At 42.4% G+C, this 125,483-nt stretch overlaps 2 protein-coding genes across 3 annotated transcripts; both read left to right on the top strand.

Annotated features, from left to right (window-relative positions):
- The first annotated feature begins 7,465 nt into the window (after nt 1–7,465).
- On the top strand, nt 7,466–25,305 carry LOC146007740 (pulmonary surfactant-associated protein D-like). The gene is made up of 6 exons (XM_083146323.1): nt 7,466–7,589; nt 7,675–7,847; nt 8,363–8,443; nt 12,889–12,936; nt 23,193–23,279; nt 24,886–25,305. The coding sequence occupies exons 2-6, from the start codon at nt 7,682–7,684 to the stop codon at nt 25,260–25,262; spliced, it is 759 nt and encodes a 252-aa protein (XP_083002449.1). The 5' UTR covers nt 7,466–7,589; nt 7,675–7,681; the 3' UTR covers nt 25,263–25,305.
- Nucleotides 25,306–33,651: 8,346 nt separating this feature from the next.
- LOC146007739 (pulmonary surfactant-associated protein D-like) lies at nt 33,652–123,836 on the top strand. 2 transcript variants are annotated; one of them, XM_083146321.1, is made up of 6 exons: nt 33,652–33,782; nt 33,868–34,040; nt 34,558–34,638; nt 98,833–98,880; nt 99,794–99,880; nt 123,417–123,836. In XM_083146321.1, exons 2-6 carry the CDS (start codon nt 33,875–33,877, stop codon nt 123,791–123,793), a joined length of 759 nt encoding a protein of 252 aa, XP_083002447.1. In that variant the 5' UTR covers nt 33,652–33,782; nt 33,868–33,874; the 3' UTR covers nt 123,794–123,836. The 2 variants fall into 2 exon arrangements, with proteins under 2 accessions (XP_083002447.1, XP_083002448.1); XM_083146322.1 differs by lacking the exons at nt 33,652–33,782; nt 33,868–34,040; nt 34,558–34,638 and adding exons at nt 75,257–75,361; nt 75,447–75,619; nt 76,149–76,229.
- Nucleotides 123,837–125,483: the final 1,647 nt, after the last annotated feature.

Genomic DNA, 125,483 nt, shown 5'->3' with positions numbered 1-125,483 from the left:
ACTGGCAGGAAGGTCGACCTGACTTAAGGTCGACATGGGCCAAGGTCGACATGACTTAAGGTCGAATTTGCATAAAGGTCGACATGAGGAAGGTCGACTGGTCATAAGGTCGACATGGGTTTTTCACTGTTTTTTGAGCCGACAGGCGGTATTTCATGCCCTACCATCCACTAGGGCGTGGTGGGAGAATAAAACAGTGTGCCGAGCGCAGCGAGGCACCATGCCCGAAGCATCGCGAGCGAAGCGAGCGATGCGAGGGTCCGATTCTCATTGCCAACTGTGTCCATGTCGACTGTGTCGACATTCGGATAAAAAAACAGTGAAAAACCCATGTCGACCTTATGACCAGTCGACCTTCCTCATGTCGACCTTTATGCAAATTCGACCTTAAGTCATGTCGACCTTGGCCCATGTCGACCTTAAGTCAGGTCGACCTTCCTGCCAGTCGACCTAGTGGGGTCGACCTAATGACTGTAGACCTAAGTTCATTCTGACAGATGTCCCGATTCCAGCGGAACACTACATTTTGGCAACCGTGCTTGATCCGAGGTTCAAATCCTATGCTGTGTCTTTCCAACTGACACAGATCTTACGACATGCAAAGAGCTCCTGGTGAGCAAGTTGGCAGCTGAAGTGACGTCTCCTCCTTCAATTTAGCAAGAATCCGCCCGTAAAATAACTAGTGGGGGGGGGGAGCAGTCCACAACAACACCTTTTTGGACATCTGATCAGGTCTTAGTGACTTGACCAGTATCAGTGACGCCTCTAGCATGACTACTCCATCAGATACGGTCAACATGCAGAGGTTAGTGGAGAACTATTTTCAGGACAGCGTCATTGTAGGCATATCAGAGAGTCCTTTCACATACTGGAAAGAAAAAGTACAGATTAGTACCTGTTAATAGGCTTTCCTCTACTCCACCATGGCAGCATACTTCTTGGTTACGCCCTCTCGGGTAGATATCTGGAAAGGAACACAAAAAAAGACACTGCCCCTATATAAGGACCTCCTCCCCTGGGCTCTGTGTCTTAAATTATAAAGCTCCATACACATCATATACAAAAACGAAGGGCAAGGGAAAACGGCTGCCATGGTGGAGTAGAGGAAAGCCTATTAACAGGTACTAATCTGTACTTTCCTCTACCTCCCCATGGCAGCATACTTCTGGGTATACCCAAGCAGTTTTATTTCACTTGGTGGGACAACCTCCATTTATAACATAAAAGAAAAGAAAAAGGATACGGTTACTTCACCATCTCCGTCCGTAGCCTGTGCGTTCTAGCCAGCCTACGTTCTTGCTGTCATACTACTGCGCTCAATATTTTGCGCCCCATACTAGCATCTTGAGATGCCGTAACGTCTACCCTGTAATGCTTGGTAAACGTATGTGCAGATGACCAACATGCTGCTCTGCATACTTCCTCTATTGACGTAGATTCCCTTTCAGCTCAGGACGCCGACAAGGACCTGGTCGAGTGGGCTTTCAGCCCCACCGGAACTTTCAAATTCCTAATTTTGTACGCTTCCCCGATACACATCTTGATCCACCTGGAAATGGTGGTTTTTGTAGCTCCCAGACCCTTATTCCTACCTTCCATAAGTACAAACAGCCTTTTTGACTTCCTGAAAGGCTGCACTCTTCTTATATAGGCTTTTAAAGCCCTAATCACATCTAGGTTATGCAACCTTTCTTTTTTAGCGTTTTTAGGGTCCGCACAAAAAGAGAGAAGGATTATCTCTTGGTTGAGATGAAAACTGGAAACTACTTTGGGTAAAAAGGTAGGGTTTGTTCTCAGTACTGCCTTGTCTTCGAAGAAGTTTAGAAAAGGTTCTTGTACCCACAGGGCCTGGAGCTCGGACACTCTCCTTGCCGATGTAATGGCTACAAGGAAGACCACTTTGATAGTGAGATAGTTGAGCGATATCTCCTCTATTGGTTCGAACGGTGCCTCTGTCAATACGTTTAGAACTAAATTGAGGTCCCATGGGGCCAATGGGTTGTGAAAAGTTGGCCTAATCTTTTTGATCGCTTGGACGAATCTTTGTATATACTTATTATATGCAATCTTGATGTCCAACATTGCCCCAATGGCCGAAATTTGCACCTTCAAAGAATTTGCCGCCAGCTTCTTTTCCAAACCTGCTTGCAAGAAGTCTAGAATGGTAGGGATTAACCTAGGATTCCTGTTATTCTCCTTGCAAAAGAATACATATTTGCCCCATATTCTATAATAAGTTGCTGATGTCGACGTCTTCCTTGCTCTTAGTAGTGTATCTACTACCTTCTGAGAGAACCCTTTTCCTTTCAGCATCCTGGTCTCAGTAACCAGGCCGCCAGGCTCCAACTTGCTGGTTGGCGTTGATAATACCGACCTTGCCGGATTAGATCTTCGTGATTGGGTAGGACCCATGGCCCCCCTATCGACATCTTTACTAATTTGGCGAACCAAGGTCTCCTCGGCCAATATGGCAAGACCGCTATTACCGTGGCAGTTTCTCTCTGTACTTTGTTCAGAAATCTGTGGATAATTGTGAACGTGGGAAAAGCATATGCTAGCTCCACCTCCCATCTTGCTGTGAGCGCATCCGTCTGCCATGCTGTCGGCTCCCAATGTCTGAAAATAAACCTCGGGACCTTTGCGTTGCTTGCCGTCGCCATAAGGTCCACTTCTGGTACCCCCCATCTCTGTGTTAACTGTGCAAACACTTCTGTCGACAATTCCCACTCTCCTGGTGTTAACCTGTGCCTGCTCAGAGCATCTGCCCTGAAGTTTTCTTTTTCTGCCACAAATACTGCGGACATGTTTCTGACATGACGTTCCGCCCATTTCAAGATCAATGCCACTTCTCACATCAGCTTCTGGCTCCTTGTACCCCCTTGCTTGTTCAGGTACTTGACCACCGACTGGTTGTCTGATCTTATTATCAGATCCTTGTCTCGTATCAATTCTTGAAACTCCTGACATGCCATAAACACTGCCCGCATTTATCTTATGTTCGAATGTTCCCGGCTCATAGCCTGGTCCCATTCTCCTTGTGCCGACTGCTCCTCGCACACAGCGCCCCATCCTGTCTCCATCACTTGGGGTCCGGTTGGGAAAGACCTTCCTTTGGTCAACCTCTGCGCCTTTGACCACCAAAGCAGATCTGCGACTGCCCCTTTTGACAGATATATTCTCTGCCTTTGGTCTTTTGCATCCCCATTCCACTGACTTAAAAAGCAATTTTGCAGTGTTCTCATGTGGAATCTGGCCCATTGTACAGTGTCCAAAGCGGCCGACATAAGGCCAAGCACTCTCATGCAGTCTTCTGAGTACACCGCCCTTTTCCTCAGCATTTCTTTTACTTCCTGTAACAGTTTTAGTCGTCTGTCCTTTGTTAATTTTATTATCATTTCTCTTGTATCTAAGATGACTCCCAGGTATTTTACCTCTTGTGTCGGTTCTAACTGACTTTTCTGGAAGTTGATCAACCATCCATGTTGTTTTAGGTAATCCAGCACTATACTTGTATGTGCCTCCGCCATCTCTTTGGTCTCTGCCGCGATTAAAAGGTCGTCCAGATACGGTCAGATTGATACACCTAACACCCTTAGATTGGCCACCAGTACGACTAGAATTTTTGTAAAAGTTCTTGGAGACGTTGACAGGCCGAACGGCAGTGATGTGAACTGGTAGGTGATCTTTTTTAAGTGGAATCTGAGGAATTTTTGATGACCTACAAAAATCAGGACATGTAAATATGCATCTTTTAAATCGATGGTGGTCAAAAACATCCCTCTTTCTATGTCCGGCAAAATGGATCGTATTGACTCCATTCTGAATCGTTTTATATGAACGTAAGTATTTAGTCTCCTTAGGTCTAGAATAGTTCTGAATCCCCCTGAAGGTTTTTTTACAACAAAGAATCTTGAGACCCACCCCAGATCTTCGCACTGTTTGGGAACTCTCTTGACTACTCCTTGCTCTATCATGGTTTGTAGACTGCTGAATAAGGCCGCCCTTTCTTCCAGATTGCTGGGAATAGGTGACTCTTCCATCCAATTTCCTGGTACCGTAATAAATTCTATTTTGTAGCCCAAGGTTATCACCTCCAGTACCCATTTGTCTTTTATTGACTGGCGCCAGGCCTCTTGATACTGTAGCAGCCTGCCGCCCACTTTCTCCCTGGCATCATTGTTGGTTTTGCCGGAAGGCAAACCTGCCTTCTCTGCCTCTTTGGCCACGAAAATTGGTTCTGTTGCCGAGCCAAGGCCTGCGAAAACCTCTGCCCGGCCTATATGTTTTTGCTTCCCTGAAGTCAGCCGATTGGTAACGGGGTGATTTATTAAATGTCCCTCTTCTTGCGGCCTTATCCTGGGGTAGCCTTACAGACTTACCCCCTGATACTTTCGTAATAATCTCATCCAACTGCTGCCCAAACAGGTAACTTCCCTGGAAAGGCAGTGAGATTAACTTATTTTTGGACTGACTGTCTGCCGCACATGGCTTTAGCCACGAGGCCCTTCTTATAACCGCCGTTGTGGCGTTGGATCTAGCCGCTAAACGCACCATGTCAAGTGAAGCATCGCACAAAAACTCAACAGCCACCTGTATGTTTTGTACTACCTTCATTAGCTCTGCCCTCTTCCAACATGTTGGACTCCAGGTCTTGGCACCACGACCTTAATACTCTAGTCGTCACCGCTACAGCCGATGAGGCCTTCATTGAAGCCCCTATTGTCGTGTGCTGCTTCCTCAGACTCATTTCAATTTTTCTCTCCATTGAGTCTTTAAATATATTCGCATCCTCTAATGGGAGCGTAGTTTTCCTTGAGATACGTGCTATCGCCGCATCCTCCTTGGGCGCTTCATCCCACCTTTTAACCTGCTCTTGGTCAAAGGGGTACATTTTGGACACCCTCAAAGGCACCGCCACCTTTTTATCGGGATGCCCCCATTCCTCTTCCACTACCTCCTGTAGTGTTTTAGACAATGGGAATTGTTTGGCCTTCTTCTTTTTGTCTTTAAACAGAAGGTCCTGAAGCTTGCCCTCCTCCTGAGGGTCTTCTATATTGAGTGATTTATGAATCAAACAAAGTAGATTCTCTAATAAATCTGGGTTGAAATCCACACATTCTTTTTCCTGAAAGACTTCACCTTCCTCCATCTCTTCCTCTGTCTTTCCTGAGGGACCTGGCTCTGAGCCCTCTGAGTCAGAAAGTACTGCCCTGGGTCTCTTCCCTGATGATTTGGCAAAATCCTCCTTTGACATAAAGGTATCCGCCAGCTCAGTCTTAAGTAGCTTCACTAAATCTGTGATCTGTATAGATCCCATTTGCAGCGAACCTCTGCATTTGCTGCACACCGAGCCTGAACATTTTTCAGGCAGCACTTTGTCACAAGCTGAACACTTTCTTTTGTGCTTAGTTTTAACATCACTTTTTTCTTTGCCGGTTTCAGACCTAGCAAAAGAAAGCCCATATTCAAACATGTGTAAAACTCCCTTACACGATAAAACATCAATCCTCTGACATCTTCATCCTGGCTTACCCTGGCTTAACAAGCTGCTTTTTTTCATCCTCCATATTATCTGCCAACACAGTATCACTGTAACAACAAGTGACCCACCGTTAGCACCAGAAAAAGATAATATATCCAAGTCCTAGCAGCGCCGCTGCCTTGCGGGACCTTACCACAGTCTGCTGGTATCGGGGGAAGACTTCCTCTGCCCTGTACTTCTGTAACGCGTGCGTTACACTCACACAGCCGCCGGTATCTACTCCACAACAGACGCTGAGGCGCACTTTGATGACCTCAGACGCCGGGTCCCGGCGTCTGTTACTAGTACTGCGCCCGACGTCCTGCGTCACCATGCACCTGCGTCATCCTAGCCGCCCGACGCCACTTTCCCATGGCGCCTGCTCGGACCATGTTACTCCAGATACCGGCGCCATTACCCACAACCACTCCAGGCGGCAGGGTACCCCAGCAGACGGACGGCCCAACTGCCCTCGACAGCGGGGGTCCTGCATGCTATTACCACTTACTGCACTCGGCAGAGGAGCCAGCTTCGCAGCCTCTTCACAGGGTAAGCCCGGAAAGGAAAAAAAGACACAGAGCCCAGGGGAAGAGGTCCTTATATAGGGGCAGTGTCTTTTTTTGTGTTCCTTTCCAGATATCTACCCGAGAGGGCGTAACCCAGAAGTATGCTGCCATGGGGAGGTAGAGGAAAAAGGCAATATGGAGGCCCTTGTACAGGCTGGCTTTGTATTACTTAAGCTGCCCACCCTCCAGTGTGTACTCGGAGAGAGTGTTCAGCACTGCTACTTCCTCAAAATGTTGAAAAAATTATGTTCATTAAAAATTTTCATATACAAATTTCACAAGGAAGACCTTTCCTACCAATTCCATCGCAAAACACAGACATCGCTCATGGAGGATTCCAGCAGTGATGAATGGATAGTGTGTGATAATGATGACCCCAAGGATGTACACACTGATGAGAGTGAAGATTAGGATGGCGAATGATGACATCAGTCTGTACCTTATTGGTGGGGCCAAAATGAACCAGTCATTTCAGTCGCAGGTTTGACTGTCCTTCTGGCTGAAATGACTGGTTTGTCAAGTGCGCAATGTTCTATTTACAACCTAAGGGAGGGGTGGGCAGGCCCAGGGACAATTCCACCTTGTGCCTCTTCTTTTTCTTGAGATTCTTCTTCTTAAATGATGTGCTATTTTGAGCATTGCTTCTTTTATTGTGGGAGCCCAAATGAACCAGTCATTTCAGTAACAGGTTTAGCAGTCCCTCTGGCTGAAATGACTGGTTTGTCAAGTGCACAATGTCCTATTTGCAACCTAAGGGTGGGTAGGCCCAGGGACAATTACATCTTGCACCTCTTTTTTTGCTATTATGTGCTTGAGGCCTACTTTTTCATGCCTGTCTGCTGCTGCAGTGACACTCCTAGATGAGCCACGTGTTTGTGCCGCACACTTGTGTGGCTTAGCATAGTTATCCAGCTACCTCAGTGCAACCTTTTGCCCTAAAAACAATATTGTGAGGTGTAAAGTGGTCAAAATTGTCTGGAAAGGGCTGGAAATTAATGTTATTGAGGTTAATATTACTCTGGGGCCAAAGAAAACCCCGCAAAAATTACGTGATTTGGCCATTTTTTGATAATTAAAAAAAAAAAATCCAAAGCATTTCACTGCCGCTCAACAAAGTCAAATCCAAATCCCGGCGACTAATCCAAATCCAGATCTTCTGCCCCGGCGCTCATCTCTAGTATTAAGTGCAGGTATAAAATGATCTATTTATTCATAAGCAATATCTCCAATTCAGCAGATGCACAAACAAGGTGACCTTAAAACTACAAATCATGTTTTCACAGTGTAACTCATTTTACTTAAAAATAGAAGTGTTTTTATTGACCTTAACTGCTCAAAGTTCACCGAGATACTTCCAAGCAATCGATAAACTCCCATATAAAAACCAATGTCATCTCTTTCATGATACTATTTGCTGTAGGCTCACATGTTGGTCAAATACTGAAATTCAGAGCAATTTACTAAGCGGTCAGTTTTCTGACTAACTACTACCACTGAAACCGGTAAGTGCTGTGTAGTGATGTTTACTTTACATTACTACTGAGTAATTTTATTATTTTTACATTTATAAAATGAATGTTTTTCTAGGTGAGACATGAACCTGCAATTCCAACCCATGATATTTGTAGCTGCAATATTCTTGATATTGTTCTCCAAGGCTCTGTCAGACACATCCCCTGTGTGTTCTGTGGTACAGGGTCTTCCAGGTCTCAATGGAAGAGATGGAAGAGATGGGTTCAACGGCTTAAAAGGGGATCCAGGTAAATAAATACAGTACAAAATATTTGAAGCTTTATGCATTGGAGATGTTCTATAAAACATAGGGGGAAAGAATCTATATATTTTATCATACATGTAAGGAATTAAGTAAATGAATATTCTACAAAAATCCAGTGTATTATTTGGGTTGATTTGGCAAGGTAACTCTATTAAATATTATTACGTTACTGTTATAACACTTTAGAATCGTTTAGCATTTACATTTTCTTACACATCTAACTGCTATGTAGAGTAAAACAACAACAACTGCTGAAACAATCTGCCTCTACATCAATATTTATATGGAGAAAGTGGTTTATAAATCACTGCAACTTAGCAATTATATCATTTACCATTGAATAAATGTACCTGACAAACAATATAAAGTAACTGTTGTTCATTGTTTTAAGAGTGCAGTATATGTTCGCTTTATAGTTGCAGCGTATTAAACATAAACAAGACACATTAAAATTAATGCAAAAGTAAGTGTTTTAAATAAAAAAATATCCTTATTTAGGTCCCCCTGGGGCACCAGGAACAAGAGGTGGTAATGGACCACCAGGCAAAGCAGGACCTAGCGGAAATCCAGGGGTTAAAGGTAACAAAGTCTGTCTGAATAATATATTTTTATGAATTCATTTAAGGGAATAGACATTTCATTTACATACAGATGTTAGTTAAATATTTTTTGGTACTTGTTTCCTAGCACGGCCACAATCGCGGCCACGATGCCCGCGATTTCCCATTGAAATGCATTGAAAAAAGTCAAAATCGCGACGGTCGCATCGCAGGCGGCTAAAAAAGCATTAAATGGTCCAGACGCGATGCCCGCGATTTCCCATAGGGAACAATGTTAAATGCCTCAATTTACCCAAATCAACATAGGGAACAATGTTAAATGGGCCAGAAACCCCCCAAAACACCCCTGAACAGTGAAATGTCCCCCCAAAATTAGTTAACGCCACCCCACAATCAACGTGAACCCGAAGCGTGGCGAGCGCAGCCATCCCGCGAGGGGCGGCGCTACGCGTCCTCCGACCTTTTCATACCCCCACTATCCACGTCGGCGTGGAGCTGAGAATAGATTAGTGTGGCGAGCGCAGCGAGCCCGAAGCATGGCGAGCGCACACGGATACCTTCACAGGTAAATGCGTCCCTTCGCGGGCTTCACAGGTATCCGCTGTGCTCGCCATGCTTCGGGCTCGGTGGCTCGCTGCGCTCGCCACACTAATCTATTCTCAACTCCACGCCGATGTGGATAGTGGGGGTATGAAAAGGTCGGAGGAAGCGTACCGCCGCCGCTCGCCACGCTTCGGGTTCACGTTGATCGTGGGGTGTTGTTAACTAATTTTGGGAGGCCATTTCACTGTTCAGGGGTGTTTTGGGGGGTTTCTGGCCCATTTCACATTGTTCCCTATGTTGATTTGGGTAAATTGAGGCATTTAACATTGTTCCCTTTGGGAAATTGCGGGCATCGCGTCGGTCGCATCGCATGCGATTTTTTAGCCCGCATGCTATGCGACCGACGCAATTTTTTTACCTGCGATGCCCAAGATCATGATCGGTGTGGCCGTGCTAGGAAACAAGTACCTATTTTTTTATACCCTCATGATCATTAACATATTATACAGTACATCAATACTGTTACTGTTATTTTTGCTAAATGTAATAATTTATCTTTAGCCATGTATTGTTGCTATTATATATGAAGGTATGTTATCAGTATACTACCAGTTGCATTACGGATACAATGATAAAGTAGGTTTATATCTGCTCTCCCTATATAGTATTTCCAAAAGTACTCGTACCTGTAATATGTGTAATACTCCAGAAGTGTGTTGTGTTTTATGATAGAGGTATTGGAAATCTGAACAAGTTTGACTCAATGACTCAGACTGAGCTCACAGTAACAATAGAAATGACCAGAAAGCAGCCCACATCCCTGAATTTCTAGATATGGCACAAGGATCTCTGGGGAGTTTCTACCCCTGATAGCGTTGCCACAGGATGTGTGCGGAGCTCTCAAGTAGCTCCCTGGAAATGGCCAGTTGAAAAAAAAAAAACAGACAAGCAACTGTAGAGCAGAGAAGGTAGGACTGTTTGGGCCACTGCAAAGAGATCTCTGTAGAGTCCGATCATCCTGAAGGTTTGTCATAAGTTATGGAAAGCATTAGTATAGAAGCTATATTAATGATAATGATCAGTATTCATTATCTTTATTGTTACTATTTCGGTTTGTACCGGTATAGCTAAAGTGAATGCTCTGACTCCTAACTGTAAAAGTGTTGCAATCTCATTTAATTTAGTGATTCAATATTCACCCATAGAGTGTATATTTCTTGAAACATTTTGTAAAGTGTCCTATTTGTTACATTGAGGGTTGCAATAAACCCATTTAAATTTGCTACTTTGTCACAATTGTTTATGTCAAATCAAATGTGTTTATTTGTAATTCTTATTCAGATATAAAGAATAAATTAATTGCAGCAGATAGACTTCTCTCTCTAATACCGAGTCATCACTCAGCTATCAGAGAGGGTATGAGAAAGTTTGGCATCTCAGCAGTGGCGTAACTATCGTCCCGCAGCCGCCGCGATTGCGGGGAGGCGCTGAGGGTATGTGGGCGCCGGGGGGGCTGCGGGATGATAGTTGCCTTCTGCCGCCGGACCGGTGGTTTTATTTGCACCACCGGGTCCCAGCTCTCCCGAGTCCCGGCAGCCGCAGCGCTGTTCTAATACAAAAAGGTGACACTTGGAAAATGGCTGCCCCCATACCGCAGACAGTTTTTCGTCTGCAGTATGGGGGCAGCCATTTTCCAAGTGTCACTTTTTCATTAGCAGCAGTAACGGGAGAGCCGTCCGGGACCCGGCGCAGACGGATGTGGCCAGCCGGCCACGCCGGCCAGAGGTAACACACACACACACACACATACACACAAACACATCACACATACATACAAACACACACACACAGAAACACCACCCCCCCTCCCCACCGCCATACCACGGCTCCCCTCCGCTCCGTTTTTTCTTTACCGGGGGGCGCCTCCTGCATTGTCGGCAGGGGGGCGCCGAATATCTAGTTACGCCGCTGCATCTCAGTATCAAATATAGCTAGTGGAAGTATTACATATGGTTTGTATGAATAGAAAATATTGTAATTCGGCATTGAAATTCACCAGGGGCCAAATGTAACAGAATGAGGCTTTCAGAAAGTGAGATATTTTTTGGAAAGTTTTCTAATTTTTTATTTAAGTGGCAATCATTGACAATGCAAAACCAGGATTGCTGCTTTAAAAAAATGGGAAAACTCCAAAAAAAAGATCTCAAAATCTCATCCTATTACATTTGGCCCCAGATATGTTATCAGAGTATTCTGACTTGCAAAATCTTCAGTGCCAGCAATTAAAATTCTAAGAAGATCCTGTGATTTGCCTCAATAGTCAGGACAACCAAAAATCAGATAATGTGTACCTAGCGTAAGACTCAAAATTTGTCATTTTTATTCAACTTATCACATTTTGTTTGGTTGTCACTTCTCTTTAGTGTTCCATGTACTTGCATGTATTGGTCTTTCCAATTTGTTTCTCTAATACACCAACAAGCTGGGTCACACTGCCATTTCCACCCAGCAAAATGCCAGGTGGGTGACATCAGCAGAGACGGGTACTGAGCCAGCAGTGACGGATGACAGCATCTCCCAGCACTGGCTATTTCATTGCAGTGAAGATATCCGGGTCGCATTGACCCGGGTTAACGGTTTACACTGGGTTGGTTGAGTGAGTGTTCAACCCTGCTCACTTTCCGGGTTGAAATGCTGGGTACTGTAGTTCGACCTGGGTAATTTTAACTGGGATTGTTTACACTGCCAGCAATCCCAGGTTTCTGCATACTTCCGTGGTAAAACCCAGTATTTTGTAGGCGATATAAAAGCTGTAAAATTAAAATTTAAAATTAATGTATTACATATAAAGTATGATTAAGGAATATAAATATTTATCTAAATATATCAAATTAAAGATCTTATTTTCTTTTTACCATAGGTTTTCCTGGGTAACACCACTGTCTTTCTAGAACATCCTTTGCTCCTCTAGGGAGCCTGTTGCGTGTCTGCACACCAATTATTTAATTTAGTACTTTTTGAGAGAACCCCAATATTAGATAGATCGATAATAGATAAAACAATCCCTTCTCTCTTTTTTCTGTAAATATAACACCACTGTCTTCAAGCTCCAGAATTAATTGCATTCTGGAGCTTGATGCATTATCAGACCACAAAATCTGGTTTATTGTATCGGCCCAAAGTCCGTTATGAAAAAAAGCACACACATTCTTAAATTATGTATGCAAGTAGAATATGCAAATATTAAGATACAGATTACTACTGTAATAAATTCATTAAATTACATATTAATATTACATACTACATATTCATTGCACGTTAATATGTGGCAAGAGGTTAATGGGGAAAGGATGACGAAAACAATCGTTGTAGTCCAAGTGCCCAGGATGGCCTATTTTCCATATAGATCTTAAACACTATCCCCTGCTCTTTTGCTATCGTGTACTATTTCTACACCTATAAGGGAAAGCTCCACTTGATTATTATTATTAAATTGTTTAGATAATCCCACAATGCAAATAACTCTTTACACAGCTGCAAAGCTTGATTAACATTTCCGAGCAGCAGTGCCGGGTTAAACCCAGTGTAGGGCCCTAGGTAGTCGAAATCTCGGGTCTCACTCACAAATGTACTAATATGTTTTTAACAACCACTCTTCAGTGTTTTTCCATGCCTTCATATAAAACTACATTTAGTAATTGTATGCACTCGCTCTTCGGCTTCGTATTTCAGGGCATGCATATACCAGTGTACGACCACACACTCATGAGTGGTGTATCTAATAAATCCATATACACATATATATAGTCATAAATGCATTTTAATTCAGGAAGGATTGAAATATTAGAATACTTTTTATTGCGTCCTTTATTTGTCATGTACAAATACATGTTGATTTGGCTAATATACTCTATTTTCCAGGGATACCAGGTCAAAAGGGAGACAAAGGTTCAAGCGCTGGAGAGTCAGGTTTGTAGGGTACTGAGAGCACAGTAAAATAATATTGTCTCATGTATATGTCTTTGCCAAGCGCACCAGTCGTGGTATTTGGTGGCTGGTTTACATGGATGCACTAGTGTCTCATGCGCTCGTGTCCATTGCTGAAAAAAGGGGCCTTGCGCGAGTCTCTGACTTGTACACACCCCAAATATATATATATATATATATCCATACAATACTGCCGGCACTCTGTATACTCAGGTTCAGCGTGCTCTGGTGCCAGAATAATGCATGTATTCCATCCAACTCCCAGACTGGGAAAAACGGCACTCAAAGACAGACGATGATTTTCAAAAAAACTTTTTAGTGAAAGGCAAGGGTAACGTTTCGGGGTATCAGCCCCGTCCTCAGACCCCAATCCTACAGCAAATGTGACCCCAACACAACCCACACTTATACTCACCATGCCGCCGGACTCCATGCTGCGACTGCACCGCCCGCCCACTGACGGAAGGACGTCAGACGCGCACTTCCGGGCAAAGACGCAGAGGATTGTTGCTAAGCAACATTCTGCTTGCGTTCCATCGCCCAGGAAGCGGCGCACAGTTGTCATCTACAGCATGGACATGCGCACCGTCACAGACCATGGAGACCCAGCGGCCGGAATACAGAAAAAAATCTCACACAATCTTGTTGCATCTGACTCCACTTGCAACCTGTAAATCCCTTGGTTTTGCAACAAGAATCAGTGACCAGGATCACCACTCACCCCTGAGCCTTCACCACAGACACCGTTCAGCTGCTCCAACCACCGTGACCAAAGGTTGCTATGGGTTACCTAATGCAAAACAAGAAGAGAGAACATACAATAAATACACAAAACATTATATACATAAATACATATATACATAGCGCAGAATGTCTTCATACTAGTCAGAAAAAAATACAATCTTATACAAATACAATATGATATCACCTGGCTCTATAATCATACCAGGCTGTTCCAATTAAATTTTTCATTAAGACCTCCAGGTTGGATTGTCCCCAACCTGAAGATCCATTTGGATTCCAGTAATAGCAGTTGTTTCGCTCTGTTGCCACCCCGCATTGACTCTGCCACATGGTCAATCATGAAATATTTAAGAGATCCAATAGAGTGGTTAGATCTCTTAAAGTGGCAGGCCACTGGCTGATCCACCTCCCTGCCAGCAATTGACAGGTTGATGGCAGAACGATGAAGACCTATCCGTTCACGGAAGGATCTAGTGGTTTGCCCGACGTAATGAAGATTACACGGGCAGACAATAATGTATACCACATGAGTCATTTTGCAGCTCAAAACCTGTCTAATCTTAAAGATTTGTTCTGAGTGGGGATGTTTGAAGGATCGACAGGACACCATATGTTTGCAAGTAGCACATGTTGTGCAGCTATAACATCCTGGTGGCTTAAAGACTGTGTTAGGAGGTCTCACCATGCCCATACCAGTGATGTCCATTCTCATCAATCTATCTTTGAGGTTGCTACCCCTCTTAAAGGCTGCTAATGGTCTTAAATTCTTCAACCCTGGCAGATCACCATCAGTCTTGATGATCGGCCAGAGGGCAATGGTTGCATGCCTGATGACAGGACTGGCTGTGGAGAACGTGCTAGTCCAAGGAAGCAGCTTAGTAGCATCCTTAGTTTTGGGGACAAACAGTTGGGACCTGGGTAGACTAAGAACATTTTTTTTCTGTTCCTGCAGAATGTGTGGTGCATAACCTCTCTGTGTGAACTTAATGATGAGAGCATCCAACCTCTCTTCTACTTGATCTCTATTGCTCATGATGCGGGCAATCCGCATCATTTGCGAGAGGGGGAGACCCCGCTTTAATGCTGGTGGATGATGGCTAGATGCCATTAAAAACGTATTGCGGTCCACATTCTTGAAATACACATCAGTCATGATGCGGCCCGCTTGAATGTTCACCGCCACATCCAGAAAATGTGTGGTACTCTCACTCCATGACGCCGTGTATCTCAAGGGGGATATCTCAGAATTAATCAAAAGTATCAGCTGTTCAAGTCGTACAACACCACCTGTCCACAGGAAAAAGATGTCGTCTATATAGCATGTGTACGCCAATAGATGACAATTAACATTAGGATGACCAAAAAATAACCTGTCTTCTTGGGCAAACATATATATATTTGCAAACGAGGGGACTACGGCAGACCCCATAGCACACCCCCGTAGTTGCAAATAATATGCGCCATCAAACAAAAAATAATTCCTTTTTAAAGTAAGATACAATAACCTGCAAAATAACTCATGGTTAAACAGCACAGGGTCCAGAAATTGATCAATAAATGACGCCACAGCCTCCATCCCACCATCATGTGGTATGGAGGTATAGAGGCTGCATACGTCAAGGCACACCATCAAAGTACCATCAGGGACTATACCGACATTATTCAACAACTGTAAGAAACTAGATGTATCCTTTAAGAAGGCCTTCTTCTTAAGCAACAAGGGTTGTAATTACTTATGGGGCGGGGGGACGGCGCCCGACACTGGGACCGCCCACTCTACTGCCGGGGACATCTACTAAGAATAGGTATCTCGCTGGGACTGGAGACACATCACCATGTCACCCGCCGGCACCGATACACCTTCCACTTCCTCCCACAGAATAATGAAGAATTGTGACACGGGACTATGTACTGAGACCCGTGTAAAACATGATGCATTTGAGTGGGCGGTCCCAGTGTCGGGCGCCGTTCCCCCCGCCCCATAAGTCTTAGACGCAACTGATCCAGTTGCCTTAGGAACGTAATGAGCAGCTCCCGGCAAAACCGGAAGCTGTCATGCGTGCGTTCCAGGGACCGGAAGCCGCGTCAGCGTGCGTTCCATGGTCATGGACGCAAAGCGCATTTGGCGCTGAATGTTAAACAGAAGCACGGTATAAATAGACGGGACTGGGGGTAAGCTGATGGCGGCTCTCCCTCTATGGATGTTTGTCCCGTGTGACCTATGTGACTTTGATGACGCTGGTTGCTTGGCTGTTTACACTCCTTGACTAAGGTCACAGTGGTGACCGAAACGTTGGAGGCAGATTTTGAACCAACAGCAGGTTTTCTCTATTTGTTTATTATTATTATTATATATTTTTTCTCAGTACTTAAAAACTGAACAATTTCTGTGGAGAGTGCTTTCTTTCCCAATCACAAGTGAGAAAGCAGTGTTGTATTTACATGGACACAGGGGTACCTGTGTTCCATTAAGGCACCCCACCCCATGCATTAAGTTGAAGGTGTGAGTGCAGGCTTTGTGGATCTATATTGTTTGGAGTCAGATCACTCTGTCTCCATAGCTTGACACCCACCATATTTGGACTTATATTCAAGTTGAGTGAGTAACCATAATCAGTCAGACCCGTTCTGACCCATCCAGTGTCACCATCCGGCACTGATCCCTCCACTCCTCCCCCGGCTCCACTTTTCCCGTGACAACAGATTGCTATAATTATATGGGCGCTGTAGGGGATGAAATGAGAATAGAAAAAGAGTAATACTTCCCTATTAGTGTTTGTCTTTTGTCTTCCTTTCTGTCTCTTGTCCCGTGATGTTTATATAAAAAGACAAAAGAGGGGGAGGGAGAAGAGAGGGAAAATACCCTCGTGTAATCCTGTTGGTAGCGAGGTTGATGTAATGAATACTTCTTATATTCAGAGCTGGGATGTACTTCGCATATAGTATAATTCTTTATCCTGAAGTCCGCCGTCTAGACGGCGGACTTCAGGATAAAGAATTATACTATATGCGAAGTACATCCCAGCTCTGAATATAAGAAGTATTCATTACATCAACCTCGCTACCAACAGGATTACACGAGGGTATTTTCCCTCTCTTCTCCCTCCCCCTCTTTTGTCTTTTTATATAAACATCACGGGACAAGAGACAGAAAGGAAGACAAAAGACAAACACTAATAGGGAAGTATTACTCTTTTTCTATTCTCATTTCATCCCCTACAGCGCCCATATTTTTTGTTCAAGTACCTTTTCTCCTATAAAACCCTATTTAGGTCTGGGTGGACCTTTTTTCACTTAAACGAAAAATACAGGCAGCTTACTTTGCGCAGAATAGTTTGGATCCCAATAATTCTCCTTTTTTTCTGAGATTGCTATAATTGTACATAAACAAGCCCCCTTGATAGCAGATTGCTGAATCTGTGCGCACACACACTCTCAGGTATCCCACTAGGCCTAGAGGGTCAAGGACTCAGTTTCACATTGGTATTTACTGACCACATTGGTGATTGACTTGAGTGACACCCGACTGTGACTACACAGTAATGGCCACAGGAACCACAGGGTTTCTTGATGACAATTTATTGTCCCAAGCTGAGCACGGGATAGTGTCATTGACTGATGACGATGCTGAGCATGTTCTATTTAACCAAAGTGACTGACATACTGCCGTCCGAAACTCTACTAGATTTGTACCATCGCTTATTGAAATTAAGAAAATGGGAAGTTGATCTGACCTTACATGGTAATTTCTTGTCCGAGTACCATCGGAAAAAATTCATTCCCCGTGGCTTCAGGGTAGCAAATACCCCCACCATTGGGCGCACAAACCCCACATTCTGTAGCCGATGGTGTGGGGTCCTAAATAAATGCTCCCTTGATCTTATGTTGTTGGTGGTCGAGGAGGTGGGGCAAGAGTTGAAAAAAGTGCGAACCGAAATTTACAACTTCGGAACAGCACACCTAGTCACACTGAAAAGTGACAGATCCAACAACTTTGTTGATAAACTGGTCACACAGGTTGATTCTTATAGACGTGATCTAATCACATTCAAACGCAATAAACTGGCCACGGTCACAGCAGATTATCAGAATCATACGGTCTATCGGTGGCTCACCGGAGACTCAAGCACTAACAGATCCGCTAGAGCCAATAGGACTAGGTGGCAACAAAGAAGACAGGTGCGGTTTGAGACCGGCTCCTTGACATCAGCCTCCGACACGGAGCAATCCGATCCACGTCCCACCCAGGTTGATTTTTTAGGGCAAGATCCCACAAACACCTCGGTCCGCCAAAGACAAAGGGACGCAGAACCCACCCGAGGAAGGGGAGGTACATGGCGCCAAGGCAGAGGGCGGTATCAGACTTAGTTTTTAACTTATCTGACACGCCCCTTGATGAGGCCACGACCCAATTACTCTCTCGTGGATTATCCTTTGTCCCCACGGGACCCCATAGTGCTTTTGACACTGCAATTGACATTTATAAGTTTGGCCGTAAGCTTAGGCTTCGTGAGCACTTCGGTGACACAGACACCTCTGAACCACAAAGCGGTTTCAGGAATCCCTCAACTTTTGACCCCACCTCTTCTAACCCCAGTATCCGCACATTCTCTAGAATGGTAGAACTAGAAACAGGAGCAGGAAACCGCCATTTCAAATATGACAACTTGTCCAGAGCGGAACGTGCCGCACTCAAAACCCTGAAAGCTAATCCAAATTTAGTGATACGGGCGGCAGATAAGGGAGGGGCCATTGTCGTTCAGAATTGGGAGGATTATAACACCGAGATCCTATGCCAACTGGTGGATGGTGATACCTACCAGAAACAGACCTCAAACCCGATCCCAACATTCAAAAAGAATGTAGATGAGGTACTCACAGTGGCCCTCACATCTGGGCACATTGACAAACACACGTTTGAATTCTTGACGGTAGAACACCCTGTATGTCCAATCATTTACACCATCCCCAAGATCCACAAGTCTGTTACTCAACCACCTGGGAGACCCATCATCTCCGCAAGGAATTCACTGCTGCAACCATTGGCCATCTACACTGACAAATTCATACAACCCCTAATAAACTCAAGTCAGAGCTATATAAGGGACACAAGTGACTTTTTGGCAAAACTCGAAGAAATTGACCTCAACACTGAACCCCTGTACTTGGTGACCATGGACGTTCACTCGCTCTATACTGTGATACCCCATACTGAAGGGCTGAGAGCATTTCGAGACTTGTTGGACACCAGGACGTCTCTGGTCCCTCCGACTGAATTTTTTATTGAGTTGGCCAGACTTGTGCTGACCTGTAATCATTTTATGTATGGTGACTCATACTTTGTGCAAACATAAGGAACGGCAATGGGGTCCAATTTGGCCCCATCGTATGCAGGATCATTCATGATTGACTATGAACAAACAACCATCTCCCCAAGATTCAACCAGTTCATCAGATTCTACAAACGCTTCATCGATAACGTGTTCCTCTTGTGGAGGGGAACACAATCAGAGTTTCTACAGATGATGGGATCCCTAAATGATGGCATACACCCGATACAATTCACGCACCAGTGTGAATCCGAATCCATTAACTTCTTGGACATCAAGATCTCGCTCATAGATGGCCACCTACACACGTGCCTGTTCAGGAAGGAAACTGACACACACTTTTGGCAGCCACCAGTCAGCACCCACCTGCACTTAAAAATAACTTACCAGTGTCACAATTCATGCGGGTCATGAGGAACAACACCGATGACACCACTCTGCAGACCCAATTGACTGAAATGTCGTCAAAATTCATTGAGAGGGGATACTCTAAATCACAAAGGCCAAATTCAATGTGGCCCAATCCACCATACCCGCACCTAAAGATCACAAGCGGATGATATTCGCAAACACCTACTGTATGACCACAAATCCCAAAACATCCAAAAGAGTCTCAAACACCACTGGCCGATAGTGGCAACAGACAGAGCACTTAAATTAGAAAAGTATGGTCCTCCCATGATGGCCTTCAGACGTGGCCCTAATCTAAAACAAATGCTCATGCGTCCAACAGTAAGCCCTGAACCTAAGATCTCCACTACATAGCCAGAAACCAGGCTGCAGTGGATGCACAACCTGCAGCGCGATGTTTACAGGTCCCTCTTTCCCTCACCCTCAGACTGGTTAACAAGTTACCATCAAGTACCACCTCCACTGTCGGATGGACCATGTGATATACATGCTAACCTGCCCCTGTGGATTGGCCTACATCGGATTAACCAGCAGGTGTTTCCGGGAAAGGATGGCCAACCATAGAAGGAGCATTAGAGTCGCACTCGACACTGGTAAAGCCGACCAACCAGTACCGCGACATTTCCTCCAGCATGGACATCAGATACCTTCCTTAAGATGTTGACTCATAGATTGGGTCCCACCTCCTAAGCGAGGCGGAGACAGAGGCCTGCTCCTGAAAAAGGTTGAAGCTCGTTGGATTTACAATTTGGGTACCGTAGCACCCCGGGGGCTCAACGAAACTAACTCTTTTTCATTGTTTTTGCATTGACTGCAAACAACTTAACAGGTTACCACGATTAACTAGCACCACAAACAACATTGATATGCGGTGTGTTCTGACGTTTTTGTCTTTGGTTTTCTCTTTTTTTCTCATTTTTTTCATGTTTTTCATTTTTTCTCTTTTGTCTTTTGTTTATGCATTAGCTGAAAGTCCCGGGAAAGGTCTCATTTAAGTCTAGGGGAACAGTCCCCATTATCTGTGGGCACCAAATATTGGTACATGGGGCCACATAACAGTTGTTACATATATGTATGTGGTATTTGTCATGTTTTGTAATATCTTGTATACATGTCTTAGGCAAGAGCATACTATGAACTAAACACAATTTATCAGCAAAAGCCCTGACAGGATGGTCAGTGGACTATTGCGGCCATATTGTGGTGGCACTTACTCAGGTGGTGGTTATGATTCAATAACCAGCGGGGCACTTCAGCTCTGCGATTGTTGGTCCTAGCAAAGGGCTTTGTAATCTCCCGCCGACAGAGATGATTTGTGCACTTGTACTTGGGGTTTTGTCACGGTACACACACTTTAAATTAAAAACTAAATAAAAATATAAATAAAAATAAAAATAATAAAATAAATAAAAACAAAAATAAAAACAAAAATAAAAATAATATAATATAAAATAAATTATGAACAAAAATAACTACCATAATGAAAACATTTAATTAAACAAAAAACACGCAGCAGAAACATGATATCCGCAAGATCTTTCACAATAAGATCCACAGGGACACATGGTATACTAAACTATCATTGATCCCGTTTGACAATACCCCACTACATGGGGTAAATGCTGGAAGTTGCTGCCTCTACTGTGTGAGGAGAGCAGCGACAGTTGTTCTGGTTATTGCTTTGGTTTTTCTATGTCTTTCTCTTTTGGTTTTTGTTTATGATATGTTCAGGTATTCACTGGATGTGTTAGCACCAGTTCACGTTCAGTGTATGTCAAATGCATCATGTTTTACACGGGTCTCAGTACATAGTCCCGTGTCACTATTCTTCATTATTCTGTGGGAGGAAGTGGAAGGTGTATCGGTGCCGGCGGGTGACACAGTGATGTGTCTCCAGTCCCGGCGAGATACCTATTCTTAGTAGATGTCCCCGGCAGTAGATTGGGCGGTCCCAGGGTTGGTCCCTGCCCCATAAGTCTTAGATGCAACTGATCCAGTTGCCTTAGGAACGTAATGAGCAGCTCCCGGCAAAACCGGAAGCTGTCATGCGTGCGTTCCAGGGACCGGAAGCCGCGTCAGCGTGCCTTCCATGGTCCTGGACGCAAAGCGCATTTGGCGCTGAATGTTAAACAGAAGCACGGTATAAATAGACGGGACTGGGGGTAAGCTGATTGCGGCTCTCCCTCTATGGATGTTTGTCCCGTGTGACCTATGTGACTTTGATGACGCTGGTTGCTTGGCTGTTTACACTCCTTGACTAAGGTCACAGAGGTGACCGAAACGTTGGAGGCAGATTTTGAACCAACAGCAGGTTTTCTCTATTTGTTTATTATTATTATTATTATTATTATTATTATTATTATTATTATTATTATTATTATTATTATTATATATTTTTTCTCAGTACTTAAAAACTGAACAATTTCTGTGGAGAGTGCTTTCTTTCCCACTCACAAGTGAGAAAGCAGTGTTGTGTGTGTATATATATATATATATATATATATATATATATATATATATATATATATAACTTCTGTAGGGATGGACGCGGCACTCCAGGCTTTTGTGAACAGCAAATTTCTTTATTTGAGTGAACAGCAACGTTTCAATGCAACAGCATTATCATCAGACTCAGTCTGATGATAATGCTGTTGCATTGAAACGTTGCTGTTCACTCAAATAAAGAAATTTGCTGTTCACAAAAGCCTTGAGTGCCGCGTCCATCCCTACAGAAGTTTGAATCTACCCTGACGAGGGCACCCGACTGAGCAATTGAACCCGGAGGTTGTGCCCGGCCCTGGTACACGTATATATATATATATATATATATATATATGCAGCCAAGCCAACAGGTCTGAATTAGACCCTAAGTCATAGTCCCTGAACATAAACCGCAGAAACAGGTGGATTATTTTTGATCCCCCTCTATTTATGGTTGACATTTATCAAGCAGCCTGATACAATCTGTCAGTGGGATATGGTCATTGGGTCACCAGCAAGTTGTTAGACAGTCATTAGGTCTACATGCATTTAGGTCTACATGCAGGAAGGTCGACATGAGTCTAGGTCATCAGGGTCATTAGGTCGACAAGGGTTTTTTCACTGTTTTTTGAGCTGACAGGCAGTATTTCATGCTCTATCATCCACTAGGGCGTGGTGGGAGAATAAAACAGTGTGCGAGCGCAGCAAGCCATGGGAGGAGACGCGGTGCACTTTAATCTGTGTTCATGTGGACTGAGTTGACATTTGGGTCAAAAAACAGTGAACATCCCGATGTCGACCTTTTGACTGTCGAACTAATGACCCTGTTGACCTAACCCATGTTGACCTAAATTTATGTCGATCTAATAGTCTAGACCTAATGACTGTCTAACAACTTGCTGGTGACCAACTGCTCCACACCCTTGTCAGTGAGGATGTATGAAATTCTTCATTAGTAAAAGAGATATTTGCATCTCTAATATATTTTTTTCAAGAAGATTCTGTCTACAAATGCTGATTTATCTTAATAAGTTTAAATAAAAGTGATATTATTAAAATTATTTTATATTCACAACATACACATAAAAATGTATGTAGTTAATTATCCAAAATGTTTAAAGCACCTTTAGTATAACAAATTGACAGTATATTTTGAAGTTGTACAATTAATTGTACTGTATAATTGATGTTAATGTATACATACATAGCTAATTACAATTGAAAATAAACCAAAAATCCTAGAATAATTTAGAGATGGCTTTACTTTTACAGGATTGCATGCAAATCTACAACAAAAGCTAGCATCTGTTGAAGAGCAATTACGCAATGTGCAGTCCACTATAGCTGTACAGAAAAATGGTGTGTATGATCCTCATGAAAATACTTGAATGGTATTGCCATGTATTGTGGGATAAAGGTATAGGCATCATGTGGTGACTACTGTATATAATATGTTGTTAATATAATATATGTTGTGCATTGTGTTACATTATCTCATAATTTTTGTTTCGGAAATGTTACTAATCATTTTCATAATGACTCTCCTTTACAGGGGCAGATTTATTAACCTCAGTGAAGTACAGTAATAAAGTGACTGTTTTTTATCACCAGCCAGTCAGCTCCTAACTGTGAAGTTACAGGCTTGGTTTGAAAAATGACTGTTTTTTAACACCGGCCAATCAGCTTCTATATGTCTTTTTCAAACCAAGCCTGTAACTTCACAGTTCGGAGCTGATTGGTCGGTGGTAAAAAAAAGACACTTTACCAAGCTTAATAAATCTACCCCTTTGTGGCCTCTACACAACTCAGACTAGCTAATAAACACGGCAAAGGTTCCTTACAGATACATAGGAGATTTATGGGATTATTCAATCTATGCCAATATTTTCTGACAGGAAATATCAGCACTCACCTATCCAATGCTGCTATTAACTACAGCATTGCATGGTGTCAGATCCTACTTTTTAAAAAGTCGGATCTCATTTGTTGGAAAAGGCCATGGATTGTTGAATTCACAGCAATTTTTCAGGGATCCATGGACTTTCCAACACTCCACAGCCGGAACATTGAATTCCAGCTGTCGAGTTACAGTCAGAAGATAGGAAAATGTCCTGGGATTCTAACTGTTGGGACGTTCCGGCAGTTGGGATCCCGCAATGAATACCCCCCTTAGCCTCTCATATGGTATAATAAGGTGTTGGCCTCGTCAACAAGTGAATTTGAATGGGAATAAAGGGGGTAGCTGTAGAAAGCGTTACGGACATGGGTAGAATATATTGCGTTCTGTCTTTTCTTAGGCAAACTGTGTGGGTAAGATCTTTACTAGAAAAGGGTTTTGATTATTAACATGCCAATTGTTTCAATTAGCATTGTAATATTTGTGTACAGTATTAATATTGTATTGCTACCATAAAATATAAATATTCAGTTGTATGTTACCTGCTGTCTTGTCTGTATGATCCGGAGCCTAAATGTATCCAATCTTACATCGTGAACCCTGTTTCTATCACCCAGGTAATTTACTTACACTCCTGCAAAATTTCCCCAGCAATCATCCTTAGTACAGATGCCTCCTTCTGCAGCCATGCAAAACATTTTTGGGCAGTCACAATTTAGCTTTTATTACTTGTATGTTTAACTGTATGTTTTTGTTGCTAAATACATGCTGAAACAAAGTAAATAATATAAATACAATAAAAATAAAAAATACCATGTTATATTGAACGGAAATGGGATATCTTTTGGCCAATAAAAAAGGGTTATAATTGGATAGCACAATAATGACCATTGGTCAAAAAATAGCCATTTTTTTATTGGCTGGAAGTTTATTGCATGTAATTGGATAACCCTTTTGGAATGTACATCGTCTATTCTAGGTTTTAAAACATATTGTATTATCTAAATCAAAGTGTACGGTTTAGTAGTATGTTAATAGCAATGTTTTTTTTTTTTTATATTATTTCAGCTTTGCTATTTTCTAGAGGAGCCAGTTACCAAGATAAAATATATCTTACAAGTGGTAAGGAAGTTACATATGAGGAGTCAAGTGCACTATGTTCAGTGGCTGGGGGAAAGATGGCTACACCACAGAATGCTGAGGAGAACAAAGCAATTTCCAATATTATCCTACAATACAACAAACACACCTACCTGGGAATTACAGACAAAAAAACAGAAGGTACTTTTAGGTATCAAAATGGAGAAGTAATCACATATTCAAACTGGAATACTGGGGAACCCAATCAGCAAGGAGATGAGGATTGTGTGGAAATGGGTTTGACTGGAAAGTGGAATGATGTAAATTGTCAATTAAAACGATTAAATGTGTGCGAATTTTCCTAACAATCAAAACATTGCAAAACCAATAAAGCCTACTTAGAATTAATGTTTTCAATGGTTTCCTGTTATTAATATGGTGCTATATTTTCATTACATTTCCATTTGGTGCATCTACAGTTGTACCAAAGCTGTGTTTGCAAAGGTTATTCTGTAATTATAGTAAGAAATAATAAAGGGACACATTCTGGAGGTCATAGTAGTTTGATTGCTTCCCTGCGTGTTCACACAGGGGAGCGATGTTGGTACTTGTGTACTTTCACGGGGCCAGCATGGCGCTGTGCGTCTGAGTCCCCTTGCGGGGCTCGCTTTGCTCGCCCACACTACGCTCGCCACGCTATCTAAAATCAACTCCATCCCAAAATGATATCTTGAAACAATCTTTTCCCAAAAAATATACCTGATCTGGAACAAAATTGGTGCAATATATGATTACATTATTGTTTATATGTTTGACTTTAATATCTATTGATGTGAGCCACATGTAAAACAGGTCAAACCCTATTTGCATCATACATACAACCCTTAGCAATTGTAGCCACATATAATTAATAAAAATATACTGTTGTCGAAGTTGTGTTGCATCCACGCCGCTCTAGCATACTATGGCCGCCATTTTGGATCGCATAGTTAGGTAAATAGAGTATAGAAGCAAGTAGGAATATTGTGCGAACCCTGAGCGCAGCCATATTAAATACACATAGACCCATACCCCACACTCACAAATAATAAAATATAGTTATATGGTTTCATATCGCTACACATAGTATTAATGGTAATACACAATCTCCCCTGGACATTTTTGGTATCATATGATCAGTCGCTCACTCGCAGCTCTCCGGTGTTTGTTTAAAATGTGCAGCATTTACCAGTCAGAAGTTATGGACAAAATGGTACTTATGTATTATCTGGGCGTCCGATTATTGCATTGCATCGCATCGCATCACATTGCATGCAATATAGTGGCATACAATGCAATGCAATGTGATTTTTCATTGTAAAGACCCAATTTTTTATTGTATAGTCAAGCATGGATGATTTCATACCCTCACTATACAACTACGCGTGGAGTTGATTTTATATAGTGTGGCGAGCGCAGCGAGCCACCGAGCCTGAAGCGAGCCCCGCGAGGGGACGCAGAATACATGTAAAGTTATCCACGTGCGCTCGCCACGCTTCGGGCACGGTGGCTCGCTACGCTCGCCACACTATATAAAATCAACTCCATGCGTAGTTGGATAGTGGGGGTATGAAATCACCCATGGTTGACTATACAATTAAAAATCAGGTCTTTACAATGTAAAATCGCATTGCATTGCATGCCTTAAGTAGTGGCATGCAATGAAAAAATCGGGAGCCCAGATAATACATAAGTACCGACAAAATATATATCTTAAGTTATACCTTGCCATGAGGAAGTGCTAACTGAAAGATTCAGTTGAAACCGGTTGCACAGCATGACCCCTGGACATATGATGACGAAACCTTGGACAAAGACACAGCTGTGCATCCTTACTGTACCAATCAGGAGAAGCGAAACCTGACTTCTTGGGCAATGAAGAACTTTACTGTACCCTATTGTCTTGGCCCTATATATTGCTGCGCACAGGCTTGAGATGGTCTATTTGGACTGTGCTCAGAACTGAATACGGATACTCGGTTCAAGTGGTGCCCGCGTGTTGAGAGACGGTAACTGTACTTTTGTATTGTTGTATTTGTACTGTGGCTGATTGTGCTTATTTCTGTATTTCCCCTTTTCGTTAGTTATTGATAAGTATTGTATAGAGATTTGTATATGCTGTGAAGGACCTTGTACCCTTACTCCGAAATTTATACCAAGTCTTGTGTAATTTATTCGCAATAAGCAGAATGTTAAAAGGAATTATACCTGGTACATTAAAAGTGTGTTTAAGTACTGCGAAAGCTACCGCCGTAAGGATATTGGTGTAACGTGAGATACGCTGATAAGGTTCACAACGCGGCGCTACGCATTGGTTCACCCCTAGTTACGAATAAAAGGGCATCAGTTTACGGATAAATTATGTAAACGGCAAAACTTACTTATTGTCCATCGGTTTTGGATTTTTTAGAATTTAACACTGTAAATGCATGATAACTTAGTTTCTGAAAGTAATATAGAATTATTGAGGTGACTAACTAATTTATTATTTTATTTCCTAACTAATTTCACAGGTGAGTAGTGACAAATTTGTGTACCCTTAGCAACCTTTTGAAAGGGTCTGTTCCCTTTCTAGAGAGGATTATGCATTTTAGGTGCCACAGTGGTGCTCTAGTTGATGTTATTTCTTTGTAATGTTCTTCTATATGGCCTCCTTTATGACTGCATTGCCAATATGTCATCAATGCTGCTGGCAAGCTCCTCTTCCTCTCCAAATGTATTAAGCCTGCCATACCTACACTGGCTCCCTGTCACAGGTGTGGATTTGGATGGGTTTGTGTGAGGACTAGGGATTGCAGGGTTAAAATTAGCAGGTTTAATTATGGACTTTTTAATCAGTAGAAAAACAAAACAGGCTGATTCCAAATAACGTCTTTGAGAAGAGTCAACATTTTAATAAGAATGTTTGCATTAAGTTCTTGCATAGGAGGGTAATTCAATTTGCCCAGTTCTTGCCGTTTAAAAAAAAACAGAGATGACCAGGCTCAGATGGAGATAACAAAGAGAGTTGAACACCGGCCAGGAGCTCTTGTGTAAGACTTAGGAAGATGTTATGGTGGTGAAGGCTGGATCCGGATTAAGGAACTGGAGAAGATAGGAATTGAAGACAAAGATGCTTAGGTTCGGGTATGAAGAACGTAGAAGTGGTAATGATAATTACATCCAGTCAGAAGAATTGAGATGACGTTAAGATAATTGAATCTGGTTAGAAGAATGGAGATGACATAAAAAATTGTTGGCAGCTAGATGGTACCGTGATGAAGTTTGGTGGACCCCGGCCAGAACAAAGCCGGATGTAATGGACCGGAATGGTCTTAAGTGGCTATGATGTAGTATGGCATCCCAGGAACTGTGACGAATGAAAGGCTGAGCTGAGGGCATGCAACAGATCAGAATGAAGCCATGAGTCTCCTCAATCGATCTGCTCAAAAGACTTTTGCATTGACACTGAAAAGCCTATATAGATCCCTGGCTGCCATTGGCTGTCAGTGCAGGGAGGCAGGAAATATCTCATTATCCCATAGTCAAGATGGCAGCACAGGCATCCCAGTGCCCCCTCAGACTCTCACTTTGTGCTGGGACCCACCCGCTATGCAGTGCCCTTAACTACTCCCCCGCCACTACCAGCCTGCTGCCGAGGCCACACTGGACAAATGTATAGGCGGCAGCGGACACAGACAGGTATGTACCAGACCTGCCGTGCGCCACCACAGCCATCTGTGACAGTATCCTCCCCTTTACGGGTGACCTCCAGACACTATTGAGACTTTTCTAAGGAAGAACTGTCTGATGAGACTAGGAATGTGCAGATTGGAAGCTTCGACCCAGGAGTTTTCCTCTGGACCATAACCTGCCCACTCCACTAGGTACTGCATGTGTGAATTATGGCAGTGACAATCTAGGATCTTTGTTTACCTCAAACTCATTCTCCCTCTCTGTGTTGACTAACAGTGATGTAGGAATTTTATCCTGAAAAAGATTCAATCTCAATGGCTTAAGAAGAGATATGTAAAAAAAAGGAGTTTGAAATTTTCACTGAGGGTGGAATCTACAATTTGTAAGCCACTGGATTGATGACTTGGATGATGGAAATGGGACCAATGAATTGTGGGGCTAGTTTCATAAAAGGTAATCATAGACATAAATTGCAAGGCGATACCCATACTCAATCTCTGATCTTTAGATGAGGCACATCTCTTCTCTATTTATCTGCAGATCTTTTATAGCAGTCTGAAGCTTTCAGGAGAGCGCTATGGACGTTAGACCAAGTCTTGGAGAAGAGGTGCAAAGAGGAGGTAACAGCTGTCAAGTGAAATTCTAGTAAGCTTGAGAATTCGGGAGATGAAGGATGTTTGCCAAAAACTGTAAAAAAAATGGGGGGGTCTTCCAGAAGAGGTATGATAGGAGTTGTGTGCATATTCGGCCCAAGGTAGTAAGTCCACCCAGTCATCCTGTGAGGAAGATGTGAAGAGAGATAAAAGGGCTTTTAAGTCCTGGTTGACACATTCTGCCTGGCCATTCCTTTGTGTGTGGTATGCTGAAGAAAACATAAGTTTAATCTAAAGTGCAGAACACAAAGATCTCCAGATCTCGATCTGACACAATCTCGGATGGAAGGCAATGTAGGTTGAAGATCATGGATTTGAAGAGATTAGCTAATACTGAAGCAGAAGGAAGGTCTTCTAGCAGGAAGAAGTGAGGCATCTTGGAATATTTTGATGGTGGTAATTCGGAAATAAAATCCATGGATAGATATGTCCATGATTGAGTTGGTATGGGTAGTGGATGAAGAGTTCCGGCAGGTGATTGTCATAGAGTTTTATGTTGCATTTGATGCAACATTAAATAAGTAAGTGTGTGTGTGTGTGTATATACTAAAGACCCTAGTTTTGTAGGAAGATTTTGATCTCAAAGGCATTGCCGAAACTTGGTGGGATGAATCACATGAGTGGGAGGCTAACATAGAAGGTTATAGTCCGTTTAGAAAAACAGATTAGGTAGAAGGGGAGGGGGTATGTTTATATGTTAAACCATCCTTAAAACCATGCATAAGGGAAGATATATATGAGAGCACAGTGGAGTCAGTAGAATCGGTATGGGTAGAAATTACAGGTAATATTAAAGGAGCTAAAAAACTTATAAGCTTAGTGGGAACATGTTATAAGCCACCCAACATAAATAAAGAGGAGGAAAAAGACCTCATGCTACAGGTTGGAAAAGCGGCCAGCTTAGGGGATATTATTATTATGGGTGACTTAACTACCCAGAAATAAATTGGTAAGATAGGTCAAGTAGTAACACTAAGGGAAATGTTTTATTGGATTCACTAAATGACCACTAGTTGTATCTATTTATTGAACGTCCAACCAGAAATAACAAAATCCTGGCTCTCTTGATAAGAAACAATGGGGACATTCTTACTAACATAACCATTGGGGAACCATCATCACAATATGATCACATTTGATTTCAATTTTAACAAAGAAAAATATATTGGAGACAACTAGGTCCTTAAATTTCAGAAAACCAAACTTTGGTAAGTTTATGAAGTCTTTAAATATATAAACTGGAAGGAATTATTTAGAGGTATGAATACTACTGTACTACAAGGTGGCAAACTTTAAAAAAAATACTGCTGGAGGGCATTGATATATAAAAGTTATTCCTATTGTATAAAAGAACAAATGTCAAAAGGAAACCTATGTGGCTTAACAGCAAAGTCAAATTTGAACTATCTAAAAAGGAGGGCATTCAAAGCATTTAAACAAGATGGGACACCAAAATCATTTGCCACATATAAAGGATGTAATAAGAAATGTAAAAATACAATTAAGATGGCAAAATTAGAGACTGAACATAAAATAGCCACATAATTCTACAGTTATATAAATGGGATATAGTTAAGGAAGGAAAATATTGGCCCACTAAAATATAATAGAAGGAAAAGAGAAAGTGGAATTATTCAATTAATTTTATTGCTTTGGAATTTACAAGGAAGAACCTTCAGAAGATCCCACAGATTAAATGTTTGGCTCTTAATTGCTCCCAAACTGTATGTTTGAGTGAGGAAATAGTATAAAACAGATTATAGAACAAGTAGTAACAAATCTCCTGGCCCAGATGAAATACACCCTAGAATACTAAAAGAATTGAGTTCTGTCATAGCACTACCATTATATCTGATATTCGAGGAATCAATAAATTCAGGGATGTACCAAGGGACTGGTGCATAGCTAAGGTAGTACCAATATAGAATAAAGGTAGAAAAACTAACCCTGAAAATTATAGACTGGTCAGCTTACATCCATTGTGTGGAAAATATTAGAAGGAATAATAAAATAGTATAGTATATAATAGTATCCAAAATTGCTTAGAACAGAAGCAAGTGATAAGTAAGGCTCAGCATGGGTTCTTCAAAAAGAGATCATGTCAGACTAATTTAATTAGCTTCTATGAGGAAGTCAGCAGAGCGTTGGACTTTGGGAAATCTTTGGGAAGATAGCTGGTTATAAAGTTAATTTAACTAAGTCTGAGATCCTTCCATTAGAAAACATGGATGTAAAAATTATACAGGATTTGAACATCCCTTTTCCAATTTCTAGTTCTAACTTCAAATATTTAGGTATCCATATTGGATCAGATTTGTCCAAACTTTATTCATTAAACTTTTCTCCAATTTTTTCACAGATAACTACAAAATTAGACTTATCTTCCAATAGCACTATTAGGCAGGATAGCCGTAATTCAATCAATAATCTTTCCAAAACTCTTATATTGTATGCAAATGCTCCTGATATATCCATAAAAAGGATGTGACTAGGTTGGAAGCTATGTTTTCTAAGTTTATTTGGCAAGGTAAACGTCCAAGAATAGCTACAACAAAAATTAAAACCCCTAAAACAGAAGGTGGATTAGGATGCCTACAATCCTACACTATGGCTATAATGTTTAGATATATCAGGGATTGGATTTTAAATAAATCTACATATACTGATGGCCACTTAGAACGAACCATTTTCCATCCTTATGCTCCAGGAGCCCTTATACAATCTAAAGCTTCAGTAATTCCCATAACTATTAAACAACACAGTCTCTTCAAAGATACCTATTTTTGCTGGATTCAAACCAACAAAAAATGCAAAAGAAATCCTTTCATATCCCAATTTATCCCACTTTGAGAAAATCCATCTTTTACCCCATCCTTATCTAATAAGATGTTCAATTTTTGGAGGGATAGAGGACTAGACTCCTCAAATAAAGTATTCGACCCGGGAGAAAAGATTATGTCATTTGCTGATCTATCACAACGCTATGGGTTACCAAGTAACCATTTATTTATGTATTTCCAGATGAGGCATTTCCTGACTGATATAAAAGCCCTGCATCCTTTATCAATCACCCACATAACTCTATCACAAATAACGTCCTTAGATATGCTCTTAAACTATGTAATATTTAAACCATATACTGTAAATTAAAATATCTATATTTAATGGTTGTTAAATTATGCTATGCCAAAGATAAACAGTGGCAACTATTATTAGCAAAATGGAACAAAGATATCCTGGCAATCACCAATATCGAAGATATTACACAATTCTACTCTTTTTCAATGAAATCTTTAAACTCAGTATATCTTCAAGAGGTCCATTTAAGGACCATACACAGGGCATATATTACCGCAGACCTGAGAAAATTTATGGTGCCCAAGGAAGAGGGATCTTGTTTGAAATGTGGGACAATTAAAGCAGATTTTTCGCACTGCATGTGGGATTGTTATAAATTGAGAAAATGTTGGCATAAGGTTGCAGCATTTCTCGGCAAGATATTTCATTCCACATTTGTACCAGATGTCTCAGCTTACATGGGACTTCATTTTCGTAATTGGTCACTAGGTCATCTCCATAAAGGACATATTGCCTTACTCATTATATTGACAATATCAAGGAAATGCATATTGATTAACTGGACAAAAAAAAACTGCTCCATTGTTGTCTACAGTAAATCAAAAATTACTACAGATACTTTACTTTGAACGCAAATATACTCGTCTAGACTTGCAAAATGGAGCTAAAACTTTTTATTACAAATCGACACCGTATATTGATACTCTTGATATTAATATTAAAACACACATTTTCTCTATTTTTGAAAATAACGCAACATAATGCTAATATCTTTGACAAAATGTTGGCAATGGATAGCAAAGATTTTAGATGATAAAATGCTAGAAATATCACTAAAAATCACCCCCCCCCCCCTCCCACTCTCTTTCCTTTCCATCCCACTCTCCTACAGTCTTATTGTCTCTTCTCTTGTCGCTGTAAATGTTTTGGTATGCTATAAGAAAACATAAAGATTCTGACTTATAGTGAAATTATTATTTTGAAATTTAAATGATGTATGAATGTTTGTGTACAATACCCCTTGTAAGAAATTATTTGTTTGAATGTATATTTTGAATATATATGTATATGCATGACAAACTAAATACCTTAATACAAATATATATATATATAAAAAAAAAAGTGCAGGTATAAAATTATTTATTTATTCTTAAGCAATATCTCCAATTTAGCAGATGCACAAACAAGGTGACCTTAAAACTACAAATCATGTTTTCACAGTGTAACTCATTTTACTTAAAAATAGAAGTGTTTTTATTGACCTTAACTGCTCCAAGTTCACCGAGATACTTCCAAGCAATCGATAAACTCCCATATAAAAACCAATGTCATCTCTTTCATGATACTATTTGCTGTAGGCTCACATGTTGGTCAAATACTGAAATTCAGAGCAACTTACTAAGCGTTCAGTTTTCTGACTAACTACTACCAGTGAAACAGGTAAGTGCTGTGTATTGATGTTTACTATACATTACCATTAAGAAATTGTATTATTTTTAAATTTATAAAATTAATGTTTTTCTAGGTGAAACATGAACCTGCAATTCCAACCCATGATATTTGTAGCTGCAATATTCTTGATACTGTTCTCCAAGGCTCTGTCAGAGTCATCCCCTGTGTGTTCTGTGGTACAGGGTCTTCCCGGTCTCAATGGAAGAGATGGAAGAGATGGGTTCAACGGCTTAAAAGGGGATCCAGGTAAATAAATACAGTACAACATATTTGAAGCTTTATGCATTGAAGATGTTCTATAAAACATAGGGGAAAAGAATCTATATATTTTATCATACATGTAAGGAATTAAGTAAATTAATATTCTACAAAAATCCAGTGTATTATTTGGGTTGATTTGGCAAGGTAACTCTATTTAATATTATTACGTTACTGTTATAACAATTTAGAATCATTTAGCATTTACATTTTTTTTACACATCTAACTGCTATGTAGAGTAAAACAACAAAAACTGCTGAAACAATCTGCCTCTACATTAATATTTATATGGAGAAAGTGGTTTATAAATCACTGCAACTTAGCAATTATATCATTTACCATTGAATAAATGTACCTGACAAACAATATAAATTAACTGTGGTTCATTGTTTTAAGAGTGCAGTAAATGTTCGCTGTATAGTTGCAGCCTATTAAACATAAACAAGACACATTAAAATGAAATGAAAAAGTAAGTGTTTTAAATAAAAAAATATCCTTATTTAGGTCCCCCTGGGGCACCAGGAACAAGAGGTGGTAATGGACCACCAGGCAAAGCAGGACCTAGCGGAAATCCAGGGGTTAAAGGTAACAAAGTCTGTCTGAATGATATCTTTTTATGAATTCATTTAAGGGAATAGACATTTCATTTACATACAGATGTTAGTTAAATATTTTTTTTATACCCTCATGATCATTAACATATTATACAGTACATCAATACGGTTACTGTTATTTTTGCTAAATGTAATAATGTATCTTTAACCATGTATTGTTGCTATTATATATGAAGGTACAGTATGTTATTAGTATACTACCAGTTGCATTACGAATACAATAATAACGTAGGTTTATATCTGCTCTCCCTATATAGTATTTCCAAAAGTACCCATACCTGTAATATGTGTAATACCCCAGATGTGTGTTGTGTTTTATGATAGAGGTATTGGAAATCTGAACAAGTTTGACTCAATGACTCAGACTGAGCTCACAGTAACAATAGAAATTACCAGATAGCAGCCCACTTCCCTGAATTTCTAGGTACGGCACAAGGATCTCTGGGGAGTTTCTACCCCTGATAGCGTTGCCACAGGATGTGTGCGGTGCTGTCAAGTAGCTCCTGGGAAATGGCCAGTTGAAAAAAAAAAAAAACAGACAAGCAACTGTAGAGCAGAGAAGGTAGGACTGTTTGGGCCACTGCAAAGAGATCTCTGTAGAGTCCAATCATCCTGAAGGTTCTCTATCACCATCCAGGAGATGGTCTTATTGATATTGTTGCTTGAGTCATTGGGAAAGTGCATACCCTGCCAGAGCAGTGTGGGTACCTCTAAGAGGGTTATGGATTTGCCTTCCACCTCCCCTTCCAGCATCAGAGATCCATTTAATTTTTAGATGTCCCCTCTAATAGTCCAACATTTGACCAGATTCCTTCCTCTCTGTGAAGGGAACAAATTTACTCTTTATTTAACTAGAGATGTGAATTTACCTGGATTTACTCGATCTCAAAGGGGATCTTATTGGCTATCAAAACATGTGACAGCCGATAGCCAATAAGATCTCGTTTTGAGATCCCAGTAGATCTGGGTAAAGCCCTGTACACACACACATCGATTTGCTTTAGATTCGATGTTAGATTCAATTTTCTATTAGATCTGGCATTAGATCTTTCCATTCGATTTGGCATTAAATCTGTACTTTTGCGTTAGATATCGAATTCGATATACATGCATGGTACATTGTACACATTTGATTTACTAGATCGAATTCGCACAGTAGATTTTTCTGTTCAATTTTGTGAAAACGGGAGCACGCATCGAATCGAATGTAGATGGAAAGGGACACAAAACCATTCGATTTCATTTAGGATTTTATTCGATTTTGCTTCTATAAGCAAAATCGAATCGAAAATCGGGAAAAATCAATGCATGTGTACCGGGCTTAAATCCGAACCTGCACATCTTTATATTTAATGAAGGGTCTAATTAATTAAATATTGGTGTCATTTTCAAGCCCCTAGCTTGAAGCAGTGCCTTTGTGTTTTAGATCTACAGCCCTTCGTGTTTTGACTAGAGTTAAGCTGTGTACACACGCTTAGATTTTTCCCTGTTTTTGATTCGATTTTGCTTATAGAAGCCAAATCAAATCCACATCGAATGGTTTTTAGGCCACTTTCGATCTGCATTCGATTCGATGCGTGCTCCTGTTTTCTCAAAATCAAATAGAAAAATCTACTGTGCAGCCAAGGAAATCTCAAATTCGATCCAGTAAATCGAAAGAGTACATTTTGCCTACATTGTGAAATCGAAATCGAATTGAATGCAAAAGTACAGATCTAATGCCAAATTGAATGGGATGAACTAATGCCAGATCTAATAGAAAATTGAATCTAACATCAAATCGAAAGCAAATCTAAGCATGTGTACAGGGCTTCAGACGGACATTGAATTCAACCCAAAACTAAAACTACCAGCAGACTGTTTTAAGAAACTGCACATTAAAAGCCCATAAGGATACCGAGTGAGGTGCCTGTACCTAATAAACAAACTGCGGTTCCATAAGTTATGGAAAGCATTAGTATAGAAGCTATATTAATATTAATAATAAATATTCATTATCTTTATCGTTTCTATTTGAGTGTGTACAGGTATAGCTAAAGTGAATGCTCTGACTCTTAAATGTAAAAGTGTTGCAATCTCATTTAATTTAGTGATTCAATATTCACCCATAGAGTGTATTTATTGCATTTCTTGAATCATTTTGTAAAGTGTCCTATTTGTTACATTGAGGGTTGCAATAAACCCATTTAAATTTGCTACTTTGTCCCAATTGTTTGTCAAATCAAATGTGTTTATTTGTAATTCTTATTCAGATATAAAGAATAAATTAATTGCAGCAGATAGACTTCTCTAATACCGTGTCATTACTCAGCTATCAGAGAGGGTATGAGAAAGTTTGACATCTCAGTATCAAATATAGCTAGTGGAAGTATTACATATGGTTTGTATGAATAGAAAATATTGTAATTTAGCATTGAAAATCACCAGGGGCCAAATGTAACAGGATGAGACTTTCAGAATGTGAGATCTTTATTGGAGAGTTTTCCAATTTTTTTTTTTTTTAAAGTGGCAATCATTGACAATAAATACAACTGCTGCTTTAAAAAAAATGGGAAAGCTCCAAAAAATATCTCACTTTCTGAAAATCTCATCCTATTACATTTGGCCCCAGATATGTTATCAGAATATTCTGACTTGCAAACTCTTCAGTGCCAGCAATTAAAATTCTGAGAAGATCTTGTGATTTGCCTCAATAGTCAGGACAATCAAAAATCAGATAATGTGTACCTTAGCGTAAGACTCAAAATTTGGCATTTTTATACAACTTATCACATTTTGTTTGGTTGTCACTTCTCTTTAGTGTTCCATGTACTTGCATGTTTTGGTCTTTCCCATTTGTTTCTCTAATACACCAACAAGCCGGGTCACACTGCCATTTCCACCCAGCAAAATGCCAGGTGGGTGACATCAGCAGACACGGGTACTGAGCCAGCGCTGACGGATGATAGCATCTCCAAGAACTGGCTATTTCATTGCAGTGAAGATATCTGGGTCGCATTGACCCAGGTTAACGGTTTACACTGCACCACAAGCTGAGTTGAAGTGTCCAACCCTGCTCACTTTCCCAGTTGAAATGCTGGGTAGTTCGACCTGGGTAATTTTAACTGGGATTGTTTACACTGCCTGCAATCCCAGGTTTTTGCATACTTCCGTGGTAAAACCCAGTATTTTGTAGGCGATATAAAGGTGTATAAATATCAGCCCTTCATTTTCTAACAAATTAAAGTTTAAAATCAATGTATTACATATAAAGTATGATTTAAGGAATATAAATATTTATCTAAATATATCAAATTAAAGATCGTATTGTCTTTTTACCATAGGTTTCTGGGTAACACCACTGTCTTTGTAGTACATCCTTTGCTCCTCTAGGGAGCCTGTTACGTTTCTGCACACCAATTATTTAATTTAGTACTTTTTGAGAGAACCCCAATATTAGATAGATCGATAATAGATCAAACAGTCCCTTCTCTCTTTTTTCTGTAAATATAACACGACTTTCTTCAAGCTCCAGAATTAATTGCATCCTGGAGCTTGATGCATTATCAGAGGTTGACCACAAAATCTGATTTAATGTATCGGCCCAAAGTCAGTTATGAAAAAAAGCACACACATTCTTAAATTATGTATGCAAGTAGAATATGCAAATATTAAGATACAGATTACTACCGTATAGAGATGTGCAGACTCGGATTCCGGAGATCCGAGCCCCCACGGACGTCATCATTCCGAGCCCGATTCCGAGCAGCGCTCGGAGATTCCCGCCTGACTCGGGTTCGTCCGCGTGGTCAGAACGTCATCTCCAGGCGCCGGATTTCGCGAGGCTTTAAAAGCTGCTGCCGCGCCCGCCATCTTCACTCCAGTCAAGTAGTGGGTTGGGAGAGGGTGTGTTGGTGCGGCTGCTGGGGCTTAAACTTGAGCTTGACCTTGAGCGCAATATTTTTCAATCGCTGGTGCTGTCTCTCAGTGCTGCTGTGTAGTCTAACTGTGTACTTGTAGTACTACTGTCTCCTCTGTGCGGTCTACCTCTGGTGTGCTGTGCTGTAATGAATTATTTTATTCGCTGGAGCTGTCTCCCTCAGTGCTGCTGTGTACCCTGTTCTCCTCTCTGCTTAGGAGAACAGTCTAACTGTGTACCTGTAGTACTACTGTCTCCTCTGTGCTGGGGCCTACCTCTGGTGCTGTGCTGTAACCGTAATATTATATTATATATTAATAATTAATTATATTATATTATTTATATAGTCCACTGGTGCTGCCTGCACTGAATCTGCCAGTATTATTTAGTTACTCAGTCCACTGTTGCCACTGACAGTGCTACTGCCTACCTAGTGTACCTACCTAGTACATACTAGGCTGCTATATTTAATAATTTAATTTAAAAATAATACTTGTGCTGTGTGGGACTGTAAAAAATAATTCCATGCTGCTGGTGCACTGACGTGTGCCACTGAGTGCGGCTGCCAAGCAGTACCGTCCTAATAATAAAATGAATTATTATATAAATTCTGCTGGTGCACTGCATAAAGCTACTGGTGGTGTGTAATATTAATAACTACCTTTTGTGGTGACCACTGGCAGTGCTACTGCCTGCCTGCCTACCTACCTACCTAGTACCTATTAGTTTATTTTCTCTACCTACTAGTCTGCTATATTATTAATAATTAATTTAATTGAATTATATATAGTCCACTGGTGCTGCCTGCCTGCACTGAATACTGTGAATAGAGGTTGCCAGTATAATTTACTCAGTCCACTGTTGCCACTGGCAGTGTTACTGCCTAAGTGTACCTACCTAGTAGTATAAGTACATACTAGGCTGCTATATCTAATTTAATAAAAAAAAATACTTGTGCTGTGTGGGATTGTAAAAAATAATTCCATGCTGCATGTGCACTGACGTGTGCCACTGAGTGCCACTTCCAAGCTGTACCTAATACTAAAATTAATTATTATAAATTCTGGTGGTGCACAATACTAGTATTGCTGACGTATCTACCTGTCTTGTGCCTAGTACTACTGTCTTATCTACCTGTCTGGTGCCTAGTACTGCCATATCTACTGTCTGGTCTGGGGCTCACTGCCTAATACTGGCATACCTGTGTGGTCTGGGGCTCACTGCCTAATACTGACGTACCTGTGTGGTCTGAGGCTCACTGCCTAATACTGCTGTATCTACCTGTCTGGTCTGGGGCTCACTGCCTAATACTGGCATACCTGTGTGGTCTGGGGCGCACTGCCTAATACTGGCGTACCTGTGTGGTCTGGGGCTCACTGCCTAATACTGGCATACCTGTGTGGTCTGGGGCTCACTGCCTAATACTGCCGTACCTGTCTGGTCTGGGGCTCACTGCCTAATACTGCCGTATCTACCGTCTGGTCTGGGGCTCACTACCTAATACTGCCGTATCTACCATCTGGTCTGGGGCTTACTGCCGTACCGGTCTGGTCTGGGGCTCACTGCCTAAAACTGCCGTATCTACCGTCTGGTCTGGGGCTCACTACCTAATTCTGCCGTATCTACCATCTGGTCTGGGGCTTACTGCCTAATACTTATACATATATACTTATACAATAAAGGTTTGGATGTCGTCCGTACACACGCCCTCTTCTTAAACAGTGAGTCCGTCCGAATGCGGAGGCTCGGTGGGCGTTTCTACGGACGATGTCCGCACAGCGTGTCGTGCGGCCCGCTACGTAAGAATTCGGGAAAGTACGCACCGATCAGAATAAGGGCCTATGTGAGGTCTCATCCATGAAAAGAGAAGATCTCCTTACATATCAAAACAAACATCGAAAAGATATATATGCGGATTCAGAAACAAATAATGTTTATTTCTACGTTTAATACCCATTCCAACAAAATTCGAAATATTGTAGATAAAAACTTTAATATCCTTAAACAAGACCCATTACTATTGGATTTGCTACCAAAAAAATCCCTGATTCATTTTTAAGAGAAACAAAACGCTAAAAAACATGTTAGCCCCGAGTTTTCTAGAACCAATTAAGAACCCCACCAAAGAAACACCTTCCAACACCTGGCTAAGAGAAAAATCAAATGGTTTCTTCAAGTGCGGAGGAAACCGATGTATATCATGTGATCACATCCCTAAAAAATCCAACTGTTAAATATTGAACAAAGAAGGCAAATCTTACAAAATTATTTCCTTTATTAATTGCAACACCAAATATACAATCTATTTTTTACAGTGCCCGTGCGGCCTCGGGTATGTAGGCCGAACCACCCGAACAATCAAGATCCGCTTTTTGGAACACCGCCGTAATGTTTCTAAAAAGCTTTTGACACATAGTGTATCACGGCATTTTGCTGAAGCCCATGCAGGACACCCGAGAGGACTAAGCCTCATTGGCTTAGAGTCAGTGCCAGAAACCACTCGAGGCGGCGATAGATTCAAAAAGCTCAGCAAACAAGAAGTATTTTGGATGTTCCAGATGCACACAATTCACCCCGAGGGCCTCAATGAGGCCGTCGAGTTGAATTCTGTGCTCTAGACATACACATGAGCGAACATCTGGCCCATCTTTCCTTCTTCCTCCTCTTTTCCTTTTCACCTTCTTCCCCCCCTTTTTTCACTCCCTACATTTATCCTATGTAATGTCAAATTATTGCTACCCTTTAATATACCCTCAACATATGTAATGTGCGTTTGAATCAATCTACTAGAACTACCAAATCCAATTCTCTATCCTTATTATATCTATTTTCATTTATTATTTTTTATATTTATTTTTATTTTATAGTCTAAATAGAATAATATAATAAAAAAACAAAAAAACTTTTCATCTAAGTCCATCATACAATCATGTATATCTGCTGCCTGTTATCTGATCAACTAGTATTGAATTCCTACATAGTTATTATGATGTATGGAGATACACCTATGACTTTTCCTATATCTATTGGTATTTGAGCAATATTGATATATCTATTGTTACTAAAATGCATTCGTTTTTAGCCATTATATATATACCTTATTTAGATTAAATTAGTTCATATCTATGTATATTTTCCTTGACACTATATACAATAATGAATAATGTAGAGTACAAAATGTGAATAAATAAAGATTTAGAAGTTCATTTGAACACGTTTGTTCTATTTCCGGGTTCCCCCTATGGACCGCATGTGCGTGCCAAATAATGTACACGTGAGGCTCAGATAGGCACCATATAATGATGCATCTGTTTCCCAAAAGTCTGGGGAATCAAATAACAGCCGTACGCGGCTATACTCCTTGATAGTGTATTTTTTTAAGCATCCAGCATTATTTATCGGGTTCCAAATCAGCCGCCCCACAACATTGACATATTTATTTCTACCTAAGAAGTTCCCAAACACACCAATTTTTGGTTCTGATAGCGCTCTATAAGATAGCGCTATGCGTTTCACGTGCGTTCCACTGGAGATCCCGGAAATACACAGCCGGAAGTCAGAAGATGCCGGCTGTGTGAGTATGAAACAAAGGTGTTTTTTATAATGAAGCACTGCTCGTTTTTTACTAATATAGCTGTATTTTAAATGAAACCTGTCTCCTGCTCTTACCAAGGTCTGTGTATAACTGTTTTGTTTTAATACAAAGATAGTTGTTTATGTACAGGTGCATATGTTTTGTTAAACACTATGGGTATATATACCCCCACCCTCAGCCTGATAAAGCTACCTTGAAAAAGCTGCTCTCAAGCAGTGAAACGCGTTGGTACAGGCACATCAGCCACCCCCTTCCACCATTGCTGCTGTTCCAGATATCACCTTTGGCCAGGAAAATTACAATTTCCAACTTATCAGTGGAGAACCAGACCGGGACACCTACCCCCTAACCATTCTACCGTGGTACCAACCTCTGAAGGAAAACACACCTTTTAGAGTGTTATATGTACTAATAAATTGTTATTGTTACATTTTTATAAAACCTTGTTCTGTCCTCAATTCTGCGCAATCTCCCCCCACTTTTTCTTTTGCTTTATAGGGACTGACAATCCCTGTTTTTGATTGCTGCAGGCCTAACCACTCATACAGGAGTCCCAAACAGATACCCTGGTATCTGTGTTTTTTCTCCAGTGTTTTCAGTCGATTGTGGGGCTGACAGTATGAGTTGTTTCACCATTTTTGATGACAGAATGAGCAGGAGACAGACATACTTTTCAAGATGGGAGCAACCCGTCTTTGAAAAGGAGAACATAGATCATGAATTAAGAGATGACTTTGTTAATCTAGAAAAATTGTTAAAAACGGAACTAAAACATTGGCTGGACAACACACATTTACAGAAATATTTAGATAAGAACATTATCCCTAGGGGCCTAAGGTTGTTCAAACCATCAATTTTCCAGCCAGAATCAGAATTTCAAAAAGAATGGGAACAGTCCTTAGATAAGTGTTCAATTGAACTTATAAAAATAGTGATCAGATACAGGAAGATTCAGGCAGACAAAACTATAGAGGAAATAAATAAACTAAAACATAAAATGGATACGCACAAACATACAAGAGAGTATAAAGAAAAAGATGAATCTACTAATGACAGAATAACAAAATTTGAACAATCTATTGTAGAAATGAAAAGTAAAAAATTCAGGAGAAACGTAGAGGACTATAGACAGGGTACAATAAGAACCTATAGGTAAAAAAATAAAACAGAAAGAGCTGTTTCGAACTATCGTTAAACCATATATGGAACAGAAACCTACCAAGTTCAAATAGAAAGAAAGAATCCCCCCATCATCCAAGACTTAAGACCCTTAGGGGCACGTCCGAAAGACTTATTAATACCAACAACAAAAAGTAATCGAGCAGAACAAGAAAAAGTTTTTTTAGATCAGAGATATACAACACAGGGGGATCCAAACCTGTACAGAGAACAAAACCCAGGCACACCCAAAAGGGGAAGAAGTTACGACTCAGAGGGCGAAGGGGAGGAAAAAAGAAGAGACAGAAGAAGTTAAAATCTAAATCTATTAAAAAACAATCAGTTTTTAACATTTCATCTAAAACCCTTTCATCCACAGAAATAGCATTACTTGAGAAAGGCTTGAAATACTCTCCTACAGCCAAACCCAATATGTTCGACATCTTTGTTGAATTGAATCGGTTCATCAGAGGCCTTTGTCGCAAAAGATATTTTGCGCGGCAAATTTTAAATAAGAATCGGGACGAAGGGGCAACCATAATACTCGATCAAGGTGATGCGCCAGCTCTCTCAGCCTTGACGGAATTATTGGAAGAAATAGGAGCAACATCACCAACCCCCCAAAAAATCTATGATATTTCTAAAGAAAAATTCAAACTAAAATCAGATTTTTATCCGCTAAAATCCAAAGGATCAAGTGTAGAGTCATTTTACAAAACTACCTTGAGCGACTTTAAAAACATGTGCCGAAGTATCAACCCCAAACTAGAACTCAAAAAGTCCAACCTTAAAAGAAATGAACAACAGGCCCTCAAAAAACTTATGAAGGATTCAACAACTATAATAAGAGAGGCCGACAGAGGCGGGGGTATCGTTATTCAGGACCGCCAGGATTAGATCCTGGAGGCCAATAGACAGTTAAAAGACCCTAACTTTTACACTGTACTTGAAAAAGATCCAACCAAAGCTTTTAGTGCCTCCCTCTTTGAACTGCTCAGAACTGCATTTAGCGACGGGGTCATTTCCAGGGAGGAACTCCGTTTCCTTTATTGTAAACACCCCCTCATTCCCATCTACTATCACCTCCCTAAAATACACAAATCCCTCACTTCACCCCCCGGCCGACCTATTATTTCTGGTATTCAATCACTTTCCTCCAACCTCTCCTTTTATGTTGATTCTTTCCTACAGCCTAGGGTGTCTACCCTCAGGTCCCACATCAAAGACACTATTCATTTTTTGCAGTTAATTCAAAATATTGAATGGAAAACCTCATATTCATTTGTTACTTTAGATCAGGCATGTCCAACGTTGGCCCTCCAGATGTTTTGAAACTACACATCCCAGCATGCTTTGCAAAAGTTTTAGCATACTCTAATAGCAAAACGGTGGCAAAGCATGCTGGGATGTGTAGTTTCACAACATCTGGAGGGCCAACGTTGGACATGCCTGCTTTAGATGTTGCGAGCCTTTACTCGAACATCCCACACAATCTCAGAAAAGATGTTATAGCTAGAAGACTTTTGTCTGATGGGGACCTGGGGGAGAGACACCAACACTTCATCACAGATTCCATTAGCTATATTTTAGAGCACAATTATTTTTTGTTTCAGGACACATTCTTTCTACACGTGATGGGAACGGCCATGGGGACCAGGTTCGCCCCAAGTTACGCCAACCTCTACATGGGGGAGGTAGAGCAACATCTTATTTGGGATAGTCCCTTTGGGGCGAACCTGGTACTCTATGGCCGTTACATTGATGATCTCTTTATTATTTGGGACGGGACCCCCACCACAGCACTCTCTTTTGTTCACCACCTTAATACCAACACTTATAACTTAACCTTCACGCACCATTTAGATTCGAAACGGACTTCCTTCCTGGATGTGACCCTAGAAGCAGTAGGTGATAAAAGTGTCCTATTTGTTACATTGAGGGTTGCAATAAACCCATTTAAATTTGCTACTTTGTCCCAATTGTTTGTCAAATCAAATGTGTTTATTTGTAATTCTTATTCAGATATAAAGAATAAATTAATTGCAGCAGATAGACTTCTCTAATACCGTGTCATTACTCAGCTATCAGAGAGGGTATGAGAAAGTTTGACATCTCAGTATCAAATATAGCTAGTGGAAGTATTACATATGGTTTGTATGAATAGAAAATATTGTAATTTAGCATTGAAAATCACCAGGGGCCAAATGTAACAGGATGAGACTTTCAGAATGTGAGATCTTTATTGGAGAGTTTTCCAATTTTTTTTTTTTTTAAAGTGGCAATCATTGACAATAAATACAACTGCTGCTTTAAAAAAAATGGGAAAGCTCCAAAAAATATCTCACTTTCTGAAAATCTCATCCTATTACATTTGGCCCCAGATATGTTATCAGAATATTCTGACTTGCAAACTCTTCAGTGCCAGCAATTAAAATTCTGAGAAGATCTTGTGATTTGCCTCAATAGTCAGGACAATCAAAAATCAGATAATGTGTACCTTAGCGTAAGACTCAAAATTTGGCATTTTTATACAACTTATCACATTTTGTTTGGTTGTCACTTCTCTTTAGTGTTCCATGTACTTGCATGTTTTGGTCTTTCCCATTTGTTTCTCTAATACACCAACAAGCCGGGTCACACTGCCATTTCCACCCAGCAAAATGCCAGGTGGGTGACATCAGCAGACACGGGTACTGAGCCAGCGCTGACGGATGATAGCATCTCCAAGAACTGGCTATTTCATTGCAGTGAAGATATCTGGGTCGCATTGACCCAGGTTAACGGTTTACACTGCACCACAAGCTGAGTTGAAGTGTCCAACCCTGCTCACTTTCCCAGTTGAAATGCTGGGTAGTTCGACCTGGGTAATTTTAACTGGGATTGTTTACACTGCCTGCAATCCCAGGTTTTTGCATACTTCCGTGGTAAAACCCAGTATTTTGTAGGCGATATAAAGGTGTATAAATATCAGCCCTTCATTTTCTAACAAATTAAAGTTTAAAATCAATGTATTACATATAAAGTATGATTTAAGGAATATAAATATTTATCTAAATATATCAAATTAAAGATCGTATTGTCTTTTTACCATAGGTTTCTGGGTAACACCACTGTCTTTGTAGTACATCCTTTGCTCCTCTAGGGAGCCTGTTACGTTTCTGCACACCAATTATTTAATTTAGTACTTTTTGAGAGAACCCCAATATTAGATAGATCGATAATAGATCAAACAGTCCCTTCTCTCTTTTTTCTGTAAATATAACACGACTTTCTTCAAGCTCCAGAATTAATTGCATCCTGGAGCTTGATGCATTATCAGAGGTTGACCACAAAATCTGATTTAATGTATCGGCCCAAAGTCAGTTATGAAAAAAAGCACACACATTCTTAAATTATGTATGCAAGTAGAATATGCAAATATTAAGATACAGATTACTACCGTATAGAGATGTGCAGACTCGGATTCCGGAGATCCGAGCCCCCACGGACGTCATCATTCCGAGCCCGATTCCGAGCAGCGCTCGGAGATTCCCGCCTGACTCGGGTTCGTCCGCGTGGTCAGAACGTCATCTCCAGGCGCCGGATTTCGCGAGGCTTTAAAAGCTGCTGCCGCGCCCGCCATCTTCACTCCAGTCAAGTAGTGGGTTGGGAGAGGGTGTGTTGGTGCGGCTGCTGGGGCTTAAACTTGAGCTTGACCTTGAGCGCAATATTTTTCAATCGCTGGTGCTGTCTCTCAGTGCTGCTGTGTAGTCTAACTGTGTACTTGTAGTACTACTGTCTCCTCTGTGCGGTCTACCTCTGGTGTGCTGTGCTGTAATGAATTATTTTATTCGCTGGAGCTGTCTCCCTCAGTGCTGCTGTGTACCCTGTTCTCCTCTCTGCTTAGGAGAACAGTCTAACTGTGTACCTGTAGTACTACTGTCTCCTCTGTGCTGGGGCCTACCTCTGGTGCTGTGCTGTAACCGTAATATTATATTATATATTAATAATTAATTATATTATATTATTTATATAGTCCACTGGTGCTGCCTGCACTGAATCTGCCAGTATTATTTAGTTACTCAGTCCACTGTTGCCACTGACAGTGCTACTGCCTACCTAGTGTACCTACCTAGTACATACTAGGCTGCTATATTTAATAATTTAATTTAAAAATAATACTTGTGCTGTGTGGGACTGTAAAAAATAATTCCATGCTGCTGGTGCACTGACGTGTGCCACTGAGTGCGGCTGCCAAGCAGTACCGTCCTAATAATAAAATGAATTATTATATAAATTCTGCTGGTGCACTGCATAAAGCTACTGGTGGTGTGTAATATTAATAACTACCTTTTGTGGTGACCACTGGCAGTGCTACTGCCTGCCTGCCTACCTACCTACCTAGTACCTATTAGTTTATTTTCTCTACCTACTAGTCTGCTATATTATTAATAATTAATTTAATTGAATTATATATAGTCCACTGGTGCTGCCTGCCTGCACTGAATACTGTGAATAGAGGTTGCCAGTATAATTTACTCAGTCCACTGTTGCCACTGGCAGTGTTACTGCCTAAGTGTACCTACCTAGTAGTATAAGTACATACTAGGCTGCTATATCTAATTTAATAAAAAAAAATACTTGTGCTGTGTGGGATTGTAAAAAATAATTCCATGCTGCATGTGCACTGACGTGTGCCACTGAGTGCCACTTCCAAGCTGTACCTAATACTAAAATTAATTATTATAAATTCTGGTGGTGCACAATACTAGTATTGCTGACGTATCTACCTGTCTTGTGCCTAGTACTACTGTCTTATCTACCTGTCTGGTGCCTAGTACTGCCATATCTACTGTCTGGTCTGGGGCTCACTGCCTAATACTGGCATACCTGTGTGGTCTGGGGCTCACTGCCTAATACTGACGTACCTGTGTGGTCTGAGGCTCACTGCCTAATACTGCTGTATCTACCTGTCTGGTCTGGGGCTCACTGCCTAATACTGGCATACCTGTGTGGTCTGGGGCGCACTGCCTAATACTGGCGTACCTGTGTGGTCTGGGGCTCACTGCCTAATACTGGCATACCTGTGTGGTCTGGGGCTCACTGCCTAATACTGCCGTACCTGTCTGGTCTGGGGCTCACTGCCTAATACTGCCGTATCTACCGTCTGGTCTGGGGCTCACTACCTAATACTGCCGTATCTACCATCTGGTCTGGGGCTTACTGCCGTACCGGTCTGGTCTGGGGCTCACTGCCTAAAACTGCCGTATCTACCGTCTGGTCTGGGGCTCACTACCTAATTCTGCCGTATCTACCATCTGGTCTGGGGCTTACTGCCTAATACTTATACATATATACTTATACAATAAAGGTTTGGATGTCGTCCGTACACACGCCCTCTTCTTAAACAGTGAGTCCGTCCGAATGCGGAGGCTCGGTGGGCGTTTCTACGGACGATGTCCGCACAGCGTGTCGTGCGGCCCGCTACGTAAGAATTCGGGAAAGTACGCACCGATCAGAATAAGGGCCTATGTGAGGTCTCATCCATGAAAAGAGAAGATCTCCTTACATATCAAAACAAACATCGAAAAGATATATATGCGGATTCAGAAACAAATAATGTTTATTTCTACGTTTAATACCCATTCCAACAAAATTCGAAATATTGTAGATAAAAACTTTAATATCCTTAAACAAGACCCATTACTATTGGATTTGCTACCAAAAAAATCCCTGATTCATTTTTAAGAGAAACAAAACGCTAAAAAACATGTTAGCCCCGAGTTTTCTAGAACCAATTAAGAACCCCACCAAAGAAACACCTTCCAACACCTGGCTAAGAGAAAAATCAAATGGTTTCTTCAAGTGCGGAGGAAACCGATGTATATCATGTGATCACATCCCTAAAAAATCCAACTGTTAAATATTGAACAAAGAAGGCAAATCTTACAAAATTATTTCCTTTATTAATTGCAACACCAAATATACAATCTATTTTTTACAGTGCCCGTGCGGCCTCGGGTATGTAGGCCGAACCACCCGAACAATCAAGATCCGCTTTTTGGAACACCGCCGTAATGTTTCTAAAAAGCTTTTGACACATAGTGTATCACGGCATTTTGCTGAAGCCCATGCAGGACACCCGAGAGGACTAAGCCTCATTGGCTTAGAGTCAGTGCCAGAAACCACTCGAGGCGGCGATAGATTCAAAAAGCTCAGCAAACAAGAAGTATTTTGGATGTTCCAGATGCACACAATTCACCCCGAGGGCCTCAATGAGGCCGTCGAGTTGAATTCTGTGCTCTAGACATACACATGAGCGAACATCTGGCCCATCTTTCCTTCTTCCTCCTCTTTTCCTTTTCACCTTCTTCCCCCCCTTTTTTCACTCCCTACATTTATCCTATGTAATGTCAAATTATTGCTACCCTTTAATATACCCTCAACATATGTAATGTGCGTTTGAATCAATCTACTAGAACTACCAAATCCAATTCTCTATCCTTATTATATCTATTTTCATTTATTATTTTTTATATTTATTTTTATTTTATAGTCTAAATAGAATAATATAATAAAAAAACAAAAAAACTTTTCATCTAAGTCCATCATACAATCATGTATATCTGCTGCCTGTTATCTGATCAACTAGTATTGAATTCCTACATAGTTATTATGATGTATGGAGATACACCTATGACTTTTCCTATATCTATTGGTATTTGAGCAATATTGATATATCTATTGTTACTAAAATGCATTCGTTTTTAGCCATTATATATATACCTTATTTAGATTAAATTAGTTCATATCTATGTATATTTTCCTTGACACTATATACAATAATGAATAATGTAGAGTACAAAATGTGAATAAATAAAGATTTAGAAGTTCATTTGAACACGTTTGTTCTATTTCCGGGTTCCCCCTATGGACCGCATGTGCGTGCCAAATAATGTACACGTGAGGCTCAGATAGGCACCATATAATGATGCATCTGTTTCCCAAAAGTCTGGGGAATCAAATAACAGCCGTACGCGGCTATACTCCTTGATAGTGTATTTTTTTAAGCATCCAGCATTATTTATCGGGTTCCAAATCAGCCGCCCCACAACATTGACATATTTATTTCTACCTAAGAAGTTCCCAAACACACCAATTTTTGGTTCTGATAGCGCTCTATAAGATAGCGCTATGCGTTTCACGTGCGTTCCACTGGAGATCCCGGAAATACACAGCCGGAAGTCAGAAGATGCCGGCTGTGTGAGTATGAAACAAAGGTGTTTTTTATAATGAAGCACTGCTCGTTTTTTACTAATATAGCTGTATTTTAAATGAAACCTGTCTCCTGCTCTTACCAAGGTCTGTGTATAACTGTTTTGTTTTAATACAAAGATAGTTGTTTATGTACAGGTGCATATGTTTTGTTAAACACTATGGGTATATATACCCCCACCCTCAGCCTGATAAAGCTACCTTGAAAAAGCTGCTCTCAAGCAGTGAAACGCGTTGGTACAGGCACATCAGCCACCCCCTTCCACCATTGCTGCTGTTCCAGATATCACCTTTGGCCAGGAAAATTACAATTTCCAACTTATCAGTGGAGAACCAGACCGGGACACCTACCCCCTAACCATTCTACTGTGGTACCAACCTCTGAAGGAAAACACACCTTTTAGAGTGTTATATGTACTAATAAATTGTTATTGTTACATTTTTATAAAACCTTGTTCTGTCCTCAATTCTGCGCAATCTCCCCCCACTTTTTCTTTTGCTTTATAGGGACTGACAATCCCTGTTTTTGATTGCTGCAGGCCTAACCACTCATACAGGAGTCCCAAACAGATACCCTGGTATCTGTGTTTTTTCTCCAGTGTTTTCAGTCGATTGTGGGGCTGACAGTATGAGTTGTTTCACCATTTTTGATGACAGAATGAGCAGGAGACAGACATACTTTTCAAGATGGGAGCAACCCGTCTTTGAAAAGGAGAACATAGATCATGAATTAAGAGATGACTTTGTTAATCTAGAAAAATTGTTAAAAACGGAACTAAAACATTGGCTGGACAACACACATTTACAGAAATATTTAGATAAGAACATTATCCCTAGGGGCCTAAGGTTGTTCAAACCATCAATTTTCCAGCCAGAATCAGAATTTCAAAAAGAATGGGAACAGTCCTTAGATAAGTGTTCAATTGAACTTATAAAAATAGTGATCAGATACAGGAAGATTCAGGCAGACAAAACTATAGAGGAAATAAATAAACTAAAACATAAAATGGATACGCACAAACATACAAGAGAGTATAAAGAAAAAGATGAATCTACTAATGACAGAATAACAAAATTTGAACAATCTATTGTAGAAATGAAAAGTAAAAAATTCAGGAGAAACGTAGAGGACTATAGACAGGGTACAATAAGAACCTATAGGTAAAAAAATAAAACAGAAAGAGCTGTTTCGAACTATCGTTAAACCATATATGGAACAGAAACCTACCAAGTTCAAATAGAAAGAAAGAATCCCCCCATCATCCAAGACTTAAGACCCTTAGGGGCACGTCCGAAAGACTTATTAATACCAACAACAAAAAGTAATCGAGCAGAACAAGAAAAAGTTTTTTTAGATCAGAGATATACAACACAGGGGGATCCAAACCTGTACAGAGAACAAAACCCAGGCACACCCAAAAGGGGAAGAAGTTACGACTCAGAGGGCGAAGGGGAGGAAAAAAGAAGAGACAGAAGAAGTTAAAATCTAAATCTATTAAAAAACAATCAGTTTTTAACATTTCATCTAAAACCCTTTCATCCACAGAAATAGCATTACTTGAGAAAGGCTTGAAATACTCTCCTACAGCCAAACCCAATATGTTCGACATCTTTGTTGAATTGAATCGGTTCATCAGAGGCCTTTGTCGCAAAAGATATTTTGCGCGGCAAATTTTAAATAAGAATCGGGACGAAGGGGCAACCATAATACTCGATCAAGGTGATGCGCCAGCTCTCTCAGCCTTGACGGAATTATTGGAAGAAATAGGAGCAACATCACCAACCCCCCAAAAAATCTATGATATTTCTAAAGAAAAATTCAAACTAAAATCAGATTTTTATCCGCTAAAATCCAAAGGATCAAGTGTAGAGTCATTTTACAAAACTACCTTGAGCGACTTTAAAAACATGTGCCGAAGTATCAACCCCAAACTAGAACTCAAAAAGTCCAACCTTAAAAGAAATGAACAACAGGCCCTCAAAAAACTTATGAAGGATTCAACAACTATAATAAGAGAGGCCGACAGAGGCGGGGGTATCGTTATTCAGGACCGCCAGGATTAGATCCTGGAGGCCAATAGACAGTTAAAAGACCCTAACTTTTACACTGTACTTGAAAAAGATCCAACCAAAGCTTTTAGTGCCTCCCTCTTTGAACTGCTCAGAACTGCATTTAGCGACGGGGTCATTTCCAGGGAGGAACTCCGTTTCCTTTATTGTAAACACCCCCTCATTCCCATCTACTATCACCTCCCTAAAATACACAAATCCCTCACTTCACCCCCCGGCCGACCTATTATTTCTGGTATTCAATCACTTTCCTCCAACCTCTCCTTTTATGTTGATTCTTTCCTACAGCCTAGGGTGTCTACCCTCAGGTCCCACATCAAAGACACTATTCATTTTTTGCAGTTAATTCAAAATATTGAATGGAAAACCTCATATTCATTTGTTACTTTAGATCAGGCATGTCCAACGTTGGCCCTCCAGATGTTTTGAAACTACACATCCCAGCATGCTTTGCAAAAGTTTTAGCATACTCTAATAGCAAAACGGTGGCAAAGCATGCTGGGATGTGTAGTTTCACAACATCTGGAGGGCCAACGTTGGACATGCCTGCTTTAGATGTTGCGAGCCTTTACTCGAACATCCCACACAATCTCAGAAAAGATGTTATAGCTAGAAGACTTTTGTCTGATGGGGACCTGGGGGAGAGACACCAACACTTCATCACAGATTCCATTAGCTATATTTTAGAGCACAATTATTTTTTGTTTCAGGACACATTCTTTCTACACGTGATGGGAACGGCCATGGGGACCAGGTTCGCCCCAAGTTACGCCAACCTCTACATGGGGGAGGTAGAGCAACATCTTATTTGGGATAGTCCCTTTGGGGCGAACCTGGTACTCTATGGCCGTTACATTGATGATCTCTTTATTATTTGGGACGGGACCCCCACCACAGCACTCTCTTTTGTTCACCACCTTAATACCAACACTTATAACTTAACCTTCACGCACCATTTAGATTCGAAACGGACTTCCTTCCTGGATGTGACCCTAGAAGCAGTAGGTGATAAAATCATCACTTCCAACTTCACAAAAGAAGTTGGAGCAAATTCCTACTTGCACTACAGCAGCGCCCATTATCCCCCTTGGAAAAAGGGTATTCCAAAGGGCCAGTTCCTAAGACTTTATAGGAACTGCTCCGATGTTAGAAACTTTGGCCTACAAGCTGAAGATATGAACGAGTCTTTTCTACAAAGAGGGTAGCCGAAAGACCTCATTGAACAAGCTCTATGTGAGGTCTCATCCATGAAAAGAGAAGATCTCCTTACATATCAAAACAAACATCGAAAAGATATATATGCGGATTCAAACCAGAAACAAATAATGTTTATATCTACGTTTAATACCCATTCCAACAAAATTCGAAATATTGTAGATAAAAACTTTAATATCCTTAAACAAGACCCATTACTATTCGATTTGCTACCAAAAAATCCCCGATTCATTTTTAAGAGAAACAAAACGCTAAAAAACATGTTAGCCCTGAGTTTTCTAAAACCAATTAAGAACCCCACCAAAGAAATACCTTCCAACACCTGGCTAAGAGAAAAACCAAATGGTTTCTTCAAGTGCGGAGGAAGCCCATGCAGGAGACCCAAGAGGACTAAGCCTCATTGGCTTAGAGTCAGTGCCAGAAACCACTCGAGGCGGCGATAGATTCAAAAAGCTCAGCAAACAAGAAGTATTTTGGATGTTCCAGATGCACACAATTCACCCCGAGGGCCTCAATGAGGCCGTCGAGTTGAATTCTTTGCTCTAGACATACACATGAGCGAACATCTGGCCCATCTTTCCTTCTTCCTCCTCTTCTCCTTTTCACCTTCTTCCCCCCCTTTTTTCACTCCCTACATTTATCCTATGTAATGTCAAATTATTGCTACCCTTTAATATACCCTCAACATATGTAATGTGCGTTTGAATCAATCTACTAGAACTACCAAATCCAATTCTCTATCCTTATTATATCTATTTTCATTTATTATTTTTTATATTTATTTTTATTTTATAGTCTAAATAGAATAATATAATAAAAAAACAAAAAACTTTTCATCTAAGTCCATCATGTATATCTGCTGCCTGTTATCTGATCAACTAGTATTGAATTCCTACATAGTTATTATGATGTATGGAGATACACCTATGACTTTTCCTATATCTATTGGTATTTGAGCAATATTGATATATCTATTGTTACTATAAGCATCCATTTTTAGCCATTATATATATATACCTTATTTATATTAAATTAGTTTATATCTATGTATATTTTCCTCTACACTATATACAATAATGAATAATGTAGAGTACAAAATGTGAATAAATAAAGATTTAGAAGTTCATTTGAACACGTTTGTTCTATTTCCGGGTTCCCCCTATGGACCACATGTGCGTGCCAAATAATGTACACGTGAGGCTCAGATAGGCACCATATAATGATGCATCTGTTTCCCAAAAGTCTGGGGAATCAAATAACAGCCGTACGCGGCTATACTCCGTGATAGTGTATTTTTTTAAACATCCAACATTATTTAGCGGGTTCCAAATCAGCCGCCCCACAACATTGACATATTTATTTCTACCTAAGAAGTTCCCAAACACAACAATTTTTGGTTCTGATAGTGCTCTATGAGATAGCGCTATGCGTCTCACGTGCGTTCCACTGGAGATCCCGGAAATACACAGCCGGAAGTCAGAAGACGCCGGCTGTGTGAGTATGAAACAAAGGTGTTTTTTTATAATGAAGCACTGCTCGTTTTTTACTAATATAGCTGTATTTTAAATGAAACCTGTCTCCTGCTCTTACCAAGGTCTGTGTATAACTGTTTTGTTTTAATACAAAGATAATTGTTTATGTACAGGTGCATATGTTTTGTTAATCACTATGGGTATATATACCCCCACCCTCAGCCTGATAAAGCTACCTTGAAAAAGCTGCTCTCAAGCAGTGAAACGCGTTGGCACAGGCACATCAGCCACCACCTTCCACCATTGCTGCTGTTCCAGATATCACCTTTGGCCAGGAAAATTACAATTTCCAACTTACCAGTGGAGAACCAGACCGGGACACCTACCCCCCAACCATTCTACCGTGGTACCAACCTCTGAAGGAATGCCACCTATCTAAGGTACCTACACATGGTTACAAGTGGAACCCTATTGTTACAGAGAATCCAAATTAAGGATAATCACCACTTCAATTCCGATTTGGAGGAAACTCTGCAAGGGCATTCCCGTCCTAGTGTCTGGAGGACAATTCCATCGTCCCCATCTCCCACATTCCACTTGCCAGGGAATAAGGTGACATTATCCATTACTGGACTCAGCTTTTTCAATTTCTCATTATTTCCATTTTAATCCCCTTGATGCAATTGCACCACTTTTTAGAGTGTTATATGTACTAATAAATTGTTATTGTTACATTTTTATAAAACCTTGTTCTTTCCTCAATTCTGCGCAATCTCCCCCTTTTTCTTTTGGAGAATCAACTTGCGAACTTGAAGGTGGAGATCAAACAAGGCCCATGCGCAAAATATGCTGGACTTGTAGATCAACTCCTTTTTTGTCTTTGACAGGATACGCGGGTTGCCAATATGTTGAGAGCGGAACACTACATTTTGGCAACCGTGCTTGATCCGAGGTTCAAATCCTATGCTGTGTCTTTCTTTCCAACTGACACAGATCTTACGACATGCAAAGAGCTCCTGGTGAGCAAGTTGGCAGCTGAAGTGACGTCTCCTCCTTCAATTTAGCAAGAATCCGCCCGTAAAATAACTAGTGGGGGGGGGGGGGGGGAAGCAGTCCACAACAACACCTTTTTTGGACATCTGGTCAGGTCTTAGTGATTTGACCAGTATCTGTGACGCCTCTAGCATGACTACTCCATCAGATACGGTCAACATGCAGAGGTTAGTGGAGGACTATTTTCAGAACAGCGTCATTGTAGGCATATCAGAGAGTCCTTTCACATACTGGAAAGAAAAAAAGGCAATATGGAGGCCCTTGTACAGGCTCGCTTTGTATTACTTAAGCTGCCCACCCTCCAGTGTGTACTCATAGAGAGTGTTCAGCACTGCTACTTCCTCAAAATGTTGAAAAAATGATGTTCCTGGGGCGTGACCTGACAGGCAGGCCGAGCAGACGTGTCTCTCTTGAGCTCCTGACAAGCCTGCACACTTAAGGGCAAAACTCACTTTCCAGGACCCAGCCGTTGCCCCACGCTTTCATAGTTGGTCCCTACCGAGCCCTGAAATCTGCGACCAGTTGCTGCGGAGCCGGGGAGTTCTTTTCAGAGCTCCCGCGGGTTGCGGCCTAGGCCGCGACGTGAAGCCGGGGCCTCAATTATTCCCCGACGGAGCACCGACATCGCTGCAGCCTCCCCAGGCGAATTGAGAAGGAGCCCGGGGGCACTACCTAGTGGAAGAGGCCTGGGAGAGTGAGGAGGAGAGGACGGGGACTCCCTCGCGCCCGCTGGAAAGGTATCAGGCGGTTGCTGCGAGGCGGGGGGCTTTGAATCAGGCCCCTATCGATTGCGGCCTAACAAGCCCCAGAAGCCGGGACCTCGAGTTAGCGGGGCTGCCCGCTGTGGAGGTCGCGGCTCGCCAGCATCGCGGGCAGAGCTGCTGTGCCCCTGCCCACTACCCTGACCTGAGTTGAGACCCCCGGCTGCTGTCGCTCCGTCTGGTGGGTGCGTCCGCCGCTGGGAGCTAGGTGAGGGGAGTCCTGAGCCTGCACTGGCCTGACGGCGGCCATATTGGTGTCCCGGCGCGGGACCTGTAACTCAGCAGCGGCGGTCCCTGTGGCCCTTGAGACGGGCGTGGGGGGACATCCCTCTCCCCTTGTCCCTGGAGGTTGCTTGCCCCATCGCTTACCAGGTGCTGCGGGTGCCCAGGGGGCTGGAGGCGCTGAGCCCCACTGAGAGTGGAGGAGCACGGCGGCCATCTTGGATGTGGCAGGCAGAAATCGCCCCATATAAAAAGTGTCAACCACTGCAGGTCCTAGGTTATAGGTCTGTGTCTGCTGGTGGTACTTGCATTCTGTCCCCCCCCCCAGCCCTGGAAAATAAGTAAAGCAGCATAGACACTGTTTGATCTAAGCAGAGCCTACATGTTTGCAAGCTTTATACTACTCTTGTGTGACCCTGTCCCCTTCAGTTGAAGTATGTAACTGTCGGTTATAATGGGCTCCTAACTGCCACCACCCTGCAACTACCGATCTCATACTGTCTACCTGAAATTGCATTGGGGATTTGTTCCCCTCCAGAGAACACTACCTTTTGATACAACATACTGAGCCCCTGCGGGATCACCTCAGCTGCCTTCGCCTTTGTGTCTGATTCTGCGCTTTGCACTTTTACATCATGCCTGCAAAAAGGAAGAAGGTACTAAAATCGGTTTCCCAAGTGGCCTTTTTTAAACCATCGGCACGCCGCTCCGACATTCAGGGGCCCTCTACATCTAATTTGAGCACCGTCCCCCCCTCTCCCTCTGGACTTCCTCTTCAGCCACGTCCGCTCCAGCCTGGGTCTCCTAACTCTAAGGATCTAGAGGACAATGCGGCCTTAACAGTCGGCACCCTAAAACAACTATTTACTCAATTTAAAGAGGATGTTACAGCGGAATTCCGTACCTCATTCCAAGCATGCCAGCGCTCCTTGGATGATTTGGGAGATCGTACAAATACCCTGGAGACCAAAATGGAAGAGGTGGTGGGTTCCCACAATGACCTGGTTGACTCGCATGCGGCGCTGGAGGAAGAGGTGGCGGCACTACGGGATAAAGTTGCAGATATGGAGGACAGGTCCCGCAGAAACAACATTAAACTAAGAGGTATCCCTGAGAATGTATCAAACAGTAGTCTTCATGACTTCGCCTTGGATATTTTTAAGAAGCTCCTACCAACAGCTTCAAATGCTGACCTGCTGCTGGACCGAATACATAGACTACCCAGACCCAGAGGAGCCCCAGAGGGAGCTCCAAGAGATGTCCTAACGCGGGTCCACTTCTTTCACATTAAAGAAGCAATACTAAAAGCTGCTAGACCTGCTTCTGAGACAGCCGTTGCTTTGGGCTCTATCCAGCTCTTCGGGGACTTGTCTAGGTCAACTCTAGCTAAACGGCGCTCCTTTCAGCCCATTACGGCTGTACTCAGGGAAGCTAACATTCTATATAGATGGGGGTTCCCGACCAGGTTGCTGGTGTCCCGGGAGGGTTCCACTATCTCAGTCTCCACTGTAGAAGAGGGCATGAAGCTTTTAAACAGGTGGGACTTATCTGAGACTCCCTCGACTTCCTCAACTTCCCCTCCGAACCGTCGACTTCAGCAGGACTGGTCGACGGCGGAGAAGTAACCTATGCCGTAGGCTCCACATGCGTGATATATTGGCGACAGGCTTCATGGCTAATTGTTACCCTCACAAAGGTTCCTGGTGGGGGAAATGTCTCCTTTCATATTATGTTCACGATACTATATAATTTGTTGACGGTGTGTTATTGGTTACCCATGGCGCTTATGGACCATCTTACCATTATTGTAATGTTATTATCTATTAGCTCTCCTTTTCTAACATTTATGGTTGGGTCCTTTGAAGTGCTGTTTGTATTACACTGTGTTTTATGCTAAGTTGCAGGGTGGGTAGTCACTACCCCCCCTTTTAGAATGTTGGGTGAGGCGCCTACTTTCGGCGTCCCACTTCGGCTCTGGCTAGAGTCGCTGTTTATGTGTCTTAATGTTATAACCCCTTTTGTTTCTCGTCCCCCCCCTCCCCCCTGTGCCTCAGAGTTGGTTCATGTAGCTTTAGAGTACAAACATTCATTGCATTATCTTACCTTTGAGTAATGGTGAACATAGTATCCTTGAATGTTAAAGGGTTGAATTCCCCACAGAAGCGTAAATTGGCTCTTAACTCCTTCCACAAGTTAAAGGCTGACATAGTCGCAGTCCAGGAAACCCATTTCATGAAGTCCGCAGCTCCCAAGTTTTTGGATAATAGATTTCCCCACTGCTATATGGCTAATGGCCCTCTTAAAAAAGCAGGGGTAGCTATACTAGTATCGGCCCATTGCTCTCTGACGGTAGATTCCCAACAAGCAGACCCAGATGGTAGATACCTAATTCTGGTTGGTAAAATGGAAGGAATTGAGGTTACGCTTGTCTCATGTTACGCCCCAAATTCTAAACAGATGCCATTTTGCAGGAAATTATGTGCACTGATTAAGAGACACGCCAAAGGCGCTCTCATGATCCTGGGGGATTTTAATATGGTCCCTGACCCATTAGTGGATAGATCGGGGCCCGTTGGGAAAGGACATCCCCCCCACACGAACCAACCCAATAGTTTTCGTCACCTATTGGGTGAATATGACTTATTTGATGTCTGGCGGGCTAAAAACCCATCGGTTCGGGATTACTCCTTTTTTTCCCATGTGCACCAGTCCTACTCCAGGATAGATTTAGTATTGGCTGATAAATGGACTCTAGCCTCCATTCTTAAAGTACGCATATTGCCTATGTCCTGGTCGGATCATTCTCCCATACTAGTTAGGTGGGATCTGGGCTCACGTAGGATATCCCCCGGTCCTTGGAGGTTGGGGGTTTATACTCTATCTCACCCTGAGGCACATCAGGCCATTCATGATTCCCTATTAGCCTACAATAATTATAACGACCCTAAAGAAACTAATGTATTTAATCACTGGTGCTCTCTTAAGGCAGTGATCCGTGGGTCAGCCATACAAGCGGCTGCTAGAATAAAAAAATCAAGCATACTAGAGGCTAGTCAGGCGGAAGCAGAGGCTAAGAAACTCGATGCGGCCCATAAGGCAGATCCACATAATAAACAGCTTTTTCGCCTCCTCTTAAAGGCTCGGGAGAAGGTTAATACTCTCTCCCTTAAAGAGGTGCAGAGGAATTTGTTCCGTTTAAATAAAAAATTCTATGTATTAGGGAATAAAGCGGGACGTCTGTTGGCTAGGAAATTAAGAGGGCGCCAAGCAAGAGCAAGAATCCATCATATTTACAACTCGGGAGGCACTAAAGTTACTGACCCCTTTGATATTGCAAACACCTTCGCAGACTATTATTCTCAGCTGTATAATCTTAGCTCGGACAACACCACCCCCCAACCTAACCCCTGTGACATTGAGCATTTTTTGAGTAGCATATCCCTCCCGCGATTGGACTCTGGGACCTGCCTGTCCTTGTGCTCCCCTTGGTCCATCACTGAGGTGGAAGCAGCTATTGACTCCATGCCAAGGGATAAGGCTCCTGGCCCAGACGGGTATCCGTCTAACTTCTATAAGTGCTTCAAGCCGATTCTAGCCCCAATGCTATTGAAGGTGTTTAACGAGGCTTCCGGTACTGGAGGTTTCCCAAAAGAAATGCTTGAGGCACGTATAGTTGCGATCCCTAAGCCAGGTAAACCACCTACGGCTGTTCAGAATTTCCGCCCCATAGCTCTGTTAAACACGGACCTCAAAATTTATGCTAAGCTAATTGCAAATCGTCTATCCCCTCTTCTACCTTCACTCATTGCTGCCGACCAGGTCGGGTTCGTGCCGGGCAGGCAGGCCCCGGATAACACTCGTAGAGTATTCAATATTATAGAAAGCTGCGAATCTGGGAAGACTCCCCTGCTGATCCTGTCGCTTGATGCCGAAAAGGCATTCGATAGGCTCCATTGGGGTTATCTTAGATCTGTTCTGCTCCGTTTTGGTTTCGGGGGCAGATTTATGGACTCTATTTTTGCTCTATACTCGGGTCCCTCTGCGAAGGTGTTTGTAAATGGCTGTTTGTCCTCAGGGTTCGAAATATCAAATGGCACTAGACAGGGATGTCCCCTGTCCCCGCTTATTTTCGCACTGGCTATAGAACCCTTAGCGGAAAAAATAAGATCCACTGGGCCTATTCAGGGGCCGATAATAGGGGGGATATCCCATAAGATTAGCCTGTTTGCAGACGATATACTTTTATGTCTCTTACAACCCGAAGTCTCATTGTTTGAACTACATAACGTTTTGAGGGAATACTCCAAAATCTCATATTATAAGCTAAACACTTCCAAAACTGAAGCACTCCCGTTAAATATGCCCCCAGAAAATGTTAAATTACTAAAGGACCAGTACCGCTATGCATGGCAAACTAAATCTATCAAGTACTTAGGTGTCCAGGTGACCAGGGATTGTGACATATTTGATTGTAATTTTAAGCCCTTGCTGCATGCATTTGACAAACTCATAGGCGAGTGGGGGATGCACGAGATATCTTGGCTTGGCCGTATAGCAGCTTCTAAGATGATCCTTCTACCCAAGCTTATATATCTTTTCCGAGCGATCCCTAGAATCGCCCCCAAATCCCTCCACTCTAATTTTAATAAACTGTTTGCCCGTTATATATGGAAAGGGGCTAAACCCCGCATTTCTAAACAGGTCCTCGTTCTCCCTAAGCAGTCTGGTGGAGTGGCCTACCCTGAAATAAGCGCTTACCAGTCGGCCTGTCTGATTAGCCAGGCTAGAGATTGGTTTACCTTAGAAGCTCCTAAGCCCTGGGTACTGATTGAACGCTCCTTCATACCTAATGTCCACCTCACCGACTTATTCTGGCTTCCCCCACAGGCGATGCCGGTTTGGACAGGCCCAGGAGTAGCAATTAGAGCTACTCTCTCCGTTTGGCACAAAACGATTGCGGATGAAGCGGAGGTATCCTTGCCGGGCCCGGACCTCTCCCTCTTGACTATAGCTGCTCTCATCCCAAATTTGAGATTGGACTCTTGGTATTTAGCTGGTATAACTTCCTTAAAAATACTATGCCCGTCAGGCACCCTCCTGTCTTTCTCTTATTTACAAGACAAATTTGATCTTCCCAAACAAGATTTTTACAAATACCTACAGATACGACACTGGATGGCCTCGTACTCTGGTGGATCCACAGCTACACCTTCCCTCCCTAAAATATTGGTCTCTAGATTGTCCTCCCCAACACATAGGGGCGGGATTTCAAAATGGTATAACTATCAGATTAACAAATTTAAGAAGGGGAAATTAACAGCTCATACTAGGTGGGAAGCTGACCTGTCTAGGTCCCTGTCTGAGGAGGAATGGGACGCTATCTCATACTCATGTTTTAAGTTATCTAAATGTCTTAACCACTCTGAAATGTTTTATAAGCTCTGTCATAGGGCGTACTTCACCCCTCAGCGGCAACATAGAATATGGCCTTCGGTCTCTAAATTCTGTTGGAGGGGCTGCGGCTGTATTGGGTCCATTCTCCATATATTTTGGGAATGCCCGGTGTTGCGTCCGCTGTGGGCTGAGGTATTTGCCCTCATAAGAGAGGTGTTGGGGATAGATGTGCCTGCTGACCCTGTGGTAGCGTTGTTCCACCACAATACACACCTTCTTCTGGGGGATAATTACATTCTAGGTCATATTCTGGTCTCTACTAAAGCTGCTATCGGACAGCTCTGGAAATCACCCTCTGTACCTGACATACACCATATCGTTAACAAAGTCCATAAACATTTTCTCTTTGAGACGGCCGACTGCAAGTACTCCCCCTCCGTTTCATCAATTCAATCCAAATGGCACAAATGGAGCGAGTACAGAGAGAGGGAGGGCCTTTCCCTCTCAGACCATATCCAGATAGATATGTCCATAGTGGAATCCCCTACTCGTCGTAGTGATACCTGAGCTAATTATTCCTAGGTTTCATTATATTCTTCATCATATGCTCTACTGTATTAAATTCGTCACATGCCTGAGGCATCCCCCTTGTCCTTGTGTAATTGTCCCCTCGTGTTCCTGTCTGGTTGTAGTTGTCTCTTTCTCCCCTTTACACTTTCTTCTCTATAAACATAAGTCAGCATAGTTTCTTTTTTTATTTTCTTGGACATTGTACTGTATTCTTGTCATTCAATTTGATAGTTGTTGTATTTGGCAATATAGTGCATCTGCGATGTACAGTATGTTCCACTGCTTGACTTAATAAAAATTTATTTTGAAAAAAAGAAAAAATGATGTTCCTTAAAAATTTCCATATACAAATTTCACAAGGAAGACCTTTCCCACCAATTCCATCGCAAAACACAGACATCGCTCATGGAGGAATCCAGCAGTGATGAATGGATATTGTGTGATAATGATGACCCCAAGGATGTACACACTGATGAGAGTGAAGATTAGGATGGCGAATGATGACATCAGTCAGTCTGTACCTTATTGGTGGGGCCAAAATGAACCAGTCATTTCAGTCGCAGGTTTGACTGTCCTTCTGGCTGAAATGACTGGTTTGTCAAGTGCGCAATGTTCTATTTACAACCTAAGGGAGGGGTGGGCAGGCCCAGGGACAATTCCACCTTGTGCCTCTTCTTTTTCTTGAGATTCTTCTTCTTAAATGATGTGCTATTTTGAGCATTGCTTCTTTTATTGTGGGAGCCCAAATGAACCAGTCATTTCAGTCACAGGTTTGGCAGTCCCTCTGGCTGAAATGACTGGGTTGTCAAGTGCACAATGTCCTATTTGCAACCTAAGGGTGGGTAGGCCCAGGGACAATTCCATCTTGCACCTCTTTTTTTGCTATTATGTGCTTGAGGCCTACTTTTTCATGCCTGTCTGCTGCTGCAGTGACACTCCTAGATGAGCCATGTGTTTGTGCCGCACATTTGTGTGGCTTAGCATAGTTATCCAGCTACCTCAGTGCAACCTTTTGCCCTAAAAACAATATTGTGAGGTGTAAAGTGGTCAAAATTGTCTGGAAAGGGCTGGAAATTAATGTTATTGAGGTTAATATTACTCTGGGGCCAAAAAAAACCCAGCAAAAATTACGTGATTTGGCCATTTTTTGACAATTAAAAAAAAAAATCCAAAGCATTTCACTGCCGTTCAACAAAGTCAAATCCAAATCCCGGCGACTAATCCAAATCCAGATCTTCTGCCCCGGCGCTCATCTCTAGTATTAAGCGCAGGTATAAAATTATCTATTTATTCATAAGCAATATCTCCAATTCAGCAGATGCACAAACAAGGTGACCTTAAAACTACAAATCATGTTTTCACAGTGTAACTCATTTTACTTAAAAATAGAAGCATTTTTATTGACCTTAACTGCACAAAGTTCACCGAGATACTTCCAAGCAATCGATAAACTCCCATATAAAAACCAATGTCATCGCTTTCATGATACTATTTGCTGTAGGCTCACATGTTGGTCAAATACTGAAATTCAGAGCAACTTACTAAGCGGTCAGTTTTCTGACTAACAACTACCAGTGAAACAGGTAAGTGCTGTGTAGTGATGTTTACTATACATTACTACTGAGTAATTTTATTATTTTTACATTTATAAAATGAATGTTTTTCTAGGTGAGACATGAACCTGCAATTCCAACCCATGATATTTGTAGCTGCAATATTCTTGATACTGTTCTCCAAGGCTCTGTCAGACACATCCCCTGTGTGTTCTGTGGTACAGGGTCTTCCAGGTCTCAATGGAAGAGATGGAAGAGATGGGTTCAACGGCTTAAAAGGGGATCCAGGTAAATAAATACAGTACAACATATTTGAAGCTTTATGCATTGGAGATGTTCTATAAAACATAGGGGAAAAGAATCTATATATTTTATCATACATGTAAGGAATTAAGTAAATGAATATTCTACAAAAATCCAGTGTATTATTTGGGTTGATTTGGCAAGGTAACTCTATTAAATATTATTACGTTACTGTTATAACACTTTAGAATCGTTTAGCATTTACATTTTCTTACACATCTAACTGCTATGTAGAGTAAAACAACAACAACTGCTGAAACAATCTGCCTCTACATTAATATGTATATGGAGAAAGTGGTTTATAAATCACTGCAACTTAGCAATTATATAATTTACCATTGAATAAATGTACATGACAAACAATATAAATTAACTGTGGTTCATTGTTTTAAGAGTGCAGTATATGTTCGCTTTATAGTTGCAGTGTATTAAACATAAACAAAACACATTATAATGAATGCAAAAGTAAGTGTTTTAAAGTGTTTTAAATAAAACAAAAAATATCCTTATTTAGGTCCCCCTGGGGCACCAGGAACAAGAGGTGGTAATGGATCACCAGGCAAAGCAGGACCTAGCGGAAATCCAGGGGTTAAAGGTAACAAAGTCTGTCTGAATAATATATATATAGTGGAAGTTGATTTAATTTATTAGTCAACTCAATAAGTTTGCCCACCGGTGGCTTAATGCATTATCAGTGTGCCTAATAGGTTCTGACCTCTTATGATGGTCCTTCATAGTGTAATATGTATATCATTGTAGGTGCTCGGACTCTACCCACTATATTCTATTCTGTACTGCTGTTTTCTATTTGCATCAACAACAATGATCTTTCATGTACATAGTATTACATAGGAAAAAAATCAAAGGATAGAAAGACAAGATAAAGAGGAAGGAATAGAAAACTGCGATAGGCCTATCAGGACCTGCGTTATCTCATCAAAATATTTTCTTATTTCCTTATTATCAAACCTAGACCGCTGGAAGAGAGATATTAATATCTATCTATCGGCCTGTATAGGTCTGTCTAATTTTCATGTGGTCACAATTGCATGTCATTTACACCAGAAGAATAATAAAAGGGATAGAGAGATTAGATGGAGAGGAAAATATAGCAAACTACAATCGGCCTGTTAGGCCTTTTGGTACAGTCACCTGTCGACTTCACATAATTATCATTACACTGGAAGAAAACATTATAAGGATAGAAAGAGTAGATGGAGAGAAAACTAAAGCACACCAAGATCGACCTGCATAGGTTAGTATCATTCAGACTAAACTAGTAATTACATGTTATATACATCGGAAGAATAATGAAAGGATAGAAAGATAAGGCGGAGAGGAAACTATAGCACACCAATTGGCCTATTATGGCTCAGGTTTAGTTGGGATGATTTAATACCACCAACCAATGGCCTGTGTCGGTTATTACGCTTCTATAACTATCACCATTGGTATATGACCGGTCTCCAGGGTTAAATAGATGTCACGTAAGTTAAAAGTTATAGGTGAGAAAGACATGGACCTATAGGAAGAAGAGATTAGAGGAAGCTGAAGAAACTGAACCACTAGCAGACTATTAGGGCCTATTGTCAATGGTACAAGGTTATATAATCCGAGAGGTTGTCTTTAACTCTTAAGTTCTACAGAAAGATGCTGAGGGGCAGTTTATCATTAAGACCATGCGGTTTGATACTGTTCAATTGATGTATCCATCTGGTCTCTCTCCTCAGTAGGTTCCCATCTCTGTCTCCTCTTCTTAAGGTTTCAGGAATATGGTCCACAACTGTGTGTTTCAGGTCTGATAATTTGTGTTGTTTTAAGGTGAAATGCTTGGCCACCGGTTGTTCATTCTCCTTTCCTGCCAGTGCTTTGCCTAGTGCTGACCTGTGTAACGCCATCCTGGTTCTCAATGATCTCACAGTCTTTCCCACATACAGGAGGTTACACGGACACTGAATCACATATATCACATGTGTGGTGGTACATGTTAGCACATGTTTGATCGGAAAAGTTCTGCCGTCTCCAGGGTGTACAAATGTTGGGCCTGTGAGCATATGTTGACACGTAACGTCCGTGTTGTTGGTAAAACCCGTCATATCGTTGTGGACTATGATGTCTTTGATGTTTCTTCCCCGTGTGTGACATATCAAGGGTTTTTTTTCTTTTAAGGAGGGAAGACTGGCATCGGTTTTTATAATAGGCCACAATGCCCTCGTGGCTCTTGGTAGGACATAACTTGATGTGTTATATCTTGAGACAAATGGTAAAGCGGTCTTAGATTTCTGTATATCAGTTGGAGAGCACACTTTGGGAGCTAATAATGTATCTCTTGTTATCAATAGGACATCTTCCTTTTGTTTCTCCAGGAGTTTTTTGTCATAACCTCTCTGGAGGAATTTATCTACCATGCCATCGAGAACTGCAGGTAACTTCTTTTTATCACTGACAATTCTGGCTGCCCTTATCATCTGTGACTTGGGGAGCGCCTTCTTCAATGCCACAGGGTGAAATCTGCTTGCCCTTAGTACATTGTTTTTATCGGTCGGCTTTGTTTATAAGCTGGTGTCCAATCTTCTATCTCTCACTTCAACCTGTACATCCAGATAGTTGATCACCTGTTCAGAGGCCTGGTAGGTAAATTTTATTGGTGAATCTCTATTATTGATGTCACTCATGAGATTCTCAAATTCCTCCATCGTTCCTCCCCAGATCATAAATAGGTCATCGATATAACGGGTGAACTTGATGATCTTGCCTTGTGCCAACACATTATCAAAGAACATGGACTTTTCTTCCTTAAACATGAACACGTTGGCAAATGACGGCGAGATGTTGCTGCCCATGGAGCATCCTGATAGCTGTTTAAAGAATTTTCCATTAAACAGAAAGTAGTTTTTGGTGAGAGTGATGCGTAGCAGCTGTATGAATAGATCCACATCTAACGTCTGCAAGTTATTGTAAACCAGAAACTCCCTCATCGTTTGCAGCCCGTCCTCATGGGGGATGCTTGTGTACAGGCTGGAAACGTCCATGACACACAGCACTGTACCAAGAGGGACACTAGGTGTATTTTTAAGAATATTAAGAAAGTCTGTAGTGTCCTTAATATATGTGGGTTGGGCACGGATGATGGGCTGTAGGATGCTGTCCAAAAATTGGGAAATCGGTTGAAAGATGGAGTTTTGTGCTGAGATAATTGGACGTCCAGGCGGGTGTGTAATGTTTTTGTGAATTTTCGGTAATGTGAAAAAAATTGGTACAGATGGATTATTCTGTGTAAGGGCTTGTTGCAATTGTTCAGTTATTAAGCCATCCTTAGTGGCTTGCTTTAACAGGGCGTCAAGTTCTTGCTTGAATTCCACTGTTGGATCTTTACTGAGAAGTTTCACCATTTTTGATGACAGAATGAGCAGGAGACAGACATACTTTTCAAGATGGGAGCAACCCGTCTTTGAAAAGGAGAACATAGATCATGAATTAAGAGATGACTTTGTTAATCTAGAAAAATTGTTAAAAACGGAACTAAAACATTGGCTGGACAACACACATTTACAGAAATATTTAGATAAGAACATTATCCCTAGGGGCCTAAGGTTGTTCAAACCATCAATTTTCCAGCCAGAATCAGAATTTCAAAAAGAATGGGAACAGTCCTTAGATAAGTGTTCAATTGAACTTATAAAAATAGTGATCAGATACAGGAAGATTCAGGCAGACAAAACTATAGAGGAAATAAATAAACTAAAACATAAAATGGATACGCACAAACATACAAGAGAGTATAAAGAAAGAGATGAATCTACTAATGACAGAATAACAAAATTTGAACAATCTATTGTAGAAATGAAAAGTAAAAAATTCAGGAGAAACGTAGAGGACTATAGACAGGGTACAATAAGAACCTATAGGTAAAAAAATAAAACAGAAAGAGCTGTTTCGAACTATCGTTAAACCATATATGGAACAGAAACCTACCAAGTTCAAATAGAAAGAAAGAATCCCCCCATCATCCAAGACTTAAGACCCTTAGGGGCACGTCCGAAAGACTTATTAATACCAACAACAAAAAGTAATCGAGCAGAACAAGAAAAAGTTTTTTTAGATCAGAGATATACAACACAGGGGGATCCAAACCTGTACAGAGAACAAAACCCAGGCACACCCAAAAGGGGAAGAAGTTACGACTCAGAGGGCGAAGGGGAGGAAAAAAGAAGAGACAGAAGAAGTTAAAATCTAAATCTATTAAAAAACAATCAGTTTTTAACATTTCATCTAAAACCCTTTCATCCACAGAAATAGCATTACTTGAGAAAGGCTTGAAATACTCTCCTACAGCCAAACCCAATATGTTCGACATCTTTGTTGAATTGAATCGGTTCATCAGAGGCCTTTGTCGCAAAAGATATTTTGCGCGGCAAATTTTAAATAAGAATCGGGACGAAGGGGCAACCATAATACTCGATCAAGGTGATGCGCCAGCTCTCTCAGCCTTGACGGAATTATTGGAAGAAATAGGAGCAACATCACCAACCCCCCAAAAAATCTATGATATTTCTAAAGAAAAATTCAAACTAAAATCAGATTTTTATCCGCTAAAATCCAAAGGATCAAGTGTAGAGTCATTTTACAAAACTACCTTGAGCGACTTTAAAAACATGTGCCGAAGTATCAACCCCAAACTAGAACTCAAAAAGTCCAACCTTAAAAGAAATGAACAACAGGCCCTCAAAAAACTTATGAAGGATTCAACAACTATAATAAGAGAGGCCGACAGAGGCGGGGGTATCGTTATTCAGGACCGCCAGGATTAGATCCTGGAGGCCAATAGACAGTTAAAAGACCCTAACTTTTACACTGTACTTGAAAAAGATCCAACCAAAGCTTTTAGTGCCTCCCTCTTTGAACTGCTCAGAACTGCATTTAGCGACGGGGTCATTTCCAGGGAGGAACTCCGTTTCCTTTATTGTAAACACCCCCTCATTCCCATCTACTATCACCTCCCTAAAATACACAAATCCCTCACTTCACCCCCCGGCCGACCTATTATTTCTGGTATTCAATCACTTTCCTCCAACCTCTCCTTTTATGTTGATTCTTTCCTACAGCCTAGGGTGTCTACCCTCAGGTCCCACATCAAAGACACTATTCATTTTTTGCAGTTAATTCAAAATATTGAATGGAAAACCTCATATTCATTTGTTACTTTAGATCAGGCATGTCCAACGTTGGCCCTCCAGATGTTTTGAAACTACACATCCCAGCATGCTTTGCAAAAGTTTTAGCATACTCTAATAGCAAAACGGTGGCAAAGCATGCTGGGATGTGTAGTTTCACAACATCTGGAGGGCCAACGTTGGACATGCCTGCTTTAGATGTTGCAAGCCTTTACTCGAACATCCCACACAATCTCAGAAAATATGTTATAGCTAGAAGACTTTTGTCTGATGGGGACCTGGGGGAGAGACACCAACACTTCATCACAGATTCCATTAGCTATATTTTAGAGCACAATTATTTTTTGTTTCAGGACACATTCTTTCTACACGTGATGGGAACGGCCATGGGGACCAGGTTCGCCCCAAGTTACGCCAACCTCTACATGGGGGAGGTAGAGCAACATCTTATTTGGGATAGTCCCTTTGGGGCGAACCTGGTACTCTATGGCCGTTACATTGATGATCTCTTTATTATTTGGGACGGGACCCCCACCACAGCACTCTCTTTTGTTCACCACCTTAATACCAACACTTATAACTTAACCTTCACGCACCATTTAGATTCGAAACGGACTTCCTTCCTGGATGTGACCCTAGAAGCAGTAGGTGATAAAATCATCACTTCCAACTTCACAAAAGAAGTTGGAGCAAATTCCTACTTGCACTACAGCAGCGCCCATTATCCCCCTTGGAAAAAGGGTATTCCAAAGGGCCAGTTCCTAAGACTTTATAGGAACTGCTCCGATGTTAGAAACTTTGGCCTACAAGCTGAAGATATGAACGAGTCTTTTCTACAAAGAGGGTAGCCGAAAGACCTCATTGAACAAGCTCTATGTGAGGTCTCATCCATGAAAAGAGAAGATCTCCTTACATATCAAAACAAACATCGAAAAGATATATATGCGGATTCAAACCAGAAACAAATAATGTTTATATCTACGTTTAATACCCATTCCAACAAAATTCGAAATATTGTAGATAAAAACTTTAATATCCTTAAACAAGACCCATTACTATTCGATTTGCTACCAAAAAATCCCCGATTCATTTTTAAGAGAAACAAAACGCTAAAAAACATGTTAGCCCTGAGTTTTCTAAAACCAATTAAGAACCCCACCAAAGAAATACCTTCCAACACCTGGCTAAGAGAAAAACCAAATGGTTTCTTCAAGTGCGGAGGAAGCCCATGCAGGAGACCCAAGAGGACTAAGCCTCATTGGCTTAGAGTCAGTGCCAGAAACCACTCGAGGCGGCGATAGATTCAAAAAGCTCAGCAAACAAGAAGTATTTTGGATGTTCCAGATGCACACAATTCACCCCGAGGGCCTCAATGAGGCCGTCGAGTTGAATTCTTTGCTCTAGACATACACATGAGCGAACATCTGGCCCATCTTTCCTTCTTCCTCCTCTTCTCCTTTTCACCTTCTTCCCCCCCTTTTTTCACTCCCTACATTTATCCTATGTAATGTCAAATTATTGCTACCCTTTAATATACCCTCAACATATGTAATGTGCGTTTGAATCAATCTACTAGAACTACCAAATCCAATTCTCTATCCTTATTATATCTATTTTCATTTATTATTTTTTATATTTATTTTTATTTTATAGTCTAAATAGAATAATATAATAAAAAAACAAAAAACTTTTCATCTAAGTCCATCATGTATATCTGCTGCCTGTTATCTGATCAACTAGTATTGAATTCCTACATAGTTATTATGATGTATGGAGATACACCTATGACTTTTCCTATATCTATTGGTATTTGAGCAATATTGATATATCTATTGTTACTATAAGCATCCATTTTTAGCCATTATATATATATATACCTTATTTATATTAAATTAGTTTCTATCTATGTATATTTTCCTCTACACTATATACAATAATGAATAATGTAGAGTACAAAATGTGAATAAATAAAGATTTAGAAGTTCATTTGAACACGTTTGTTCTATTTCCGGGTTCCCCCTATGGACCACATGTGCGTGCCAAATAATGTACACGTGAGGCTCAGATAGGCACCATATAATGATGCATCTGTTTCCCAAAAGTCTGGGGAATCAAATAACAGCCATACGCGGCTATACTCCGTGATAGTGTATTTTTTTAAACATCCAACATTATTTAGCGGGTTCCAAATCAGCCGCCCCACAACATTGACATATTTATTTCTACCTAAGAAGTTCCCAAACACAACAATTTTTGGTTCTGATAGTGCTCTATGAGATAGCGCTATGCGTCTCACGTGCGTTCCACTGGAGATCCCGGAAATACACAGCCGGAAGTCAGAAGACGCCGGCTGTGTGAGTATGAAACAAAGGTGTTTTTTTATAATGAAGCACTGCTCGTTTTTTACTAATATAGCTGTATTTTAAATGAAACCTGTCTCCTGCTCTTACCAAGGTCTGTGTATAACTGTTTTGTTTTAATACAAAGATAATTGTTTATGTACAGGTGCATATGTTTTGTTAATCACTATGGGTATATATACCCCCACCCTCAGCCTGATAAAGCTACCTTGAAAAAGCTGCTCTCAAGCAGTGAAACGCGTTGGCACAGGCACATCAGCCACCACCTTCCACCATTGCTGCTGTTCCAGATATCACCTTTGGCCAGGAAAATTACAATTTCCAACTTACCAGTGGAGAACCAGACCGGGACACCTACCCCCCAACCATTCTACCGTGGTACCAACCTCTGAAGGAATGCCACCTATCTAAGGTACCTACACATGGTTACAAGTGGAACCCTATTGTTACAGAGAATCCAAATTAAGGATAATCACCACTTCAATTCCGATTTGGAGGAAACTCTGCAAGGGCATTCCCGTCCTAGTGTCTGGAGGACAATTCCATCGTCCCCATCTCCCACATTCCACTTGCCAGGGAATAAGGTGACATTATCCATTACTGGACTCAGCTTTTTCAATTTCTCATTATTTCCATTTTAATCCCCTTGATGCAATTGCACCACTTTTTAGAGTGTTATATGTACTAATAAATTGTTATTGTTACATTTTTATAAAACCTTGTTCTTTCCTCAATTCTGCGCAATCTCCCCCTTTTTCTTTTGGAGAATCAACTTGCGAACTTGAAGGTGGAGATCAAACAAGGCCCATGCGCAAAATATGCTGGACTTGTAGATCAACTCCTTTTTTGTCTTTGACAGGATACGCGGGTTGCCAATATGTTGAGAGCGGAACACTACATTTTGGCAACCGTGCTTGATCCGAGGTTCAAATCCTATGCTGTGTCTTTCTTTCCAACTGACACAGATCTTACGACATGCAAAGAGCTCCTGGTGAGCAAGTTGGCAGCTGAAGTGACGTCTCCTCCTTCAATTTAGCAAGAATCCGCCCGTAAAATAACTAGTGGGGGGGGGGGGGGGAAGCAGTCCACAACAACACCTTTTTTGGACATCTGGTCAGGTCTTAGTGATTTGACCAGTATCTGTGACGCCTCTAGCATGACTACTCCAGATACGGTCAACATGCAGAGGTTAGTGGAGGACTATTTTCAGAACAGCGTCATTGTAGGCATATCAGAGAGTCCTTTCACATACTGGAAAGAAAAAAAGGCAATATGGAGGCCCTTGTACAGGCTCGCTTTGTATTACTTAAGCTGCCCACCCTCCAGTGTGTACTCATAGAGAGTGTTCAGCACTGCTACTTCCTCAAAATGTTGAAAAAATGATGTTCCTTAAAAATTTCCATATACAAATTTCACAAGGAAGACCTTTCCCACCAATTCCATCGCAAAACACAGACATCGCTCATGGAGGAATCCAGCAGTGATGAATGGATATTGTGTGATAATGATGACCCCAAGGATGTACACACTGATGAGAGTGAAGATTAGGATGGCGAATGATGACATCAGTCAGTCTGTACCTTATTGGTGGGGCCAAAATGAACCAGTCATTTCAGTCGCAGGTTTGACTGTCCTTCTGGCTGAAATGACTGGTTTGTCAAGTGCGCAATGTTCTATTTACAACCTAAGGGAGGGGTGGGCAGGCCCAGGGACAATTCCACCTTGTGCCTCTTCTTTTTCTTGAGATTCTTCTTCTTAAATGATGTGCTATTTTGAGCATTGCTTCTTTTATTGTGGGAGCCCAAATGAACCAGTCATTTCAGTCACAGGTTTGGCAGTCCCTCTGGCTGAAATGACTGGGTTGTCAAGTGCACAATGTCCTATTTGCAACCTAAGGGTGGGTAGGCCCAGGGACAATTCCATCTTGCACCTCTTTTTTTGCTATTATGTGCTTGAGGCCTACTTTTTCATGCCTGTCTGCTGCTGCAGTGACACTCCTAGATGAGCCATGTGTTTGTGCCGCACATTTGTGTGGCTTAGCATAGTTATCCAGCTACCTCAGTGCAACCTTTTGCCCTAAAAACAATATTGTGAGGTGTAAAGTGGTCAAAATTGTCTGGAAAGGGCTGGAAATTAATGTTATTGAGGTTAATATTACTCTGGGGCCAAAAAAAACCCAGCAAAAATTACGTGATTTGGCCATTTTTTGACAATTAAAAAAAAAAATCCAAAGCATTTCACTGCCGTTCAACAAAGTCAAATCCAAATCCCGGCGACTAATCCAAATCCAGATCTTCTGCCCCGGCGCTCATCTCTAGTATTAAGCGCAGGTATAAAATTATCTATTTATTCATAAGCAATATCTCCAATTCAGCAGATGCACAAACAAGGTGACCTTAAAACTACAAATCATGTTTTCACAGTGTAACTCATTTTACTTAAAAATAGAAGCATTTTTATTGACCTTAACTGCTCAAAGTTCACCGAGATACTTCCAAGCAATCGATAAACTCCCATATAAAAACCAATGTCATCGCTTTCATGATACTATTTGCTGTAGGCTCACATGTTGGTCAAATACTGAAATTCAGAGCAACTTACTAAGCGGTCAGTTTTCTGACTAACAACTACCAGTGAAACAGGTAAGTGCTGTGTAGTGATGTTTACTATACATTACTACTGAGTAATTTTATTATTTTTACATTTATAAAATGAATGTTTTTCTAGGTGAGACATGAACCTGCAATTCCAACCCATGATATTTGTAGCTGCAATATTCTTGATACTGTTCTCCAAGGCTCTGTCAGACACATCCCCTGTGTGTTCTGTGGTACAGGGTCTTCCAGGTCTCAATGGAAGAGATGGAAGAGATGGGTTCAACGGCTTAAAAGGGGATCCAGGTAAATAAATACAGTACAACATATTTGAAGCTTTATGCATTGGAGATGTTCTATAAAACATAGGGGAAAAGAATCTATATATTTTATCATACATGTAAGGAATTAAGTAAATGAATATTCTACAAAAATCCAGTGTATTATTTGGGTTGATTTGGCAAGGTAACTCTATTAAATATTATTACGTTACTGTTATAACACTTTAGAATCGTTTAGCATTTACATTTTCTTACACATCTAACTGCTATGTAGAGTAAAACTACAACAACTGCTGAAACAATCTGCCTCTACATTAATATGTATATGGAGAAAGTGGTTTATAAATCACTGCAACTTAGCAATTATATAATTTACCATTGAATAAATGTACATGACAAACAATATAAATTAACTGTGGTTCATTGTTTTAAGAGTGCAGTATATGTTCGCTTTATAGTTGCAGTGTATTAAACATAAACAAGACACATTATAATGAATGCAAAAGTAAGTGTTTTAAAGTGTTTTAAATAAAACAAAAAATATCCTTATTTAGGTCCCCCTGGGGCACCAGGAACAAGAGGTGGTAATGGATCACCAGGCAAAGCAGGACCTAGCGGAAATCCAGGGGTTAAAGGTAACAAAGTCTGTCTGAATAATATATATATAGTGGAAGTTGATTTAATTTATTAGTCAACTCAATAAGTTTGCCCACCGGTGGCTTAATGCATTATCAGTGTGCCTAATAGGTTCTGACCTCTTATGATGGTCCTTCATAGTGTAATATGTATATCATTGTAGGTGCTCGGACTCTACCCACTATATTCTATTCTGTACTGCTGTTTTCTATTTGCATCAACAACAATGATCTTTCATGTACATAGTATTACATAGGAAAAAAATCAAAGGATAGAAAGACAAGATAAAGAGGAAGGAATAGAAAACTGCGATAGGCCTATCAGGACCTGCGTTATCTCATCAAAATATTTTCTTATTTCCTTATTATCAAACCTAGACCGCTGGAAGAGAGATATTAATATCTATCTATCGGCCTGTATAGGTCTGTCTAATTTTCATGTGGTCACAATTGCATGTCATTTACACCAGAAGAATAATAAAAGGGATAGAGAGATTAGATGGAGAGGAAAATATAGCAAACTACAATCGGCCTGTTAGGCCTTTTGGTACAGTCACCTGTCGACTTCACATAATTATCATTACACTGGAAGAAAACATTATAAGGATAGAAAGAGTAGATGGAGAGAAAACTAAAGCACACCAAGATCGACCTGCATAGGTTAGTATCATTCAGACTAAACTAGTAATTACATGTTATATACATCGGAAGAATAATGAAAGGATAGAAAGATAAGGCGGAGAGGAAACTATAGCACACCAATTGGCCTATTATGGCTCAGGTTTAGTTGGGATGATTTAATACCACCAACCAATGGCCTGTGTCGGTTATTACGCTTCTATAACTATCACCATTGGTATATGACCGGTCTCCAGGGTTAAATAGATGTCACGTAAGTTAAAAGTTATAGGTGAGAAAGACATGGACCTATAGGAAGAAGAGATTAGAGGAAGCTGAAGAAACTGAACCACTAGCAGACTATTAGGGCCTATTGTCAATGGTACAAGGTTATATAATCCGAGAGGTTGTCTTTAACTCTTAAGTTCTACAGAAAGATGCTGAGGGGCAGTTTATCATTAAGACCATGCGGTTTGATACTGTTCAATTGATGTATCCATCTGGTCTCTCTCCTCAGTAGGTTCCCATCTCTGTCTCCTCTTCTTAAGGTTTCAGGAATATGGTCCACAACTGTGTGTTTCAGGTCTGATAATTTGTGTTGTTTTAAGGTGAAATGCTTGGCCACCGGTTGTTCATTCTCCTTTCCTGCCAGTGCTTTGCCTAGTGCTGACCTGTGTAACGCCATCCTGGTTCTCAATGATCTCACAGTCTTTCCCACATACAGGAGGTTACACGGACACTGAATCACATATATCACATGTGTGGTGGTACATGTTAGCACATGTTTGATCGGAAAAGTTCTGCCGTCTCCAGGGTGTACAAATGTTGGGCCTGTGAGCATATGTTGACACGTAACGTCCGTGTTGTTGGTAAAACCCGTCATATCGTTGTGGACTATGATGTCTTTGATGTTTCTTCCCCGTGTGTGACATATCAAGGGTTTTTTTTCTTTTAAGGAGGGAAGACTGGCATCGTTTTTTATAATAGGCCACAATGCCCTCGTGGCTCTTGGTAGGACATAACTTGATGTGTTATATCTTGAGACAAATGGTAAAGCGGTCTTAGATTTCTGTATATCAGTTGGAGAGCACACTTTGGGAGCTAATAATGTATCTCTTATTATCAATAGGACATCTTCCTTTTGTTTCTCCAGGAGTTTTTTGTCATAACCTCTCTGGAGGAATTTATCTACCATGCCATCGAGAACTGCAGGTAACTTCTTTTTATCACTGACAATTCTGGCTGCCCTTATCATCTGTGACTTGGGGAGCGCCTTCTTCAATGCCACAGGGTGAAATCTGCTTGCCCTTAGTACATTGTTTTTATCGGTCGGCTTTGTATATAAGCTGGTGTCCAATCTTCCATCTCTCACTTCAACCTGTACATCCAGATAGTTGATCACCTGTTCAGAGGCCTGGTAGGTAAATTTTATTGGTGAATCTCTATTATTGATGTCACTCATGAGATTCTCAAATTCCTCCATCGTTCCTCCCCAGATCATAAATAGGTCATCGATATAACGGGTGAACTTGATGATCTTGCCTTGTGCCAACACATTATCAAAGAACATGGACTTTTCTTCCTTAAACATGAACACGTTGGCAAATGACGGCGAGATGTTGCTGCCCATGGAGCATCCTGATAGCTGTTTAAAGAATTTTCCATTAAACAGAAAGTAGTTTTTGGTGAGAGTGATGCGTAGCAGCTGTATGAATAGATCCACATCTAACGTCTGCAAGTTATTGTAAACCAGAAACTCCCTCATCGTTTGCAGCCCGTCCTCATGGGGGATGCTTGTGTACAGGCTGGAAACGTCCATGACACACAGCACTGTACCAATAGGGACACTAGGTGTATTTTTAAGAATATTAAGAAAGTCTGTAGTGTCCTTAATATATGTGGGTTGGGCACGGATGATGGGCTGTAGGATGCTGTCCAAAAATTGGGAAATCGGTTGAAAGATGGAGTTTTGTGCTGAGATAATTGGACGTCCAGGCGGGTGTGTAATGTTTTTGTGAATTTTCGGTAATGTGAAAAAAATTGGTACAGATGGATTATTCTGTGTAAGGGCTTGTTGCAATTGTTCAGTTATTAAGCCATCCTTAGTGGCTTGCTTTAACAGGGCGTCAAGTTCTTGCTTGAATTCCACTGTTGGATCTTTACTGAGAAGTTCGTACACCTTCGCATCTGCCAGTTGTCGATCACATTCGTCCACATATGTCACTAAGTCCTGGATTACAAGGCCACCGCCCTTGTCGGCAGCTCTGAACACCACATCGCGGTATTTGCTCATTTGAGTTAGGGCCTTTTGCTCTGACCTACTTAGATTGCTGTGGGTAGGATGGGGGGCTTTGGAAAACCGGGACATGGATTCATCCAGTAAACGGGTGTAGGTAGGTACTGCCGCATTCTGGGATTGTGGGTCAAACGTTGACTTCTTTTTAGTTTTAATGAATTCCTTATGCGGTATCACGGTGTTGGACTCTGGGCGGTGCTGAAAGTATTCCTTCAACCTTAAATTTCTACTATGTCTATACAGGTCGACTTTCCATGTCAACCCATCGTGTGGGGTCGTTGGAACAAAAGAAAGACCATGCTCTAACACTCTCAATTCAGTGGGATTAAAAGTACGTTTGGACAGGTTGTATACCAGTGACTCTATTGGTCTGCCAGTTTTTTTGTTGTTACGCGCGCTCTTGCCCCCCCTGCGGGTGGTCGACCGCCTCCTCTTTTCTTGGTAGTGGTGGGAGTCTCGTCCTCCCTGGGTGTCCCTAAAGGGGCCAGCTGGTCAGGAGTATCAGAGTCCACATTGAACTCGCTGTCACTATTGGATGAGGCTTGTGTTTTTCTGGGGGTGTTGTTATGCGCCCTTCTAAAGGGTCTGTGTCTTTGGGGGCGATTGCGGGGGTGACCCTCTCCATCACCACCTGTCAGCCACCTATAAACCCTGTTGCCATCATAGTCCTCCTTCACAGCATAGTACTTATTCCTTTTGAATTTCAAAAGGTCTTTTTGGTAATTCTTAACCTGTGTTTGTATCTTTAATAGCCAGTCCTGAGTAGGGTCCTGTGTGAAGTCCGTTCTATGTTTCTTTTCGAAATCTGTGACGGCTTCCTTGGCAGCTTTTAATTCACGGCCTGCTTCTTCTATTACTAGGAGGATTAGATCGTGGCTGCATTTATTTAGAATTCCGATCCACCGGCGGCAAAAGTTGAGATTATGCCGACCGATGGTCGGAGTATTCCTAACTCTGAAGCCACGTGGTATCATTCTCTCCCGATGGTACTCAGAGAGAGATACCCCATGAAGCAGGTAATCGACAAAAGATTACACTATGTTGACAAACATACTAAACACACACGAGTAGCCACTAAGACCAGAAGACAGGCATACCTCTAAACTTTATGGTTCTATCACTTAAAGACAAAGGCACTTTCGTATATATGTCACTTTCATTCATATATATATACAGCTATGCACACACTGGTGTGCCGTTTTACTTCCAGTACATACACAAATCACGTAATTAGCACACACATTAAGGCACATAAACACAGAATATCACAGTGACAACTTGTTGTTTTTATATATATGCTGTTTTTATATGCTGTATATTAATGTTTGACACAATCTCTGTATATTTTATATATAACTACAGTCCCCGATGAGCGGAGACCCAGGGACAGTCCGGGAGAGACGCATATGTGAAGCGTCACCATGGTAACCAGCTTGCGCTCCAGCTTGGTCCAGACAGGAACTACACGCACGCTGTTTACAGCGTCACATCCGGCCAATACACTTCCGGCGGCGGGCTCCCGGCGTCTCAGGGCTCCGTGAATCGGTAAGACCTTTTCCATGCACCTATATAAGTTTGTTTGTGATGTTTACTCTTTGTTCTACCTACACCTTGACAAAGGGGCTAGTCCCCGAAACGTTGGTTTATGGTCACGTTTTTTTAATACAATTTTTGAAAATCATATGAGTGCCGCTGTCTGCTTTACACCTTCCAATACCTCTGATCCAGAAGGCACCAAGGTCATTGAACCTGTGAGTCGGAGTGCCGGGCTGCATATATATATATATATATATATATATATATATATATATATATATATATATATATTATTATTATTTTTTTTATAATGTTTTTATTAAAACACCATTCAATACATCGGAATGTATAAACATATTTCAAATTGCAGGTATCAAATGTTCATACAGTACAAAAATATTATTCGTAAGAATAGCCAGTATGCAAATTCAACAAAAAAAATGTATATAATATTAAACCAGATAGATTTCGCAAAGTGTCCAAATTCCCATTTGTCTCAGAGAACACAAAGGTTTGACGGTTCCCTCGGCCATACCCCTATTGTTCCAAAGGGCGTCCCAGGTTGCGGGAGCCAACAAAGGGGTCCCCATCTCCCCGCAGTGCTGTCACAAGACAATATCAATGGGTGGATCCCCAGCAATTAATCTCCTGGTATACTATTGAGTGCCCTTGAAGGAGTTGTGCAGCTTCACTCTTATCTCGAGGGATAATGTTGTGATATATCTCTCCCATGTATTAAAGAATTTTGCTATTCGCTGATCTTTCTCCAATAGGCATTCAATCCAGTCCATGTTGAATACATGGTAAAGTTTTTCCTGAAAAAGCTTCAGGGTTGGGGGTGTTGTGTCGATCCATGTCTGCAGTATCGCTTTCCGTGCCACAGCACTAATTATTAATAGGAGTCTCTTGCATCCCCTAGCCACTCTTTGGCTCTCCGGCAATATTCCGAAAATGGCCCATTGGTCCATGAAGGGAATGTATTTTACCAAGTGGTCAAGAGAAAACTTCCTGACCTTAAGCCAGAAAGTTTTTAATAGCGGGCAGCTCCAAAAATAGTGATAGAGACCCGCTTCCTCGTCATGGCAACGCGGGCAGGATGCTGACCCCAACATCCCTGCTAGAAATTGACGGTGTGGGGAAAAATAGGCTTTATGAAAGATGTTCAGAAACATCTCCTGGTATTGCATGGCTGGTATCAGTTTTCTAGATGTTTGTAAGGTTTTAACCAGCTGACCGCATGTCAATGAGGGCATCACTAAGGTCCATGCTTTCATACCAGAGCGTATGTGATCATTATCTAAAATTTGGCGAAGATAGTTATAATGGATGGATATGGCTTTGCTCTCTGCAATACCCGTGGAGAGCATGGTATCAAGTGTGTTATTCCAGTCGGCTTCTGAAAAGACTAGAATGATCGCAGCCACATAGTGTTTGGCCTGCATATAGGCAAAGGGATATTTTTTAAAGGTTGGGAACATGTCTATTGCCTGTGTATATGATATTCGTTTCCTTGAGTCTATGTTAATCACAGTGTTGATCGTTGTTAGGCCTTCTTTCTTGAGGTGGAGGAAAGATTGAGAGGCGAAGCCACCCTGAAATTCTGGGTTGTTTAAAAAGAGAAGAAACAATGATTTGTGTGCGTTGAGGTTATTTTTGTGCCTGAGTATGTGCCAGACTCTTCTCGTCGACCATAGTAAGGGGTTATTCCTTATCTTTTCTGGCACTTCTCCATCATGCATATGCAGGAAACCCACCAGACCGCCATTTTCTAAAAATTCATTCTCGATTTTTGTATTGGCATAAGCCTCGCTATTATGAATCCAATCTCTAAGAAACCGTAAAATGGCTGCATGATTGTAATTCAGGATATGGGGAAAGTTTATGCCCCCATTAAACGTCGGCTGCTGAAGTTTGACCAGTCCAATGCGCGGACGTTTTGAGCGCCATATAAATTTTCTAAATAACATATTTAATAATCTTAAATCTTTTTGGGCTAATAGAAGAGGTAGGGCCTGTAGGATGTATAATAGTCTGGGGAAGGTTACCATCTTAATGAGGTTGGCTCTGCCAATATAAGATAGTCTCAACTGTTTCCAGCCATCTAGTTCCTTTGCGGTCATATTCACCGCTTCTGTTATATTGGCCCTGTACAGATCGGAGGGACGCTTTGGAAGGCGAATTCCTAAATAGTCAATCATCCTCCGTTCCCACTTTACCGGGATATGTCTGCCCCAATGTGGGGCAGTTACATGAGGATGCAAATATAATCCTGAGGATTTAGATAAATTAATCGTGTATCCCGATACCTCTCCAAAATCATTGAGTTTGCCCAGTATTTGGTCCAGCGCCTGCTCCGGGTTTCCTACATACAAAAGTAAATCGTCAGCAAATGCAGACAATTTTAATTCCGACCCACCAACCGTTATGCCTTTGAAGGTCTGCCATGACTGTAAGATCAGAAATAGGGGATCAATACATAAATTAAACAACAGGGGGGAAAGAGGGCATCCCTGACGGGTGCCTCTAAACATCTGAATTTGTTCCCCTTTCTGCCCATTTATTAGCAACTTCGTTAGAGGTGTGGTGTAGAAATATTTAATTAGTTCGATAAAGGAGTCATCGAAATTCCTCTTTTCTAGTACCGCAAATAGGTAGGGCCAGGCCACTGAATCGAAAGCCTTATTCGTGTCCAGGCTCAATAACACACCTCTAGGGTGTGTTTTTTGGGTTTCTGCTATCCCCGCAGCTATAGCCATCCGTATGGCTTTTACTGAGTGACGACCCCTGACAAATCCAGTTTGGTGGGGTGTGAGTAGGACTGGGGACAGTAATTGCAATCTATTGGCTGTTATTTTGGTGAGAATTTTTAAATCTACATTCAGTAGGGAGATTGGCCTATATGATTTCGCCAGCTGGGGGTCCTTTCCCGGCTTTGGGATTAAGGATGTGTATGCCTCCGTGAATGATGGGAATAGGGGCCTCTCCTTCAATATCGTGTTATACATGTTCAGCAATGTCGGTGTGATCTCTGTCTCTAACATCTTATAATATACTCCCGAGAACCCGTCTGGGCCCGGAGCTTTATGGGAACATAAGTCTTTTATTACCGAATGGAGCTCTTCGGCCGTTATTTCCTTTGTAAGGCTATCCCTTTGTTCCTGACTGAGAGGGGGTAGGTGGGCGGATGTTAGGAGAGATTCTTGATTAGCTCTCTGTACCGGCGTTGCCTTGTATAGGGATCTGTAATATTCCTCAAAATGTGCTAGTATGTCTTTAGTAGTAAAGTCAATTTTATTGTTTTTGGGGTCTTTAACTGAGGTATCGAATGAACGCTTTCTGTAAGGTTTAGACATTAGTGATAATAGTTTACCCGACTTGTTACCCCATTTATAATACATTTGTTTAGGAATGATTCCAAAAATGTTTTATTATTCAGGCAAGCTTCTAGATTAGTTTGTGTTGGTGTGGATTGATATAGTCTAAAGGACTGTGACACCAAGGAATGTAATTCTCTATAGTGTTTGGCCTGTTCCCTTTTCCGCCTAGAGATATACTGGATTATGTGTCCTTGCATTACCGCCTTGGACGCTCCCCAGAACAACGCAATATCCTCCCAATGTTCCAGATTATCGTCATGATAATTGTTCCATGAGTTAATCAAAAATTGTTTGAAGTCATCCGATTTGCCTAGATAGTCCGGGAAGCGCCAAAGGCGGTCCGTTCCACTGTTTGAGTCTAGCCATAAGCTCAAGGAAATGGGGGCGTGGTCCGATATCAATATGTCAAAGATGTCGTCCTGTTTCACCCTTGACATTAAACTATTTGAGACTAGAAAGAAGTCAATCCTAGAGAAAGTTTGATGTGCCCTGGATAGGTGTGTATAGGATCTTTCCTGATCGTGAAGAAGGCGCCAGGGATCACTTGTTGCACGCCGCCGTCCGGACGGCGAGTGCAGCGTCATCTGACGCGGCGGGGGACGTTGCCGGGCAGCGTCCCAAGCCTCACTCTGAGGCTAGGCGTCGGGGCGTTGCTAGGCAACATCCCCGAACTTCCGCCCGGCGGCCGGGAACGCGCGCGCCTGACGTCAGTCAGGCGGCGCGAATTTTAAATAAATATCCGGTGTCTGCTGGGCACAGACGCCGGTTATAGCTTCTGCTACCCTTTGCATTTAGCTGTTCCCCCCGGACCTCTAGGTCCTTGGTCCTAGATCCTTGGGCTGTGGTTCTTCACCTCAGCCTCCCTGGTCTCCCGGCTTGCCAGCTTGTGTCCTCCCGTGGATCGTGTTTAACCTGCTGTTCCCTGGACTCCACTGCTGTATTTCTTTCTCAGCCTGTGAGCCTGCATCGGACCCACCGTCTCCATCTCTCGTGGGTCACGTAAGTGCTCCAGTGGAGCCCGGGTCTTTTCCTTCTTTAGTTTCCTGGCCCTCCGTGGCTGAGCCCCTCCGTGGGTTATCCGTGGTTTTCTATCTTTTGCCTCTTTGTCCCAGTCTTTCGGTATATGTTCCCTTGCCCCTGTCTGTCATTGGTATTCTGTTTAGGTAGGAGTGTCACTTCTTCATCCAGATCCCAGCTTTGGGAGTCACGGTCTGTCTGGGGTGTTATTGGGGACTCCCGTCCATCCGCTAGGTGTCTGCGACTTGGTCGCACTCCCCGTCTTGGCCAGGTGCCGGCAGTTAGGGGCCTTTTTCCAGTTAGGTCCTTTAGTCAGCCTATCCTCTTGAGATACCCTGTGGCGATCGCTTACCCCTTGTCATCACATAAGACCTGGCTGCATCGGGGTCGGAGCGGGCCTAACTCGCTCCTTCGAACGCGGCAGCCACAGGTGAAGCCTAGCTCCGCAGGGGTTTGCCATCTGCCTCGGGGACTCAACAGAGAGAGTGTAGGACCCGCTGTGGCCGTCCTAACCGGCGGTCCCGGCTGCGGGCTCACGCCTGATTACCTCACCTTCCGGAACCCGTTGTTGTCTCCTGCGCCCAGGCCAGGGCATCGTAACATTATAACCGGCCAGAATAAGAGAGATTTCCTCTGTCAAATACCGTGTGGGGTAGTTAATTGTGTCATCTGGTACTATGAGTACCACTCCCCAGACTTGGCCTCCAGACTCAGGGGGTTCAGATCCCAAAATGAACTTGCCTGATCGGTTCTCTGGGGATCGCAAAACCTTTTTTAACTTTCGAGAGAGCTGCAAGTCGTATTTTCGGCTCAAACCACGCTCCTTCTCATCCGAGGCCCAGCGTATTGGACTTGTTATATCTTTGCTCCAGGGTGACCCCCAGACCTGGGCCTTTGGACTGAATTCGGACAGCTCTGTCCTCCTTAGACAGTTTCTTTAGTTCACTCGGGTTGTTGTATGATGATCCTGACCGTGAAGCCTCAGCTGAGACTCATCTTAGGGCCCTTAGGCAAGGGAAAGACCCAGCTGAGGTCTACTGTACCGAGTTCCGCCGATGGGCGAATGATTGCGGGTGGAACGACCCTGCATTACGCAGTCAATTTCGTTGCGGTCTTACAGATGAGATCAAGGATTGCCTCATTCAATACCCGGCACCTAAAACACTGGACAAATTAATGGAATTAGCCATTAAAATTGACCGTTGCCTCCGTGAGCGGAGGTCGGAACGGGGATCGCTCACTCGGGTGGTACCCTATGTTCCGGTTACCCCTGAGGAAAGCGAGGAGCCCATGCAACTTGGGGCAGCTCGCATTTCCCCAGGGGGGATATCTGGGGGTAGTTGCACAATGCTGCTCCCGCAGGAGGCAACTGACAATGGGGTCCAGAAGGGGCAATGTGCGGAGTTTGCCTGCGCTGTCTGGACAGCAAACCAAAGGGTAACAGGGATACGATGGGGGCACCTCCAACCCACACAAAAACTCACCAGCCGCGGTATGTAGAAAGCTGAAGTGTTCCTCCAAGTCCCCGGCCGGACCCGCAGGTGCCGATGCTCCGTACCGACCAGCGGCGTCAGGAGTAGAAGGAGGTGGGAGGGTGCAGCACAGGCCTCCACTTCGAGCACCAGCAGCCGCCGGCGTGTAGCATCCCCCCCCCCAGACGTCAGGGTCCAGGGGAAGGGGCAGTGTAGGCAGATGGACGGAGCCTGCCACAGGTAAGCCCTTCTTGGTGTGGGGGTGGTGGGGCGGCTCTATGCTCGGGCTCCAAGGGTCGCGACCTTCAGGGGGATCGGTGGTCCCTGCGCGGACGATAGGCACCAGCCAGGGGGGAGAGCACACGCAGCTTCAGCAGGGATCCGTCCCGGCCAGGCTCCCGCAGGCAAGTTGCAAGCCGGGTCCTGTGCGGCGTCAGCGACACAGCGCGGAGTCCTCATAGCCAAGTCTCGGCGGGGTCCAGGGGAAGGGGCAGCGTAGGCGAGTGGATGTAGCCTCTGCCAGGTAAGCCCTCCTCGGCCTGGGGGTGGTGGTGCGGCTCTATGTTCGGGCTCCAGGTGCCACAAAGTTCAGGTGGATCGGAGGTCTCGGCGCGGATGGCAGACACAGGCAAGGGGAGAGCACACGTAGCTCCAACAGGGATCCCGAATAATATATTTTTATGAATTCATTTAAGGGAATAGACATTTCATTTACATACAGATGTTAGTTAAACATTTTTTTTATACCTGCATGATCATTAACATATTATTCAGTACATCAATACTGTTGCTGTTATTTTTGCTAAATGTAATAATTTATCTTTAACCATGTATTGTTGCTATTATATATGAAGGTATGTTATCAGTATACTACCAGTTGCATTATGGATAAATGATAAAGTAGGTTTATATCTGCTCCCCCTAAATAGTATTTCCAAAAGTATCCGTACCTGTAATATGTGTAATACCCCAGAGGTCGTCTTGTGTTTTATGACAGAGGTATTGAAAATCTTAACAAGTATGACTCAATGACCAAGACTGAGCTCACAGTAACAACAGAAATTACCAGATAGCAGCTCACATCCCTGAATTTCTAGGTACGGCAGAAGGATCTCTGGGGAGTTTCTACCCCTGATTGTGTTGTCACAGGATGTGTGTGGTGCGGTCAAGTAGCTCCTTGGAAATGGCCAGTTGAAAAAAAAACAGACAAGCAACTGGAGAGCAGAAAGAGTAGGACTGTTTGGGCCACTGCGGAGAGATCTCTGTAGAGTCCGATCATCCTGAAGGTTCTCTATCACCATCCAGGAGATGGTCTTACTGATATTGTTGCTTGAGTCATTGGGAGAGTGCATACCCTGCCAGAGCAGTGTGGGTACCTCTAAGAGGGTTATGGATTTGCCATCCACCTCCCCTTCCAGCATCAGAGATCCATGTCATTTTAAGATGTCCCCTCTAATAGTCCAACATTTGACCAGATCCCTTCCTCTCTGTGAAGGGAACAAATTAACTCTTTATTCAACTAGAGATGTGCAGGTTCGGATTTACCTGGATTTACTCGGATCTCAAAGGGGGATCTTATTCGCTATCCAAAACATGTGACAGCCGATAGCCAATAAGATCTCGTTTTGAGATCCGAGTAGATCTGGGTAAAGCCCTGTACACACACATCGATTTGCTTTTGATTCAATGTTAGATTCCATTTTCTATTAGATCTGGCATCAGATCTTTCCATTAGATTTGGCATTAGATCTGTACTTTTGCGTTAGATATTGAATTCGATTTACATGCATGGTACATTGTACACATCCGATTTACTAGATCGAATTCGATATTTCCTTGGCTGCACAGTAGATTTTTCTGTTCGATTTTGTGAAAACGGGAGCGCGCATCGAATCGAATGTAGATCAAAAGGGACACAAAACCATTCGATTTCATTTAGGATTTTATTAGATTTTGATCACCCTCCCTGTGGTCATCTGTGCTGGGATCACCCTCCCTGTGGTCATCTGTGCTGTGATCATCCTCCTTGTGGTCATCTGTGCAGTGATCACCCTCCCTGTGGTCATCTGTGCTGTGATCACCCTCCCTGTGGTCATCTGTGCTGTGATCACCCTCCCTGTGGTCACCACCTAATTTTGTGTGTTGTGATCCGTATAATTTTTCTGTACGTTATCCGTACACTATAATTTTTCTGTACTTTATCCGTACACTATAATTTTTCTGTAGGTGATCCGTACACTATATTTCTGTGCGTGATCCGCATACTATATTTCTGTACCTTATCCGTACACCATAATTTTTCTGTGCATTTGTACCCCATAATTTTTCTGTGCTTTTGTACCCCATAATTTTTTCTGTGCGTTACTCGTACACCATCATTTTTCTGTGTATTCGTACACCATAATTTTTCAGTGCATTTGCACACCATAATTTTTCAGTGCATTTGCACACTATAATTTTTCAGTGCATTTGCACACCATAATTTTTCAGTGCATTTGCACACTATAATTTTTCAGTGCATTTGCACACCATAATTTTTCAGTGCATTTGCACACTATAATTTTTCAGTGCATTTGCACACCATAATTTTTTAGTGCATTTGCACACTATAATTTTTCAGTGCATTTGCACACCATAATTTTTCAGTGCATTTGCACACTATAATTTTTCAGTGCATTTGCACACCATAATTTTTCAGTGCATTTGCACACTATAATTTTTCAGTGCATTTGCACACCCATAATTTTTCAGTGCATTTGCACACCATAATTTTTCAGTGCATTTGCACACTATAATTTTTCAGTGCATTCGCACACCCATAATTTTTCAGTGCGTTCGCACACCATAATTTTTCTTTACGTGGCTTAATTTTTCTGGAAAATTGTCAGTGCTACAAAACCCCACACGTGTTGAAGCACCTCCTAAATACATACACCAATAAAACTATGGCCCACCGAACATATACTGCCGAGGAGGCATACGAGTTTCTGGCCTCTGAAACTGAGTCTGCTAGCGAGGATGAGACAAATTTCCGTTTGTCATCCTCTTCATCATCTAGTGACTCTGATGAACCCCCAAGGAGGCATCGCAGGACTCCCACTGCAGTAGTCGAGTCCACTGACCCTACATGGACAACCACTGAAAACTACGTACCCCAGGTCCCTGAGTTCACAGGGAATCCAGAAATACAATTCAATTCAGCAGGGTTCAGAGAGCTGGACTTTTTAAAAAAAAAAATACTGATGATTTAGTTAATCTAATGGTCACCCATACTAATGTTTATGCCCAACAATTTATTGAGCAAAACCCCACCTCTAATTATGCCCAGCTCCGCAAGTGGACCCCTGTACATAAAAATGAAATGGTTATATTTTGGGGCCTTGTACTGTGCATGGGGCTAGTGAAGAAGCCCACGATTAGGTCCTACTGGAACACAGACATCTTATACAATACACCAGTGTTCCGTGTGGCTATGTCAAGGACCCGCTTCGAAGCGATCCTTAGGTTTCTCCATTATAGGGATAATGCACAGTGCCCACCCCGGGATGACCCAATTATGACCGGTTATATAAACTTAGACCCCTAATAGACCATTTTAGTTCCAAGTTTGCCCAGGCATACATCCCCGAGAAGCACATTTCAATAGATGAGTCCCTGGTACATTTCAAAGGGAGGCTCCAATTCCGCCAGTACCTGCCAAGTAAGAGGGCAAGGTATGGCGTGAAGATGTACAAGCTGTGTGAGAGTACATCAGGGTACACACACAAATTTAGGATATATGAAGGTAGAGACACAAAAATAGACCCCCCACAATGCCCCCCCTTACTCGGAATTAGTGGGAAGATAGTGTGGGATTTGGTGCACCCACTGATGGACCAGGGATACCACCTGTACCTGGATAATTTCTATACCAGCGTCACACTATTCAAAAGCCTCGCTAGGTCGCTGCTTGGGCAAACACTTAGAAGGGGCGAGAGCAGGGCATTATGCAGCGACAATGTACTGTGTGTCAAGTATAGGGACAAGAGAGATGTCCTTAACTTGACAACAGTGCATGGCCATAGCAGCACCCCTGTCCCAGTGTGGGGCACAAGTACCGAAACCCCAAAACCCAACTGCATTGTGGATTATAATAGGTACATGGGGGGGTCGACCTGTCAGATCAAGTGCTGAAGCCTTACAGTGCCATGAGAAAAACAAGGTTCTGGTATAAAAAATTAGCTATACACATAGTACAAATGGCACTGTACAACGCATTTGTACTACATCGATTTGCAGGCCAAAGGGGGATATTCCTGGAGTACCAAGAGGCAGTAATAAAGGCCCTTATTTTTGGCAACCAGGAACAGGGGGGCCCTAGTACTTCTGGAAGCGAGGCCTCGCGAATTGTACCAGGGCAACATTTTCCGAGTGAAGTCCCCCACACTGGAAAGAAAGGAAGGTCCCAGAAACGATGTAGAGTATGCTACAAAAAGGGGATAAGAAAGGACACAACTTACCAATGTGAAACCTGCCCCACACAACCCGGCTTGTGTATCAAAGATTGTTTTAAGATATATCACACTTCCCTTGAATTTTAATGTTTTAAAATTTATTTAGATGTACTCCACACAGCTTGTACAAAGAGCCGCATGCCATTACCTTCCCTTCTGAGTCTTGCCATGTGTCCAAACAGAAATTTACAAACACATATATGCTATTGCCATACTCAGGAGAAAAAGCACCCCATAATATGTTACACAATTTCTCCTATTAACCCTTGTGAAAATGGCACATTTTGATCTAAAGCTACATATTAATGGAAAAAATTAGTTTTTTTTATTTTCACTGCCCATAACAATTTGACAAAACACAAGTGGGGTCAAAATGCTCACTACGGCCGAAAGTGAGTTCCATGAGGGGGGCTAGTAACAAAAAGGTATCACTTGCTTGGGATTTCCACTGCACAGGTACAATATGGGCTCTGCAAATGCAAGATGGCGCCCGAAAACCATTCCAGCAAACTCTGTGATAAAATGGCACTCCTTCCCTTCTGAAGCCTGCTGTCTGCCCAAATAGCGTTTTACAACCATATATGGGGTATTTCCATACTCAGGAGAAATTGTGTAACAAATTTTGGGGTGCTTTTTCTACTATTGCCCTTTGTGGAAGTATAAAATTATGGGGTGAATCTACAAATTAATGGAAAAAATGACATTTTTCATTTTCACGTATCGATGCCTAACAATTTGACAAAACACCAGTGGGGTCAAAGTACTCACTATACCCATAGATGAGTTCCTTGAGGGGTGTAGTTTACAAAATGGTATCACTTGTTGGGGTTTTTGACTGCTCTGATACAACAGGGGTTCTGCAAATGCAACATGGCCCATGAAAACCATTCCAGCAAAATCTGCGCCAAAAACGCCAAATGGCGCACCTTCCCTTCTGAAGCCTGCTGTCTGCCCAAATAGCGTTTTACAACCATATATGGGGTATTGCCATACTCAGGAGAAATTGTGTAACAAATTTTGGGGTGCTTTTTCTACTATTGCCCTTTGTGGAAGTATAAAATTATGGGGTGAATCTACAAATTAATGGAAAAAATGACATTTTTCATTTTCACGTATCGATGCCTAACAATTTGACAAAACACCAGTGGGGTCAAAGTACTCACTATACCCATAGATGAGTTCCTTGAGGGGTGTAGTTTACAAAATGGTATCACTTGTTGGGGTTTTTGACTGCTCTGATACAACAGGGGTTCTGCAAATGCAACATGGCCCATGAAAACCATTCCAGCAAAATCTGCGCCAAAAACGCCAAATGGCGCACCTTCCCTTCTGAAGCCTGCTGTCTGCCCAAATAGCGTTTTACAACCATATATGGGGTATTGCCATACTCAGGAGAAATTGTGTAATAAGTTTTGGGGTGCTTTTTCTACTTTTGCCCTTTGTGGAAGTATAAAATTATGGGGTGAATCTACAAATTAATGGAAAAAATGACATTTTTCATTTTCACGTATCGATGCCTAACAATTTGACAAAACACCAGTGGGGTCAAAGTACTCACTATACCCATAGATGAGTTCCTTGAGGGGTGTAGTTTACAAAATGGTATCACTTGTTGGGGTTTTTGACTGCTCTGATACAACAGGGGTTCTGCAAATGCAACATGGCGCATGAAAACCATTCCAGCAAAATCTGCGCCAAAAACGCCAAATGGCGCACCTTCCCTTCTGAAGCCTGCTGTCTGCCCAAATAGCGTTTTACAACCATATATGGGGTATTGCCATACTCAGGAGAAATTGTGTAACAAATTTTGGGGTGCTTTTTCTACTATTGCCCTTTGTGGAAGTATAAAATTATGGGGTGAATCTACAAATTAATGGAAAAAATGACATTTTTCATTTTCACGTATCGATGCCTAACAATTTGACAAAACACCAGTGGGGTCAAAGTACTTACTATACCCATAGATGAGTTCCTTGAGGGGTGTAGTTTACAAAATGGTATCACTTGTTGGGGTTTTTGACTGCTCTGATACAACAGGGGTTCTGCAAATGCAACATGGCGCATGAAAACCATTCCAGCAAAATCTGCGCCAAAAACGCCAAATGGCGCACCTTCCCTTCTGAAGCCTGCTGTCTGCCCAAATAGCGTTTTACAACCATATATGGGGTATTTCTAAAATCTGCAGAATCAGAGAATTATATTTTATATTTTGTCTCCTGGTTAACATATGTTATGTTACAGAATATAACTGATTAAACTTGAAATTCTGCCAAAAAAATGAAATTTTAAAATGTCACCTCCATGTTGCTTTAATTCCTGTGCAAAACCTAAAGGGTTACCAAACTTCTAAAATGCTGTTTTGAATACTTTGAGGGGTGCAGCTTTTTAAATGAGGTGATTTATGGGGGTCCCTAAAATTTTGACATTTTGAAATTTTCTTGAAAATGTGAAAAATTGCTTCTATGTTTATAAGCCTCCTACAGTCCTAAAAATGTAAAAGGAAGTTTAAAAAATGATGCCAACATAAAGTAGACATATGGTAAATTCTAGTTATTAACTATTTTGTATGGTATGACTATCTATCTTACAAGCAGAAACCTTTATCTTTTGAAAATGGCAAACTTTTTCACATTTTTGCAAAATTTTGGTATTTTTTACAAATAAACACAGACTGTATGAACCAAAATTTACCACTAACTTGAAATACAATGTGTCACGAAAAAACAATCTCAAAATCAGTTGGATAAGTAAAAGCATTAGAAAGTTATTCCCACATAAATTGACACATGTCTGATTTGAAAAATAGGGCTGCGTCCTTTGGGCCCAAATAGGCCGCGTCCTTAAGGGGTTAATGTAAAAGTGTTGCAATCTCTTTTAATTATTGATTGAATATTCACCCATAGAGTGTATTTATTGCATTTCTTGAATCATTTTGTAAAGTGTCCTATTTGTTACATTGAGAGTTGCAATAAACCCATTTAAATTTGCTACTTTGTTACAATTGTTTGTCAAATCAAATGTGTTTATTTGTAATTCTTATTCAGATATAAAGAATAAATTAATTGCAGCAGATAGACAATTGTATATTAGACCACCTGAGTGGAGTAATATGTACAGGCGCTTCTTGATGAGTGGTTAGGCAAGCTGCTCACACCGTGGGGAGGTCAGCCCCCAGAAAACAGAAATACAAATACACAGGGAGTGGTGGAGCGCTAAATGATAAGAATATATGACCAATTGGGTATTACAATTTATTTTATTTTCACAAAAAAATTCAATTAAGTACTAAAAGCAATTGCATAAAAACGAAGTTCACAGCCGGATATGGAATCCCATAAATTGGGGTACAGATATAGACAATGTACAGTGTCTCACTTGTTCCTGAGATTACTCTCCAGATGGAAAGGGGGTACAGTCTCCCAGAGGGTTTTGGGAACAGCTGGAATGGCGGGTGTCCATAAACCTGACCGGAGAATGAAGCTGGATCCTGGTTGGTAGGATAAAGGTCTCAGTCCTTAAATAAAGAGCTCCGGTGAATAGCAGGTGGTGGTGTCCCTTGCGGTATAATAAGATGTAATACAAACAATGGCACTGAAAAGGGCAGCACTAACCTGCCCAGGGGTTACCTTCCCTGGGTAATAGATAAACGGTAAAATGCAAAAAATAGGAAAAGTGCCCACAGGTAGGAGATAATGCTCACGTATTGTACTTCCTTTTCAAAGTCCAAACGAGTTCTCTATTTCTTTCTCAATAGGATACATAAAAAAAAAAACAGAAGGGAGAAAGAAACACAATGTGTAGTCCTGTTTCCAAATATAGTTCTAATTTTCGGGTTTATGGGCCACACAATATTTTCTCCTTCTTTTCCCGTGTTAGTATATCTTTTATGGGTTCACCACGTGTCGTCTGATTTATATATAAGCTTCGTACATGTATGCTTACATATATCAGGTGCTTTAAACACACATCAAGGTATCTTTGTGACAAGTGTTCTTACTTGTATGCTTACATTCAACTATGTGGGGATCCTCACATCAAGGTATCTTTGACCAAAGACGCACCTCCAGTGGATTTTTCACGTTTTTTTTTTATATATATTCATATATACATAAAAAATATTTTTCCAATCATTAAAATTGTATACCAGTTATTATGGATTGCTATATGACCCAAGTTTGGGAGTCATGAAAAAAGATGTTAAATGCCCGGGAATGCTCAAAAGCGCAAACCCTGAACAAAGAGAAGGATAAATAAAAACTAAAGGATTCCACAGGTGTGGCATGTGTCCAATGTGTAGAATACACAAACATACTCCTACAAAAGTCACAGAATTCACAGCTACAGCTAATGGATCCATATTTAAAATCCAGGAATTCATAACCTGTAACAGTAAAAACTGTATATATGTAATTGAATGCTCATGTGGCCCTCAATACATGGGCAAAACGAGTAGGACACTGAGAGAAAGTTTTATACGAACATAATTTCTATATTTACTTTGTGTGGATTAATAGAATCTGCCACAAAGAGAGTGGCAGGCTAATTCTTTATTATCTAATTAAGTTTGTATAAAACTAGGATGAAATTGTATTATAATATGTGCACAGATTACAAAGGATCAGGTGACTGGAAGTTCCCGTCCCCTCATTATGCGGTCCAAACACAGGAAACCCATGGAGCTCTGTATGCTCACTCCGTGTAACGGAAATGACACACTGAACACCGGAAGCCGGAAGTCCAGGCTGACGCTGTAGATGAGATCTAAGTGCTAAAAACAGCGCAGCACTGTACTCTGCTTCCCAATACGATGCATATATAGAACAACTACTGTATGTGGTACTAGCCATCTTAAATCCTCTAGACCTCATATAAGATCGCAGGACGCTTTACACATATGCGTTCCATGGAAAACCGGAAGTTGGACGCGGCGTGCGTTCCAACGACCGGAAGTAGAATACATATAATAATTTTACCATTTTTTTACTGCATATTCCTCATCTATGAATTCGTTTTTTAATACTTACTGCCTCCTATTAATTATTATTATTATTTATACTATACGATATGACTATTTTTATTTGATATGTGTAGATTTTTCACCAATGTTTGAGTTGACCAATTGGGTAACAGGTTGAAATGTCAAATGTTTTACTTCCAGTACAGAGGTATTTTAACCCTGATTAGATCTATGCCATTATGCCTTTGAAAAAGTTGCCTGTGGGCAACGAAACACGTCAGGCAAGGTGCTACAGTCTGACATTTGGGACCTTATACAGAAACAAGTTCTCACTTGGACCAACTCTCCGCCATCTCCCCCATACCGAGGTTATTCCATCTGGGACATTCACTGGACACTGCAAGGGACACCACCACCTGCTATTCACTGGAGCTCCTTATTTAAGGACTGAGACCTTTATCCTACCAACCAGGATCCAGCTTCTTTCTCCGGTCAGGTTTATGGACACCCACCATTCCAGCTGTTCTCAAAACCCTCTGGGAGACTGTACCCCCTTTCCATCTGGAGAGTAATCTCAGGAACAAGTGAGACACTATACATTGTCTATATCTGTACCCCAATTTATGTTATTCCATATCAGGCTGTACACCTCGATTTTATGCAATTGCTTTTAGTACTTAGTTGAATTTTTTAGTGAAAATAAAATAAATTGTAATACCAAATTGGTCATATATTCTTATCATTTAGCGCTCCACCACCCCCTGTGTATTTGTAATTGCAGCAGATAGACTCTCTCTAATACCGTGTCATCACTCAGCTATCAAAGAGAGTATGAGAAAATTTGGCATCTCAGTATCAAATATCGCTAGTGGAAGTATTACATATGGTTTGTATGAATAGAAAATATTGTAATTCAGCATTGAAATTCACCAGGGGCCAAATGTAATAGGATGAGACTTTTAGAAAGTGAGATCTTTTTTGGAGAGTTTTCCCATTTTTTTTTTTAAGTGGCAATCATTGACAATGCAAAACCAGGATTGCTGCTTTAAAAAAAATGGGAAAACTCTACAAAAAAAAGATCTCACTTTCTGAAAATCTCATCCTATTACATTTGGCCCCAGATATGTTATCAGAATATTCTGACTTGCAAAATCTTCAGTGCCAGCAATTAAAATTCTGAGAAGATCCTGTGATTTGCCTCAATAGTCAGGACAACCAAAAATCAGATAATGTTTACCTAGCGTAAGACTCAAAATTTGGCATTTTTATACAACTTATCACATTTTGTTTGGTTGTCACTTCTCTTTAGTGTTCCATGTACTTGCATGTTTTGCTCTTTCCCATTTGTTTCTCTAATACACCAACAAGCCGGGTCACACTGCCATTTCCACCAAGCAAAATGCCAGGTGGGTGACATCAGCAGAGACGGGTACTGAGTCAGCACTGATGGATGATAGGATCTCCAAGCACTGGCTTTTTCATTGCAGTGAAGATATCCGGGTCGCATTGACCCAGGTTAACGGTTTACACTGCACCGCAAGCTGGGGTTCAACCCTGCTCACTTTCCGAGTTGAAATGCTGGGTAGTTTGACCTGGGTAATTTTAACTGGGATTATTTACACTGCCTGCAATCCCAGGTTTTTGCATACTTCCGTGGTAAAACCCAGTATTTTGTAGGCGATATAAAAGGTGTATAAATACCAGCCCTGAATTTTCTAACTAATTAAAATATAAAATCAATGTATTACATATAAAGTATGATTTAAGTAATATAAATATTTATCTAAAAACATAAAAATTAAAGATCTTATTGTCTTTTTACCATAGGTTTTTCTGGGTAACACCACTGTCTTTCTAGTACATCCTTTGCTCCTCTAGGGAGCCTGTTGCGTGTCTGCACACCAATTATTTAATTTAGTACTTTTTGAGAGCACCCCAATATCAGATAGATGGATAATAGATCAAACAGTCCCTTCTCTCTTTTTTTCTGTAAATATAACACCACTGTCTTCAAGCTCCAGAATTAATTGCATTCTGGTGCTTGATGCATTATCAGAGATTGACCACAAAATCTGGTTTAATGTGTCGGCCCAAAGTCAGTTATGAAAAAAAGCACACACAAATTCTTAAAATATGTATGCAAGTAGAATATGCAAATATTAAGATACAGATTACTACCGTAATTAATTCACTAAATTACATCTTAATATTACATACTACATATTCATTGCACGCTAATATGTGGCAAGAGGTTAATGGGGAAAGGATGAGGAAAACAATTGTTGTAGTCCAAGTGCCCAGATGGCCTATATTTCATATAATTCTTAAAAAATATCCCCTGCTGTTTTGCTATTGTGTACTATTTCTACACCTATGAGGAAATCTCCACTTGATTATTATTATTCAATTATTTAGATAATCCCACAATGCAAATAACTTTTTACACAGCTGCAAAGCTTGATTAACATTTCCGAGCAGCAGTGCCGGGTTAAACCCAGTGTAGGGCCCTAGGTAGTGGAAATCTCGGGTCTCCCATATATACTAATATGTTTTTAATTTTAACAACCACTCTCCAGTGTTTTTCCATGCCTTGATATAAAACTACATTTAGTAATTGTATGCACTCGCTCTTCGGCTTCGTATGTCAGGGCATGCATATACCAGTGTACGACCACACACTCATGAGTGGTGTATCTAATAAATCCATATACACATATATATAGTCATAAATGCATTTTAATTCAGGAAGTATTGAAATATTAGAATACTTTTTATTGTGTCCTTTATTTTTCATGTACAAATACATGTTGATTTGGCTAATTTACATTATTTTCCAGGGATACCAGGTCAAAAGGGAGACAAAGGTTCAAGCGCTGGAGAGTCAGGTTTGTAGGGTACTGAGAGTAAAATAATATTGTCTCATGTATATGTCTTTGCCAAGCGCACCAGCTGGTGGTATTTGGTGGCTGGTTTACATGGATGCACTAGTGTCTCATGGGCTCGTGTCCATTGCCGAAATATGGGGCCTTGCACGAGTCTCCGACTTGAATGCACCCCAAATATATATATATGCAGCCAAGCCAACAGGTCTGAATTAGACCCTAAGTCATACTCCCTGAACATAAACAGCAGAAACAGGTGGATTCTTTTTGATCCCTCTCTATTTATGGGTGAAAGTTTTCAAGCAGCCTGATACAATCTGTCAGTGGGATATGGATATTGGGTCACCAGCAAGCAAGCGAGGAGACGCGGTGCAATTTAATCTGTGTTCATGTGGACTGTGTTTACATTCGGGTCAAAAAACAGTGAAAATCCCGATGTCGACCTTTTGACTGTCAACCTAATGACCCTGTTGACCTAACCCATGTCGACCTAAATTTATGACGACCTAATGGTCTAGACCTAATGACAGTCTAACAACTTGCTGGTGACCAACTGCTCCACACCCTTGTCAGTGAGGATGTATGAAATTCTCCATTAGTAAAAGAGATATTTGCATCTCTTATATATATTTTTTTCAAGAAGATTCTGTCTACAAATGCTGATTTATCTTTATAAGTTTAAATAAAAGTTATATTAATAAAATTATTTTATATTCACAATATACACATAAAAATGTATGTAGTTAATTTTCCAAAATGTTTAAAGCACCTTTAGTATAACAAATTGACAGAATATTTGAAGTGGTACAATTAATTGTACTGTATAATTGTTGTTAATGTATACATACATAGCTAATTACAATTGAAAATAAACCAAAAATGCTAGAATAATTTATAGATGACTTTACTTTTACAGGATTACATGCAAATCTACAACAAAAGCTAGCATCTGTTGAAGAGCAATTACGCAATTTGCAGTCCACTATAGCTGTACAGAAAAATGGTGTGTATGATCCTCATGAAAATACTTGAATGGCATTGGCATGTATTGTGGGATAAAGGTATAGGCATCATGTGGTGACTACTGTATATAATATGTTGTGAATATAATATATGTTGTGCATTGTGTGACATTATCTCGTAATTTTTGTTTTGGAAATGTCAATAATCATTTTCATATGGTCTCTCCTTTACATTGGTTGTTTCCTACGAAACCTTCCTTTGTACGGCGCTGCGAAACACTTGTGGCGCCTTATAAATAAAATTATAATAATAATAGTATTAAACCAACAAGAGAGCAGGTAGACTCAGGGGCAGATTTATTAAGCTTGGTTAAGTGATAAAGTGTCTGGTTTTTATCACCGGCCAATCAACTCCTAACTGTGAAGTTACAGGCTTGGTTTGAAAAATGACTGATTTTTAACACCGGACAATCAGCTCCTACCTGTCATTTTTCAAACCAAGCCTGTAACTTCACAGTTAGGAGCTGATTGGCCTGTGATAAAAACCAGACACTTTATCATTTCACCGAGCTTAATAAATCTACCCCTTTGTGGCCTCTACACAACATGGACTACCTAATAAACACGGCAAAGGTTCCTGATAGACACATTGGAGATTTATGGGATTATTCAATCTGTGCCAATATTTTTTGACAGGAAATATCAGCACTCACCTATTCAATGCTGCTAATAACTACGGCATTGCATTGCATTTAATTCCAGCTTTCGAGTTACAGTCGGAAGATACGAAAATGGCCTGGGATTCTAACTCTTGGGACGTTCCGACAGTTGGAATCCCGGAATGAATACCCCCCTTAGCCTCTCATATGATCTAATAAGGTGTTGGCCTCTTCAACAAGTGAATTTGAATGGGAATAAAGGGGGTAGCTGTAGAAAGTGTTACTGACATTGGTAGAATATATTGGGCCTTATTCTGGTCTGTGCGTATATTTCCGATTTATTTCGGAGAGGTCCGCACGCCACGCTGTGCGGACATCGTACGAAAAAACGCCCACCGGTCCTCCGCATTCGGACGGACTCGCTCTTTAAGAAGAGGGCGTGTTTACGGACGACATCCTAACCTTGCGTGTGCGGTGGACACACACATATTCTGCACGGTCTTACAGCGTATGCACGGTCTTACCGCGTCAGAACGGACGGGAACCTGCCCGTACGCACTGATGCGGTGTATTTACGCACAATTCAACACTATTATCTGAACAACGAAATCTGTTAAATGACCCACTTATGCAATTATGCAACCTCATTAAAAAGGGATTGTGTTTAATGGTCATCTATTATTTATCTAATTGATAATTAAACACTCTAATACCACTTGAGATTAACCCTTACATCATGCTAAGTTCACCACATTCTTTTTTGCCCCTTTAAGCCCATGTGCTATGTATGCATATTGCATCATCTATTATTCTTCACATTCAAACACACACATACACATCAACACACTATGTACATCTTTACATTACCCTTCACTTTCAACCACTTGTATGCACTAAACCCATCTATATACTATATATACCTTTTGCACCTTACATAAATAAACAGCACTATTTATACTTATACTGTAAAATAATAAAATAACACACAGACCACTTCTAACTTTCAGCAAAAAAAATATTTACATAACAAAAAAAAAAAAAAACTTTTCACAGCAGGAGGTCGCAGAGGTCATGCACATCTGCAGCCATGATCAGAAGGTGCTGCCGCAGCCTTAGGAGGGCCCCTCTGACACCCTCGCCTTCTTCCCTCTGGTCATCTGTGGGCATGTTGAAGGGGGTTCAACATTAATTATGCTATTCAGGTAGACCTCTTATAGTAAATCCTAAGTACCTACAGCATGATAAATCATACATACAAAAAATTACATAGGCAATACTGTTTCTAATGGGAAAAAAAATATGATGGTGCCACACACACACACAGTGGCTTACAATACAGGATATGTGACTGATAAAAATGCCAATGTATGTATCAAAATCACAACAACACTTGAGCCTCACTCACACTTCTCCTGCCTTAACACTCACCAATCTACTAGAATCCTACATCCACTAGAACATGCCACATTTTGCCATACATATATACCTGCATGGCACTTCTTAATAGCTAAACTGCATGATAGATAGATAGATAGATAGATAGATAGATAGATACCACATTAAAAGGCTAGGCTAGTCCCTCTACCCCTTACTTCATGATTCATTGGGCCTTATTCTGGTTGGTGCGGCCGGGCCGTACGCGTACGTTCCGGGGTTTTTCATGATCTGCGCATGCGTACAATCGCCAATGCGCAGGCGCGAACACTCCACAACGCTTACGGACGGGTCTCTCCGTGCGAAAAAACCTGTACGCGAGAGTACGGGCATTGGGGGCGGCATAGGGGCGTGTTGAGGGGAGCGGCCGAAATAATGAGGGAAAATGGGCGTAAATATGGGCGTACACGGGGGTGTGCACCAAAAATGAACGGTGCTACTACCGCACGATCGCCTAAAGCACCGTTCATTTCGGACACAAAACAGGCGGCCGCCAACCGCCACCTCAGACCACCCCTACAGATACCGCATGCCAGCGTGCGCCTGGGTTTGCTAATTTACGCTGATTACTACTCAAACACATACACCTGAATGTAATAAGCAATGCTGCAGTCTATTAAGTCAAAACCATGATTTCACTACCTGCAAGCCACACACAGCACTCAAACACATTGGAAGCTTATCTTTCTATACTTCTCTACATTTAAAGGTTTGTTTAATTTAAGGTAAGAATCTTTTTAAGACCTGCTTATATATGCTAAGGTAGGTATTTGTTAAACAGTTATACACATTCACTACGTGCTTTCATAGACTTTACACAGTAGCACACTCAATCTACACAAGTTGACATGTGTCAACGTGTTCACTCTAATACAAACATAGGTTTTGTATTTATGATACAATAACATAAACCACATCTAACACCTACAAAGTATGTTTCAGCAATGTTTTAAGCCCATGCCCACTATTTTGCACACAATCTTTGTATAGTACCCAAAATACAGAACTGTACCACTATCTGATCTGCTATGAATTGGATTTTACTACACTCTGGATGTAAGATGCCACCAATCACATTATTGCACTCACATCTCTCTAACAAAGGATTCCTACATCTGCTTATGACACTGTAAAATCATATATATTTAAAAAGTTATACATGTTTGTTCACAAGCAATTTTCTCATGTTTGGCCGATTCACACATCTTTTTTTAGGGAGGACACATATGCATTCCTACACAAATGTACCTTTTGACCCTTGTTTGTCTGCCTCACCCACTCCATGAGGAAAGCATTGTTCTGGACCTGCTTTTACCTACTACTGTAGGAGCTACCTCACCTGCACACAAACTGCTTTCTCACCTATTAAGTTGCTCTGCACATGTGCTGACACAAACTAATTAGCAGGGAAAAGTTGGATAGGAACATGGGAATGGCCATGGAGAGGGTTACACATGGGAAACTTCTACCACACTTCAACAAGTGTTCAAAAATACCCTGGTCAGTAAGTACACATAAATGTAGTATTTGTTTCACACAAGAAATTACACATACAACAATTTTGTTTTAATTGGTAAAATAAATTTATTTGCTGTTCAGCATCACAGCTTATTTGACACTTTAATGTCATAAATCAAATAAACAAATAAAATAGACACAAAAATAAAAAAATAGCCAGAACAAGAGGTTGCATATGTCCAAACATGTGTTACCCTGCAAATGCAATGATGAAAGAAATGGGGACACCAGAATACGTACTGCAACAACCAGGGTGAATACTAAGCAAGATACACACCACCAAAAATGTATCCTGCATTTGTAGAGGTCAAAATAAGAACTTTAATGCCCATGGCACGAAAATGGATCGATGGCCAACTCAGGAAGTGGATGTCCAGTGCAATTTAAACATTTGGGGTCCAACCACAGAGGAAGTGAACCAGGTCTCATTATTTGGGCCCTTTTTTCCCCTTTTTAGATGGGGCCTTGGGGACAGGGGCCTTTGGCTCAGATGGCTTGCGGCGTCTTCCCCTAGTGGACACAGGAGGGTCAGCAGAGGTGGAAGGTTGGGGAGCAGCTTGGGGTGGGCCAGCAGATGGGGGATTGTCCCTTAGGGACCTGGCGGTGGTCAGCAGCTCCGCAAGAATTTCATTCTGGCGGCTGAGGTGTTGGCCAATGCTTTGCATGCCAGCCGCCAGAGTGTCATTCATGCGGTTGAAGGCCTCACACTGCTGCCTGTTTGTGGCCTTCCAATCCGCCAGAAATTCCCCAACCTGCTGCTGACGGACCGCAGCATCCACCCCTTGCTTCTCGATCCTCTCCAGCATCACCATCACGCTGGCATCCCATGTCTCCTGTGGCTGGGGGTGTCGTCTTGGTGGAGGCTGGACCACTTGCTCCACCTGTGGCTCTGCAGAGGAAGATGCTGCCGGTTCATCCTGGGTTTCTGCTTCTTCTAGGATAATAATTGAAAACAATGTCACCATCACATACGCACAAAAAAATATCTTTCAAAATACAATGCATTACTGTGACTTACCATCAAAAGCAGCAGCAAAGACCTCCGCCGGGAGCTCACTATCCATATTGGATATCCCCCTGACCTCGGCCACATCAATGACATCCAAGGCGTCCTGCTCCAGGGGGGTATACTCCAAATTATCTGGCATAGGCCCCCTCCCGGTGGACATGCTGTGGTTGTACCGGTCAGTCATCTTCCTCTTCAGTGTCGTTTTGAAGTCTGTCCACCTACAAGTTTAAAAATACAAATATCACCATGAGATATGTGCACCACTGTGCTACGTGACATTTCCTAGTGTGGGTGATCTTATGTTTTTTAGCCATATGTGTCCCACACACACATTAATGTCTCCATTAGGAGGCATTTCAGTGTCTCATCTCATTCATTAGGCCACTAAATGCACATACATAGATCACTATGCAGAAATGACATCATCCATGGCCAAATTATGCACCTCCACCTGTTGTGAAACTACACATTCCACCATAGCTTGACAGTGTGGTTATTATGGAGTAATTTAACTATGGGATGGCATACTGGGATGTGTAGTTTCTCACCAGCTACATGTGCACAGTTTGGTCATTCTTGTTTCAGTAGCATCATATGGAACATGTTACAACAACTCTTTCAAAAACACACTTTCTCTTGTCCCATCACATACTTCACATGAGCAGAACTGTGCCCATAACCTCACATCACACCAATGGTGCATGTTTCATATATAAATGTGGGTTATTAGACATGGTTGTGTTCACATGTGACATTGAAGTGTAGCACTATCTACAAACACACCTTTCTATTATTCTCAAAACATACATGTAACATATGTACACACATATGACATTATCAGGGGGACAAACACACTTGCCTTTTCTTCACCGCTAGCCAATCTCTGACCACTGGTGACACCTGGTTCACTTCCTCTGTGATCTTGTCCCAAAGGTTTCTCCTTGCACTGGCACCCGGCTTCCTGGTTGGCAATTCTATCCATTCGCGTGCCCTGGGCACTAAAATTCGCAATTCTGCCTCTACAAATGCAGGGTTTCTCTTTTTGGTGGTGGTATCCTGCTCAGTCCTCACCCTAGATGTTGCAGCTCGTTTTCTGGTGGCCCCAGTTCTCTCACCATGCACCTGCTGGGTCACACCTGCTTGGAGAGATGCAACCTCTTGTTCTGGCTGGTTGCTTGGCCCTTGTGGAGCTGGTGCAGTTTGAACAGGGCCTGTTAGTGAGGGGCCCGCTTGGTCTTGCAGGCTACTTCTCTCTTGGGCCCTCCTTCTCCGCTCCTGTTCCCTCTTCTGCAAAGCTTCAAGCAGGGATTCTGCTGTAGCTCTCTGTAGAGCGTCCTCAGCTGCGGAATCCTCTGAGCTAGACATGTTTGCAGCAATTCTGGCCTGCATCTGACTGAATATTTATATGGTAATCTCCCGCCATGAACAAGGGGGCGTATATTTTTCCCCGCATTGTAGTTGCTAATTTACGCCGATATTTCCCGCCGATAATTCCCGCTTAAATTACGCAGGTCTCAACGCACCTGATCAATCACCTGTATATGCACATACACAGGTTGTGGAGCATTGTGTACTACATCGTGAAATGTGTGCACCTGTCATTCCAATGATGAGTGTTGTCAGCTGGTATCTGTTGGAGTTCGTGTATGCTTTCTGAGTCACATTTCAAAACATCACGTTATAATGCTTTCCTTACATATGTAATGAGTATGAAATTGTCATACGCCAACATGTTGCATTGTGCCTTTTTTATCAGCGTATTTATTAGTAGATGGTTGCGTGTATTATTTTCCGCACACTGTATATACAGTACGTCTCTCCATGGAAATCGGTGTATTGTGCCCTTTTATCAGCGTATTTATTAGTAGACGGTTGCGTGTATTATTTTCCGCACACTGTATATACAGTACGTCTCTCTATACATTGAAAGCATGCTGTTGGTTATGGTGTGTATATCAGAACGGTCCGCGTAAGTTTCTATTCGCATCCAGTTTGTTAATGTAAGAAGGATTAATAAAGTTAATACTAAACAAACAGTTTTTTTACACCAATCAGCAAGCACCAAAAGTGATATATGTACCTGCAATTAATAACTGCGCCATTGCCAATATGACTTCAACCAGGGCTAGGGCGTTTTCTACCCAGGAGCTGTTGGCCTTGGTTGAGGTCATGGACCGGCGCCTGGGGCCCAGGGGCCCATATGTGTCCAACATGGACAAGCGGCGGGCATATAATGCTGCCCGCCGGCTAATCTACGCCCGGACCGGCGTACGCAGAAGCCTGGCACAAGTTGAGCGGCGCTGGTCTGACCTGCGCCGGCGGCAGCCAGTGATGCTTTCCACACTTCGCCGCCATATTGCCCGATGTAAGTTTTTATTTACTAGTATGTCTGCGTTTTTTTTTTTCAATGATTTCTGTAATTTTTATAAATATGTTCATGAGTATGTGGGTGTATAGGGGGTGTATAGGGGGTGTATATGGGGTGTATATGGGGTGTATATGGGTGTATATGGGGTGTATAGGGGGTGTATATGGGGTGTATATGGGGTGTATAGGGGGTGTATAGGGGGGTTTAAGTAGTCGCTCTGTTTTTGGGTGTAGCATATCAATTAGTTTGCATGATAAATGTCTGAAATATAACAGCAACGAGAATTTGTAAGGTTATGAGCATGACTAATGTGACATTTTCTTTCCCCCATTTTTATGAAACCCAACCTTCGATTTCTATGCCATCAACATGAAAATTTCAGCACGGGCAAGGGCACGCATGGAAGCCCGGGAGGAGGCAGCCCGGGAGCAGGCAGCCCGGGAGCAGGCAGCCCAGGAGGAGAAAGAGGAGGAGGAAGAGAAAGAGGAGGAGGAAGAGGAGGAGGAAGAGGAGGAGGAAGAGGAGGAGACAATGGGTCCAGCTGGGGACCACCAAATTTCGACATCCCCTTCCACCAGCCACTCCCCTACCCCCACCCCCTCCCCTACCCCCACCCACACCCCTACCCCCACCCCCTCCCCTACCCCCACCCCCTCCCCTACCCGCACCCACACCCCTACCCCCACCCCCTCCCCACCCCATTTCCAACCCCCCTACACATCTCCACCACCCACCCCCAAACCTCTCCAATCCCCACTCCAACCCACTACCAGTATCCCAAGTCCTATCCCATCCCCCTTGCTCCTGACCCCCCCAACCACCAGACACCCAACCAGCGGCGAGCAGGATGGCTCAACTAGCCGTAAGTAAATAATGTGTCTAATGTTTACCTACACATTTCTACACATAAACAATCACAACAACCACATATGTGTATCCAACATCAACATTAGTTGCAACATATCACTGCAGGGCGACCATGAGGTGTGGCCTGTCCTTCTCCAGGAACAAGGGTCCCCTTGGTGTTTTTTTAGAGTGTGGCCATGGCTCACCCCTTGAATAATTGACATAACAGTACATCCAATGAGATATCCGACATTAGTGGTGTTGTAGTTATGTGGGTCCAGGTGTTGGGTAACTCCACTTCCCAGCATGATGTGCAACATTAATTTATAGATTGTTTTGTTCATAGTGTGTGAGGCCATGCGGATGCATGCTTTACAAACATAGCTTTAGGCCTATAATTTGTACAGCAATGTCCTAAATTTAAAATAATAAGGAGTGCTTAAGCCGCAACAATGTCATAACCCTTAAATAGCACAGCCTAATTGTGAGGTTAGAGGTGAGTCCCCCAAAACCAAACTACCAATTGGGATACAGCATACATTCATCCAAGAAGGAGTAATTTAATTAATGTTATTTACTATGTACAGTATGTGTGTGTTAACATATTATTTTTTAGTACTGTGTTTACAGCAGACCCATCTTCAATGTAGTTTAAAAATGTATGTGGCCTTCACACATAACTCACAACTTTTTATTATGTACAAATACAACAAACATTTGTGTATATTATATATATATATATATATATATATATATTTTTTTTTTTATCCCTTCACTACAGACAATGAACAGCACCAGGAGGAGGTGGCAGTCATCATACAGGAGATATTCCTGACTCTCCTGTACCTCCACATCCTGTTTTGCCAACTCGAGGCCCGCTTATAATTTTATTTTAAAAGTTTTTCCCTTTATATTTAAAGAATAAATATTTCTGTTCAGAGAGAAGTTGCCTGTGTTGTGATTAAAAAATATGTTTGCAGGTTTGTAAGGGCAGGTACATACAGATGTGTAATGTAAGTTATATTTGTATTTTGATGTGAGGGGCAACGATTGCTGTGTGAATGTGTGTGTTTTTGAGTTAAATAACACATAGTGAAAATGCATGAATGTGTAATGTTGTTAGATGAAAACATCACACATAACATCAGGGTAGGTATACATGTTAAAAAATCAGATCAAACTAATTATGGACATAATTTAGTACATATACACAAACACCAACATAACTTGATTTAAAAGTAACAGCAATGTGGGGACACATAGATAGTGATTAAAATGCAACATTAGAACATAATAAATATACATGTAATGAGGGTTAAAATGTTGTTTTATTAGGGTCTTTATTAAGGTAGACAATTGAGTTAATAGAAAACAATAATTGAATAACAATTAGAATAATTAATTAATTGTCAGAATTGTAGTTGAAAGGCAAGATTTGCAGGTCCATATATGTGAAGGGTATGCCAGCGTGCACGGACGTACGCTCACTCTCACGAGCGGTGACATAAGCTGAGTTTTCTATTGAAAACAATAGGGACCCGTCCGTGCAAGCTGGCGTACGCTCAGATAGCCGCAAGAAGTCGGTGGGAAGACGGACGAGAGACGTCCGTAAACGGTGGCGTACGCTCTGTTGTACGCCAGTTGTCGGAGTGTAAGGGCTGGTCCGTCCGTGTACGTTGGCGTACGCTCAATTGTACGCCACTCCCCTTCGACGTTGTTTCCGGCCGTACGTAAGCGGCTGATTTGTGGGTGGACTTAACCCCAACGGCCGCGTACGGAGAGCGTACGTTAATAGTGAACGTACGCACGTTTGGCCGCTCCGATCAGAATAACCTCCACTGTCACATTGCCAGATAGGTGAAAGTGCAGCACTAATCCGCTTCCATACACCAAACAATTTCTAAGGTCAATCCATCCTACATAATAGCTTTCAAAAATACATGGCAACAACACAGGACCACTGGCTACAGGGGGGCCCAGGGGAACTGCCCACTTGTGATTCCATTGTAAATCAGGGCTGCCCATATTCCATTGATGTTTTATTGTTGCTTCTATACAAAAAACCCTCCATAAATAAACACTCATCACCTACATGAGCCTCCAGATTCCACGTTTGTAGCATGGCCCTATAACCCCAAAGTGTGTATGTTGTTATCCAATTGTTTGGACTAGTCTTTACTATATTAAAGCTAAATGTAATCAGCTGTGTGACAGAACAAGCTGTACCTAAGTCAGTAATGATGCATTACGTCTACTTACCCCTGCCTGGCAGCTCCACTATCTCAACATCCTCCACGTTGGGAGGTGGTGGAAAGTCGGCCACCGGTAGGGGCACCTCCTTCTGTTCTTGGTTTTGTGGGGGGGAAGGAAGGTAGAAAGGTGAGGTTGGTGAGTGGCTAGGGGGAGGGGTGTGTGTAGGGGGAGTGGAGGTGAAGTATTCCACCTCATGGCGGCCCTCATCCTCCTCCTCCATCTCCACCTGTCCCGCCTCCTCCTCCTCCACCTCCACCTGGCCCTCCACTTCGACCTCCACCTCCTGGGCCACCTCCGGGGCCACCTCCTGGGCCTCCTCACGGGCCTCCTCCTGGGCCTCCTCACGGGCCTGTCTGGCTCTCTCCCGCACTGTGGGTTAAACAAACAAAATGGTTGAGTGTCATTTGACATTGTAATTACTACAACAAGTACATATCATATCCACATTAATGCATGTGTTATATATCACACATATAGTATATGCCATTTCTATTTCATCAACACCCAATTGACCTCATGTAATATAAAGATTTAATAATGTGAAAATGCTAACATTCACTGTTAATTATGTGTATTTTGCGTCAATACTTACAGCGTTGAAGTCGCCGCCTCAAAGACTGCAAAAGCTACGGCTGGCGCCTCCGCAGGTCGGACCATCGCCTCTCCAACTGGGCGATGGTCCTCCGCACATTTGTGCAGGCGAATAGTCGGCGCCGGGCTGCAACGTAGGCCCGGGGCTTGTCCCGATTAGAGACATAGGGCCCTGCCTGCCCCAGCCTCCGCTCCATAACGGAGACCAGGGACAGCAGCTCCGCAGTGCTAAAGGCTGCTGCGCGCTGGTATGCCGCCATTTTAGCACTGGCAAATGAAACATATTCATGTCCTGTGATTGGTTGTTAACTTTACTATTTGGTATTAACTTTATTATCCATATTGACATGAACATTGTGTATGCGCCCAACAATCGGCGAAAACATTGCACCGCCAAGCAACGCGTGCTATAGCTTGGCATCGCATAGCTGTAGTTCGCATTACTTACTGTATGCATTTATGTGTATGCGTACATTTATGAGAAAAATCACATACACATACTAGCAGTTCTCCTGACTACACCATTATATTGGAAACCTAATACACCTAAGCTGGCTGCCTGCCTGCCTGGCTGCCTAGCTCCTACTTCAAATATATTTTAAAATAAACACCCAACAAAATATATATATATATGTGATAATAAATATTACATCTACAAATAAAATAATCACCACCACATACCACACATACATGGTGAAAAAAGTATGAAAATCAATCTACTCACCAGACATGGATGATAAGCTCAGCTACAATATTGGAAACATAAAATACATTTTCAAATCTATGTACAAGGTATAAGTGTGACCTGCAATATTGGTCTTAAAGCAATACACCTCAAACAGAATACGTAGTGCTATTGATATTGGCATTAAGAGGCCATGCTGGCTAATTTTAAATGTGGAGGACACAAAATTAACATCATTTTCCACCTTGATGGGTGTAATTGATCAGAAATTGGGTTGGTCTGTGCCACATTCAAAAATGTACCTGAAGAATCTTTGGGCAACAGAGTTCCGCAGCTGGTATCCACGTTGGCTTTCCGGGGAGCGGGATGGGCGCAGGGGAGGATCTTGCAGCTCAGATGGAACCTCCCACTCATCAAAGGGTATCTCACGCCGCACAGCTATGTTGTGAAAGAATACACACAAGCCCACAATCCTCGACACCATTTCAGGCGCATACTGTAAGTCACCACCAGTCTGGTGGAGCACTCTAAATCGACCCTTTAACAGGCCAATTGAGCGCTCCACCACTTGCCTGGTGGCAACATGCGCCCTATTGAATGCCTCCTGTGGGCCTGGTGCTGGGGAGCTGTACGGCGTAAGTAGCCAGGGCGTACATGGGTAACCGGAGTCACCCAGAACCCACGCATCACGGCCTTCAAGCTCTTGGAGTCTCTGCCAAATCCCGGTTTGTCGGATAACATGAGCGTCATGGGCACTTCCGGGAAACTTCGAGTTAAAGGCGAGAATTTCCATGGATGGGCCACATACCACCATCACGTTGAGTGAGTGGAACAATTTTCGGTTCCTATAGATCTTCTCACTTCGTGATGGAGGCACAAATGGTACATGGGTGCCATCCACAGCCCCTATCACATTAGGGAAGCCAGCAATTTGATGGAATGCCTGCTGGCTTCTGTGAAGGGTCTCTTGGGCAAAAGACATGGCCATGAAGTGCCCCTTGCGCCTAAACATGGCTGACATCACACGCCTCAGGATTCTGCTGAAAGCAGGCTGGGATATTCCAGCAAGTACTGCCACTACTTGTTGGAATGATCCTGAGGCGCAGAAATGCAAGACCGCCAGCAGCTGAGTGTGAGGCGGAATTGCCGTCGTGAGCCCATGAAGAGGTTCTAGATCACTCTCAATTAAAGAGAGTATATCTAGAATGACATGTGGGGGTAACCGGTACCTAGTAAGTACCTCATCATCGGGCATCCCAAAGAGTGTCACCCGTGTGCGAAAGATTCTTGCACGTCCTGGCCTCCTTGGGCGACGAGTGGGGTGAGCCGCAAGTGCCCTTAGGCTATTAGCCATGAAGTCCATCATTGCTTCAGCAACCTACAATGAAATGTTAAAAAAAATGGAACACCTATGCAAAGAATGGTCATCCCAAAAAATTAGTCTCATTAGATGAATCCATACGTACAATAGACGGCCGCCCAGTGAAGTCCCGAATATCCATAATGATCTACAATGATGTAACAATAATATTACCTCACCACACAACTTTGTAAACACAAATATCTCGAATACATTTAACACCTAAACACTAATTAAGTATTATATGTAAGAACAATTGATCATGAAATCATGTAGTCTCACACATGTATGTCAAATTGAAAGAATATGTTGGTTGCAAATGCATAGCACAGCAAAGTGTGCGCCTTCTGATGGTGTGAAAGGGAATGTTGTAACATCAATAACCTCCATTGTGAACTGTAACAGTAGTTCACATTGAAGTATGACACATTTCAATTATTGCTGGGACATGTAGTTCAACAATATATGGTGGCACACAGGTTTAACACCTGTGTGTTAAATGGTGGCCAGGTAACATGATTCATTAATGCTAACAAGCCTTTGCTGACCAAAACATCTGTAATATGTGAACCAATGGTGTTAAGCTTGCCACTAGACACTGGGGAACAGTTATGTGGACCAGGGAATGGGAGGTCAGGCGTGAGCCCGTAGCCGGGACCGCCGGTTAGGACGGCCACAGCGAACCCTATGCTGACTCTGTTGAATACCCCGGGCAGATGACAAACCCCTGCAGGTACTAGGCTTCACCTGTGGCCGCCGCGTTCGAAGGAGCGAGTTAGGCCCGCTCCAACCCCGATGCAGCTAGGTCTATGAGGTGACAAGGGGTAAGCAATCGTCAGGGGTGATTTCAAAAGGAAGTACTAACTACAGGGCCTAACTGTAACAGATCCCCTGTCTGCCGGCACCAGGCCAAATCCGGGACAGCGACCCAGTCGCAGGCACAAGCGACAAGAGACGGGGAATCTCCACATAGAAGAAACAATAACAACACGGCATGTAGCGAATCCCCAAACAAAGACTGGGACAGGAGAGAGAGGACCTACCTATCCGAGGAATACTAAGGGCAGGCAAGGAAATAAGGGTATAAGAGCAACTATGGAAATAGGAGTATGGGCCAAGCCCACGGAGGAGCAAGATCCAACACCCCCCACAACGTGACCAAACAAATGGCCAGGCAGCCTTCCGGAATAAGTGAAAAGGCAGTTTTAAAGATAAAGGAACCAGGCTCCTACAGGAGCACTTACGTGACCCTAAGAAGATCACCAGGGTGGCTGGGACGGGACACCGGAGCTGGATGATGACTCTCCAGTGAAGACAGGCAGGAGCTCAGCAAGATGACCAGGAACAACCTAAGAGGTCAAGGATAAAGAAAGCGCCAGGGACCGGGGAGTAGCTTAGGAAAAGCTATAACCGGCGTCTGTGCTCAGCAGACGCCGGCTCTTTATTTGAAAGTACGCGCCGCCTAGCTGACGTCAGCTGGCGACGCGGGGAACTGCCGGGCGGAAGTTCGGGGTCGTTGCCTAGCAACGCCCCGACGCCCGGGACCAGAGCGAGTCGTGAGACGCTGCCGGGGACCTCCCCCAGCGCTCACGTGACCCGCAACATCCGCCGGCTGTCCGGGTGCAGGAGATCCCGGACAGCGGCGTCCAACAGTACCCCCCCCTTGAGGAAGGGTCAACAACCCCTTTCCACCGGGCTTATCCGGGAAATCTCGGAAGAAAATCCTTTTAAGATTGGGTGCATGAAGGTCCTTGTCCGGAACCCAAGATCTCTCCTCTGGACCAAAGCCCCTCCAATGCACAAGAAATTGCAACGAACCTCTAGTAAGCTTGGAGTCAAGAATTTTCTCCACACGAAACTCCTGTTGTCCCCGTACCATCACTGGGGAAGACCCAGCGTTACTCCTGCGATGAAACTTCCGAGAAAAGAACACAGGCTTGAGAAGAGAGGCGTGGAAAGTATTGGCGATCTTGAGGGACTTAGGAAGAGACAGGCGAAATGCTACCGGATTCACCCTCTTGATGATCTGAAAAGGACCAATAAATCGGGGTCCCAGCCTGGCTGAAGGTTGATGAAGTTTAATGTTCCGGGTCGAGAGCCAGACCCAGTCACCGACCTTAAAGCGACAAGGACGTCTAGACCTGTCTACAAAGACCTTCTCTCTCAATGCAGCCCCTTTAAGAGCACTATGAACACTCCTCCAGACGACTTTCAGTCGAGAGGCCGAGGACGACGAAGCTGATCCAGAAGCTTCAGGTCCCAAGGAGTTGGCTCGCGGATGGAACCCATATACTGCAAAGAACGGAGAGGTCCTGGAGGCTGAATGATGTGCATTGTTATACGCAAATTCAGCAAGTGGTAAAAAACCTGCCCAATCGTTCTGCAATTTGGACACAAAGCATCTCAAGTATTGTTTGAGGGACTGGTTCAACCGCTCTGTTTGTCCATTGGACTGTGGGTGAAAGGCCGACGTCAAACTGGTCTTGATTTTTAATGCAGAACAGAACAATCTCCAAAACTGTGCCACAAATTGCGGCCCACGATCGGACACGATGTCTGTGGGTAAACCGTGCAATCTAAAGATGTGTTGCAAAAACAGAGCTACCAACTCCTTGGCCGATGGCAATTGTCTCAAGGCCACAAAATGCGCCATTTTAGAAAACCTGTCGACTACGACCCAAACCACTTGACAGTGAGCGGAAACAGGCAATCCTACAATAAAATCCATCGCCAGGTGCGACCAGGGTCTGACAGGAATGGACAGGGGAATCAATTCCCCCAAGGGCCGAGACCTCGGAACCTTATGCCGCGCGCAACCATGACAGGATAATACAAATTCCCTGGTATCACGTGACATGCCAGGCCACCAAACAACACGAGAAAGTAATTTCAAAGTTCTGAAGACTCCTGGATGGCCAGCCAGTTTGGAATCATGAGACTCCGACAGGACCCTACGTCTGAGAGACGGAGGAACATACAACTTGTTGGTAGGGGTTTGGGCCGGAGCCTGACTCTGAGCTTGGCGGATGAGAGCTTCTAGAGTCTGCTGGGCTCCTGCATGAATGCAAGATGTAGGCAAAATGGGAGTCTTGCTGACTTTGTCTTCGTGTAGGGAAAGAAAACACAGAGACAGCGCGTCCGCTCTGGTGTTTTTTGAGCCCGGTCTATAAGAGATAATAAAATTGAAACGCATAAAAAACAATGCCCACCGAGCCTGCCGGGCGTTGAGCCTCTTAGCCGTTTCAATGTATTGTAGATTCTTGTGGTCCGTGAGGACAAGAATCTGATGAACTGCTCCCTCTAACCAATGACGCCACTCATCAAAGGCCCACTTGATGGCGAGCAACTCTCTGTTTCCAACATCATAGTTGGCCTCTGCCGGGGAGAACTTTCGGGACATATATGCACAGGGGTGCAAATTCAAGGAATTTATATCCCTTTGAGACAACACTGCTCCTGCCCCTACTTCAGAAGCATCCACCTCTACAGTAAAGGGAAGGTCGGGATCAGGATGTTTGAGGACAGGAGCTGAGACAAAGGCTTGTTTCAAAGACTCAAAGGCCTGTTCTACCTGAGGGGACCACTGAGACGGGTCGGCCCCTTTCTTGGTTAATGCCACCAACGGGGCAACAATAGAGGAAAAAGAATGAATAAAGCGCCTATAATAGTTGGCAAATCCCAGAAAGCGTTGGATTGCCTTCAAGCTGGTAGGACGGGCCCAGTCTACCACAGCTTGAAGTTTCTTAGGGTCCATTTGGAAACCCTGAGAAGAAATAATGTAGCCCAAAAAAGAAACCTCTCTAACTTCGAACTCACATTTTTCAAGCTTAGCAAATAATTGGTTTTCTCTCAATTTTTGCAGGACTTGACGCACCTGGATCCTGTGTGAATGTAGATCCTGCGAAAAAATCAAGATGTCGTCTAAGTAGACGACTACAAACTGGCCTAAAAAATCACGAAGGACATCGTTGATAAAATCCTGAAACACTGCGGGGGCATTAGAGAGGCCAAAGGGCATAACCAGGTACTCATAATGCCCCGTCTGAGTGCTAAAAGCCGTCTTCCATTCATCGCCTTCCTTGACTCGTATGAGATTATAGGCACCTCTGAGGTCGATCTTGGAAAATATGGTTGCGGACCGCAATTGATCAAAAAGTACCGCAATTAATGGAAGAGGATAGGTGTTTTTCACCGTGATTTTATTAAGGGCCCGAAAATCAATACAAGGCCTTAAGGAACCATCCTTCTTGGCCACAAAAAAAAACCCTGCACTGAGGGGGGACTTTGACGGGCGGATGAACCCTTTTTTGAGACTCTCCTGTACATAATCATCCATCGCCTTTGTCTCCGGGATAGATAAGGCATATAATCTTCCCTTGGGCAAGGGAGCGTTGGGAACCAGTTGGATGGTGCAATCATATGGGCGATGGGGTGGAAGCCTGTCCGCCTTCCCCTTAGAAAACACATCCGCAAAGTCTTGATAAGGGGGAGGTATCCCGGAGAGGGAGACAGACGCCACCAAGGCCGAAATTTTAAAACAATGCTGAGTACAGTAGGGACTCCAACGAGCAATCTGCGCCGAACTCCAGTCAATCATGGGGTTATGTCTAACTAACCAGGGATAGCCCAAAACTATGGGAACGAGGGGGCAAGAGGTTAACAAAAAGGAAATCTCCTCAGTATGTAATACACCGATAGTCATCAATACTGAGGGAGTCTGAAAAGAAATTGCCCCATTGGATAAGATATTCCCATCCAAACCCCGAAGGGTCACCAGACCCTGGAGTTTCAGATGGGGAATACCCAATCTCTGGGCTAAACTGATATCCAGGAAATTTCCGGCCGCACCACTGTCAATGAATGCTGTACCGGAAAAATTATTTTCCTGAAAACAAATACTACACGGAACCAATAAAGAATCGTGAGAGGAAAACAATTGCAGGCCTAAGTGAACCCTCTCCTCGTTCACTTGGCCAAGGCTTTTACTGGCCTGTTGGGACAATTCTTAAGGATATGCCCCTTGTTCCCACAGTATAAACAAAGGCCCAAACTAAACCTACGGGCTCTCTCCTCCGGAGAGATGCGAGTCGCCCCAATCTGCATGGGCTCATCGGTCTCCTCTGGAACTAAGGGAACATAGGGAAGTGACCGTGCTTGTATACCCCGCTCAGACCTCCGCTCACGGAGACGGCGGTCAATCTTTATGGCCAGTTCCATTAACTTATCCAGGGAGCTGGGTACTGGGTACTGGATTAAGCTGTCCTTGATGATATCGGACAGACCACATCGGAACTGACTCCGTAAGGCAGGGTCATTCCATCCACAATCATTTGACCAACGACGGAATTCGGTGCAATAGACCTCTGCGGGGTCTTTCCCCTGTTTGAGGGCTCGGAGATGAGTCTCCGCGGAAGCCTCTCTATCAGGATCGTCATACAAAAAACCTAACGAGGTAAAGAAGCTGTCAACCGAAGACAAGGCCGGACTGTCGGAAGGTAGCCCAAATGCCCAGGTCTGCGGGTCCCCCTGCAATAAAGACATCACCATGCCTACCCGCTGAGACTCAGAACCAGATGACCGGGGACGAAGTCGGAAATACAACTTGCAACTTTCCCTAAAGTTAAAAAACGCCCTCCGATCCCCAGAGAATCGGTCGGGCAAATTCACTTTAGGTTCCAACACCCCAGGATCTGAAGGACGGATCCTCTGTTCTTGGGAGGCTACCTTTAAAGACAGATCCCGGACCATTTGGGTTAGCCCCTGGAGTTGATCCGAGAAAGTCTGAGGAGTAGGATTCATTGTACAAAAACGGCAAATACAAACAAAAATTTGTTATATAAAACCCCTTTATATAACCTGTATGGCCGGTTATAATGTTAAGCTTGCCACTAGACACTGGGGAACAGTTATGTGGACCAGGGAATGGGAGGTCAGGCGTGAGCCCGTAGCCGGGACCGCCGGTTAGGACGGCCACAGCGAACCCTATGCTGACTCTGTTGAATACCCCGGGCAGATGACAAACCCCTGCAGGTACTAGGCTTCACCTGTGGCCGCCGCGTTCGAAGGAGCGAGTTAGGCCCGCTCCAACCCCGATGCAGCTAGGTCTATGAGGTGACAAGGGGTAAGCAATCGTCAGGGGTGATTTCAAAAGGAAGTACTAACTACAGGGCCTAACTGTAACAGATCCCCTGTCTGCCGGCACCGGGCCAAATCCGGGACAGCGACCCAGTCGCAGGCACAAGCGACAAGAGACGGGGAATCTCCACGTAGAAGAAACAATAACAACACGGCATGTAGCGAATCCCCAAACAAAGACTGGGACAGGAGAGAGAGGACCTACCTATCCGAGGAATACTAAGGGCAGGCAAGGAAATAAGGGTATAAGAGCAACTATGGAAATAGGAGTATGGGCCAAGCCCACGGAGGAGCAGGATCCAACACCCCCCACAACGTGACCAAACAAATGGCCAGGCAGCCTTCCGGAATAAGTGAAAAGGCAGTTTTAAAGATAAAGGAACCAGGCTCCTACAGGAGCACTTACGTGACCCTAAGAAGATAACCAGGGTGGCTGGGACGGGACACCGGAGCTGGATGATGACTCTCCAGTGAAGACAGGCAGGAGCTCAGCAAGATGACCAGGAACAACCTAAGAGGTCAAGGATAAAGAAAGCGCCAGGGACCGGGGAGTAGCTTAGGAAAAGCTATAACCGGCGTCTGTGCTCAGCAGACGCCGGCTCTTTATTTGAAAGTACGCGCCGCCTAGCTGACGTCAGCTGGCGACGCGGGGAACTGCCGGGCGGAAGTTCGGGGTCGTTGCCTAGCAACGCCCCGACGCCCGGGACCAGAGCGAGTCGTGAGACGCTGCCGGGGACCTCCCCCAGCGCTCACGTGACCCGCAACATCCGCCGGCTGTCCGGGTGCAGGAGATCCCGGACAGCGGCGTCCAACAAATGGTGCATACATTATTACCCTTACATTGTTAATGTATATCATCTGTACAATGACCATGGGAGAGCTTACCTTAGACCCGGGCACAATACAGATCTGGAGACAAATGAATCTAGCAGCAAACCACTATTTATAGGCCTATCACATGTGTTGTGCATGACATCAGTGATGACTATTGCATGACTTGTGGGCTGGATTTCCAAATGGATTGGGTTACTTACATTTTTAGGACATTCAAAACAATAGCACAGTACTAATGAACATTCACAGATAGCATTTATGATTTGGTTGGAGGGTTGGAGGTGGCCATTATTGTAAATCTTACAACATTTATCCTAAATTAGACTTTGAAGGTACGCCAGGTTTTGTAAAATTGAATTGCCGCTACTATGGGCGTGGCCTATGCGCCGCACAAACAGCACGGCATACGCTGCCGTACGTAACGCTGCCGCACGGAATGCTGCCGCACGGAACGCAGGGTGTCGCTGATGTACGCCAATTACAGAAATAGTATATAAAGGTGTGCTAGAAAGCCAAAAAGTTGTTGCAAACATGGCTGGATCTCAATCTGAGGGAGACCAGGAGTGCCAGGAACTCTTTGAACGCCTGGACTCCAGCACCTCCTATGTGCCCCTCACCACAGACCAGCCAGTGGGAGAAGAGCAGGCAGCTGGCCCATCCACATCAAACCAATCTGCAGCTGGGCCATCCACATCAAACCAATGTGCAGCTGGGCCATCTTCTGCCTCAGCAGAATCATTGGGAACACAACAGGTGGCTTCCCAACAGAGTAGCCTGGCCAGCACTTCAAGTACAGCGACAGGTGGCCATGGCCGTGGGCATGGGCGTGGCCGAAAGAGGCCAACAGAGGAACCAAGCAGCAGGAACATGGCATTCGAAGCGCAGGAGCTTGCCATACTGGTACCCCGTGCACGGGATTGGATCGAGTGTCCACAGGACAGGTTGACACACACAAGGAGATGGAAGATTTGGGAGGACATAACTGCGTAGATTAATGCGGTAGCTCCACAAGTTCGTGAGGCGGAGCACGTCAAGAAGAGGCAAGTTCATGTGTGTTACATTTGAGCAGTACAAGACCAGTAATGTTTTAATTAGATGTTAGATGGAGTTGGTAAATGGTTGGTCACGTTGCTAGGAGCCACAGACATGATTGCCATGTCATTTAGTCGATAGTTATTGTAGGGTGAGTGTGAATGTATCTTCTAAGGGTTGGTTTTATAGTTTAATATAATGTAAGTTTTGTGTAATGAACCACATGTTGTAATCTGTTGCAGATTGCAATGGCTGCTACAGCAAACATCAGGAGTGACATGTAGTAATATGTAAACTTTCATTGCAGGTGGCACGACTTCAAAACCAACCACAAGAAGAAACTGACCAAACGGTGGGAACACAGCCACACCTCTGGGGCTGGCCCCATGCCAGGCCGCCTGAAGCTCACCCCCCTGGAGGAGATGGCCGAGTGCTGCATTGCAGTAGATGAGGTCCGGGGGGTGAGCAACAAGGATAGCGAGGCCCCAGCGGAAGTCTTTGCTGCTTTTGTTGAAGGTAATTATTTGCCATGGCATAAGTAGTTGGTACTAAATTGCTTGGAATGTGTTGTAATTGTAATTTTCTCTTTCACCAGCATCCCCACCGCTTGGTCAAGAATCTCTTGAGGAGGTGGAGGAGTCTGTGCCACCTGCCACCAGTGGCAGGCATGTGCAGCAGCAGCAGCCACTGGCCGAACCGGATTACGACAGGTGGGTGCAGGTGCTTTGGCAGATTCACCAGCAGGGAGACGTAGCATCAGAGCGGATGCATAGGACCGAGGAGGTCATGCAGGGTTTGGCCAGCACCCAGCAGACAATAGCTGGGAGCCTGCAGGCTATTGCTGAGGCCCAGCAGGCTATGGCTGCCACCCAGCACTCAATTGCTGCAAGCCTGCAGGTGCTGGCAGATCAAGCCCTATGCCAAAATGACCTCCTCCTCCACCATAATGAGCTTATGGTGGAGCTAGTTTCCAGCAATAGGGCCCTATTGTCATCCGTTTCTGGTGCATTTCCACCACCAGCACTCCCTGCTGGCAGAGGGGGAACACCATACCACCCCTCACCAGCATCTGCTCCACCTGGGCCACCATCCCAACGTGGCCGTGGCCGAAGAGCTGCTGCACGTGGCAAGGAGCCTACCAGGCCCAAACGTGCCCGCAAATGAACTTGTGTCCGCATTAATCTCCACCCTTATGTCTTCCCAAATCTTTCAATTAGCTGTGTGTGTCAGCTTCCTGTGTCCAATCCCGTGCAGAGGGTACCCACATTTGCCCTTGGTTCGAATGTCTTGTTTGGTTCCCCTGTTGTCCTCTTTCGGCTACCATTACTGTCCGCTGTACTTGAAGTGTTGGTGCTATACTTTTGTTGTGAAGCCACCTGATGTGTTCCTAATGATTCTGCTGTGGCTATGTATGTCAAAAATACATTTTTTTTATTTTGTTTTATTTTTTTATTGCATGTGTCAAATAACATGCTTTCCATTTTCTTTTTTAAGTTATTGTAATAAATTTATATTTTGAACCCCAAATGTGTGGTTTAATTGGTAAATGTAGAAGTGACATGTCTATTTCTATTAGTGATAGTAAGTTCTGTCCATTGGTTGCAGTGTAAATGTGTGTCAAAACTGCAGCATATATTTGTGTGTTTAGTAATGGTCCATTTAAGCTGAAATGGTTCCAATTGAAGCATTGAGAAGCGTGTAATTAATGAGTAATGAGTAAAGGAGTGGATTGTATTGTGTTCAGCTGACATTGGTTGAGGTGCGCCCGTAGTGATTAGGCGTTCCGATTGCCTAGCGCATGACCGAGTGGTGTCCGCAAACAAATACTTGCTTATGGACACCGCATATTTCTAGCCTTTTGGTTCGCGTGCATTCGGTGTGCTGTCCGAATGCACGCCTACCAGAATTAGTGCACTCCCTCGTGTACGCCCATGTTTACGCCCAGGTTAGCCCACTTTGAAACTACGCCCCTGTGTAGTTCCGAATGACGCCCATAATACGCCCATATTTCCAGAGTGATTGCGTGCACATTTCTGTACGGTATTAGTGAGAACAAGTACGGAGACCATGCGTGGCACATGCGCATAGCGTTGCCCACGCATGCGCAGACGGCTAAAATACGCCATCCGTAAGAATGCGGGAAAGTACGCACAGACCAGAATAAGGGCCATTGAGTTCTGTCTTTTCTTAGGCAAACTGTGTGGGTAAGATCTGTACTAGAAAATGATTTTAATTATTACCATGCCAATTGTTTCAATTAGCATTGTAATATTTGTGTACAGTATTAATATTGTATTGCTACCCTAAAATATAAATATTCAGTGTATGTTACCTCTTGTCTTGTCTGTATGATCCGGAGCCTTAATGTATCCCATCTTACATTGTGAACCCTGTTTCTATCACCCAGGTAATTTACTTACGCTCCTGCAAACGTTCCCCAGCAATCATCCTTAGTACAGATGTCTCCTTCTGCAGCCATACAAAACAATTTTGGGCAGTCACAATTTAGCTTTTATTACTTGTATGTTTAACTGTATATTTTTGTTGCTAAATACATCCTGAAACAAAGTAAATAATATTAAAACAATAAAAATAAAAACACCAAGTTATATTGCACAGAAATGGGACATCTTTTGGCCAATAAAAAAGGGTTATAATTGGATAGCACAATAATGACCATTGGTCAAAAAATAGCCTTTTTTTTATTGGCCGAAAGTTTATTGTATGTAATTGGATAACCCTTTTGGAACGTACATCGTCTGTTCTAGGTTATAAAAACATATTGTATTATCTAAATCAAAGTTTACGGTTTAGTAGTATGTTAATAGCAATGTTTTTTTCATATTATTTCAGCTTTGCTATTTTCTAGAGGAGCCAGTTACCGAGATAAAATATATCTTACAAGTGGTAAGGAAGTTACATATGATGAGTCAAGTGCACTATGTTCAGTGGCTGGGGGAAAGATGGCTACACCACGGAATGCTGAGGAGAACAAAGCAATTTCCAATATTATCCTACAATACAACACAAACGCCTACCTGGGAATTACGGACAAAAAAACAGAAGGTACTTTTAGGTATCAAAATGGAGAAGTTATCACATATTCAAACTGGAATACTGGGGAACCCAATGAGCAAGGAGATGAGGATTGTGTGGAAATGGCTTTGACTGGAAAGTGGAATGATGTAAATTGTCAATTAAAACGATTAAATGTGTGTGAATTTTCCTAACAATCAAAACATTGCAAAACCAATAAAGCCTACTTAGAATTAATGTTTTGAATGGTTTCCTGTTATTAATATGGTGCTATATTTTCATTACTTTTCCATTTTGTGCATCTGCTGTTGTACCAATGCTGTGTTTGCAAAGGTTATTCTGCAATTATAGTATGAAATAATAAAGGGACACATTCTGGAGGTCATACTAGTTTAATTGCTTCCCTGCGTGTTCGTACAGGGGAGTGATGTTGGTACTTGTGTACTTTCACGGCACCAGCATGGCGCTGTGCGTCTGAGTCCCCTTGCGGGGCTCGCTTTGCTTGCCCACAGTACGGGCTTGGTGGCTGGCTACGCTCGCCACGCTATCTTAAATCAACTCCATGCCAACGTGGATAGTGGGGGTATGAACTATCCACGTTGGCATGCAGTTAATTTAGTTTATTTTAGATAGTTTGCCGAGCGCAGTACCCGGAAGTAGCACAAGTACACAAGTACTGTGATGTTTTGCTACTGCACATGCACACAATCATTTATGCACCTGTGCAGGATCCATTTGTGAATGGACTCAACGACTCTATAGTTGCCGGCCCGTTCACACAGAGCAGTACGGGCTTGGTGGAGATGGGTTGTGCCCATGGGGAAATGCCCAGCATTTCATGGGTGTCCACAAGAAAATGCTGGGCATTCCCATGGTAATTTGCCCATGACACAGGTGCCAAGGGTGGGCAGATGACACTGGATGTCAGCTGCCTGCCCTCTTCCCATACCATGGCGCTGCAAATCTGAGTCACCAGAGAATGACTTTGATTGGGTGACCATCAAAGGATTTCTGTTCCGCACACAAGTTGCAAATGGATTTATGCAAATCATCCAGTCGCATGTATGCGAGGAAAATCGGCATGCGTGCACTGGGCGGGCGTTTGTGCGGGCAGCAGGTGGTGTTTAGTTGACTCGCAAAGCTGCAGATTTTGCAGCTTTGCAAGTCAACCAGAATGACCTCCTTTATACTTTTTTGATCTTAGGACACTTGAACGTAAACCCCCACTGGCCTAACGATAACCCTCCCTGCATACTTGATTGGGATGCCAGCAGTCAGGTTTCTGGTGTCTGCATCATTATCAATGTTTACTTTCTGGTGCTGGTCTTCTTGCCACTAGTTGGAATGCCAAAATCGTTATTCTGACTGCCAGTAACCTATCCACTGGATAGCTAACCAAATCCCAAAATTAAGTACTATAATGATATCTTGAAACAATCTTTTCCCAAAAAATATACCTAGATTTACAGTATAACCATAGACAGGCAAGGTTAACACAGGATCCAAATGATCTGGAACAAAATTGGTGCAATATATGATTACATTATTGTTTATATGTTTGACTTTAATGAGCCACATGTAAAACAGGTCAAACCCTATTTGCATCATACATACAACCTTTAGCAATTGGAGCCACATATAATTAATAAAAATATACTGTTGTCGAAGTTGTGTTTCATCCACGCCGCACTAGCATACTATGGCCACCATTTTGGTTCGCATATTTACGTAAATAGAGTATAGAAGCAAGTAGGAATATTGTGCGAACCCTGAGCGCAGCCATACTAAATACACATCGGAAGCCAGAAAGTCTTGGCTGCCTTGTCTATATAGTGCAGATCTGCACTATATAGTCAAGATAGGATGCAAATCGGATGTGCCTTA

This window comes from Crinia signifera, chromosome 6 (genome assembly GCF_055691185.1).
Source record: "Crinia signifera chromosome 6, ASM5569118v1, whole genome shotgun sequence".
NCBI lineage: Eukaryota > Metazoa > Chordata > Amphibia > Anura > Myobatrachidae > Crinia > Crinia signifera.
Note: the sequence above shows the minus strand (reverse complement) of the source record. Positions and strands in the feature narration are given on the sequence as shown.

Coding starts and splice junctions, on each gene's coding strand:
- LOC146007740 (XM_083146323.1), top strand. CDS start 7,682: ATGAACCTGCAATTCCAACCCATGATATTTGTAGCTGCAATATTCTTG. Junction 12,937..23,192: donor TTCAAGCGCTGGAGAGTCAG/GTTTGTAGGGTA, acceptor TTACTTTTACAG/GATTGCATGCAAATCTACAA. Junction 23,280..24,885: donor TATAGCTGTACAGAAAAATG/GTGTGTATGATC, acceptor ATATTATTTCAG/CTTTGCTATTTTCTAGAGGA.
- LOC146007739 (XM_083146321.1), top strand. CDS start 33,875: ATGAACCTGCAATTCCAACCCATGATATTTGTAGCTGCAATATTCTTG. Junction 34,639..98,832: donor CGGAAATCCAGGGGTTAAAG/GTAACAAAGTCT, acceptor ATTATTTTCCAG/GGATACCAGGTCAAAAGGGA. Junction 99,881..123,416: donor TATAGCTGTACAGAAAAATG/GTGTGTATGATC, acceptor ATATTATTTCAG/CTTTGCTATTTTCTAGAGGA.